At 41.5% G+C, this 144,179-nt stretch overlaps 1 protein-coding gene across 1 annotated transcript; it reads left to right on the plus strand.

Moving 5' to 3' along the window:
• The first annotated feature begins 1,854 nt into the window (after positions 1 to 1,854).
• On the plus strand, positions 1,855 to 79,575 carry LOC126291868 (uncharacterized). Its single transcript, XM_049985589.1, has 7 exons — positions 1,855 to 1,934; positions 28,393 to 28,456; positions 40,582 to 40,634; positions 56,370 to 56,405; positions 61,537 to 61,663; positions 70,377 to 70,459; positions 79,438 to 79,575. The coding sequence occupies exons 1-7, from the start codon at positions 1,878 to 1,880 to the stop codon at positions 79,483 to 79,485; spliced, it is 468 nt and encodes a 155-aa protein (XP_049841546.1). The 5' UTR covers positions 1,855 to 1,877; the 3' UTR covers positions 79,486 to 79,575.
• The last annotated feature ends 64,604 nt before the right edge of the window (positions 79,576 to 144,179 follow it).

Genomic DNA, 144,179 nt, shown 5'->3' on the forward strand with positions numbered 1-144,179 from the left:
TTGCCGACAATCGTATTCTGTGTAATTATTCCTTCGTAGGTATGGTCTTATTAACTACATTATACCATGTTGATCTGATATTTGCTCCCAGCACTGTGTTGTGAATGGTCTTCCAGATTTGAGCCCAATCCCGTAGGGGATGTTTCGTTTGCATGCGGTTTACTCTTCCGCCAGTATTCATTATCCGATATAGTTGGGCGGTTGTAAGGTCCTGTAGTTGTGCGCTCAGTTTCGCTCGGAGGTAACTAACTTCGAGCAGAAACATCCGGATGTGGTTGGCTTTGTAGTGGGTTTCCCCCAGGTTTATCAACTGAGCTACCCAAGCACGACTCACGCCCCGTCCTCACAGCTTTACTTCTGCCAGTTCCTCGTCTCCTACCTTACAAACTTAACAGAAGCTCTCCTTCTTCTGTCCGTTTTTCGCGCCGAGGTTTTCAAAGTTAGTAACTCACTGCATCTCTGACGGCGCTTCGACAATAAACACGTTACGTCACAGGACGTTCGCCTTTTACATTCTCGCAACATTATTTGCTAACTGCAGCTGTCGTCGAGTGACTGCTCGATTAGTGAATGATTTAGAATGATAAGGCAATCACATAATGTTACAACGCTGAGACGCTCAGTTTAATAGATCTTAACGATTACTTCTCTTAAGAAACTCTGATTGTATCCAATATGTAAGTAGCATTACTTCGATAATTTTCAGTGTGATGCTGGAATGGCTTAATGATCTACGTCCCTTCTCACTTCTGAGCATTTGTAGAACCATTAAAGTTATATACATATTATAGTTTTCCTATTTGGGGAGCAAAATAACTGATGATGGTCGAAGTAGAGATGATATAAAATGTAGACTGGCAATGGCAAGGAAAGCGTTTCTGAAGAAGAGAAATTTGTCAACATCGAGTATAGATTTAAGTGTCAGGAAGTCGTTTCTGAAAGTTTTTGTATGGAGTGTAGCCATGTATGGAAATGAAACATGGACGATAAATAGTTTAGACAAGAAGAGAATAGAAGCTTTCGAAATGTGGTGCTGCAGAAGAATGCTGAAGATTAGATGGGTAGATCACATAACTAATGAGGAGGTACTGAATAGGACTGGGGAGAAGAGGAGTTTGTGGCACAACTTGACTAGAAGAAGGGATCGGTTGGTAGGACATGTTCTGAGGCATCAAGGGATCACCAATTTAGTATTGGAGGGCAGCGTGAAGGGTAAAAATCGTCGAGGGAGACCTAGAGATTCTGAAGGACGTAGGCTGCAGTATGTACTGGGAGATGAAGAAGCCTGCACAGGGTAGAGCACCATGGAGAGCTGCATCAAACCAGTATAAGGATTCAAGACAACAAGAACAACAACGTTAGTTATATAAAATAAAGGCATATGTACAGTAAAATGGCGGAAATATACTTAAAAGTGAGCTGAGTTTGACAACAACTGTGCTGCATGTTGATTCCTACAGAGGGGACGATTCTTTCTCAAAAATATTACTGCTAGTTTCACGACATTTCAGGAAGGCACGCTCCGTTCGCGTGATTTAATCTCAACAACAGCGAGCAGAGTGTGTAATTTTCTTTTTCGTCGCTGACCGGACCCACTGACAGCCTGACAGCTCCGGAAACAACTCACTGCGACCGTCCCACAACAGGCGATGAAAATTAAAAAAAAAAAAAAAATAATGTGTCCAGCCTGTCACGTCAGCTGGACAGCAGGAAGCGTGCTGAACAAACTTCAGCGACAGGTGAGGGAACCGCTCGCGCCAGCTGACAGTGATTTCTGTTTTGTTGCCACGCCCCGCGGAGAGAGACGGCGGGCGGGAGGGGTATAAGTGCGGCAGCGGCCACGCAGGCGGCGCCACAGCCTCCCTCCGCCAGCCACCATGAGGACGCTCCTGATCGCCGCACTAGGCGCCGTGCTGTTCTCCGCCGCCTCGAAGGTAAGCCAGCGAGCGGCTGCCCCAGCCACTGCTGCTGGAGGCTCGAAGTACCGTCTCCTTACTGCCCGACGCGTTTCGCAAATACTGTACGAGTAAAGTCCGTGTATTCCTGTGCCGTTAGTTACGGTGCCTAAAGACAAACACACAGTTTCTAGTTAGTGAATGACGCAATCGGCCTCAAACTACTTTCATAATGTTCTATTTAAGTGCAATAACCGATGTCAGGCTACCATGCCCATCTTCAGGTGGCTAATATTTTTCGTTGTACAGATGTTTCGGTTACAGCATGTCCTCTGCTCCACACTCTACAAGAATATACACTGCTGGCCATTAAAATTGTTACACCAAGAAGAAATGCAGATGATAGACTGGTATTCATTGGATAAATATACTATACTAGAACTGACATTTGATTACGTTTTCACGCAATTTGGGTGCATAGATCCAGAGAAATCAGTACCCAGAACAGAGCTTGGATGGCGTGTACAGGTACAGCTGCCCATGCAGCTTCAACACGATACCACAGTTCATCAAGAGTAGTGACTGGCGTATTGTGGCGAGCCAGTTGCTCGGCCACCATTGACCAGACGTTTCCGGTTGGTGAGAGATCTGGGGAATGTGCTGGCCAGGGCAACAGTCGAACATTTTCTGTATTCAGACAGGCCCGTACAGGACCTGCAACATACGGTCTTCCATTGTTGTTGTTGTTGTAGTATTCAGTCCTGAGACTGGTTTGATGCAGCTCTCAATGCTGCTCTATCCTGTGCAAGCTTCTTCATCTCCCAGTACCTACTGCAACCTACATCCTTCTGAGTCTGCTTGCTGTATTCATCTCTTGGCCCCCTCTACGATTTTTACCCTCCACGCTGCCCTCTAATACTAAATTGGTGATCCCTTGATGCCTCAGAACATGTCCTACCAACCGATCCCTTCTTCTAGTCAAGTTGTGCCACAAACTTCTCTTCTCCCCAATCCTATTCAACACCTCCTCATTAGTTATGTGATCTACCCACCTAGTCTTCAGCATTCTTCTGTAGCACCACATTTCGAAAGCTTCTATTCTCTTCTTGTACAAACTATTTATCGTCCATGTTTCACTTCAATACATGGCTACACTCCATACAAATACTTTTAGAAGCGACTTTCTGACACCAAAAGCTACACTAAATGTAACTAATTTCTCTTCTTCAGAAACCCTTTCCTTGCCATTGCCAGTCTCCGTTTTATATCCTCTCTACTTCGACCATCATCAGTTATTTTTCTCCCCAAACAGAAAACTCATTTACTACTTCAAGCGTCTCGTTTTCTAATCTAATTCCCGAAGCATCACCCAATTTAATTCGACTACATTCCATTATCCTCGTCTTTCTTTTGTTGACGTTCATCTTACATCCTCCTTTCAAGACACTGTCCATTCCGTTCAGCTGCTCTTCAAGATCCTTTGCTATCTCTGACAGAGTTACAATGTCATCGGCGAACCTCAAAGTTATTATTTCTTTTCCATGGATTTTAATACCTACTCCGAATTTTTCTTTTGTTTCCTTTACAGTTTTCTCAATATACAGATTGAATAACATCGGGGAGAGGCTACAACCCTGTCTCACTCCCTTCCCAACCACTGTTTCCCTTTCATGCCCCTCGACCCTTATAACTGCCATCTGGTTTCTGTAGAAATTGTAAATAGCCTTTTGCTCCCTGTATTTTACCCCTGTCACCTTCAGAATTTGAAAGAGAGTATTCCAATCAACATTGTCAAAAGCTTCCTCTAAGTCTACAAATGGTAGAAACGTAGGTTTGCCTTTCCTTAATCTTTTTTCTAAGACAAGTCGTAGGGTCAGTATTGCCTCACATGTTCCAATATTTCTACGGAATCCAAACTGATCTTCCCCGGCTTCTACCAGTTTTTCCATTCGTCTGTAAAGAATTCGCGTTAGTATTTTGCAGCCGTGAGTTATTAAACTGATAGTTCTGTAATTTTCACATCTGTCAACACCAGCTTTCTTTGGGATTCGAATTATTATATTCTTCTTGAAGTCTGAGTGTATTCCGCCTGTCTCATACATCTTGCTCACCAGATGGTAGTGTTTTGTCAGGACTGGCTCTCCCAAGGCCGTCAGTAGTTCTAATGGAATGTTGTCTACTCCCGGGGTCTTGTTTCGACTCAGGTCTTTCAAAGCTCTGTCAAACTCTTCACGCAGTATCATATCTCTCATTTCGTCTTCATCTACATCCTCTTCCATTTCCATAATATTGTCCTCAAGTACATCGCCCTTGTATAAACCCTCTATATACTCCTTCAACCTTTCTGCTTTCCCTTCTTTGCTTATAACTGGGTTTCCATCTGAGCTCTTAATATTCATACAAGTGGTTCTCTTTCCTCCAAAGATCTCTTTAATTTTCCTGTAGGCAGAAGCTATGTTACCCCTAGTGAATAAGCCTCTACATCCTTACATTTATCCTCTAGCCATCCCTGCTTAGACATTTTCCACATCCTGTCGATCTCATGTTTGAGACGTTTGTATTCCTTTTTGACTGCCTCATTTACTGCATTTTTATATTTTCTCCTTTCATCAGTTAAATTCAATATTTCTTCTGTTACCCAAGGATTTCTACTGTCCCTCGTCTTTTTACCTACTTGATCCTCTGCTGCCTTCACTACTTCATCCCTCAAAGCTACCCATTCTTCTTCTACTGTATTTGTTTCCCCCATTCCTGCCATTAGTTCCCTTACGCTCTCCATGTGACTCTGTACAACCTCTGGTTTAGTCAGTTTATCCATATCTCATCTCATGGAATTCCTACATTTTTGCAGTTTCTTCAGTTTTAATCTACAGTTAATAACCAATAGATTGTGGTCAGAGTCCACATCTGCCCCTGAAAATGTCTTACAATTTAAAACCTGGTTCCTAAATCTCTCTCTCTTACCATCATATAATCTATCTGAAATCTATCAGTATCTCCAGGTTTCTTCCATGTATACAACCTTCTTTCATGATTTTTGAACCAAGTGTTAGCTATGATTAAGTTGTGCTCTGCGCAAAATTCTACCAGGCGGCTTCCTCTCTCATTTCTTACCCCCAATCGATATTCACCTACTACGTTTCCTTCTCTCCCTTTTCCTACTACCGAATTGCAGCCACCCATGACTATTAAATTTTCGTCTCCCTTCACTATCTGAATCGTGCATTATCCTGCTGAAATGTTGGGTTTCGCAGGGATCAAATGAAGGGTAGAGCCACGAGTGATAACACATTTGAAATGTAACGTCCACTGTTCAAAGTACCGTCAATGCGAACAAGAGGGGACCGAGACGTTTAACCAATGGCACCGCATACCATCACGCCGGGTGATACGGCAGTATGGCGATGACGAATACACCCTTCCAATGTGCGCTCACCGCGATGTCGCCAAACACGTATGCGACCATCATGATGTTGTAAACAGAACCTGGATTCGTCCGAAAAAATGACTTTTTGCCATTCATGCACCACGTTCGTCGTTGAGTACACCATCGCAGGCGCTCCTGTCTCTGATGCAGTGTCAAGGGTAACAGCAGCCATGGTCTCCGAGCTGATAGTCCATGCTGCTGGAAACGTCGTCGAACTGTTCGTGCAGATGGTTGTTGTCTTGCAAACGTCCCCATCTCTTGACTCAGGGTTCGAGGCGTGGCTGCACGATCCGTTACAGCCATGCGGATAAGATGCCTGTCATCTCGACTGACAGTGACACGAGTTCGTTGGTATTCAACACAGCGTCCCCTATTACCCTCCTGAAACCAGCGATTCCATATTCTGCTAACGGTCATTGGATCTCGACCAACGCGAGCAGCAATGTCGCGATACGATAAACCGCAAACGCGATAGTCTACAATCCGACCTTTATTAAAGGCAGAAACTTGATGGTACGCATTTCTCCTCCTTTCACGAGGCATTACAACAACGTTTCACCAGGCAACGCCAGTCAACTGCTGTTTGTGTATGAGAAATCGGTTGGAAACTTTCCTGATGTGAGCACGTTGTAGGTGTCGCCACCGGTGCCAACGTTGTGTGAATTCTCTGAAAAGCTAATCATTTGCATATCACAGCATCTTCTTGCTGTCGGTTAAATTTCGCGTCTGTAGCACGTCATCTTCGTGGTGTAGCAATTTTAATGGCCAATAGTGTATATGCACTATGTGATCAAAAATATCGGGACGCCCCCAGGAGCATACGATTTTCAAATTAGGTGCATTGTGCTGCCACCTACTGCCAGCTATTCCATATCAGCGGCCTCAGTAGTAATTAAACATCGTGAGAGGACAGAATGGGGCGCTCCGCGGAATTCACAGACTTCGAACGTGGTCAGGTGATTGGGTGTCACTTGTGCCATACGTCTGTACGGGATTTTTCCACACTCCTAAACATTCATAGGCCCACTGTTTCCGATGTGACAGCGAAGTGGAAACGTGAAGGGACACGTACAGCACAAAAGCGCACAGGCTAGCGTCGTGTGTCGAGTGACAGAGACCGCAGACAGTTGAAGAGCGTCGTAATGTGTGACAGGACCGTCACACAGGAGTTCCAAACTGCGTCAGGATCCACTGCAAGTACTATGACAGGTAGGCGGGAGGTGAGAAAACTTGGATTTCATGCTCGAGTGGCTGCTCATAAGTCACACATCACACCGGTAAATACCAAGCGGTGAATCGCTTCGTGCAAGGAGCGTAAACATTGGACGATTAAACAGTGGAAAAACGTTGTACGGAGTGACGAATCACGGTAGACGATGTGGCCATCCGATGGCAGGGTGTAGGTATGGTGAATGCCTGGTGAACGTCGTCTGCCAGCGTGTGTAGTGCCAACAGTAAAATTCGGAACCGGTGGCGTTATGGTGTGGTCGTGTTTTTCGCTGAGGGAGCTTGCACCATTTGTTATTTTGGGTGGGGCTATTACAGCACAGGCCTACGAGTACGTTGATGTTTTAACCACCTTCTCGCTTCCCACAGTTGCGGACAGTTCGGGGATGACGATTGTATCTTCCAACACAATCGAGCATCTGATCGTAATGCACGACCTGTGGCGGAGTGTTTACACGACAATGACATCACTGCAAGGGACTTGCGTGCACGGAGTCCTGACCTGAATCCTGTAGAACACTTTTGGGATGTCTTGGAACGCCAACTTCGTTCCTGGCTTTAGCGACCGATGTCAATACCTATCCTCACTGTGGCACTCCGGAAAGAATGGACTGTCATTCCCCTTCCAGGACATGACTGGACGTATGCCTTCGATCGTGGGAGCTGTCATCAAGTCTAAGGGCGGGCAAACACCATACTGAACTGAATTCCAGCATTACCGATGGAGAGCGCCACGAACGTGTACGTCATTTTCAGCCAGGTGTCCGGATACTTTTGATCGTATATATATGATCAATGAGGAAAGTAGTTGCCTTCTCTTACAGGGTGACAATTATTGAGCTATATGAAATAAAATTACCATAACATCTGAATGATTTCCATTAGGACGTTCAAACTACGCGGTTGGCCACGGGGCATGGATGGAATTTGTGTGCGCATGGGCATAATTTGCTTTGACGGCGAAGCCACTTTCATTTCGATGAGCTCGTCAGTAAGAAAAGTTGGCGCATTTGCGGGACTGAGAATCTGCATTTCGCGATCGAGAAGTCGTTTCGCCCTCAACAGGTGACTGTGTGGTGTGCAGTGTCCAATCACGGAATAATCGGTGCGACATTCCTAGATGGCACGGTGATTACCGAACGGTACGTGAAGATTTTGGAAAATAATTTAATCCCCGTTGTCCAAAGTGACCCTGATTTCGTCAAGAGGTGGTCCATGCAAGACGGAGCTCTATTCCATTGAAGCAGGAGAGTGTTTGATGTCATGGAGGAGCACCTTGGGGGCCGCATTCTGGCTCTGGGGTACCCAGAGGCCACTGGCATGGGCCTCGTTTGTTGTCATTCTCTGAATATGAATTTGGTGTCATTTTCTCTGAACGCATGTGAGTCCTTTTCGTGGGGCTGTCTTAAAGACAATGTGTACAAAAATAACCCCAAAACCATCGCTGAGCCGAAAACAGACTTTCAAGAGGTCATCGACCTCATCGATGTTCCGACACTTGAGCGGGTGATGCACAAGCTCGCTATTCGGCTGTGCCACGACATCGCCAATGGTGGCAGGCATGTCGTACATGGCATAATCATACAGTCTTTGCAGTTTAAAGAAAAACATCAAGTGTATAATGCTTGACGTGTATTTTAAGAACATTACGAAGTGAGCCACAGTGATTTATTTACAATATGTGTGCTATGGTGTAATTCAGGAACATATACATCTATCTGCAAAACCATATGGGCGACGCCAATACAGATCGCCATCTACTGAAACGTATTGTGGGCTGACCACATGCTGTTGAAGAAAACATTTCCACAATCAAAAATATTAGGCGTCCGTCTGAAATTGGACATGGTAGCCTGAAATCAGTTATGTCACTAAAATAAAATACTTAAAAAGTGTTTGAGGCTGGTTGTGTCGTTCAGCGACCGTCAGTAATGGCCGCGGCGTCCACAAGATTCAACATGGGTAAAACAACACTGTTTCTATCTGTAACATTTGTCTTATTGTGCTAAACTTTTGACGTAAAATTATGTCCCATCATCAGTAGATTATGACAACATTTCAATTTGTTAATTCGTGCACTAGTTATGCAGTGTTGAAAATAATTTTTTTCTTTCGACTGAAAGCATTGAGACAGGCACCTAGGAACTGGCATCGAGTTCCAGGTTCCGGGTTCCCGTAGAGACCTCTGGTGATACAGACAGCTCAAATCATGCATTGTTTTTGACAGTTGAACGACTCATAGTATTAAGTGTTACACAAATAGTAGTTTTAACGACGTGGCGTTTTTATATTTCAACCGTGGTTGAATAATGATTTTCTAAGGAAATGATACGATGAGTTAAATTGTAGTGAATCTCGACATATACTCTATCCTGACTGTTATACTGCTACTAATCCACGATGTAAACACGATGCTGAAGCTGCACAGACTACTAGGGTTGCCAACACTGGCACTTCTGACTGAACTCGAGCTTGTGCAATGCTCTGTTCTCGGACCCTAAATTATTCGGGCCGGGCAGTCTTTTTGCCTCTCATTGTGCCTAGAAACGCATAAGTTTGTTGGTCGGTACTTCAGTCTAATAACTGATTTTCCAATTATATGGACATGCGGACCTCCATGAGCCGCTGCCGACATTTTCTCCTGCTTTTTTTTCCCCCTTGAAACCTTCCCGTCTAATATTGGATGAACGTTTGCTTGCTGACTGAACGCTGCGTCTCTTAAAATCTTTTAACTGCTGCTCTGTCAAGACTACCTGCTGATTATTACGACGAAACATAAAATGTGTTGTCGCCGTGGCCCTCAGTCGTTACCTGAAATTATTAAGACTGATTCTTACCTTTAATTATTTATACTGGATCGCCATCTGACTGCTACAGCAAACTGTGGAATGAATATACTTACTTCTCTTTAACATAATTATAAGCTGCTGGTGGAGTTTCATAATACTTTGTGACTGGAATTCTTTAAGTTGAAGTTAATTTAGATTTGATAAAAGCTGAAGCTCAGTTTAGACTTTTCTTTTAAGATAACAATAAATTCCGTAAAGCATTTACGTGAATGATTTTGGGATAGAAAATTCTTAATGCATTTAATCTGGTAGAAGTTAACTACATTCTGAGAACGATCTTGACAAACAATTACAAGGGGTATAGTTCTTTACAAAAATTCTTAAAAAGTAGCGTTGCGCTACATACCTAATTTTCCATCAAAATTACATAACTATATTCTGAGAACGATCTTGACAAACAATTACAAGGGGCATAGTTCTTTACAAAAATTCTTAAAAACTAGCATTGCGCTACATATAGCGAGTGGCTGGCGAGCACACCGCTTCTTTCAAAGTGTTAATTCATACCTCGCTTACAGCGACCTCCTCTCATGTCTCGCTAGCTACGACTGCCTCGTCTCACATCTTACTCGCAACTGCTCGCTTCCAACGCTCAATGCTACAAAAGTGCGGTCTCGCCGCCCACAATGGTTTTTGGTGCAGACAATCCCTGCTACCATTACAGATGTATTACTGCGCGCTGTTTCCCGCTCTTTCTCAAAATGTATCTATGCGCGGTTTCCCGCTCTTTCTCAATAATACACAATGCAATTTAATTAACAAAACAATTTAAATAAGAAACAGTTCAGATAATTACATGCTAAAACAGTTTAAATACGCCTATTACATAATTACATATGCCGCTACTCGGCTTTCTTAAAATTTTACTACGTTGTTGAGTCATATGGACTCAACATAAGTATAAAATTTGATTATAGAAAATAGTTTGAACAAAGTGTATACACAAATGCTGTCATACGAAATGATTTGTCTATCTCTAATAAAGAGAATATGTAAATAGAAAGGGTTTTAGTAGGAATTGTACATCAAGTAAAATTTGGTTCCCTTAAATTTAACAACAAGAATAAGAGTAAATGTGAAAATCAATATACAGATCATATGAAGCAATTGAAAGTTTACATTATGAAACATTTAATTCAAATTGGCATCTCTTAGTACCACAATTAAGGAAGGTACAAAAGGAATTGGATAGCATGGTCAAAGCACTGGCAACTGTCTGTGAATGCACTCAAAAGTCTGTTCCTTTCCCTCACATAGCACAACACCAGGTTTCGCCATGTGGTTCCATCATCGCCTTGCTCCATAGTTTTAGTGTACCCAAACACTAAGTACGTCGTCGAATAGCCTGAGTTGCCGCAGCCACATCAGGATTAAGTTCCATCTCCAATGGTCCATTAAGGTTGGTGGTGTGCATCTTGCTATGCAAACACCTATTGTCGTACATCATACTGTGGTGTGTATCTAGGTATGCAGGCACCAATTGACATACATCGGGCTGCGGTGTGCATCTAGGTATGCAAACACCTCGTCGAGAACATCATTGGTTGAAGTCACGTGTTTCACAATTCACTGATTCTGTGCTCAATAACCATGGGGATGCACAGGAATTAAGGTACGGGTAAAATTGTTTTGGCAATGGGTTCACGGACATTGTTGGTACCATAATTTGACTACCAAATAATTTTCCCTATGACAAAATATGTTGTGTCGTAATTTGTAACAATATGTAGTTTTAATTTAAGAATTCTTCCAGAAAATTATTCCCATATATAAAAGACATAAAAGTTCCTACTTATTCAGTATTTGATAGTATACAGATTTGTTATAGACAAGTACATTATTACTTATTCTGTATTTACATATCTTAGTTTCTTACATCATTAATTATAAATTTTGTTGACAATGCATTTCTTGACTTACTGTCCTAAAATTTTATCTTCCATTCAGGGGTGTAGTCGTCAGTTATGAGTCGTCAAATGTCAGGTCATAATATACAATAAAATTACTGTCATAAAATTATTTAAAGTATTCTTTTGCAGCTGAAAATTAAGGTAAACATTATTCTGGTTAGACATTGTAATGTGTGGTCCCCATCCATAGTGTTGCAATGTGTCACATGCTAGCAAAATTATTTCTTAACATTATACATTTCTTATATACTAACATAACATACACATTCTTCTTCTGCATCTGTGTCAACTCTCTGCATAACCTGTTATAAACATTCAGCATTAATTAACGTCAGCGCACGGCATGACTTATTATAAAACATTCAGTATTAATTATCGTCAGTGCACGGCATGACTTCAATAAACATCTTCTGGTACTTCTCGTCCGCTCCTGGCATGACCTATAAAACACTTTATCATAATATTAACTGCTGCAAAATCACGTCAGCTCCCGGCATGACCTATAAAATTTCTGTAATGACAATTAGCGTCAGCTATCTGCGTGACCTAAAGATTCACATCCTTATTCTAACTAAAACTACGTTTCATTTTGATGACGTGTGACAACAATGCTGCATTCTGGAATAAAGAGTACATGTTAATGTTACCACTAAAATAATTGATTAATGAACGATCTATATTATCAGTTTAGCTATTGCAAAAATCGACGTTTTCTTAAGTAATTATGTCACGTTATAAAAAAAATTTCTTTCATTTATGAGCTCTCAGTGCACAAATTCATACGTCGTGTCGTTGTCTGCATGTTCTCTTTAAGTTAGGAAATGTTTCTCGTGTTTTTATTTGTCTTGGCTGGCGTAGCATCATTAAGTACTGCTGTGTTCTTTAAGGTACGGTGAAATATTAGCGGCCCGCTGCGTGTCGCGGCTTTGTTTGTTACTGAAGCGCGCTGAAACTACCACTGTTGCATACTTACGTGTCACGCCGTCCTTTCGTCAGCTGAAATGCAAAAATTTAAGTCAAGAAATGTTTCACGTTGGATACATGATGATTCCCTAATGATTTCTTCTTACGTAGCGTTTCCACATGCACTACATTAGCGTGTGGAATATTACGAACTCTGTAAGGGCCTGCATACAGAAGTTCGAATTTACGGCATCTGTGCTTACCTTTGTTGGAAAGAAAATGAGTGCGAATCAGTACTTTGTCGCCAATCTCGTACTTCTGTAGTCGACTTACCTGCTTCTGTTGTTTCTTCCGCCGATCTGCAGCTCTTTTAGTGTTTGCTAATGCTGTGTCTATTATTTCACTATGTCGAAGCCTACGCGTCTTAGGAAAAGTAATTAGTTCGGTAATTTTGTTCGGTGGGTCTTTATTTGTCAGTATTACGGTTGGTGATAGCATCGTAGATTCATTGGGTATTGCATTTATCACTTCTTGAAACTGTAAAATATATTTATCCCATGTTGTATGTCTTTTATGACAATAAATTCTGCATAACTTCCCGATCTCTTTCATTATTCTTTCTGATGGGTTGGAAGAACTGTGATATCTTGATATGTAAATAGGTGTTATGTTCTTACTTTCTAACATTTTCTTCCATACGTCTGACCTAAATTGCGGACCGTTATCCGATATAACCTTCTGTACACGTCCTACTACTGATAGAAAATCTCTTACAAACGCTCTTGGTACTGTTCTTGCTGTTGCTTTCCTTAGTGGAGAAAATGTTACAAATTTGGATGTTAGTTCTACAGCTACAAAAATATAACTATAACCATTATTTGTTCTGGGGATTGGACCGAAAAGATCCACTGCTGCCATGTGTCTTAACTTAACCGGTATGATGGGATACAATGGTGGAATGTGTGACACTGTTGATGATTTAGCTTTTTGACATATCTTGCATGATGCTATTACTTTTCTTATGTGTTTTTCCATGTTATTAAAGTGGCAATTTTGTCGCAGAATCAGAAAGCATTTCCACGCTCCGTAGTGTCCATAACTTAGATGTGTATACCATATCAGTTTATTTACGATCCCTTCCGGAATGCATAAAAGCCAATTATTACCGTCTCGGTATGATCGAATAAAGAGTATATTTTGATGTACAGTGTAATGAAGTCTGACTTTAGCGTTACTTCTGTCTTTCCAAAGCGTTACAATCTCTTTCAGTGTTTCATCTTTCTGCTGTTCTCTCTCTATATCCTGTAATGCTGCTGATATAAAGTTTTCGAAAGCTACTTGTTTAATATACATAATACTATGGTTGTTGTAGCAAAAGGTATTTTCTTTCTCCATGCGTTTATTGTGAATGGACCTCGACAATGCGTCGGCAACAGTATTCTGCGTGCCTGGAACGTGTATAATGGTAAAATCAAACTTTTGTAAGTATAATTTCCAGCGGCTTAATCTATCGTGCGTAAGTTTTGCTGACAATAAAAACTGGATTGCTCGGTGATCGGTATATATTGTTGTATGTCGGCCATATAGAAAATGACGGAATCGCTTAAAAGCGTAAATTACACATAGTGTCTCTAATTCTGTTACAGAATAATTGCGCTCTGCTGGAGAAAGTATCCTGCTTGCAAAAGCAATGTGTTTCACGACTGTCTTATCTTCTTCCTTTATTTCTTGGAAAATATGTACTCCTAGTGCTGTGGTTGAACTATCTGTTGCAACGGAAAAGTTTTGTGTTGGGTCAGGGTGTGATAACAAAGGTGCTTTTAATAATGCTTCTTTCAAGTTCTCGAATTCAGCTTCAACGTCTTCATTCCATGACCAAAGTGTGTTTTTACTTGTAAGCTGGTATAGCAAGGGCGTGTCTAATGCTTTGTAGTGGATAAATTTTCTAAAATAATTGATAAGACCTAAAAAGCTCCGAAGTTCCTTTTTGTTTGTTGGCACGTCGATGTCTTTCAGTGCTTGCAATTTGTCAGGGTCTGGTGCGATACCTGTTTGTGAGATAATGTGCCCTAGAAATTTTATTGACGCTTTACCAAATTCAGATTTACGCAAGTTTATAGTTATACCACTCTGCTCGAATGTATTCAGTAATTGTTGAAGAGTATGATTGTGTTGTTCCCAGTTTTCTGCTGCAATTAAAATGTCATCGACATATGAAGTAATTTTGTTTTTCAGATCTTGTGGTAGAATAGTATTCATGCCTCGTATAAAGGCGGCAGACGAAATCGTTAGTCCAAACGGAAGTTTACAAAATTGATAGCATTCCTCAAAGCAAAGGAATGCCGTATATTTTCGGCAATTTGGGTGTAGTTGGATTTGCCAAAACCCTGATTTGAGGTCGAGTGTAGTATAAATGGAGGTGCCATGAAATTTTTGCAGTAACTCTTCTAACGTCTGTGGTCGGTCGGTTTCTGTAATGATTATTTTATTAACTTGACGTGAATCTAAAACTAAACGTAGTGATCCATCCTTCTTTTCAACAATGTGTAGTGGATTTATATATTGGCTGGCTGCTGGTTCTATTATTCCTTGATCGATCATTGCTCGTAATTCTTTCTTAACTGCTTCTGTGTGTATGTGTGGGATTGGATAATGCTTTGCTTTGAAAGTCTCGTGTGGTTTCACCTGAAATTCGTACATAAATCCTGTCATTGTTCCTGGAACATTGGCAAAAACTGCTTTGTGTTGTACCAGAATATTTTCAAGTTCTGTGCGTTCTGCGTCGCATTTTGCTACACTATTGTCTACCTTGCGTGTAATTGTCTCGAACATATTGTACTCCTGTTCCTCTACCAAGTCATTATTAAGTGTGTTCGTGTATAGTGCGATATAACAATCGTTATCTTGAGAATCAGTAATAATCTCGATCCTGTGCATATTTTGTTCTTCGGAGGATACTGTGTTTTGAAATCTTACGATCACTTCCCTGTTTTCCTTTTGTAGTGTGAGGTATGACGATTTGAAGCCAATCTTCGCATCGTACTGAACAAGAAAATTTATTCCTAATATCATGTTTGTTGTTAAATTCGGAACTATCCAACAATCACTGTGGAACGTTTTCCCTGCAAAAACAAATGTTAATTGTGTCTGTCTTTTAACTTCAATGCCTTTTCCTGCAAAAGCTCCCTTGACCTTCGTTCTGTTTAAAGGAAATACTGGGTAATCATTATTGCTATTGCATCTGTTAAATGTGTCTTTGTTAATTACGCACATAGGTGAACCTGAATCAATTATCGCTAAAATATTGTGCGACTGTAAATTTATCTCTATTATTGGGTGATATATTGTTTTCTGTAGGATTGGTTTTTCCTGTAACAATGTGTCTCTCACGTCGTCAAATGTAATGGCATTTTCGGTCGTTATGTTTTCTCTGTGTGATTTCATAGTATCGACATTAAGAGATTCATTGCAGGTTTTCTCTAGTCATAATTCTTCCGATATGTGATTTTCAGCTTGGGAGTTTGGTATGTGTTCTATCAACTGTACAGTTCTGCCGTTTTGATTATTAGCAGTGTCTGGTGGATGAAATCTGGTGTCTGGTACATTCATACGGTAACGCAGCTGTTGGGCCCTGTTGTAGTTTCCGTTAAAATTGTCATTGTGGAACGTCCTCGGCGGTCTGTGTTCGTTTTCTTTTCTCCTGTCGTTATAACTGTGACTGTACGGCAGCCCACCTGCACCCCGTAGAAACGTTTGTTTTTGTTCATTTTGCGGTCGACCCGCGTAATGGCCTTCCCCGGTCGCATTATCTGAGCGATGATTCATATGGAAATTTGACCTATTCGGTTGCGTGTTAAGTCTCGGATTCTGTTGCTGTCCTGAATATAAATTTACCGTGTCAGTATAATGTTTTTCATTACTCCTGTTTTCGTTGTCATTTTCGCTGCGAAAGCGTTTACTCGGATTGTTATTACCAAATCGTGTTTGTTCAAAAGTAGCTGAGTTTGTTTGTTTTCCGTTCTGTCGTGAAAAATTTTTGTTAACAAATGCGTAGTCTGCCTGGTGTGCTTCTAATAGTTGTAAGATGTCTCTAAAAGCGGATACATTGTCCTTTTGTTGCCCTGTCAGTAATGACACTTTCAAAGCTCTGGGCAGTTTTGAAATGCAAAGCTGTATTAATGCCGATTGACTGTATGGCTCGTTGAGGTACTGGTTCTGTTCCACCATGTACTCGAAAAATTGTGTGATTGTTGGAAAGGTAGAATTTTCAAAGTTTGGCAAACTAAGTAGCCGATCTTTGATGCTGTTTTGTGTAGTGTCAGACCAATATGCTGATAAAAATGCTTCCTCAAATGCTTCTACGGAAAAACATTGTCTAGCAATTGGTCGCATTCGTCGTGCTGGTTCTCCTTCAAGAAAACTGACAATAAATTCTAACTTATGTTGTACTGGCCATGATGGTGGAAGTGCTCCCCTGAACTGTTGGATAAAATCCAACGGATGTATTTGCGCCCTGTCGTTTTTAAATGTTTTAAACTTTCTAACTGAAAGAAAATGTTTGTGATCAAAACTGTCATGTCTGTGTGTGTAAGTGTTGTCGTATTGTCTTGAATATGGATTCGGGTGTCTTTCTTCCTGGGTAAAATCTCTTACTCTCTGAGGTCTACCAACATTATATGTATTATGGATCTGAGGCATTTCGTAACGGTGTGTGTTCTGTTGAAAATGATTATGTGCGGCGGTTTCTTGTGCGTCCGCTATCTCTTGCTGTAGAGAATTTATTTGCTGATGCAATGAATCATTACGCGATTTTAGATCTGTGATAGTTTGTTGTATATTTGTCAATGGCGTGTTATTACTATTAGAGTTCTGTTGCACTGGGACTGGTGCAGTGTCGTCTGATCTCTCGTCATTGTTAGTATCTAAAAGATCTATTCTTGTAGTGAGTTCATTGATCTTTTCTGTCAGTTCGTTTCGTAATTTACGGTTGCTTTTGGTGACTTTCTTAAAATCTGCCTTTAAATTTTCTGTGTCATGGTTAATTTCTATGTGTTCTATTTTGTCAGTTAGTGTCTGAACGTCCTCTGTTTTTTCTGAACGTCCTCTGTTAATTTATCTTTAACATTCTGGATTTCAGTGTCTGTAGAAGTTTTCACATCGATTGTCTGTGTTTGGATTTCTGTAAGCCTGTCTTGTATTTGATTATTTGTTTCTTTGACCGTTTCGATTTCTTCCGAGATCGACTGTATGTGATTGTCTACATATGTTGTGCCCTGGGCAAACACTTTCTTTTTGTCGTCCTGACGCTGTTTAGTGATTGTTTGTAGTAATTCTTTTCGTTCTTTATCCTGCGATCGCACCAGTTTACGGTGACGTATCAAACAGTTTTCTGTGTGATTGTTAAAACGTTCATCAATCTGAGCGTTTTGTTTAGCAAAGTTTTCTGTCATTGTTTCCCGTATACTAACTGCAAATGTTGCTTGGTTATCGGATATTTCTTGAATTTTGTCGCGTAATTCTTGTGTTGTTTGTGAACATTTTTCAGCGACTGTTTGAATTTCTACTTTGATTTCGTGTTTTAGATTTTGGTACATGTTGTCTAATTTCTGATCTGTGTGTGCGTGTTCTGCCTTAATTTCGTTTTTTAGATCTTGTGACCTTTTTTCTAATTCTTGTGACCCTCTGTTAAAGTTTTGATTCATGTCTTGTCTCATTTGTAGCAAAAATGCCATTATTGGATCCGTTTCGGATTGACTTCTGTGTGTATTTGTATTCGTTGTTAAAGGCTGTAGATCTGTGTTCATTTGAACATCCTCAGATGATTGTGACTGCGTCACGTTTTCCGTAATTTCGGAATTTTGGTCATGAGAACTGTTGGATCTGCTACGCAGGTTGTGTAGCTGTGTACCGTTTGAATCTAAATCAGTGCTTAATGGAGTCTCTCTGTCTGACTGCATTGTAGTGGTTTCGTTACTGAAACTGTTATGTCTACTATGCGGAATTTGTGACTGTGTACCGTCTGTTGCATTTAATGCCAAATTATTTTGCACTACCGTTTCATTGTCTGTGGGCATTTCTGAAGTTACTTGTTCGTTAAACGCTTCTATATTGTTACAGTTATTAAATGTCTGTTCACCTAACGTTTCAGAATCAGGGTTTTCACACGTATTGTTACTGCCTATTCCAGAAAAGAATCTCTCGTCAGTATTTTGTACAGTTTTATCAGTTTGAGAACGAGTAATTATTCTGCGGGACATTGTCTATAATCATCACACGCAACAAAAAGTTTTATCAGTTTGAGAACGAGTAATTATTCTGCGGGACATTGTCTATAATCATCACATGCAACAAAATATATCACTGTTCAAAGCGGATTCAACACTGAAAAAACACTTTTCCACGCCGAATCAATAAAGCAAACAGAATTGCCGATGACCTGTGAATAAAAGTTATACACTTTAGTATATGCGTTGCGCCACTTAACAGTAACTTATTCACACTATTATCAAAGTCAGTATATTCATATCCACAGTAGATTCACTAAAATGTCGTACTGAATGGATATCGCCAAGTGAAACCTTCCCGTCTATTATTGGATGAACGTTTGCTTGCTGACTGAACGCTGCGTCTCTTAAAATCTTTTAACTGCTGCTCTGTCAAGACTACCTGCTGATTATTACGACGAAACATAAAATGTGTTGTCGCCGTGGCCCTCAGTCGTTACCTGAAATTATTAAGACTGATTCTTACCTTTAATTATTTATACTGGATCGCCATCTGACTGCTACAGCAAACTGTGGAATGAATATACTTACTTCTCTTTAACATAATTATAAGCTGCTGGTGGAGTTTCATAATACTTTGTGACTGGAATTCTTTAAGTTGAAGTTAATTTAGATTTGATAAAAGCTGAAGCTCAGTTTAGACTTTTCTTTTAAGATAACAATAAATTCCGTAAAGCATTTACGTGAATGATTTTGGGATAGAAAATTCTTAATGCATTTAATCTGGTAGAAGTTAACTACATTCTGAGAACGATCTTGACAAACAATTACAAGGGGTATAGTTCTTTACAAAAATTCTTAAAAAGTAGCGTTGCGCTACATACCTAATTTTCCATCAAAATTACATAACTATATTCTGAGAACGATCTTGACAAACAATTACAAGGGGCATAGTTCTTTACAAAAATTCTTAAAAACTAGCATTGCGCTACATATAGCGAGTGGCTGGCGAGCACACCGCTTCTTTCAAAGTGTTAATTCATACCTCGCTTACAGCGACCTCCTCTCATGTCTCGCTAGCTACGACTGCCTCGTCTCACATCTTACTCGCAACTGCTCGCTTCCAACGCTCAATGCTACAAAAGTGCGGTCTCGCCGCCCACAATGGTTTTTGGTGCAGACAATCCCTGCTACCATTACAGATGTATTACTGCGCGCTGTTTCCCGCTCTTTCTCAAAATGTATCTATGCGCGGTTTCCCGCTCTTTCTCAATAATACACAATGCAATTTAATTAACAAAACAATTTAAATAAGAAACAGTTCAGATAATTACATGCTAAAACAGTTTAAATACGCCTATTACATAATTACACCCTGTGAGACTATAGGTTAAGTCTTGTGCAACGTTCGTAAATATTACGTCAAAGCGGTGTATAATATATTAAATCTGTTTGGAGGATACTGTTATTCCTTCAGTTACCGAGTTTCATGATGAGCAAAATAATGTGTATTTTTAAAACTAATTACATAACGTGTGAACTGCTTCTTCGGCCTTGCACCTTGAAATGGAAGAAGATCTTCTACCATGCAACACGTGATATTTGCAAATGAACTGAGTTCCTTAAACTTTTTAGCGATTTTTCCTGCCTTCAATATGGAAATCTGTGACAAGAGCAAAGAGCTTCTATTTCGACATGTTTTTTAAATCGTAACTGGTTTTTGATAGTATTTCTGCTTAATTTGACTTCAATTACTGTTTATTAATGACGGATCTAGAATGGGAGTGCGAAGCGAACGAAACCAACAACAACAAGTCGATACTGAACTGTGGGCACTCGGCCGAGACAGACCGAGACAGACGGGAACGGGACCGAGGCTGGAACGAGACCGGCCGACGTGCCGTTCAGCAACGAGACCGACCGTTTCCCGTTCAAGGGAACTATATGTAAGAAGCCGCGACTAAAGTGAGCTACGAAAGACCGCTCCTTAGAATTCGTTCCTCGCTCGTTCCGTTCATCTTAGTGAACCGTTCCTTAGGACCCGTTAGTTCGCGAACGACCCATCCCTACTACGCAAACGTCGCTGCGTTGCCGCTGGTGAGAGGAAATGCCTGAAATTTGCTATTCTCGGCACTCGCTTGAGACTGTGGTTCTGGGAATAGTGAATTTCTTAACGATTTCCGAAATGTAACGTCCTATGTGTCCAACTGCAACCACCACTCAACTTTCAAATTCTGTTAATTTCTGTTGTGTGCCCACAACCACATCGGAAACCTTTTCCTATGAAGTACCTGAGTAGAAATGACAGCACCGCCACTGTACTGCCTGCCCTTCTATACCTTTTGTATGCGATACTGTCGCTATCTGTATATGTTCAAATCCTTATCACCTCAGTGTATACACGTAATACCCTGTAGAATAAGGTAGAAAGTGAAAAAAAATTTAAATCCATTGGTACAATGGTGAAGCGAGGCGAATGCGTAAACTTCCCAAAAGAATTCATAAATTCGTTCAACGGTCTCGGTATGCCGTCGCAATAAAGCGCCTGAACGACACCATAAAAGCGGAAGACAAAAGCGAGTCAATAATCATGCCACAAATTCCAATCGAGTTAATTAACATTCAGTCTTTAAAGCTCCAGTTTCCGGTAAGGTTATCATACAGTATGGCTAACAATAAGGTGGAAAGGGAGAGATTCCAATCTTGCCGAGTGAATTTAAAATAATCGTCTTTCTCGGAGTGATAGTTATACATAGCGCGCTCGCGTGTCGGACAATCACAGAACTTCTAAAATGAAATTTTCACTCTACAGCGGAGTGTGCGCTGATATGAAACTTCCTGGTAGATTAAAACTGTGTGCCCGACCGAGACTCGAACTCGGAACCTTTGCCTTTCGCGGGCAAGCACTCTACCGACTGAGCTACCCGAGCACGACTCACGCCCCCCCCCCCCCCCCCTCAAAGCTTTAATTCCTCGTCTCCTACCTTCCAAACTTCACAGAAGCTCTCCTGCGAACCTTGCAGAACTAGCACTCCTGGAAGAAAGGATATTGCGGAGACGTGGCTTAGCCACAGCCTGGGGGATTTAATCTACCAGGAAATTTCAATCACAGAACTTGTTCGTCTTTGCACCTAAAAGCAAAAAACGACTGTAGGTTATAACAATATACTGAGAATAAGTTAGGTGTTTGTGCTGGTCCGTGATCGATTGTCAAAGACCTGTGGCCACGCTACCAGAGTCGAGACTCGGCAGATACAAATGAGCACGTACAGCCCGGCTAAGGGTCTGTGGGTCCCGTCTGCAAGCAGTGCTCTACGTCGCGCCGGAGAAGTAAGACTCGGTACAAAATACGGTGGCCGATGTTCAGCGACCAGTTTTCGTCCAAAGCGCAGGGTGAGTTCTTTCGTTTGTTTGGAAGGGTAAGCCGTCAAGTGTTTCCACCTTTCGGCCGGTCGGTGATGACACAATCGAGACGCACGCCCTACAATCTTTCTTAAACGATTTTACAAAAATTATTAAGTAAAAAATTGTCATTTTTGCTTTACTTATAGCTTTATATGTCAGGTTCGTGATAACGTCCCCATCATCATGTTGATGGTCATACTTAATGTGATATTTACGTGGAAGTAAGACATTGCGCGAAATTCGGAAAAGTCCGCAATGAAAAATAGAGGGCGCTATGATTTTGCTTTTTGTATATTACAATAATATGTTTCTGCGTATGAAATTCAGCTAACATACTGATTTTTCTTTAGACCGGTAGAGGTATCAATCTGTCACCAATCTCGAGAAATTTGCCGTGCGGGGTGGCTACGCGGTTTAGGGCGCCATGTCACGGATCCACGGTCCCTGCCGCCGGATCTTCGAGTCCTTCCTCGGGCGTGGGTGGGTGTGATGTTCTTAGCATAAGTTTGTGTAAGTAGTGTTTAAGTATAGTGACTCATCACCTCAGCAGTTTGGACCCTCAGGAATTCACACATTTTTTTTCTCTCTCTCTTTGGAGAAATTTGATGTGACGTAGGACACTCATTTGCGATCGCTCTGCACCAGTGATAAAGCCACAGTGAAATTCCTCATTGTTCATAAACGGTTCCAGATATCAAAATGAGATTTTTGCAAATGACACCACTCAAACAGGAGTGTATTTTGCTGTATCGTTATTACGTAAAACTTCATTATGTACTATGTTAGTCCACTAATTACAGACTTTTTCGACGAAACAATGTAATTTTTATGGGCCATCGATAGCTGGTGAAACGGGAAATGCTATGTATTTTGGAACAACATGAGCGAAGACATTACGAGTTTATTTGTACGAAGGACATGCTTTTTCATAAGTTACTGACGCTACTTCTCCTCAGTTCGTCAGTTAACAAACTTAATAAACCACTGTTTCAGCCGGCCGCTATGACCGAGCGGTTCCTGGCGCTTCAGTCCTGAACCGTGCTGCTGCTACGGTCGCAGGTTCGAATCCTGCCACGGGCATGGCTCTGAGCACTATGGGACTTAACGTCGGAGGTCATCAGTCCCCTAGAACTTAGAACTACTTAAACCTAACTAACCTAAGGACATCACACACACCCATGCCCGGGGCAGGATTTGATCCTGCGACCGTAGCGGTCACGCGATTCCAGACTGTAGCGCATAGAACCGAAACTGAAGCTACGGCCGGCCGTCGGACATGGATGTGTGTGATGTCCTTAGGATAGTTAGGTTTAAGCAGTTCTAAGTTCTAGGGGACTTATGACTTTAGATGTTAAGTTCCATAGTGCTTAGAGCCTTTTAAACCATTTTTGAACCACTGTTTCAGAATTCTCTCACAATTGTGTCTGCACAAATGTTAGTGAGGTGCGATTGTATAAACTCCTCTGTGTTTTAGCGAAAGAAGCAAATTTTAATGTGGTAATCAGGGAAATGTGTGGGTCTTACACAATAATCGCCACACATGATGGTTCTCAGAAAGTTACAGATGGTTAACAAGTGAGGTGGAAATAAATCGCTGGATTTTCGGCGGAATTCGTTTTAGATGCTAATCAAAGCAGATAGTTCTTTCTGAATGGTCACCATACAAGCGTGGGCGTTGAGGTTCCCCACATAAGTTACAAAAAACGTGAGTGTAGGCTCCAGTTTAGAATAACACTTCCCCTCCTGTGCTTGGCATTTCTCCTACACCGCCTGCACATAAACCCATCCACTACCGCTCTACCGTCGGTGCCTCTAAGGGCCACAGGACTCTGCGCAGACTACAGGCTGTGAGCTGCTTCATGACCCTGTGGGTCCTTGGGCGAAGGCCCTCTGGTATGTGGATGTGTACTGCCGTTGCTGGGCCGGCAGAGCGCACTCTGCAGTGGAGCAACCGTGGTAGCCGTGCACGGTTTCTCTAGGTACGGCCTAATGACGGAAGTGCTGCACATCAGTTACCAGAAACACCAGACGGAGTTGTCAGCCACTGCACATACTAGTCGCCTGATGTCGATGCTTCCCGAAATATGTTTCCTGTTGGAGAACAAAGCAGCACTTCAGACCATGGTGAGCGTTACTTCTGGACGCAAACAGGGTTCTCGCTGTCATTAGGACAAGAGGCTCATTTGTTGTCTCAACGTTCGTGTATATGTCTGGGCTTTGACGTGCCTGACTTTGAATTGCCCTAAAACTTTTGTTAGTTTAAGAACAGAGGTTAAACCGTTTAAAATTCATTATGTCTTTTTTTTGAGACAATACCTTTCCAACATTTTCGCATTGAGGAGGACGACGGGTCAATCCTGCGTCTGGCCATCCTGATTTAGGTTTTCCGTGATTTCCCTAAATCGCTCCAGGCAAGTTGCCGGGATGGTTCCTTTGAAAGGGCACGGCCGACTTCCTTCCCTGTCCTTCCCTAATCCGATGCGACCGATGACGCCGCTGTCTCCTCTCCTCCCCCAAAACTTCCCCAACCCATTATTACTGTGTTTGCCCAGTTACTTTAGTGCTGTTATACTTACTGCAGTTCATTTCCAATTGAAACGCTCATGACGCTTGTGGCAAGTTGTACTGATCCAAAACTGAGTTGAAAGCGTTGAAATTCTAGCTTAAAATAGAGCGTATTTTCTGCTAAAAATGTTTCGGCACTACTGCAAATAATCTTTGTAGTAAATATTAAGTTTGATTACTGTCTCTTAAACTCACCTAATTCAATTTGATTTCCATCCCAAGACTGCCTACACAAGTGACAATCTGGTTTCCTTTTAATTGTATAGAATGAATATTTGTCAGTATGCGTTTTTCAATTTTTTGACATAGCTGTGTTTTAGATTTAACCTGACCCATTATGTGTCATTCTTTGAAGCCAGAGGTCAGCAAGGCCAAAGGGGCTGTTTGGAGGCTATACATTCAATTCGTGCCAATGTCGCTGTCAATTAAAAATTTTGTAAACTTTCCAGACTGTTATTTGTTAGTAGTTTATCATAGAATAAACATATACAATTTATGCGAGTATCTGTGGGTTTGTGCCCACAGTCCTTCCACGACAAAATTGAGCGAGCTTAAGTTTTTGTGTCCTGTGCTACGACTAGGACTGCTCAGTGTTGTACAAATTAGATAATTAATTACACCATTTTTCCAATTCAGAAAACAAATAAAAAAAGGGTCAACCAAAACAGGCCCTTTTAAGCTAGCTGATTAGTAATACACTGAAGCGCCAAAGAAACTGGTATAGACATGCGTTTTCAGATACAGATATACGAGGGTTGTCCAGAAAGTAAGCTCCAATTGGTCGCGAAATGGACACTACAGTGAAAATCCCATGAAGGTTTCCACAGATGTCTCGGGTAGTGTCTCTAGTATGACCTTCGATCGCATCAAGACACTTTTTCTTTTTCAGTTCTGAGCGCACTGTGAGCGAGTAAAGGTGCCTGGAACAACGATGTCTCCCGCCAAGTAGGAGGGCCCGCTGGGAGACTTCGCCTTAGTGAATACAGCCCGCCTAACACAACTGCCACGCACTTCCTTCTCCACGGCAGTTCTCAGCCGCACTCTGCAGGGGCAGTGAAGACACTGCTGCAGCCTTTTCTATGGGAGGTGTTCGATCACCCACAACACAGCCCTAATTGGCTCGTCCTGAGTATTATCTCTGTTCACATAAAATGCTGGAAACGAAGACAAACGTAGAGAATTATTGGAAAGCACAGGCTGCCTTCTATGATGATGGTGTTGGAAATTTTGTATAACGCTCCGACAAATGTCTAAGTAGGAGCGGAGACTATGTAGAGAAGTATCTGCAAAGTGTAGATAACTATTGCGAATAAAATGTTTCTGATTTTCATTGTGGTTTCCATTTAGCGATCGATCGAAACTTACTTTCTGGAAAACTCTCGTATGTAAACAGGCAGAATACCGCATTGCGGTCGGCAACGCATTTATAAGACAACAAGTGTCTGCTTCAGTTATTAGATCGGTTACTGCTGCTACAGTGCCAGGTTATCAAGATTTAAGTGAGTTCGAACGTGGCGTTATAGCCGATGCAAGAGCGCTGGGACATAGCATCACCGAGGTAGCCATAAAGTGGGGATTTTTCTACACTACCATTTCACTAGTGTACCGTGGACATCATAAATCCGGTAAAACATCATATGTCCGACATCGCTGCTGCCGGAAAAAGATCCTGCAAGAACGGGACCAACGACGACTGAAGAGAATCCTTCAACGTGACAGAAGTGGAACCATTTCGCGCCGGCCGGGATGGCCGAGGAGTTCTAGGCGCTACAGTCTGAAACCGCGCGACCACTACGGTCACAGGTTCGAATCCTGCCTCGGGCATGGATGTGTGTGATAGGTTAGTTAGGTTTAAGTAGTTCTGATGGCCACAGCAGTCAAGTCCCATAATGCTCAGAGCCATTTGAACCTTTAGAACCATTTCGCAAATTACTGCAGATTTCAATGCTGGGCCATCAACAAGTGTCAGCATGGTAACGATTCAACCAAACATTATCGATATGGGCTTTAGGAGCTGAAGGACCACTTGTGCACTTTTAATGACTGCATGACACAAAGCTTTACGCCTCGTCTGGGTTCGTTAACACTGTCATTGAACTGTTGATGACTGAAAACATGTTGCCTGGTGGCACGAGTCTCATTTAAAATTGTATCGAGTGGACGGAAGTGTACAGATGTGGAGACAACCTCACGCATCCATAGACCCTGCATGTCAGTAGGGGACTGTTCGAGTCGGTGGAGGCTCTGTAATAGTGTGGGCCATGTGCAAATGGTTCAAATGGCTCTGAGCACTATGAGATTTTTCTGAGGTCATCAGTCCCCTAGAACGTAGAACTACTTAAACCTAATTAACCTAAGGACATCACACACATTCACGCCCGAGGCAGGATTGGAACCTGCGACCATAGCGGTCTCGCGGTTCCAGACTGTAGCGCCTACAACTGCTCGGCCACTCCGGCGGTCGGGGCCATGTGCAGTTGGAATAATACGGGACACCTTATACTCCGACAAGTACGTAAACATGCTGTCGATCACCTGCATCCATTCTACATTTACATCTACATACACACGGTGCGTGGCGGAGGGTACCTCGTACCACAACTAGCATCTTCTCTCCCTGTTCCACTCCCAAACAGAACGAGGGAAAAATGACTGCTTATATGCCTCTCTACGAGCCCTAATCTCTCTTATCTTATCTTTGTGGTCTTTACGAGAAATATAAGTTGGCGACAGTAAAATTATACTGCAGTCAGTCTCAAGCGCTGGTTCTCTAAATTTCCTCAGTAAAGATTCACGAAAGGAGCGCCTCCTTTGCTCCAGAGACTCCCACCCGAGTTTCTGAAGCATTTCCGTAACACTCGCATGATGTTCAAGCCTACCAGTAACAAACCTAGAAGCCAGAATCTGAATTCCTTCTATGTCCTCCCTCAATCCGTCCTGATAGGGATCCCAAACGCTCGAGAGTACTCAAGAATAAGTCGTATTAGTATTTTATAAGCGGTCTCCTTTACAGATGAATCACATCTTCCCAAAATTCTACCAATGAACCGAAGACGACTATCCGCCTTCCCCACAACTGCCATTACATGCTTGTCCCACTTCGTATCGCTCTGTAATGTTACGCCCAAATATTTAATCGACGTGACTGTGTCGAGCGTTGCACTACTAATGGAGTATTCAAACATTACGAGATTCTTTTTCCTATTCATCTGCATTAATTTATATTTATCTATATTTAGAGTTAGCTGCCATTCCTTACACCAATCTCAAATCGTGCTCAAGTCATCTTGTATCCTCCTACAGTCACTCAACGACGACACCTTCCCGTACACCACAGCATCATCAGCAAACAGCCGCACATTGCTATCCACCCTATGCAAAAGATCATTTATGTAGACAGAAAACAACAGTGGATCTACCACACATCCCTGGGGCACTCCAGATGATACCCTCACCTCCTATGAACACTCACCATCGAGGACAACGTACTGGGTTCTATTACTTAAGAAGTCTTCGAGCCACTCACATATTCGGGAACCAATCCCATATGCTCGTGCCTTAGTTAGGAGTCTGGATGGGGGCACCGAGTCCATTGTGTCGGACGTGGCCAATTTCAGCAGGACAATGCGACACCTCGCACATCCAGTATTGCTACAGGGTGGCTCCAACAAGTAGGAATACTCTTCTGAGATTAAGCGCTTACGTTAGCCATCATACCTCGCAACGTGCAGCTCAGAAGAGATCTCCTCCCCCTCTTACTCATGGATTTATAGACATCCTTGCAGGATCAAGGTGTCTACACGCTGTTTGCCAGGTGTACCACTTTGTTTGGTTCTTAAGGGTAAATAGTACAAGGCTGTTAAAGGTTCCAGCTGAGTCTTAACTCGCACTCGCCTCCCCTGTTTCTTTCTGGCAAAACGGGATACCACTGCTTTACATGCAACCCATGGCAACTCATACTCACGCTGAGTTTCTTTTCTTTTCTAGGCAGATGGCAACGACGCAAAAGTAATGAGCGAAATAAAAGCTTGCATGGCCTCCGAGAATCTAGGTAAGTCTAAATCTCATCCCATCGCATTGTTCGTGTATTACGATGGCCAGAAAAGTCTCTGCATTCTTCAGGTGCAATAGTGTTCAAGTATTTTGCACATGCGTAAACAAATAAGAAACAAGACTAAATACATTATAAGGTGTCGAACTCCAAGTGTAGAAGGATCCAACCTGACCAAGACTGCGCTATTCTCGCATTACGTGAAAGCCATGGAGCAGGCAGTCAGGTAGATGCAATGTTTCTTGACTTCCAGGTAGCATTCGACTCGGTACTACACCTACATTTATTATCAAAGGTAAATTATACGGCCCATCAAGCAAAATTTGTGACTGTGTTGAGGATTTCTTGCTAGACAGGATGCATCACGTTATGTTCAATGTAGAAATACCGCCAAAAGTTGAAGGGCCTTCCCCAGGAAAAGACTTGGGACTTGCTCATGTTGTACACGGTGTTCCATAATAAAATAAAATGTGAAAAATTCAATTAGCCACTGATGCGTCTGTGTCAGGCGGACGGACAATGGACAGGAATACACAGTCCATAAATGTAACCAAACTTCACTTTCTAGACAAAGTTACGTTATTTCATAATGTTACATGTACTAAATATACCGGGATGAAAACTAGAGGCAGCATTAGTATTGGGAGATTTGGTTCCACTGCTCTAAACCTTATACATTCTGGGATACTTAGACTTTAAATAATAGAATCAGTGCCAAATTTTGTGACGTAACGATGTAATGTCAAAATGCCGTTTATCTGCACTGTCCTGAAGCCTGATATAGGAAGATCTTACTCTACGGATTACGGCAGAAGCTGTGGCGCCTTTGCTATCCTTTGACGTCTACGTACTTCGAAAGGCATGGGCTTTAAAACAGTGAAAACAAGTATGCCGTCAATAACTGTACCGCTATTTTACATTTCTGCACAAAAGACGTACATCTGCCATTTAAGAATAACGTGACTTTTTGTTGAAAGTGATGTTTGTTTACATTCATGGATTGCGTATTTCTACCCACCCTGTGATCCCCTGACATACACTATGAGATCAAAAGTGTCCGAACACCTAGCTGAAAATTACTTACAAGTTCGTGGCGCCCTCCATCGGCAATGCTGGAATTCCATATGATGTTGGCCCACCCATAGCCTTGTTGACAGCTTACACTCTCGCAGGTGTGCTTTCAGTCAGGTGCTGGAAAGTTTCTTGGGAAATGGCAGCCCATTCTTCACGGAGTGCTGCACTGAGGAGAGGCATCGATGTCGGTCGGCGAGGCCTGTCACGAAGTCGGCGTTCCAAAACATCCCAAAGGTGTTCTATAGGATTCAGGTCAGGACTCTGTGCAGGCCAGGGCATTACAAGGCTGTTACTGTCGTGTAACGACTTCGCCACAGGCCGTGCATTACGGTGCTCGATCGTGTTCAAAGAAGAAATCGCCATCGCAGAATTGATCTTCAACATTGGGAAGAAGAAGGTTCTTATAACATCAGCATAGGCCTGTGCTGTGATAGTGCCAAGCAAAACAACAGGGGGTGCAAGCCCCCTCCAGGAGAAACACGACCACACCATAACACCACCGCCACGGAAAACGTTGGCGGATGACGTTCACCGGTCATTCGCCATACCCACACCCTGCCATAGGACCGCCACATCTTGGACCGTGATTTGTCACTTCACACAACGTTTATTCACTGTTCAGTCGTCCATTGTTTACCCTCCTTACACCAAGCGAGGCATCGTTTCGTATTTACCGGCGTGATGTGTGGCTTATGAGCAGCCGCTCGACAATGAAATCCAAGTTTTCTCACCTCCCGCCTATCTGTCATAGTACTTGTAGTGGATTCCGATGCGGTTTGGAATTCCTGTGTGATGGTCTGGATAGATGTCTATCTATTACACATTACGATCCTCTTCAACTGTCGGCGGCCTCTGTCGGTCAACAGACGAGATCTGCCTGTAAGATTTTGTGCTGTACGTGTCCACGTTTTCACTTCACTATCAGATCGGAAACAGTGGACCTAGGAATGTTTAGGAGTATGGAAATCGTGCATACAGACTTATGACACAACTGACATCCAATCACCTGACCATGTTCGAAGCCCGCGAATTCAACGGAGCGCCCCATTCTGCTCTCCCACGATGTCTGATTACTACTGAGGTCGCTGATATGGAGTACCTGGCAGTAGGTGGCAGCACAATGCACCTAATATGAAAAACTTATGTTTTTGTGTGTGTCCGCATACTTTTCATCACATAGTGTATCATGGTACCACATGTAATTCAGGACATTTGACGAGATAAACGCTGAGATGCGCCAAAAACTGCCACATTGTCACTGATGTTTAAATTTATTACTTCTTTGCTACCAATTCTATTCACAACACATTCTGCCGTTAGTATCCACATATGCCACCGAATGGATCTACACAAACATGACATTGTACGACACACAGTTCAAAAGGTGATAAACACTGTGATGCGTGAGAAAATATCGTATCATGCACGAAGTTTTAATACATTTGTTCTTTGGTAATAAGACACTCCTGCAGCCCAGTCCATTTACAGAAATCTCTGACACCTGGCAGTGCATTTGGTAGCTTTCATCTGCGAAGCGCAAACGGCTACAGGCGAAAACAACTGCCGTGTATAGAATTACGAAAAGCAGCTGTCACAGAGAGGTTTACAAAATCGCGCTGTAGAAACTCGAAGCATCGCCCCTATCATAGGAGAAACTTTACATTTCTGCTAGAAAATTGACATATTGAATGCCCGGGCAAAGCCGGATTTGTCAGTGAATTCTTTTATATTGTGCCTTATTCTGTATCTGTTAAGAATAATTTCTACTAGAATATTCTAGCCCTACATAAGTATTTGGGCTACAGAGAATTTTATTGTTGTACTCTAAATGATTTGGCTCTTGTTTCTTAAAATTATTTCTCTGCATAACTCAGACTGACACCACTACACGTAAATCGCACGCCACAGTAAGCCACTGATACTGTAGTCATAGCACGTTACGTGTTGTCGTTTTCCGAAGCGCGTAATGTTTATTTATCTAAATTTGATGCGCATAGAAATCTTATCAGCATCTAGTTAAATATTTCTGCAACGTAATTCAGACGGAATTTCGTTACATAAAACAGTCTGGTCTGTGAAAAGTCTAAGGTTGATGTCAAGATTGTCTGCCATATCATTTAGATATAGGCTCTCCCATCTAACTCTGCCACCTCACATATTTCTGAAACGAAACAAAATGTGAAAAATGCAACTGGCCAGGAATGCAACTACACTATGTGATCAAAATATACGGACACCCCCAAACACTTACTTTTTCATATTAGGTGCATTGTGCTGCCACTTACTTCTAGGTACTCCATATCAGCGACCTCAGTAGTCATTAGTTATCGTCAGAGAGCATAATGGGGCGCTCCGCGGAATTCACGGACTTCGGACGTGGTCAGGTGATTGGGTGTCAGTTGTGTCATACGTCTGTACGCGGGATCTCCACACTCCTGAACATCTCTAGGACAATTGGCTCCGATGTATTAGTGAAGTGGGAACGTGAGAGGACACATACAGCACGGAAGTGTACAGGCTGACCTCGTTTGTTGACGGACAGAGTCCGCCGACAGTTGAAGAAGGTCGTAATATGTAACAGGCAGACATCTATCCAGACCATCACACAGGAATTCCACACTCCATCAGGATCCACTGCAAGTATTGTGACACTTAGGCAGGACGTGAGAAAACTTGTATTTCATGGTGGAGTGGCTGCTCTTAAGTCATTTATCACGCTGATAAATGTCTAATGACGCCGTGCTTGGTGTAAGGAGAGTAAACGTTGGACGATTGAGCAGTGGATAAACGTTGTGTGGAGTGAGAAATCACGGTACACGATGTGGCCATCCGATGACAGGGTGTGGGTGTGGCGAGTGCCCGATGAACGTCTTCTGCCAGCGTATGTAGTGTCAACAGTAAAACTCGGAGGCAATGGTGTTATGGTGTGATCGTGTTTTTCACGGAGGGGGGCTTGCAGCCCTTGTTGTTTCACGTGGCGTTATCACAGCACCGGTCTACGTCGATGTTTTAAGCACCATCTTGCTTCCCACTGTTGGGCTATTCGGGGGTTGAGGATTGCATGTTTAAACACGATCGAGCACATGTTCATAATGCACGGCCGGTGGCGGAGTGGTTACACAACAGTAACATCCCTGTAATGGAATGGAATGCACAGAGTCTTGACTTGAATTTTATATAACACATTTGGGATGTTATGTAACGCCGACTTCGTGACAGGCCTCACCGCCGACATCAATACCTCTCCTCAGTGCAGCACTCCGTGAAGAATGGGCTGCCATTCCCCAAGAAACCTTCCAGCACCTGGTTGAACGTATGCCTGCAAGAGTGGAAGCTGTCCACAAGGCTAAAGGTGGGCCAACACCAAACTGAACTGCAGCATTACCGATGGAATGTGCCACAATCTTGTAAGCCATTTTCAGCCAGTTGTCCGGATACTTCTGATCACATGGTGTATAATTTGGCACGTGCATTTAGCGTCATATGTGCATACGCTCTGCGAAATTTATTGGGACTAGAGTTAGTTGCACATAAGTTAGTTGCACAGAAGTTTAATTTTGAGCGTCGGCCATGATGAGGTAGTTTTTCCCGCAACTCTTTATTTATGATGTCTTACCTTCCGAACTGAGACGGACACGTGGTTCTTCCCCTCGCAATGAGTGTTGCTTACAAGGAATATGTGTACCACGTTTGGTTGAAATTGGTCCAGTGATCTGGGAGGAGATGTGGAACATACACATATAAACATACATATCCAGGGTGGTCCATTGATAGTGACCGCGCCAAATATCTCAGTAAATAAGCATTGAACGAAAAACTACAAAGAAAGGAACATGTCTGGCTTGAAGGGAGTAACCAGATGGCGCTATGGTTGGCCCGCTAGATGGCGCTGCCATAGGTCAAACGGATATCAACTGCGTTTTTAAAATGGGAACTCCCATTTTTTATTACATATTAGTGTAGTACGTAAGGAAATATCAATGTTTTAGTTGGACCACTTTTTTCACTTTGTGATAGATGTCGCTGCAATAGTCACAAACATATGGCTCACAATTTTAGACGAACAGCTCGTAACAGGTAGGTTTTTTAAATTAAAATACAGAACGTGGGTACGTTTGAACATTTTATTTCCATTGTTCCATTGTGATACATGTACCTTTGCGAAATTATCATTCCTGAGAACGCATCCTGTTACAGCGTGATTACCTGTAAATACCACATTAATGCAATAAATGCTCAAAATGATGTCCACCAACCTCAATGCATTTGGCAACACGTGTAAGGACATTCCTCTCAACAGCGAGTAGTTCGCCTTCCGCAATGTTCGCACATGCATTGACAATGAGGTGACGCCTGTTGTCAGGCGCTGTCGGTGGATCTCGATAGCAAATATCCTTCTACTTTCCCCACAGAGAGAAATCCGGGGACGTCAGATCCATGGTATGGTGCTTCGACGACCAATCCACCAGCCATAAAATATGCTATTCAACACCGCTTCAACCGCACGCGAGCTATGTGCCGGACATCCATCATGCTGGAAGTACATCGCCATTCTGTCATGCAGTGAAACGTCTTGTAGTAACATCAGTAGAACACTACGTAGGAAATCAGTGTACATTCCACCATTTAGATTGCCATCGATAAAATGGGGGCCAATTATTCTTCCTCCCATAATGCCGCCCCATACATTAACCCGCCAAGGTCGCTGATGTTCCAATTGCCACAGCCACACTGGATTTTCCGTTACCCAATAGTGCATATCATGCCGGTTTACGTTACCGCTGTTGGTGAATGACGCTTCGTCGCTAAATAGAACGCGTAGTTTCTCTTGTGCCCAGTGGCAGAACTGAACACGACGTTCAAAGCCGTCGCCAAGCAATTGCTGGTCGATAGAAATATGGTACGGGGGCAATCGATATTGATGTAGCATTCTCAACACCGACGTTTTCGAGATTCCCGATTCTCGCGCAATTTGTCTGCTACTGATGTGCGGATTAGCCGCGACAGCAACTAAAACACATACTTGGGCATCCACATTTCTTGCAGGTTGTGGTTGACGTTTCACATGTGGCTGAACACTTCGTCTTTCCTTAAATAACGTAACTATCCGGCGAACGGTACCGGACACTTGGATGATGTCGTCCAGGATACCGAGCAGCATACATAGCCATACATCAACACGATATCGACCTTCTCCGCAATTGGTAAACGGTCCATTTTAACACGGGCAATGTATCACGGAGCAAATACCGTCCACACTGGCGGAATATTACGTGATACCACGTACTTATACGTTTGTGGCTATTACAGTGCCATCTATCACAAAGCGAAAAAGGTGGTCCAACTAAAACATCCATATTTCTTTATGTACTACACGAATATGTAATAAAAAATGGGTGTTCTTATTTAAAAAACGCAGCGCCATCTAGCGGGCCAACCATAGTGCCATCTGGTTTCCCCCTTCAAGCTAGACGAGTTTCGTTCTTTGTAGTTTTTTCGTTTGATGCTTATTTCGTGAGATATTTGGCGCGGTCACTATTAATGGACCTCCCTGTATACATACACTGATAAGCCAAAACATTACGACCAATGCCTACCGCAACGTTGGATACCGCCGAGAGGACACGGACGAGAGGTCACCCTCGCGAAGATGTGGGCTCAAAATGGCGAAATCCATTGAGATACGCGACTTTGACCAGGGGTAGATTACTATTACGCAGAGCTTGTGAAAGAGTGTCTAGAAAACGGTGAATCTGTCTGGTGTTCACGTGCTACTGTCGTGAGCATTACAGAAACAGGTGTAAGGGCAGTTAAACTACTACTAGAAGCAAAATCGTTGAACATCCACGACTCTACACAGAACGTGGGGTTCAAAGACTTGTCTATTCTCTGACGTAGAATGGATGGTGAGCGGCCGCGGTGGTCTCGCGGTTCTAGGCGCGCAGTCCGGAACCGTGCGACTGCTACGGTCGCAGGTTCGAATCCTGCCTCGGGCATGGATGTGTGTGATGTCCGTAGGATAGTTAGGTTTAAGTAGTTCTAAGTTCTAGGGGACTAATGACCACAGCAGTTGAGTCCCATAGTGCTCAGAGCTATTTGAATGGATGGTAATCTGTCGCATTTCTGCCGAGAGAGTGCTACGCTGGCGCACGCGCAAGTGGTTTGGACCACACGTTCATCGTACATTGTTCAACATGGCGATCTGCAGCAGACAACGCCTGCAGACATGTTGACCCAACCACATCCATCAGTTACGATTACAGTGATCACGGGTCCATCTGGATTTGACCGCCGATCAATGGAAACGTGTCGGCTTTTGCGGGTGAATCACATTTTCGCTACACTAGGTCCCATCGAGGGGAATGGCGGCTCGAAACACGCAGCGTACCACGGATGCAGGGTGGTGGGAGCAGTATTATGCTACGAGAGACATTCTGCTGCACTTGCATGGGATCTGTAGCAGTAATTGAAGACACGCTGACAGCCGCGAACGACCTGATTTCCTTCACGCTTGATGTCTTCCCGGACGACGACGTCATCTTTATTCGTGTCTCGGAGCCAGAACCACGCTACAGTGATTTGAGAACGATTATAGTGAATTCGTGTTGATGGCTTTGCGACCAAAATCGCCCGATGTAAATCCTATCTGTGTTCCATAGCCATCACAGCTGCGCAAATCAGCGACCCGATATTTACGCGAATTACATGGACGATAAATAGTTTGGACAAGAAGAGAATAGAAGCTTTCGAAATGTGGTGCTACAGAAGAATGCTGAAGATTAGATGGGTAGATCACATAACTAATGAGGAGGTATTGAATAGAATTGGGGAGGAGTTTGTGGCACTAGAAGAAGGGATCGGTTGGTAGGATATGTTCTGAAGCATCAAGGGATCACCAATTTATGTATTGGACGGCAGCGTGGAGGGTACAAATCGTAAAGGAAGACCAAGAGATGAATACACTAAATAGATTCAGAGGGATGTAGGTTGCAGTACGTACTGGGAGATGAAGCAGCTTGCACAGTACAGAGTAGCGTGGAGAGCTGCATCAAACCAATCTCAGGACTGAAGACCACAACAACAACAACATGAACTGCGCGTAGACACCTAATGGCACTTACCTCCACAAACCTGCCAACAAATTTGGATCCTGTATTCGCAAAATCTGTGATGTATTTCGTTCTAAAGGCGGACAAAGACGCTATTAAGCAGGTGGTCATAATGTTTTGGTTCATCAGTGTACATACATAATTATACGTATTAAATCTGTCGGTACAGCGGGTATCTAGGCAACAGCATAACAACTCAAAACATTACATTGTCCGCATTACACAAGACAACTGAAAACTTACGAAGCCACAAAATATTTATGATAATAACTATAACCTCTAACTACACCTTGTTCTACAAACATCAACAAATAGGACACCGTCTACCATCCATACCAGCAAGCTACCCACGCTATCGTCTAAATAAATAGTTATCCAGTTACATGCATGACAATTCTTTCGTATAAGGCAATACAAAACGAATCTTACTGCAGCTGAGCGAATCACAGGTCAACACATAAGAAATTAGCATAGCCTCAATTCTGAAAATCACTGACAATGTCTGATTTACTGTGGCAGTGAAAAACACAGACATTTGGGGAACCAATATAGAATCAATACTAAAAATCACTGACAACAGTTTGACAGTCGTCGCAAAAAAATGTTATACGAACGGTGTTCAATAAGTAATGCAGCACTTTTTTTCTCGTAGAATTTTGGCTGAAAAGACATCATTTTTGTGGCACATCGTGGAAAGTTTCATAAAGTTCCGATGGATGGCAGCACTATACATAGCCTTCAAAATACAAACGAAATTCTCCTATCCTGGACAATGCTAGAGCTCACACAAGGTTTCACACCCGAGAGCAGCTAACAAAACTTCAGTGAACTGTTCTTCCTCATCCACCATACACCCTTGTTCTCGTACCTTTCGACTTCCACATTTTGGTCCTAAGAATGATGCACTCCGCGGGAAGCAGTGCTTGGTTAATGGGGCGATTACACAGTCCAACGAAAAAAAAAATTTTTTTTAAACTTTTGTACTTTGATAGCTGATCTTTATAGATTTTTAAGAGCTGAATCCAAACCTAGCCTATGTTGTTTTGTATCAGCCATAGTATTTGAGCAATATGCTTTTTATTATATAGTATAAAAATCCTATGGTATACGGTAAACGGGGAAATAAATGAAACGCTTTGTTACAACATAAGCATGGTTTGTATTTACAGTAAGCTACTTAAAACAATGATACGTGTTAATAGAGGTTTCACTTTTCAGCTGGAATTGCTTTGTATTTTCTTTCTCTTTTTTCTTTGAAGCTTCTTCTGTAGCTTTTTGTGTGATGAGTCACTCGCTGAACTTCTCGGTGAAGTGACCAACTGTAGTCCCCCATCATGTTGGTGTTCCAGCTGCCTTGGTAGCGTTTTTCCATCACTTTAATGTTCTGGTGAAAACGCTCTCCTTGCTCCTCACTAACATCTCCCATATTGTCCGGGAATTAATCGAGATGACTGTTCAAAAAGTGAACCTCCAGGCTCATTAAACATCCTAAAGTTTTAAACTTCTTTAACATTGTAGCTATAATAGAAACATATTCTGTTGTTGTTTTTTTTTTTCAAGTCCTAATAACTTTGTGACGAGTTACGTGAATGACACCCATGCTTCTTTCTTATTTAAGGTCATTGTACATTCAAAGTTAACATCTCACATCAATTTTCTAACGTCAGGTCCGACAAAGACGCCTTCTTTTAGTTTAGATTCTGAAAGGTGTGGAAACTTTTGGCAGAGATAATTAAAACATGGCCCATCTGTATGTAGGCAAAGCCTTTACAAACTGTTTAATTAGGCCTAACTTTATATGTAGATGTGGTAGGAGTACATTTTTTGGATCTACCATATTTTTGCGTAGAATATTCTTCTCACCAGGTTTTAAAGACTCCATCGCAGGCCTGTTCTTTCTGCACCAGTGTTGATCCCTAGTTTTACTGTCCCAAGAAACATGGACATTTGGCAAAGACACCTTATTGACCAAGGATCATGCATATTACTCTTAGATCGCCACATATCATCCAACCATGAGCAGAACAGCCTATTTTATTTAGCACTGTTCGTAGGTTTTCATAGCTTGCTTTCATGTACAGCACGTCCAAGTGGTATAGATGCATACATGTTACCATTGTGTAATAAAACAGCCTTTAAACTAATTTTGGATGAATCAATAAACAGCCTCCACTCTTCCTTTTTGTATTCAATACCAAACTCATTCATCAGACTATGAATGTCTGGGCAGTACACTAAATCACCTTCTTGTTGAAAAACCTTAGAAGATTGGTGCTCTCTCTTTCGATACATGTATATGCTGGTTACAACTGCCAATAAGTTCTTTTCTTTTAATCTAGAGCCAAGCAATTCATCCTTTTCTTTCGTTAAGCCCAGATGCCTAACCAAATCGTGAAGCTCGGTTTGAGTAAACGATTTGGCCTCCAGACTTACTGTTGCAATTCATCATCAACTGGTTCACCTAAATCACATTGTACATCAGAATATACTTCTGTTGGAATAGAATTTAAATCATTCTACGCAAAAATATGGAAGATCCAAACAATGTACTCCTACCACATCTACATATAAAGTTAGGACTAATTAAACAGTTTGTAAAGGCTTTGCCTGCATACAGATGGACCATGTTTTAATTATCTCTGCCAAAAGTTTCCACGCCTTTCATAATCTAAACTAAAAGAAGGCGTCTTTGTCGGAACTGACGTTAGAAAATTGATGTGAGATGTTAACTTTGAATGCACAATGACCTTAAATAAGAAAGAAGCATGGGTGTCATTCACGTAACTCGTCACAAAGTTCTTAGAACTTGAAAAAAAAACAGAATATGTTTCTATTATAGCTACAATGTTAAAGAAGTTTAAAACTTTAGGATGTTTAATGAGCCTGGAGATTCAGAAACCGGCAAATCTACACCATGTCACACTGGTCAGTCGGCGGACGGAAGGTTAAGGTAGCTTATTACCTTTTGTTTTTCGAATTCTGACCAGTAATATCAACACTGCAAAAGCAGCAATCATCGGAATGATTTATTGGCCCCCTCTATATCATAGGAACAGCAAATCTAAAGGCTTTCTTCTCCTTTTAGGACCATTTTCTCAGATCTTCAACACACACGTAACATACCTTATGCAGCGCCCAAGATTTATCTTGATCACCAAGTTTAGATTCGAAGTATGATAACCTTTATCACAAAGTCTGTAATGTTTCTTTGGTGTTTCTTAATCACAAGTATAACAAAAACTCTCAGCAGAGTGTTTACATCCACGAATACGCATTGTACTGATGTCATGTGCAGGAAAAGGGAAAGTGAAGTTAGCTTGACAGTAAACAAAACACCATCTGTTAACACAAAAATAGAATCGACCTTTTTTGCCAGCACATGTTTTTCAGCAGTGCTACCAACGTCATCTACATTCATTAAGCCTGATTTTAAAATTATTTTAACTGTATAAAAGCTGTTAAATTCTTTAAGCAGTCGCTCAATTTAATATATTTAACTGTAAAATATGACGAAATGGCGGGTGATACAGTTTTTTAAGTACCATATTTGGATTTACCACCCTAAAAACATAAGAACAAGGTATTTTCAGCAAAAAAGTTTTTCCATCGTTGGCCTGTGTTATTGACGCAGCAGGACGCTGGCTCCGGAGCCGACCAGTGGAGTGGTATAATGCGGTCGTCAGCCCCTGCCTGTAAGGTGGCGTAAGGCCGTCGTCCTGAACGGAGGTTATTTTGGAAAATAGGCTTTTGGAGTCAAAGGAGTACGGGGTTTCGTGGTGTATTGCAATTACGAATAAAACAAAGCTGTTTTCAGGAAAAAAAGTGTTTCATTACAAAGCGAACGACTCACGTACTTGTTCCTCCTGAAACAACGGGGAGCTCTGCGGTGATGATTATTGGGAGATGTCTGAAGTCTCTGATTGGCGCCTTTCCTGTTCGCAGATAGTCTGGCTGCGCTCAGAGCCAATAAAGAGGCCAGGACAACAGAGGAGAAGGTAAGTCAGCCTCAACCATCAAGTTGAGCCTATCGGTATAACTGACTGATGATGACTGATTATGATGATTATGCGTTTAAAGGGACTTAACTACTGGGAACTGACGATAACGTCGTCTGTGTCCGTATAGTGTGTCCCAGAAGGAATGGTCAGTATTCAATTATGAAAGGAACCATCGTTCGAAACAAAAAAGTCTCGTAAATAAGGGCTCTAAAATGCATGGCTGTAGAGCTATCAGCATTACTTCATCTTCGATACTGTGAAACAAACCCCCTCTACTGCAAACTGCTCGCCTTCCCTCTCGTGGGATGCGGTAGTATGAGCCAAAACAAAAAATGTCGTATAAACATGGACTCTAGAATACATACCGTAAGAGCAATGAGCACATGCTCATATTCGCTAGTGCAAGACACGTATCTTGTACAGCACAAGTGCTCGTAACTCTGCAGGTATTCATTTTAGGGTTCATGTTTACTAGAATTTGTATTTTTTTTTTGGTTTGTACTACGTACTACCAAAATAATGAAAGCAGAGAGCACACAGCACAAGAGATTTGCTTTATAGCATCGAAAATAGAGAAGTGCTCATAGCTCTGAAGGTAAGCATTTTGGACTCCATGTTTACTAGATATCTTTTGCTTTGAATGATCGTCCTTGTCGTATCCCCAAATATTAAAAATGCCTCCCCAGGACACCCTGTATATCAGCTTCCACGCTCCGTAAGCACGCTTGTGATCTGTGGCAGTAGATACTTTGTGTTCCACCATCACTCCACCACCCCCTTGTACTGGTGCCTTACTGTACTGGTTTTTAGGGCACCTATCTTAAAGAGGGAAAAATTATACAGAAAAGTACTTTAGTAAAACATATACCACAGAAAAGGATAGAATTTCAGTTACAAACGCGGGACGATATACTCAAATCTGCTCTGATTCTTTAGTTAAAATACCTTTTGTTGTAAATAACGGCACACAGCCTCCCGACGTAATGCGTGGCGTGACGAACCTCAAAATGTTACACGTAACATGTTTCTGTAATCCATCGAAAAGTTAAACATCGCTGGGTATCCGTCATAAACTTAAGCGTGAGAAAATATTATTATTCTTGGGAATCGCGCGGTGAAATTTTGTTTTCTCTTCGTAACTAAACGTAAATTATTTATTATTTTTTACCTCAAAATACTGTCTCCGAAGCGATAGTCGATCGTCGTGAAGCAGCCAATTTGAATCTCTGAACTAATAGTCCACAAATTACTATAAATACTGCAAATGTTTTAATTTACTAATATATTCGTACAGGCCATGTCAAAGAGGCGTTTACGCCTGAGAGAAGCTGTGAAAATATGGAAACAAATGTTACGGCCGGTAATGGCGGCCAACAATGACTTTTATGGCATGATGTTTCCGCTGCATGGGAAAGGACTGTCTGCTCTTTCTATATCATATTTTAACATTTATTGCATTATTACAGACTTAACACATTAAATGGCCGATCGTTGCTTGCATTCCGGAGCAAGAGAAACACAATGGTGAATTCCTTGTCCTTGTGAAATGATGAATAAATAAAAACTTTTCACTCTTATTACTCACACAAAGAGTTTCTTTATTATTACACAATTTTTACGCCGATCTTATCAACATTATTCTTCAATTAATTTTAGTTCCTTTCTTCTTTATCACGCCTCTCTCAAAATTTTTTCGTTTGATCAAACATATTCAAGAAATAAAAATGTTTACTTTATAACATCCTGTACCAATTGCGAATGCTTCGCAGAAGAACGATTTTTGGTGTGCTTCCGTGTCAGCTCGAATCTCCGAGAAACACGAGAAGGCAATGTATTGGTTGACTCATCTAAATAAGTACATCCTCGGGAACAAAGAATCTCATCTTGATGCACAACACCTTTTCTCTAGCGCCTGCCACTGAAGTTGGACAAGTAAATCCGTGACGATTTTGCACTTACTAAATAAAACTGCAACGAAATATGCTCTTCTTCTTTGGCTCTTATTTGCTTTGTCAATACTGTCTTTGAGCGCTTTCTAAATCCGAACAGTCTTCGAGATGAAGATAATAGACTAAAGGAGGCATATGTACACACTGCAGGGGAAGAGGACCTGACATGAAAAGAAGCGGAAATTGCAGTGCACAAGATGAAAGAAGCAAAGGCACCAGGTACGGAAGAGGTAGGTGCCTAAATTCTGAAGACAGCAGGGGAAGTTGCGAAACAATGGCTGCATGGTGTGAAGAGGGTGGTGAGTAATCAGAAGGAATCCGTAAGACTGTACGAGGGCGCTAATTGGCCCTATATTCAAGAATGGGAGCAGGAATGATTGTAGAAACTGCAGAAGAGTCACACCGATACCGTACACTGCACGGTAAATGTAAAGACCCTGGACAGCAGAATCTGAACAATGCTTGAGAACAAATTAAGACAGGAAAAGCATGGCTGTTGACCTCGTATTTGCAATGACATAACTCCAGGAGCACCAATTACGAATTTGGGGAAGAAAGTGGAAAATGAAAGGGCGGATTGGTTACAGAAAACAAGTAGTGTGAAATTGGGCAGTGCATCTCGCCTCTTCTTGTAACTGTGGCCTTGGACGAGATAATGACTAAAGTGGTAGAAAAAAACTGGAGAAGACAAGATGAAAGTAATGGTGTTTGCCGATGACTTGGTCTGGGAGAACATGGATGAGGGGATTTAGGAACAACTGGATCTTGGGGAGATACTGTGGGACAGTATGGAATGAAATATAATGTAAAAAAAAAAGTGAGCTCCTTCTTACAACTAGGGAGAACGATAGACCAGCTACAGTGTGTACGGTAAGAGAAGAGCTCCGAACGTTGACGCGGCCTTGGCGCACGTGCTTCGCACATCCTCCACGGCCAATCAGATTGTGAGCTTTTGTTTACGTTACTGTGGCAACGCCTCAGTGTTGCCGTAGTGCTGGGCGACCGCTGCTGCCTCGCTGTCCGTCCGTGTCGAATGCTGGCAACTGCGCTGCCAGCTGTCAGAGCTCATCTCTCGACACACGAAGTATAGCGGAATAAGGACTGGAGGCGAAGAGCTGAAGAAGGTGGAAGGTGTCACATACTTGGGAAGTGTGATAAAGGAAAATGGAAGAAATGAGAAAGAGATCAGTGAACGTACCAGACAGATAAAAGAATTCCTGCGAAATGTCAGCAACCTTGGTTGAATCAAAGTCGTTCCCCAAACAAGCAAGGTAGTAATAGTATTGGTTAAAAACAGTCTTGGTTCCAATTTTAGTTTTTTTTTTATTTTGAAACGACGCGTTTCGCCTTATTTAGCCGTCTTCAGGTTATCTTTTCAGGTGGATGCGAGTGACACCAAGATCTGCATAACGCGTTACCGTTCACAGAAGCGAGTAACAGAATTATTCTGTTACTCGCTCCCGTAAATGGGAACGCGTTATGCAGATCTTGGTGTCACTCGCGTCCATCTCAAAAGATAACAGAATTATTCTGTTACTCGCTCCTGTGAACGGGAACGCGTTATGCAGATGTTGGTGTCACTCGCGTCCACCTGAAAAGATAACCTGAAGATTCCTAAATACGGCGAAACGCGTCGTTGAAAAATAAAAAAAAAATTGTAGCCAAAACTGTTTTTAACCAATACTGTTAAGCACTCGTTTGCTGTATGCCCCATATAGATTGGAGGAATTTCAAAGTAGTAATACAGGGTGATTCAAAAAGAATACCACAACTTTAAGAATTTAAAACTCTGCAACGACAAAAGGCAGATCTAAGCACTATCTGTCGGCGAATTAAGGGAACTATAAAGTTTCATTTAGTTGTACATTTGTTCGCTTGAGGCGCTGTTGACTAGGCGTCAGTGTCAGTTGATGCTAAGATGGCGACCGCTCAACAGAAAGTGTTTAGTGATGAAGCAACTTTCCACACTAACGGGAAAGTCAACCGTCACAATGTCTGTATATGGCGCACTGAGAACCCGCGGGAAACAACTCAGTATGAACGTGACTCGCCTAAGGTGAACGTTTTCTGTGCCATTTCAGCCAATAAAGTTTTTGGTCCCTTTTTCTTCGACGCTGCTACTGTAACTGGACTACAGTATCTGGAGATGTTAGAGAATTGGCTGTTCCCTCAGCTCGAACAAGAAGCACAACAATTCATATTTCATCAGGATGGAGCGCCACCACATTGGCACTTATCTGTCCATAACTACCTGAACGTCAACTACCCGAGGCGATGGATCGGCCGCCAGGCAGCCCGTGACAGAGCACTTCATCACTGGCCTCCAAAAAGCCCTGATCTTAGCCCCTGCGATTTTTTCTTATGGGGGTATGTTAAGGATATGGTGTTTCGGCCACCTCTCCCAGCCACCATTGATGATTTGAAACGAAAAATAACAGCAGCTATCCAAACTGTTACGCCTGATATGCTACAGAGTGTGTGGAACGAGTTGGAGTATCGGGTTGATATTGCTCGAGTGTCTGGAGGGGGCCATATTGAACATCTCTGAACTTTTTTTTGAGTGAAAAAAACCTTTTTAAATACTCTTTGTAATGATCTATAACAGAAGGTTATATTATGTTTCTTTCATTAAATACTTTTAAAGTTGTGGTATTCTTTTTGAATCACCCTGTATATAGAAGCTGGTACATCCCAGCCTTGACCTATATTTCTGAAACATAGATAATGAGGAAAAGATATGTAAACAGATTATGAGGATGTGAGATGAAGTTCCTCAGAAGTAGGATGGGAGTAGGAAGGAGAGACAGGATCAGGAATGGAATTTAGAGACATAGTGAAATGGGAACCCTTGCAGAGCAGGGTAGAAACACCAAGGCTAAGATGGTATGGACACTTAAAGAAAATGGTTTTCCTAGCACATACAGGAAATGCAGATTCGATTTAAATGGCCAAGAGGAAGCCCAAGGGACAGATGGTTGAACGTTGTTCAGGGGAAGTGTGTTGAAAAAATAAGCGAGAACTGAACCAGAGTGAACAGAGAAAGGGGAAAATAAAACTTTATGGTTAGGCTTATGTTCCAAACAAGCCCAGCCTGGGTCTGTAAACTGTTCAAGATGATGATGGATACTGTCTAGAACCAATTCCAGACTTAAGATCATATTTAACGAGATGTAATCTTTGGTTTGGATGCCATTGTGGTCACAGAGTGTGTGGACACATGGCTTTGATCAGTGTCTTGACTTAACGTAAGGCAAAAACTTCTGCGTGGAAACAGAGGAAACATTTCGTACTACTGTTCTTCTGTGTCTTTCTGCTCGGTGTCAGGACGCATGGGTGTTAGGGCAAACACAGTGGCGGAATTAGCAGCCAAGCAGGCGTGCCACGATCCTCAGTTTCTTCAGTGTACCACTCACTGAATGCTGTCGGCTCATTGTAGAGAAGTGGCTGTCAGAGACAGACACTAGAGAGTTTCTGGTAAAGTCCACAACTTGCATTGGCGTCCTGCTTCCAGCCACACAGACGGCATCAGTTCCATTTCGCTCATCTTTGCATGATGCGTGGCTTCTTGCTCATGCGAGACGACTCACCAATGTGTGCTGCTTGTGGAATACAGATCACTGTGCGCCACGGTTTACAAGACTGTATATTGTATTCCCCAACGGCCTTGCCTCGGTGGTAACACCACTTTTAACGTGTAGTCAGGGCGACTGGCTCATCCATGCACCTTTGTAAGTGATCAGGCAGTCAAATACTATGAAGTATCTACTTCACTTTTCCTCTTGTCTTACTTGTGTTCCAATTGACAGTTTTAGAACATCTGACTATTCTCACACTGTTTTGCCGGATGTGAGTTTGTGTATTTGTACGTCGGATGATGGCTCCGACTGGGAGAGAGTGAGTGCAGTTCTGCGTCGGATTGCTCTGAAAGATGGCAGGTCCCTTAAGGCACCCACCTTTCTTCCAATTTATTAACTCAATCGAATCGAAATGGTCAATGAGATTATTAGAGAACTTTGACAGTAGTTGTAACGCTGATTCCAATCTCAGCTACATGCATGCAGTTACAAGTGGAGAAGACGAGCGCTTGTTTTTGGTCGGGCAGTCAAGGCTGTGGCAAATGAGGCTCAGTGGTGCCAGTTCTGAGAACACGGCAGGTTACAGGTTAGGGACAGTCATGCTGGTACTTTTGCAGGGCAGAAGCTCTTTGGCCCCAGGGAACGAAGAGTCAATAAGCAGAGGCCAAAGCGTGTTGGCCCTGTAGCCAGAGGAGAAAATACACTCCTGGAAATTGAAATAAAAACACCGTGAATTCATTGTCCCAGGAAGGGGAAACTTTTTTGCCACATTCCTGGGGTCAGATACATCACATGATCACACTGACAGAACCACAGGCACATAGACACAGGCAACAGAGCATGCACAATGTCGGTACTAGTACAGTGTATATCCACCTTTCGCAGCAATGCAGGCTGCTATTCTCACATGGAGACGATCGTAGAGATGCTGGATGTAGTCCTGTGGAACGGCTTGCCATGCCATTTCCACCTGGCGCCTCAGTTGGACCAGCGTTCGTGCTGGACGTGCAGACCGAGTGAGACGACGCTTCATCCAGTCCCAAACATGCTCAATGGGGGACAGATTCGGAGATCTTGCTGGCCAGGGTAGTTGACTTACACCTTCTAGAGCACGTTGGGTGGCACGGGATACATGCGGACGTGCATTGTCCTGTTGGAACAGCAAGTTCCCTTGCCGGTCTAGGAATGGTAGAACGATGGGTTCGATGACGGTTTGGATGTACCGTGCACTATTCAGTGTCCCCTCGACGATCACCAGAGGTGTACGGCCAGTGTAGGAGATCGCTCCCCACACCATGATGCCGGGTGTTGGCCCAGTGTGCCTCGGTCGTATGCAGTCCTGATTGTGGCGCTCACCTGCACGGCGCCAAACACGCATACGACCATCATTGGCACCAAGGCAGAAGCGACTCTCATCGCTGAAGACGACACGTCTCCATTCGTCCCTCCATTCACGCCTGTCGCGACACCACTGGAGGCGGGCTGCACGATGTTGGGGCGTGAGCGGAAGACGGCCTAACGGTGTGCGGGACCATAGCCCAGCTTCATGGAGACGGTTGCGAATGGTCCTCGCCGATACCCCAGGAGCAACAGTGTCCCTAATTTGCTGGGAAGTGACGGTGCGGTCCCCTACGGCACTGCGTAGGATCCTACGGTCTTGGCGAGCATCCGTGCGTCGCTGCGGTCCGGTCCCAGGTCGACGGGCACGTGCACCTTCCGCCGACCACTGGCGACAACATCGATGTACTGTGGAGACCTCACGCCCCACGTGTTGAGCAATTCGGCGGTACGTCCACCCGGCCTCCCGCATGCCCACTATACGCCCTCGCTCAAAGTCCGTCAACTGCACATACGGTTCACGTCCACGCTGTCGCGGCATGCTACCAGTGTTAAAGACTGCGATGGAGCTCCGTATGCCACGGCAAACTGGCTGACACTGACGGCGGCGGTGTACAAATGCTGCGCAGCTAGCGCCATTCGACGGCCAACACCGCGGTTCCTGGTGTGTCCGCTGTGCCGTGCGTGTGATCATTGCTTGTACAGCCCTCTCGCAGTGTCCGGAGCTAGTATGGTGGGTCTGACACACCGGTGTCAATGTGTTCTTTTTTCCATTTCCAGGAGTGTAGTTCTCATGACTTTTCTGGCCGAGTTCCGTGGAAGTGTGAGAGCTAGCAATTGTTCCCGCCCAAGGCGAAGTACAGTCTATCGTATCAGCAAAGACCCTCATATCGTTTCCTACATCCGCTAAGATCAGTGTCAGCTTGACACGAGAAAACGTTTTGCGGAACCGCTAGGTGGCCGAGAATGCTGTGGCGTTTTTTCTACATCACACAGATGCACATGACTGCGCAGTCTCCCACGAGCGCAAAATAACAGTTTCTTGATTGAGCCACGGTCCATAACATTAGAAGTCATCACAGTGAACGTCTGTCGATGTGCTAGGACTGGAGGAACAGTTCTTGCTCATCTTATGGAGGGAGGCTGTCTAGTACATTAAGGAATTAGCATGGGAGTGTTTCCCGAGTTTTCAGTTGGCGATTTTATTTTTGTTGACGAAAACTGCAGACGGAGCTTTCCACGGTCTTGCATAAACTGTGAGGCGGAAGGTGTTTTGTGGTGAACCATGGAGGAGGGCAAACGTACCACAGAGGGGATCTGCTTTTTGGACTTGGATACAGACAGCGAAGGTCCATCTGAACAAGAGGACGTGAAGAGGTCCACTGTGAGGGGATCTGCTTTTCGAACTTGGATACAGACAGCGAGGGTCCATCCGAACGAGAGGACGTGGCAGAGGTCCACTGTGAGGGGATCTGCTTTTTGGACTTGGATACAGACAGCGAAGGTCCATCCGAACAAGAGGCCGTGAAGAGGTCCACTGTGAGGGGATCTCCTTTTCGGACTTGGATACAGACAGCGAAGGTCCATCTGAACAAGAGAACGTGAAGAGGTTCACTGTGTGGGGATCTGGTTTTCGAATTTGGATACAGACAGCGAAGGTCCATCCGAACGAGAGGACGTGGCAGAGGTCCACTGTGAGGGGATCTACTGTTTGGACTTGGATACAGACAGCGAAGGTCCATCTGAACAAGATGACGTGAAGTGGTCCACTGTGAGGGGATCTGCTTTACGAACTTGGATACAGACAGCGAAGGTCCATCCGAAAGAGAGGACGTGGCAGAGGTCTACTGTTCGACTTGAACCTGAGGTGCACTGGTGCACGGCGTCTCGAGTTTTCTGCAGGTATATGGTGAGCACCTATCAGCACGGACACTAGTAATCTTCAGAGGGAATTCGCTTACTTTACTGTGCAACCACAGCAGCAACAGTTGTTGTCCAACTGAAACGCATCTGAACAAGAGGACGTGAAGTGGTCCACTGTGAGGGGATCTGGTTTTCGAACTTGGATATTTTCTAGGTATCGTGGCCAAGTTGCAACAATATCACATCACACAATCATGAACAGTTAACATTCTGTAAAACAAACGTGAGATCGGACAGTTAGTGATGACGGTAGCCCAACAAACTAATGTTCTACCACGTGGTTGGCTCCCCACGCAAGCAGGGAAAATTAGCGAGAAGGCAAAGCTATTAATATTTAGAAAAATAAAAGCTTATACAGGCATTGCTAAAGGCAAACAGACATTCATACAGAAGCGAGTGCTCACTTCTTAAATTTACTACCAAAGTTTTGCATTCCTTGCTGCGACAAAGCAAAGCAATCTTTCAGAGTTGAAAAGCGAGACCAAAAGCTAACAGCTCTCCCCTCGCCAAGTAACAGCGCGCCACGCGGTCAGTCTAACTCAGCCTTCTTCGACTGGAGCACGGCTGTGGACGCCTCCCGTACTGGTGGCAGACTGCTTCCCTTTTTCTTCTCTAGCCTCCTCCACGCTCCGCGTGGCTCGGAAAACCCAAAGATGCCATTTCCACTACCAACCTAACGCAGGTGGATTTCTCACAAGTAGCGCAAACCTCTTTGACTACTTGACCACTAGGATAGTTGGCTATTCTGTACAACTGCTGCTGAATCTGTACGACTATCGCAGACTTTCTGCAGCAGACTACGCCACCGTCTAGCAACGTCACACACAATCACATTCATTCAATCACACCACTATGAGAGTTATGAAAAAAGAAAAACAAGAGAAAGAAAGAGAAATGCTAGTTAAAATGGCCTACCGGATTAATGAAACGTGGCTACAGGACCCTTTCAAACGTACGCTCTCGTAAGTTTGACAGTAGTTCTGTTTCTGACGCACGCCATCTGTCACTGGCGTCGGATGGTTGTCACCTTGACACACTCTTGTTTACTAAACGAAGCCAAGATGAAACGCGTCACACTTCTTTGGATCTTTTCAATCTCCTCTACAAATCCTATCTAGAACGTGTCTCAGATTGACGAGCGAAACTCGAGAATCAATCGAACAAGTGTTTTGTAAGCTAGAGTTTTCGTGAGTGGGTTGTATTTCCTTCAGTTCCTTCCAGTCTCAGCATGGCATTTAAGATTACTATAATTACAGGGTGTGGCAACTAATAGTGGCCCGGTTGAGTGGGTACGATTGGACTCGAATTTGTGGCATTATTAATGGAGGAGGAAAAGACCTACAGTTACTTCCAAGAGGATGGAGCAACTACCCATACAGCGGGCCGAACCTTGGAGCACATTTACACACTCTTCACTCCTGACAGAGCTGTTCGCAGAGGTCAGTTTGGTCACGACCTTAGCTAGCCACCCAGGTCACCTGATGTGTCAGTGTGGGGAGCCTTCTAGTCTAAGGTGTGTCGTAACAAACCTCATAGTGTACCAGAACTGCAGCAGAACATGTCGGATGAGACTGCAGCAATTCCAACAGTATAGCTTCAATCCCACCTTCAGCAACTCGGTACCGGGGCCCAAAAATGCCAAGGGATGAATGGTGGTCTCCTTCGAAATCTTCTGTAGTCAGTTCAGCGCTGTATTTCCTTTCCTCTGCTGTGTTTCTTTGTACCCATGAACACTGTTCTCCAGGCCATTTTTATTTGACCCACCCTGTCGTTCTGTGTTGTCAGTCCACTTTAAGTGGCTCCGGATGGTATTTTATGGCAGCTGCTGTTCCCAGTGATCTGTTGCCAGTAGCGTAGTCGATCAGTAGTGCCAGACTTTTACGCAAAGTAAAAACATACTTCGACAAGCACTTGTGTCACAAGCTGTGGCTTCCATTGGATTGTGTCCACTTGGAATATTTTCGACAGTTATCTAATTAATATCAGTATAATAAAAAAGTGAATAGAAAAATATTTTTTTTTTACAAATAAGTCAACGGGGACAGTTGAAAATGTGTGTCCCGACCGGGACATTCCGAAAGGACAGATACCATCTTGAGTTAAGGATCACCGGCCATTTGACCATGTTCTTCTGTGCAGATGCACAGACAGTGCCGGAACTGAGAATCGGCAGTAAAGCCGAGAGTAATGAGTGTGATGGGCAGGGCCACACTAAGAATATAGTGCGGGACAGTAAGTTGCGAATGTGGGTCTCACGGGAGGCGTGCCAGTCCCTATCCTCTATGTTCTCGGTGGCTAACATGGATGTAGCCGGCACGATAGCTCAACGTGTTCGGTCAGAGGGTTTAGCTACTCCCTGTAATTTTTTAAAAAAGAAAAAAAAACCTGAGTTTACGGATAAACGAGCAACCTGAACGAGTGTCATCGCATGTCCGCCACGAACAAATTCAACTAACAATTTAGAACAAAATGAGATAAAAATAAGATGGATAGAGCTTTTTCCATGTAAGCATGAGATCCCGGGTTCGAGTCCCGGTCGGGGCACACATTTTCAACTGTTCCCGTTGACTTATATGAACGCCTGTATGCAGTTACGGGTATTCATTTCATTGTAATTTCATTCTAACGAGCTGTATGGTCACTGAAAGAACAGATACCATCTTCATACAAAAATACTTTTAACATAATTTTCATCATAGCTGTTCCAGAACTGAACCAATCTTGTTTGTGTTGTTGTTGTTGTTGTGGTCTTCAGTCCTGAGACTGGTTTGTTGCAGATCTCCATGTTACTCTATCCAGTGCAAGCTTCTTCATCTCCTAGTACCTACTGCAACCTGCATCCTTTTGAATTTGCTTATTGTATTCATCTCTTGGTCTCCCTCTACGATTTTTACCCCCCACGCTGCCCTCCAATACTAAATTGGTGATCCCTTGATGCCTCAAAATGTGTCCTACCAACCGATCTGTTCTTATAGTCACGTTGTGTGACAAACTCCTCTTCTCCCCAATCCTATTCAATGCCTCCTCATTAGTTATGTGATATCCCATCTAATCTTCAACATTCTTCTGTAGCACCACATTTCGAAAGCTTCTATTCTCTTCTTGTCCAAACCATTTATTGTCCATGTTTCACTTCCATACATGGCTACACTCCATACAAATACTTTCAGAAACGACTTCCTGACACTTTAACCTATACTCGATGTTAACAAATTTCTCTTCTTCAGAAACGCTTTCCTTGCCATTGCCAGTCTACGTTTTATATCCTCTCTACTTCGACCATCATCAGTTATTGTACTCTCCAAATAGCGAGACGTGCAAAAACAAAGTCAGTGTGGTTCTGGAAGCTACGGACGGGGAAGTAGAGCCATGCCGCCTCCTGTTCAGCGGCCATTTGTACCAGGTTTCTCGGCTGAGGATCCATGGCGCATACAGACAGCCCCATCGAGATGATCCCACATATTCCCTGCTGAGTTTAAGTTTGGGGCGTCTGGTGACCGGGGCAGTAGGGTAAACTCATACTGATGCTCTTCGAACCACGCACGTACAATATGAGTTGTGTTACCACGTTGCATTGTCTTGCTAGGTAGATGTCACCATGGCGAGGAAATACAGCTGGTTTGTAGGGCGCGTATGGTCCGCTAGTATAGATGCATTTTTGTGTTGATCTATTGTGTCTTTCACAATGACGACACCAGCCAGGGAATGCCACGAAAGCATTCTCCGGACCATAACCTTCCCCCCCTGTTTACCTTCAGATGTTTCACGTCGTACACGCCAATGGCCTTCTGTCCACTGTCCACTGAAGCGTAAAACGTGATGGATCTGAAAAGGATACCTCTCGCCACTCACTGGACGTCCGCTTGTGCAAATTCTAACCTTTGTCGCCTGTAAACAGCACTCAGAATGGAAGGTGAACCATAGCCTAGTGCGGAGGTTCAAAAATGGTTCAAATCGCTCTGAGCACTATGGGACTTAACTTCTGAGCTCGTCAGTCCCCTAGAGCTTAGAACTACTTAAACCTAACTAACCTACGGACATCACACACATCCATGCCCGAGGCAGGATTCGAACCCGCGACCGTAACAGTCGCACGGTTCCGGACTGTAGCGCCTAGAACCGCTCGGCCACACCGGCCGGCTACTGCGGAGGCCCATACGCAGCAACGCTCGCTGAATGGCCGTCGAGAAGAAACTATTGGTTGCCCCTTGCTCCTTCTGGGGTCAGATGATCAACAGTTGCACGTCAATTCGCTCGCACACATCTCCGCAGCTGTCATTCAGCCCTGTGCTGCAACACGGTTTAGCACCTCTTTCGGATAGCGCCATTTTCCCATGCACGGTATACTTTAATCACGGCAGAATGCGGTTCACACACTTAGCCGTTTTGGAAATGTTTCTACCCTTAGCCCGAAAGTAAATTATCATGTCTTTTTCGATATCAGATAAATTGCTCGTTTCCGCATCACGACACAGGGTTGTTAAGTAAGCGTGATAGCGTTACGGAGATGTTTAGCAAACTCAAGTGGCAGACTCTGCAAGAGAGGCGCTTTGCATCGCGATGTAGCTTGCTGTCCAGGTTTCGGGACGGTGCGCTTCTGGATGAGGTATCGAATATATTGCTTCCCCCTACTTCAACCTCATGAGGAGGTCACCAATGTAAAATTAGAGACATTCGAGCGCACACGGAGGCTTTCCGGCAGTCGCTCTTCCCGCGAACCATACGTGAGTGGAACAGGAAAGGGAGGTAATGACAGTGGCACGTAAAGTGCCCTCCGCCACACACCGCTGGGTGGATTGCGGAGTGTAAATGTAGATGTAGATGTAGACATCGAGTGCACTGTTTTCGTCATGCCCCAAACCCTTTATATACCCTACATTGCCAGTGCCGGCAGCTGCCATCTGTGAATGGTTATTGCACGCTGAGGCGGTGATCACATCCACGTGACTGGATCGTGTATTTGTCCCAACTAGTGCATTATGCCACACTGCAGTCATGGCTTTTCCTAACTCCACACGCGTATTAACTTGACTGGAAAGTTTCGCTGTATTGCAGAGTACTTTCCTCCACGTCAGTTGTCTCTATTAATTATCATTCGACTACATTCAATTATTTTGATTTTTATTCTGCCGATGAGCGTCTTAATAGTCGTTCTTTAAGACACTATCCGTCCAGTTCAACTGGCCTTCCAGTTCATTTGGCTTCCCTGACACAATCACAATGTCAGCAGGGAACCTATGTAACTGGAAAGACAAGCATTCCGGAAAATACACTCCTGGAAATTGAAATAAGAACACCGTGAATTCATTGTCCCAGGAAGGGGAAATTTTATTGACACATTCCTGGGGTCAGATACATCACATGATCACACTGACAGAACCACAGGCACATAGACACAGGCAACAGAGCATGCACAATGTCGGCACTAGTACAGTGTATATCCACCTTTCGCAGCAATGCAGGCTGCTATTCTCCCATGGAGACGATCGTAGAGATGCTGGATGTAGTCCTGTGGAACGGCTTGCCATGCCATTTCCACCTGGCGCCTCAGTTGGACCAGCGTTCGTGCTGGACGTGCAGACCGCGTGAGACGACGCTTCATCCAGTCCCAAACATGCTCAATGGGGGGCAGATCCGGAGATCTTGGTGGCCAGCGTACTTGACTTACACCTTCTAGAGCACGTTGGGTGGCACGGGATACATGCGGACGTGCATTGTCCTGTTGGAACAGCAAGTTCCCTTGCCGGTCTAGGAATGGTAGAACGATGGGTTCGATGACGGTTTGGATGTACCGTGCACTATTCAGTGTCCCCTCGACGATCACCAGAGGTGTACGGCCAGTGTAGGAGATCGCTCCCCACACCATGATGCCGGGTGTTGGCCCTGTGTGCCTCGGTCGTATGCAGTCCTGATTGTGGCGCTCACCTGCACGGCGCCAAACACGCATACGACCATCATTGGCACCAAGGTAGAAGCGACTCTCATCGCTGAAGACGATACGTCTCCATTCGTCCCTCCATTCACGCCTGTCGCGACACCACTGGAGGCGGGCTGCACGATGTTGGGGCGTGAGCGGAAGACGGCCTAACGGCGTGCGGGACCGTAGCCCAGCTTCATGGAGACGGTTGCGAATGGTCCTCGCCGATACCCCAGGAGCAACAGTGTCCCTAATTTGCTGGGAAGTGGCGGTGCAGTCCCCTACGGCACTGCGTAGGATCCTACGGTCTTGGCGTGCATCCGTGCGTCGCTGCGGTCCGGTCCCAGGTCGACGGGCATGTGCACCTTCCGCCGACCACTGGCGACAACATCGATGTACTGTGGAGACCTCACGCCCCACGTGTTGAGCAGTTCGGCGGTACGTCCACCCGGCCTCCCGCATGCCCACTATACGCCCTCGCTCAAAGTCCGTCAACTGCACATACGGTTCACGTCCACGCTGTCGCGGCATGCTACCAGTGTTAAAGACTGCGATGGAGCTCCGTATGCCACGGCAAACTGGCTGACACTGACGGCGGCGGTGCACAAATGCTGCGCAGCTAGCGCCATTCGACGGCCAACACCGCGGTTCCTGGTGTGTCCGCTGTGCCGTGCGTGTGATCATTGCTTGTACAGCCCTCTCGCAGTGTCCGGAGCAAGTATGGTGGGTCTGACACACCGGTGTCAATGTGTTCTTTTTTCCATTTCCATGAGTGTATGTCGATGAATTGCATTTTGCCTCTCCAAGTCTGAAAACTCCATCCCTTGGAAGTTATCCTTGTGCATTATTTACTTCTTCTGGACTAAATATTTTGCGTAATACTTATGATCTACATTTTTTTAACAAAAATTAATATTATCACTATTAGTCGTAGAAATTCTGTAACAGTGTTGTAGCACTTTTGTAGGTCATAAGCTTGTAACTCATTTGCTCAGTCAGTGTTAACTCTTATCGATGTTTTTGATTTCAGTGTTTCGTTGGCTGCATGATGAAGAACCTCCATGTGGTAAGTCATGCTGCAGCGCCCTCGGCAGGGGCGTTAACGTTTATGCTCCGCACGCTAGGTTTAGTCAGTTACCTGGTTAGTTTAGCTCGCTGACACTTTCAAACTGTTTCGTTATAGCGTTAGGCACACAGTGCGCTGTAACGTGTTGTTCTGCTTGACGCATGCCAATTATTTTAGTACGTTGACAACTCCCAAGCATTGCTGGTCTTTTAATTCTTTCAGGGTTTTAAACATGGCTGCAACAGCTACTGTTGAAATTCTTCACAATACAGGATGATAGCCAAATTTATTAAAATTCTTGACCAAGGTTTCGGTATATATAAATATATGAAGGTATATTTATGTATACCGAAACCTTGGTCATGAATTTTAATAAATTTTTATCCTGCAACTGTTTTGGCTGTTATCCTTTATCGTGAAGCTCTAATTCTTTCTTTCTCCCGCCGATTTTGACGATGATTTTATCCTGTCAATCCTGGATTGTCATGTGATGTTCAGGCTTGTCTTCTGACTGTGTTTTGGTGATATATTGGTGATCATGCATTATTTGGATCGGATACTCATCTGCCATTTCATCCAAGGTTCTACCGAGCAGTGACATATTCTACGCCCAATTGTATCTTGGAATGAGTGCCACATTAAGTATTAGTTTCATGTGATCTGAAGATAGCAATGGAGGTACTATCGAAGCCAGTGCTGCCAAAGCAGAGTTACTAAACACACGCTTCCGAAGTGCCTTCACAAAAGAAGACGAAGTAAATATTCGAGAATTCGAATCGAGAACAGCTGCCAACATGAATAACGTAGAAGTAATTATCCTCGGAGTAGTGAAGCAACTTAAATCACTTAAATCAAGTCTTCTGGGCCACACTGTATACCGATTAGGTTCCTTTCGGATTAAGGTGATGTATTAGCTCCATACTTAACAATCATCTATCGAAGCCAGTGCTGCCAAAGCAGAGTTACTAAACACACGCTTCCGAAGTGCCTTCACAAAAGAAGACGAAGTAAATATTCGAGAATTCGAATCGAGAACAGCTGCCAACATGAATAACGTAGAAGTAATTATCCTCGGAGTAGTGAAGCAACTTAAATCACTTAAATCAAGTCTTCTGGTCCACACTGTATACCGATTAGGTTCCTTTCGGATTAAGGTGATGTATTAGCTCCATACTTAACAATCATATACAAGCGTTCACTCGATAAAAGATCCGTACCAAAGACTGGAAAGTGGCACAGGTCACACCAATATTCAAGAAGGGTAGTAGGAGTAATCCACTAAATTACAGGCCCATATCATTAACGTCGATATGCAGCAGGAGTTTGGAACATACAATGTGTTCAAACATTATGAATTACCTCGAAGAAAACTCTCTATTGACACACGGTCAACATGGGTTTAGACAACATCGTTCCTGTGAAACAGAACTAGCTCTTTATTCACATAAAGTGTTGAGTGCTATTGACAAGGGATTTCAAATCGATTCTGTATTTCTACATTTCCGGAAGGCTTTTGACACTGTACCACACAAGCGGCCTGTAGTGAAATTGCGTGCTTGTGGAATTTCGTCTCAGTTATGTGACTGGATTTGTGATTTCCTGTCAGAAGGTCACAGTTCGTAGTAACTGACGGAAAGTCATCGAGTAAAACAGAAGTGATTTCAGGCGTTCCCCAAGGTAGTGTTATAGACCCTTTGCTGTTCCCTATCTCTATAAACGATTTGGGAGACAGTCTCAGCAACCGTCTTAGGTTGTTTGCAGATGACGCTGTCGTTTATCGACCAATAAAGTCTTCAGAAGACTAAAACAAACTGCAAAACGATTTAGAAAAGATATCTAAATGGTGCGAAAATTGGCAGTTGACCCTAAATAACGAAAAGTGCGAGGTCATCCACATGAGTGCTAAAAGGAATTCGTTAAACTTCCGTTACACGATAAATCAGTCTAATCTAAAAACCGTAAATTCCACTAAATACCTAGGTATTACAATTACGAACAACTTAAATTGGAAGGAACACATAGAAAATGCTGTGGGGAAGGCTAACCAAAGACTGCGTTTTACTGGCAGGGCACTTTGGAAATGTAACAGACCTACTAAGGAGACTCCCTACACTACGCTTGTCCGTCCTCTTTTAGAATACTGCTGCGCGGTATGGGATCTACCAGATAGGACTGACGGAGTACATTGAGAAAGTTCAAAGAATGGCAGCACGTTTTCTATTATCGCTAAATATGAGAGAGTGCGTCACAGAAATGATACAGGATTTGGGCTGGAAATCATTAAAAGGAAAGCGTTTTTCGCTGCGACGGAACTTTGTGCTCCGAATGCGAAAACATTTTGTTGACACCGACCTACACAGGGAGATACGATCACCACGATAAAATAAGGGAAATCAGAGCTCGTACGGAGAGATCTTTGTTCTTTCCGCGCGCTATACGACATTGGAATAACGGAGAATTCTGAAGGTGGTTCTATGAATCCTGTGCCAGGCACTTAAATGTGATTTGCAGAGTATCGTGTAGGATGTAGATACACCTCCGAGATATGAAAGCGGTCGTCATACAGTGAAAGCACAGCAAACAGCTGTTGCGTATTTGGATTTCCAACTTTAATCTGTACTATTTTACTATCTCTGATTTCAAATTGTTTGATTGTCCTTCACATTATGTAAAAGTCTTTTAGCTGTGACTTCCCAACCTATAAGGTTACTTATATTTGTTTGTATAGTTTGTAATGTATGTACGTTTCTTCTTTTGGTTTAATATTGCCGACAAAAGTTTCAGGCATGAAAAGAAATAGTATTGCATTGAATGTGTGTTAAAGTAGCCAGCAATTCTCCAAAATGAAATTTCATAACAGTGGTTAACAAACAAAAACAAAAAACGAAATTACACAGAGTGCTTCAAATTATTTGCGAGAACCACCTAGAGGTGACAGATCACGTCATGGGGAACAACTTTCCCGGCAAAGCCACAAGCTGTTTATGACTGGTGATATCCCTAGGATGAGGTTCTGAGGGGTTCCTATGCCATATGAACGACCAACGATTACAAGATAAGGAAAACTGGATGATTCACTCAAAAGAAAGTACTTCGCAAACTGATCAAGTCAATGATGTGTTTTTCCGCCTCTGTGCCTTATGTAAGCTATTATCCGGCTTGGTATTGATTGAGGTAGTTGTTGGGTGTCCTCGTGAGAGGTATCGCGCCAAATTCTGTTCAATTCTGGCATTAGATTACCAAATCCCGAGCTGGTTGGCGGGCCCTGTCCATAATGCTCCGAACGTTCTCAATTGTGGAGACATCTGTCGACCTTTCTGGTCAAGGTAGTGTTTGTCGAATACGAAGACAAGCGGCAGAAACTCTCCCGTGTGCGAGCGGGCATTATCTTGCTGAAATGTAAGCCCACGATGGCTTGACGTCAATAGCAACAAAACGGAGCGACGAACATCGTCGAAATACCGCTGTGCTACAACGGTGATGCGGATAACAACCAAAGCAATCGTGCTATGATACGAAATGGTGCCCTAGACCATAACTGCTGGTTGTCGGTCCATACAACGGGCGACACACAGGATGTGTGGGGCACCTCCAGACGCCTATTTCGCCTGGAGTCTCGCTGACTGCAGTAGAACTGTCTTCAGTGGCGCTTGGAACTGAGCCCCAAAGACCAGATATTCAGAGGTAATCCACAATGGCCTGGCCGTGATTGCGTTTCCCTGAGGTCAGGCTATACATCATCGGTGACAAATTCATCTGCACCCTGTTTGTAGGGAGATGTGACGTCGTCTTCGTGGTGCAGTAATTTTAATGGCCAGTAGTGTAGTTAAATTTGTACTGCAATGCTCGCAGCTTTCCAATTGTCCAAGAAAAACTTACAAAAGTGGCCTGTTAAACGCCATTTCTTGAAGAACTCGAGAACTGTGCCCTCAGCAGAAATGTACCCCAGTACAAAACTGAACCACATTAAATTTCTTAAAAATATTTTATGTTCGTTTTCTTCTGTATGACTAATAGTTTGTGCATAACGAACGAGGGAATAGGAAAATCTCACGCCAGCTTTTTGAAGGTGGTATGGGTTGCATAAACCCCATATTTATGCGGAGCTGAATTACCCTGCATGTTTCTTTGTTGTTGATTTATTTGTATTGTTGGTATTGATCACTAATTCTTGCATTGCCAGTTATTTTACTGCAAAAATATAGAACGACTCTTCTATTATCTTTTAATGTCTAATTTTCTGATCTAGTTCCATCAGCATCTCCTGATCTGTTTCTGTTGCACTACATTAGCCTTGTTTTGATTTTATTAAAGTTCATCCAACAACCTCTTCTGAAGACACTGTCCATTCTATTCAACTACTCTTCCAAGTCTTTTACCATATCTGACAGGGTTACAATCTCATTTGCAAGCGCTAAACTTTTTACTTCCTCCCCTTAAATTTCCATTTCCAAATTCATCCTTGTTTTCCTTTACTGCTAGCTCAACGTACATTTTGAACAGCATGGCAGCGAGGCTACATACCTTAGCTTATTCACTTCTTAACTACTACTTCCTTTACATTTCTTTCACTTCACAATTTCAAAGTCAACGCTGTGTAAAGGTATCGCGAAATCTGCAAAAGCTATAACAATAAATTTGCCTTTCTTTCCTTTTCTGTAAATAATTAGTGTTACTATTTTGCAACCGTGACCTTGTAAACTAACGGTTCTGTAATATTCACTCCTTCTTGCACCTCCTTTCCTTCGAATTGAAATTATGGCATTATTCTGGAAGTCTGAGGGTATTTTGTGATTCTGATATATCTTGTATACAAAATGGAATAGTTTTGTCATGGTTAACTCACCTAAGGATCTCAGTAATTCTGAGGAAACGTCGTCTACTGCAGCCGTCTGGCTTCGTCTCTCGAAGTATCGTATCTCTCATGTCATCTTCAATTCTTCCTCTTCTCTTTTCATAATATTGTCTTCCTTTTCGCCTTGCAGCCTTCTCTTCTTTCTTCAGTACAGGCTCGCCGTCCGAGCTCTTAACATTCGTACATACAATTCTCTTTTCTCCGAGTGTCTCTATGATTTTCCTACACGCTACGTTGTCACAGTTGCAACATTCTTTAAACTGTGTCGCTTTTCAGCTCAACTCTGACGGTGAGTACGACGCGGAGCTTTTCAAGGACCACATCAACCACTGTCCTGAACTGGACAACCAGCCGCAGAAGAAGGCGGCTGCCATTGAAGTCGCCGACAGCTGCACTGGGAAAGGTGAGCACCACGTTTCATTCGCTCGTCCTTGATTCTTCATCAGAATATGTCACGCACCGTTCCTAACAGTGAACTGTTTCACAAATCTCTGCCGTGTGCGCAAGGATTTTACAATAATATTCTTGCTAAACGTAAACTGTGTGCTCGCAATGGAAAATAATCTGAATATCACAAGTTTTCTATCGTGGCTGCAAGCAGTGACACATGATACGTCACGTGAAATCTCCGTGAACACTGTTAGGGCTAAAAATCGATACCTCAGATCGTGCTCATTCTCCCACCTTCTCTTCCATTCCCTCCAGCGTAAAAGCGCTCATTTACGTGTACAAAATTAGGTTTTAACATTTAACATCCGGCCGATATCGAGGCACAGGCAGTTCCTTTTCAAAAGTAACTATATTTCCAGTTCATGACGTGACAGACACACGAGATGCACTTGAACTCAAGGACTTTATTAAAGAAATGCCTGTAGGAGCCGAAGTTTCCCAGATGTCCATTTATTCGAATTCTGTTACCACTAGCAAAAAGGGCATTCCTGCCCCATAGAAGTCTACTAGTATCAAACAAAGATCTTACTCTGAGGAAGAAATTTTGTGGTGTCACCGCCAGACACCACACTTGCTAGGTGGTAGCCTTTAAATCGGCCGCGGTCCGGTAGTATACATCGGACTCGCGTGTCGCCACTATCAGTGATTGCAGACCGAGCGCCGCCACACGGCAGGTCTAGAGAGACTTCCTAGCACTCGCCCCAGTTGGACAGCCGACTTTTCTGGCGATAGTTCACTGACTACAGGCGCTCTCATTTGCAGAGGCGACAGATTAACACAGCCTTCAGCTACGTCATTTGCTACGACCTAGCAAGGCGCCATATTCAGTTACTATTCTGAACAGATAATATTGTGAATCATGTACTGTCAAGAGCGACGTTCATCATTAATGGATTAAAATTAAGTATCAAATTAATCAGTCCGCTTTCTGAATTCTAATTCCTTGGCATGTTCCAGACCTCACGTCAGTATAGTTCTTCCCTCCTCACACCAGCCTGCGTGAGCTAAAACGCGTGCATTTCGGTGTCCTCTAGTAACATGCTGTTGGATGTTCTGCCAACACCACCAATTTCCGACAATGCACGTTTAGAGCACAGCATTGTACGTTAGTGAAACGTGAACTGTGGCAAAACCAGAAGAGAATCGAAGCACTTGAAATTGGTGCTATAGACTAATAATGAAAATTAGGTGGACTGATAATGTAAGGAATGAGAAGATTGTGCACAGAATCGGTGAGGAAAGGAGAGTACAGAAAACACTGACAAGAAAAATGGACAGGAGAGTTTGGCATTAGTTAAGACCTCAGGAAGTTACTTCCATTGTACTAGATGGAGCTGTAGATGGTAGAACCTGTAGAGGAAAACAGAGATAGGAACACATCCAGCAGATAACAGAGGACTTACGTTGCAAGTGCTACTCTGAGATGAAGAGGTTGGCACAGAAGAGGAATTCATGGCGAGCCATATCAAGGCATTCAAAAGCATGATGAGTCACAAAAAAAAGGTTTCTAGCTCCTCCTTTCCTCTCTCTCTGCCAACATCCTTTTCCTTCCTCTGTGTCTTCTCTCCCTCTCTCATTGCCGACCTGCTTCACCCTACGCCATTCTCTATTCATCTCAACCTGCCTCTTTCTCTCCGACTAAAGCTCAACCCCTCCTCTCTCTCTTCCCATCTGGTTCTCCGCCTCCCCTGACCCTTTGCTCCTTCCCCTTCTGTCCATCCCCATTTGTCCATCCCCTTCTTCCCATCCAGGTCTATATCCTCCTCTCCCCTCTATCTCCTCCCCATCTATATTCTTCCCCCCCCTATTTCAGTCCATCTCCTCCTACTCCCATCTCTCTGTCCATCCCCTTTCCCCCTCTTTCTGTCCATCTCATCCTCCCCCATATCTGTTTTCATGTCTTCCTTTCCGCTTCTCTGTTCATCTCTTCCTCCCCACCTTCTCTCTCCTCATTACCGCCAAAACCACAGTGAGAAGTTGTGCTGTTTGTTACCACCAGCAGTATTTCTTTCCAGATAGTAAGTTATGTGAGTACTGATGTTGTTTGAAATCTAACCAGAAGCTCTGAAGGAGCGTTTTGCCTGGGGTTTTGCCTGCATATTCATGTGTCATAAATATTTCACATGTACAAATATAGCCTCAATATTTTGTAGCAGTGGTGCTGAGCATGTTGTATTGAGACATAACTGTTAAGAAAAAATTCAGTAACTTGCACCATCTCCGAGCTAATTAGCATTAAAGTTAGACAGCCAGGCCGTTGAAACTTCCTGGCAGATTAAAACTGTGTGCCGGACCGAGACTCGAACTCGGGACCTTTGCCTTTCGCGGGCAAGTGCTCTACCAACTGAGCTACCCAAGCACAACTCACGCCCGGTCCTCACAGCTTTACTTCTGCCAGTACCTGGTCTCCTACCTTCCAAACTTTACAGAAGCTCTCCTGCGAACCATGCAGAACTAGCACTCCTGAAAGAAAGGATATTGCGGAGACATGGCTTAGCCACAGCCTGGGGGAAGGTTCCAGAATGCGATTTTCAATCTGCTAAGCCATGTCTTCGCAATATCCTTTCTTTCAGGAGTGCTAGTTCTGCAAGGTTCGCAGGAGAGTTTCTGTAAAGTTTGGAAGCTCCTTCGCCAATGATAACAGTTGTTTATAAAGACGTAGTAACGCCAGAAGGCTGCAGCGAATTGCAGGAAGACCTGCAGAGCATTGATGATTGGTGCAGGGCTTGCATTTGATCCAGAATGTAAACAAATGTATCGTATTGACGTAAATAGGTAAACAAAACTAGTAGTGTATGTATACACTACTGGTTAAAACTTAGTAGAAACAGTAACAACAGTCAAATACAGTCAACATAGGATACAGTGGAGTGTGCGCAGTGGCTAATTTTGGTCCTGAGCGCTGGGAGAGTTCATTCGTTTGTTTGGTGGGGGACGACAACGTTGCTTGCCCATTTTCAGCAGGTAAGCGATCAAATACGACGACAGAACCGAAGCTCACGATCTTCAATATTTCTCAAAATATTTTACAGAAACTATTAGGTAAAGAATTTCATTTTTGCGTTGCTAATAGTCTTATATGCCAGCTTCATGATGACTTGCCCATAATTTGGATATTGGTCATAGTTATTGTGATATTTGCATTTAAGTAAGACATCCCGCGAAATTCGAAAACGTTTACAATGGAAAACAGGAGTCACTATGATGCTGCATTTGGCGTAAATTGCATAACATGTTGCTGCATATGTAATTTAGGTGACATGCAGAATTTTTCTCTAAGTTTGTGTGGCGTCCTCTGCCTGTCACCAATCTCAAGAAAACTGATGGAATGTAATGCACTAATTTGCGATACCATTTGCCAGCAATAAATCCAGAATGAAATATCCATAATATTCCTCATATATCATAAATGGTGTGAGACATCGAAACGAGATTGTGGCAAATGATACCACGCAAAGAGGAGAGTGGTTTTCCATATGGTTATTATGTGAAACTTCATTATCTAGCGTGTTATTCCAGTAACTATGTACTTTTTTCATTAAATGGTCTAATTTTTTAGGGCAATCGATATCTGGTGAAACACGAAATGTTATATATTTTGGAACAACATAAATGAAGACATTACACTCTTATTTTTGTAACAAAGGATGGTTTTTCCTTAAGATATTGACATTACTTGTCCTCAGTTCCTCACTTAATAAATCACTGTTTCAGAATTATCTCGCAGTTGCATCTACACAACATATTAGCGAGCAAAATACGCCACTCATGACACTTCTCTGAAAGTTACCAATGGTTGTTGCATTTTCAACGGAACTCATTTCTGATACAAACCAAACCAGACAACTTTGGATGATCATCAAGTGTGGAGATGGAGAGGCTCCACTTAATATTTACATCTTTAACCCTAAATGGGACAAATGTCAACTTCTCGCCTTCAGCAAGTAGTAAAAAAGCTCTTCCTGCTTGGCCTGAAGAAGAAACTTGTACAAACACTTATACTTCCAATTATTGATTACAGCGATGGTATCCTTCTCAGCAAAGTATACTGTGGCTGGAACTGGTTATGAATGTCTTTGTTCGTTATGTCTGCGATGTTCGAGCCTTTGATCATGTTTCACCATCATATGCAGAGCTACACTGGCTGTGCTCAGACAAGCGCAGAGTTTTCCATATCGTCTATCTTCTCTACTGTCTCATCAATGGACACTGTCCCCCATATTTCCCCTCGACCTTAAAGCTCTTGTTTGAACAATACAGCAGAAACACCCGTCCCCATCAGAGCAAAATCCTTTCTATTTCACTCTATATTTCAGCCACCTTCTCAAAGTCCTTCTCAGTAGCAGAAAACCGACTCTGGAATAACAACTGCATTATAGTAGCCAACTAAATAACACCTCTAGCTTCAGAAGACAGGTAACGGCATTTCTACTAAACTTAGAACAATGATCTCTGTTGTCCCGAGCGCCTCGTTACCACTGTACATCTCTCTTTCCAACTGGATCTTCCTCGTAGGGCAGCATTCTTAGCTGGTGTAATCTCCTTCAATTACCTTTTGCTAGAACTCACTATATCAGAAAAAATCTACACTCCTGGAAATAGAAAAAAGAACACACTGACACCGGTGTGTCAGACCCACCATACTTGCTCCGGACACTGCTAGAGGGCTGTACAAGCATTGATCACACGCACGGCACAGCGGACACACCAGGAACCGCGGTGTTCGCCGTCGAATGGCGCTAGCTGCGCAGCATTTGTGCACCGCCGCCGTCAGTGTCAGCCATTTTGCCGTGGCATACTGAGCTCCATCGCAGTCTTTAACACTGGTAGCATGCCGCGACAGCGTGGACGTGAACCGTATGTGCAGTTGACGGACTTTGAGCGAGGGCGTATAGTGGGCATGCGGGAGGCCGGGTGGACGTACCGCCGAATTGCTCAACACGTGGGGCGTGAGGTCTCCACAGTACATCGATGTCGCCAGTGGTCGGCGGAAGGTGCACGTGCCCGTCGACCTGGGACCGGACCGCAGCGACGCACGGATGCACGCCAAGACCGTAGGATTCTACGCAGTGCCGTAGGGGACCGCACCGCCACTTCCCAGCAAATTAGGGACACTGTTGCTCCTGGGGTATCGGCGAGGACCATTCGCAACCCTTCTCCATGAAGCTGGACTACGGTCCCGCACACCGTTAGGCCATCTTCCGCTCACGCCCCAACATCGTGCAGCCCGCCTCCAGTGGTGTCGCGACAGGCGTGAATGGAGGGACGAATGGAGACGTGTCGTGTTCAGCGATGAGAGTCGCTTCTGCCTTGGTGCCAATGATGGTCGTATGCGTGTTTGGCGCCGTGCAGGTGAGCGCCACAATCAGGATTGCATACGACCGAGGCACACAGGTCCAACACCCGGCATCGTGGTGTGGGAAGCGATCTCCTACACTGGCCGTACACCTCTGGTGATCGTCGAGGGGACACTGAATGGTGCACGGTACATCCAAACTGTCATCGAACCCATCGTTCTACCATTCCTAGACCGGCAAGGGAACTTGATTTTCCAACAGGACAATGCACGTCCGCATGTCTCCCGTGCCACCCAACGTGCTCTAGAAGGTGTAAGTCAACTACCCTGGCCAGCAAGATCTCCGGATCTGTCCCCCATTGAGCATGTTTGGGACTGGATGAAGCGTCGTCTCACGCGGTCTGCACATCCAGCACGAACGCTGGTCCAACTGAGGCGCCAAGTGGAAATGGCATGGCAAGCCGTTCCACAGGACTACTTCCAACTTCTCTACGATCGTCTCCATGGGAGAACAGCAGCCTGCATTGCTGCGAAAGGTGGATATACACTGTACTAGTGGCGACATTGTGCATGCTCTGTTGCCTGTGTCTATGTGCCTGTGGTTCTGTCAGTGTGATCATGTGATGTATCTGACCCCAGGAATGTGTCAATAAAGTTTCCCCTTCCTGGGTCAATGAATTCACGGTGTTCTTATTTCAATTTCCAGGAGTTTATTTTGTAGGCCTATAAATTCTTCTCATATCTGTCTCCATAACTATTGTTATTAATGCTGCTATTACAGTCATTATTATTATTATTATATTATTAGCACTATTAGTGGCTGCATCTGCACTAGTGCAAGAAATTCCACTATTAACTTTCACAGTTCATAGTCTGTACAATTTACGCATACCAATACTTCAAAACACTTAAATCACTTTAGTACTAGTTGTCACATTACAGTTGTTATTTCTTGAATAACTATGATGTAATATACACTGAAGTATAAATGTACCAAAGAGTGCGCAGTCGCTAAGAGAGCGCAGTTGACTGACAGTTGACTGAACTGCACCGCTCACAACTGACGTAGTTGTGTTCAGAATGGTATGAGCCGTGTGGAGAAATCCTGTGTTTTCAAAGTGAAGCAAGTAGGAATCACTTCCCAGCTTTCTTGATGTAGTTCTGGTACTCTGTTGCGTTAGATATACACAGAATATTCGAGCAACAGTCCTTAATTCTTGAGTGCATTTTGAGATGCTGGCTTGCTTCCACATATTTTGCAAACGTGAGATGTGCTGCCATCTGTTGACTCCGCTTGGAATCATTCCTTCAGTACGAAAGAGCGCGCATTTAAGGTTTCAAAAGAAAGGATACGTTCTCTTTAGGGCAGAACAGCAAAATTTGTATATTAAGTACGAAAATCGGCTCGGAAGTTCATTTAAACAAAAGAACAGCTGAATGACAGCAGACAACGAATTGGAAATGGAGAAAACAAACAATGGTTGCCACTGCTCTTGGTACGAAGGAGTCTGCGTTAAGGAAAAGACTAAAAGCTGTGAGTAGAGAACATAGATTTTGACGTTCTCAGAGGACTGGAACCAATGCATTAAGCGTGGAAGCTGGTGGCACGAACAGTGTTGTTTATTTGCGAGTGACACTGCGTTCCTTTATAACATTTGCTTAATGCGCATTATTTGGGTATATTTTGCGTCCTCTTCAGCACAAATGAACGGAAGAGTACGCATTTCTCGTTTTTTGTGTTTTTCAAAAATTCAATAAAAGTATCACCTCTCTGCTGCTGTAGTTTTCCGAACATGTAAATTTTTTTGTTAATAAACGTATACCTAAAATGATTTAGGTTTCCTATTGATAATAACCCAGCTATTTAAGGTTATTCCTTAACCGCACATTCTTAGGTATGGTTCCCTATATGTGAAGTCCTGCTCCAATGTAAGAGAGGATCTCACCTCCCTAATCGTATCAGGTTAAGTAAAAAAAATAAATAATAAATACCAATGTTAGATGAAGCATTCGTGATCACGTGGTCCATGGAAGCAAACAGGTCCGCGGCACCGATGGCATCTAACACGCTCGCGTTGCCACCTACTGGCCGACCCAACATACGTGACTGAAGTTCTGGTGCCTGCTGATGCAACCCCTTTCGTGTAGGCCGCACGCTCACCACAGGCGTAAGAGGAGTTGCAGAGCTGCCAGGCGAGGAAGTGAGTAGGACGTCAATGGGGCCGTCTTGGAGCAGGAGAGGCATCATAGGACATTTTAATCTCCACTTTCTATGCTTTTACAAAGAAATTCATTAAACTTTGTCAGCACTAGTAGGAAGGATTGAGGAGTCACACTGATATCAGTGGAAATTAAAAAACATAACAAAAGAAATTTTTTTACATGTGAAAATTCAACATTTTGTCATTGGCTGCATTTGTTGCTATAGGTACCCTTTTGTTCATAAGTAAGAGAGATTCTTCGATGAATTTTGCACAGCATACAAACCATACTTACAGGTGTTTGTTACATTTTAAATTTCATGTTTAGAAAAAACTCGAATTTTACAGTTAATGATTTAAATTTTTACGACAGCTTTTAATAGATTTGGAAAATTGTAGATTTTCGTACACCTGTAAGTATGGTTTGTATGCTATGCAGAATTCATCGAAAAATCTCTCTTATTTATGAAGAAAAGAGTACTTATAGCAACAAATGTAGCCAGTAGTAAGTGATAAAATAATGAGATTTCGCATTTAAAAAATAATGTTTTGTTATGTTTTTGAATTTCCACTGCTTTGAGTGTGAATCCTAAATCCTTCATGGTCATGCTGGCGAAGTTTTATGAATTTATTTGTGACAGTATAGACAGTGGAAATTAAAATGTCCTGTGGTGCCTCCTCCTACCCCCGTTAAGGCGCACAATTACTCGTTGCAAGCGCCATTCACAAATGGAATGGGAAGGCAGAAAAAGATGAATGGTGGACGACAAATACCCTTCTCCAGACACTATGGGATGGATTGTAAAGTATAGACATAGATGTTTATATAAGTTATGTTAAACCGATATATATGTTCGTTCGTAGCGTTATTTAAGGATGTGTGGCCGAGCTGTTCTAGGCGCTTCAATCCGGAACCGGGCTGCTGCTACGGTCGCAGGTTCGAATCCTGCCTCAGGCGTGGATGTGTGTGAAGTCCTTATGTTAGTTACATTCAAGTAGTTCTAAGTGTAGGAGACTGATGACCTCAGATGTTAAGTCCCATAGTGCTCAAAGCCATTTGAACAATTTGACGGATGTGTGTGTTAAGAGCTAGACGGCAGTTAAATGGCGAGTTTATTTCGTCACAAATATGCTAGAGTCGCTGACATTGTGCTTTTTTTTTGTCACAGTTACTGCGTGCAGCGGATACTGTGAATGCGGTCTAGTCGCTGGAAACTGCCTGTCCCAGGGAATGGAAACCAGGGGCCATGAGGTAAGCTTAATATGGCGGTCTCAGGCGAATAATTATTAAGTAGGTAAACAATATTTACAAAAACTAAGAGAGTCACAACAAGAATGGCTCACCAAGAACTAAATGCTCGCATTGGAAATTACTGTTCAATCTGTACATAGAAGAAGCAATTATAAGAGTTCATGAGTGGGCTTTCAATTCAAGGTGAAAATATATCATTTTTAGGACCACCGGTAGTATAACTATCCCCAGTGAAGTGAGGAAGCTTCGCAGGACTTGTTGAATGGACTGAAAGTTCAAATCAGCACAGTATATGGATTGAGAGTAAACAGACGAAAGCAATGCGAAATAGCAGAAATGTGACTGGCGATAGTCTTAACGCCAGGGCCACGAAGCAGACGAAGTACAGGAATCTTGCAATCTTCGAAGCAAAGTAATACGTCACGGTCGAATCGAGGAGGACGCAGAAAGCAGACTAGCGTAGGCAAAGAGGGTACTCGTGGCCAAAAAAATTTACCATTATCAAATATCTGTGTTAAACTGAGGGTTAAATTTCGAAGAATGTGTGAGGTTTCCGACCAGGATGGTCAACAGTAGATCGCATCTTCAGTCTCCGGCAGCTCACTGAGACACTGCGTGAATATGGTAAAGATTTACATATTTCATTAGTTGATTTTAAGAAGGCCTATGATTACATACAGCGCAAGAGCCTGTTCAGATGTTCTCTTTAAGGGAGTTTGGCATGGCAGAGAAACTCATCAATCTGATAAAGATCTGTCTTAGCGAAACACGTGAAAGGTGTAGATGGGAAATCACGTAGCTTAGGAATTTGAAATTGCGACAAGACTCAGGCAAGGAGATGGGTTGTCCCCCATTCTGTTCATCTCTGCTCTCGAGAAGATCGTACTCCCGACCTTTTAGAGTATGGAGGGATGAATGGAGGGATTGAAATCGAAGGAAATAGACTGTCGTATTTAGCCTATGCAGGCGACATCTGTTTACTCTCTAGGTCTGAAGAGGAGTTGGAGAAAATGACCAGAGCAGTAAAGGAGGCTGCCAGCAAAATTTGGGCTAAACATAAACGACGCCAAGACAGAATACAGCGTTATGACGCGTGGTCATTGTCAGACTGCTGATCATCCACAATGACTGCAGGTTGGGCACCATTCCTACAAGAGAGTGCAAGAATTCAAATACCTAGGGGCACTTTTCACTGACAACTCGTGATGTGAAGCAGAGATCAATGTCAGAATACAAGCAGGAAACCGATCTTACCACAACCTAGCACAACTGCTTCGGTACAGATACCTCTCCAGACAGTTCAAGATTTGACTGTACAAAACACTGATGCAGACTGTTGTTCTGTATGGCTGTGAGACATGGAGTATCCGGAAACAGTACTTCCATAAGCTCCTCGTTTTTGAGAGAAAAGTGCTTCGGAAGTTACTCGGTCTGGTTCTGGATGCAGACGCAGAGGAATAGAGAATCAGACACAACCAAGAGCTTGAAGAAATATACCAGCAGCCCAACATATCAGAAATTGAGAAAGCCAAAAGAATGCAGTCGGTCGGCCTTGTGGCCCGGATGGACGATCACAGATGGTATTGGAAGCTCCTGTATTTCATACCTACAGGAAAGAGACCACCAGGGAAACCCAAGAAGCATTGGAGGGACGGCCTCCATGAAGATTTAAACTAAGCATCAACAGAACTGAACGGATGGGGGGGGGGAGGCGGTAGCAGCAATGGACAGAATACAATAGAAACTTATAGCAGTGTTACTGTCCACTTGGCCTGATCACGTAGAAGAAGAAGAAGAAGAAGAAGAAGAAGAAGAAGGAGAAGGAGGTGAGAAAATAGAAAAAACGAGAATTGAAGCGTTAGAGATATGGTGCTATAGAAGCATGCTGTAAGTCAGGTGGACTGGTAACATAAGAAATGAAGTGCCCAGCAGAATTTCCCACAAGAGAAACAAGTGGAAAACATTCACAAGAAGAAGGGAGAGGATGACAAGACATGTGTTAAGGCATCAGGGAATTACTTCCATGGCACTAGAGGAAACTGCAGAATGTAAAAATTTGTACAGGAAAGCAGAGATTGGAATACATACAAAAAATAATTGTGGATATTGGGTGCAGCTGCTACTCAGAGATGAAGATATTGGCACAGGAGAGAGATTCGTCGCTCACCACATAAAATTTTCCAGGAGACCGGTGATAGAATACGTTCCACAGCCTCAGGAGCCTCGTTGAGATCCATTTCGAGAAGATAGATTCCGTTCTATCGCATCTCATAAGAAGTTGAGCTCATCCACCTGGATTCCGTAGTTTTGTTCATAAAAGGCGCCTCACCATCAGCAAATTCACGTATCCTCAATTCCCTTGTTTATAAAGTACAGGCCATTAAAATTGCTACACCACGAACATGAAGTGCTACAGACGCGAAATTTAACTGACAGCAAGAAGATGCTGTGATATGCAAATGATTAGCTTTTCCGAGCATTCACACTAGGCTGGCGCCGGTGACGAAACCTACAACGTGCTGACATCAGTAAAGTTTCCAACCGATTTCTCATACACAAACAGTAGTTGACCGGTGTTGCCTCGTGAAACGTTGTTGTGATGCCTCGTGTAAGGAGGAGAAATGCGTACCATCACGTTTCCGACTTTGATAAAGGTCGGGTTGTAGCCTATCGCGATTGCGGTTTATCGTATAGCGACATTGCTGCTCGCGTTGGTCGAGATCCAATGACTGTTAACAGAATATGGAATCAGTGGATTCAGGAGGGTAATACGGAACGTCGTGCTGGATCCCAACAGCATCGTATCTCTAGCAGTCGAGATGACAAGCATCTTATCCGCATGGCTGTAACGGATCGATTCCTGAGTCAACAGATGGGGACGTTTGCAAGACAACAACCATCTGCACTAATAGTTCGACGACGTTTGCAACAGCATGGACTATCATCTCGGAGGCCATGGCTGCAGTTACGTTGACGCTGCATCACAGACAGGAGCACCTGCGATGGTGTACTCAACAACGAACCTGTGCATGAATGGCAAAACGTCATTTTTTTCGGATGAATCCAGGTTCTGTTTACAGCATGATGATGGTCGCGTCCGTGTTTGGCGATATCGCGGTGAACGCACATTGGAAGCGTGTATTCGTCATCGCCATACTGGCGTATCACCCGGCGTGATGGTATGGGGTGCCATTGGTTACACGTCTCGGTCACCTCTTGTTCGCATTGACGGCACTTTGAACAGTGGACGTTACATTTCAGATGTATTACGACCCGTGGCTCTACCCTTCATTCGATCCCTACGGAACCCTACATTTGAGCAGGATAATGCACGACCGCATGTTGCAGGTCCTGTACGGGCCTTTCTGGATACAGAAAATGTTCGACTGTTGCCCTGGCCAGCTCATTCTCCAGATCTCTCACCAACTGAAAACGTCTGGTCAATGGTGGCCGATTAACTGGCTCGTCACAATACGCCAGTCACTACTCTTGATGAACTGTGGTATCGTGTTGAAGCTGCATGGGCAGCTGTACCTGTACACACCATCCAAGCTCTGTTTGAGTCATTGCCCAGGCGTATCAAGGCCATTATTACGGCCACATGTGGTTGTTCTGGGTACTGATTACTCAGGATCTATGCACCTAAATTGTGTGAAAATGGAATCACATGTCAGTTCTAGTAAATTTGTCCAGTAAATACCCGTTACCATCTGCATTTCTTCTCGGTATAGCAATTATAATGGCCAGTAATGTAACACTTCAACTAGTTTATTGGAGAAACGGGAAGATCCGCGTAACCACTGCTCTGAAGTTCTTACTGTCAACAATCCTCCACTATCATAACTGTCATCATGACCTGTTGTTAAATCGCCGTCGATTTCGTCCATTACTTCACCTATTATCACTGACATCTTACTCCATGCACCAACTAACGACTTCTTCAATCCTAAGTCTGATTTCATCAGACTGAGGATCGTTGAACCTCACACGTTCCTGCACACACTTTTTGTACTACACCGGAAAAAGAAGAAGAAGAAACAGATTCGTAGTTCACGAGGAGCGCTTTTGGAGATCCCAACACGTGTCAGTAATACGTGCCAACAATAAACAAAGAAGGTAATAATGAAACTTACAACAAAACAATGTAGGGTAGGTGATTAAAAGAGGATAGGGAGGGTATACACGGTGATTCACGAAGATATGCAAATATCTTAATATGCTATTCTGCAAGTAAAACTGAAGAAAGAAGTTCATATGAACGTAGATCCGAAAATGTTTAGTTGCGGAGTTAGGGCTAGTAAGATTTTGTCTGCAATTTTAGCAACTTCGCTAGTATGAAGCCATTACAAACCTGTACGAGGTTAAAGTAAAGCACAATTTCCATTTATTTTGTTGTTATTGGTCTGGTGAATCAGTGATGCGCAACTTCCCGCAGGGATTTAGCATAAATGTGTGGTGTGGTATAATCAACACACTCTTTATCGGGCCGTTCATTTTCCCAGGACGTGTAACTGGCGAGACGTACTTACAATTTCTTCAAGAAGAAATGCCACACTTGCTCGAAGATGTTCCACTTGCTGCGCGATTACAAATGTATTTTCAACATGACTGCGCGCGCGCCTCTGCATTTCACCAACGCCGTTTCTGTCGTACACACTTAAACGAACATTTTCCCCAGAAATCGATTGGTCCTGGTGCTACACGTGTGTGGTCACCCAGATCGCTCGATTTAACACCAATGGATTTTTGTGTATGGGGTGGATGAAAGATATAGTTTATAAGGACAAAGTCAATACAGTTGAAGCATTACTTGCTCGCATTATGAATGCGATGGACGAAATTAAGAACAACTCTTGAAACTGAAACGAGCAACAAAATCTGTTCATACACGTGCAGCTAAATACATTGAACTAGGTGGAGACATTTTTGAACATTTATTGTGAATGTATTGTGAAATCGTATGTACACTGTACAACTTCCCTGAGCTTTCTTTTCTCCGGTCTAACAGGAATTCACGTATGCTATGGTATTGATAAAATCAGATTTTCTGTCACATACATGCAGTTTCAGTTAACGTTATTACCATCATTTTTCTTAAATTAATTTCTCAACAACTTTTGTTCAAAGCTCTGTACAATTGTTTCGAATTTAAAAAGCAAATTGGGACAAGTAGTTAAATTAAAAATTTTACGAAATTACTTCTTTGCTTCTCTGGATGTTCTGGAAAACTACTGCAGTCACACGTCTAGGATATGTTTTATTAGATTCACCAGACCAACAGCAACAACAACAACAAAATGGAAATCATGATTTACTTTAAGCTCGTACAGTTTTGCGATGGCATCATATTAGCGAAGTTGCTAAATTCCAGGCAAAATCGTTTACTAGCCGTAACTCCGTAACCAAAAATTTGCGGACCTATGTTTATATGAACTGTTTTGTTTCGTTTTACTCGTAGAATAAGATATTAAAATATTTTCCCATCTTTGTGAATCATCCTGTATAAGCATTCCACCGGGGCTCACGTTGGAGAGCGAGTGCGAAAATTTTCACCAGGTCTGAGACACTACACCTCGTGAGTTACGAGGTACTGAGAAAGATGATAAATATAATGGAGAAGATCGATATGGAAAAGAACGGATAATGCAGTCAGTTCTGTATATTACCAAAAAGTAACTAATACGTTACATAAGAAGCAGCTTCTATGACTATAAGCGGAAATTAAAAATGAAATCATCTTTTTTACGAAAGGAACAGAGAACTCAATAAAATTGTATTACAAGCACCTACCCCCCCCCCCCCCCTATCCCTCTATTTCTCTCGTCTTGGAACACTATAAATTACATGAATCTTGTGGACGGGAGATCTCTGAAACATGGAAAGAGCTGAAGAATGCAAATTTTCTTGAAATGAATTGTAATGAAATGATTTAACTTTATGTATGGTTACACTGAAATACCAGAGTGCTAACAGTTCAAAATGGTTCAAATGGCTCTGAGCACTATGGGACTTAACAGCTATGGTTCAAAATGGTTCAAATGGCTCTGAGCATTATGGGACTTAACAGCTATGGTCATCAGTCCCCTAGAACTTAGAACTACTTAAACCTAACTAACCTAAGGACAGCACACAACACCCATCCATCATGAGGCAGAGATAATCCCTGACCCCGCCAGGAATCGAACCCGTGGACCCGGGCGTGGGAAGCGAGAACGCTATGCTAACAGTAATTACATCATAAGCCATAGGCATCTGAAAGCAGGAGAGAGGGGGGATTAAAGGACAAGAGAGTTCTTCCCCATTCCTTGAAGGTGAGGGTATAGATTATCTAGTCGTTACAAAATTCTCATTTTTTCCAGCATCGATTCTATGTAGATATAGCATTGCCGAGCACGAAAGAAACACTGGAGATTAAGTAGTCTCTGTTTCTCATCAGCCTAGGATCTGTACCATGTAGGGCAGTTAGAGGAAATATAGAAGTGTCTTTCGTCACAGGTTCATTTCGTAAGCTCGAAAATGTCACGAATATGCCCAAGCAACACCGCTGGAATATGATAGATCCATGACGTCGTGTATCACGGTGTGGTTTAATGCTAAAATTCTGAGAACGTAGCCTGACAGTAGGCGAGAGTTACCTGGTTTATTGCTTCCTCCCATGTACATTGATGTCCAAAATTAAAGAAACAATCGAAAATTTTGTAAGGCTGTGTTTATTACGCCACAAAACATTATAAACAAGTGATAGTAAAGTAGAAACAACGTAAACAATACAGAAAGTATGCAACTGTAATATGCATAGCGGTAGACAAGAACGTTTTTCGTTTTTTACAACTTAATGGATTTGCACACACATTCCTACAACCGGTTAATGTGCTCAGTATGGGGTGTACCACCTCTGGCATCAATACAGGTCTGACAACGACGAAACATGCTGTGAATGATATCGTTAGTCTCATGTTGAGGCCATAACGGCCATTATTCGTGCAGAGCTGCTCACAAGTCTTGGAGAGTGATTGGTGGATGCTGACATGACGCAACCTGTCTCCCTAGTGCTCCCCAGACATGCTCTACGGGATGCAAATCGGGAGAGCGAGCAAGCCATATCATGCGTGCAATATATTCCGTTTCCAAGAAAACATCAACCGCTCTTGCTTTGTGAGGTCGATCATTATCGTCCATCAATACGAAGTTGCGTGCACACATCACAACAACCCCACACGGGTTCCCAAGATCTCGTCAGGATACCTGACAGCAGTTAAACCTTGCCGATTCACCCATACAACTTTGTGAGGAGGTGTTCATTTGATCAACAAAGTCTGTGTTCACAAGATTAGAGATCCTCCTCGATGTCGGTCTCTTTCCATAATGTTTGGGTTTGGTAATCGTGTTCCATGTTCCATCCAGATGCGAATGAGTCGAGAATCACTCTCCAGACTACATCGGGCTCATCTGTGAAAAGAACATTAGCCAAGTGTTCGACCTTCCAATGGCATGTTAGACGATCCCTTTTGTGAAGACGCATCAGAGGTACAAGCAGGCCTCCAACAATAAAGGCCACTCTGCTGAAGCCTTCTGTACACCTTTTGTTTCAATGCAATACGTCCAGTGGATGCTGCAACGTCAGATTTCAGGTGCCATGCAGCACTATTGTGTCCTTACATCCAAATAACTTTCCTCTCTTTCTGATATCACTCGTAATCAGCCCTGCCCTGGTCTTTTGGGTGCCGTTTCGGTCACTGTAAATTGTTGCCACATCTGAGAAAGAACAGAACGACTCACATGAAGCCATCGGGCCACGTCAGTTTGTGGCTGTCCTGCTTCCATTCTTCTTATGGCCCTCCACCGCACTGAGTCTGCTAGGCATAATCTTTTTACCACAGTACACCTCCAGTGACTGTGCACGCAGAGATTGTGGATGTGAGACGACCCACCAAACTCTACCCCTTTTGATAGGTGCCCTGACGTCATCACACATGTGCTAGTCCATTGACTGAAATGCCATTTTTCGTGCAGAACACGACTGTATGGACATCCGTTGACAATTTGTATGATTATATGGTGAATTAGATACAAGACGGGGAAAAAGCAATTCGTTACTTTAATTTTGGACACCAGTGAAGGTAAAATCACAGAGATACCGAGTTCATACGCTGTCGTATCAACAATCATTCTTGCCAACTGGAAGATGGAATGTCATGATACACAAAGTACCCTCCACCACACACCATAAAGTGGCTTGCGGATATGGAAGTATTTGCGCCAGTTCTTGGTAAACATATTCCTATTTCACAAACAAGTAGTGTAAAGCACAAACAGTACAGTAGCACCAAAAATTACAGCTACAAAGACTTCAAGGGTTTAATATTATTATACAAAGGCATTGTTTACAAGGGGCCACATGCGTTCGAGAACTGACTCGAAGGCATTAAATGTCTTGTGGATAATGTGATGAAGGGTAAGACTGAATTACAGACAGCTCTATTTGACAACTTCATCTATTCCAGTGATAATTCCCCCCATTTTTAACTTAATATTTTCTTTTTTAATTGTTATTAGCACTGTAGTCCAATAATTGCTCACAATGTTAAGCTATTTAATCGTGTTGTACTAAAATAAAAATCATCACTGATTTCACTGTACCACTTGGAGACTCCTATCTGCAATGTTCTATTTAATTGTGAAATAAGCAGCTTTATTTTTCTCCACTATGGTTACAGTATGTTTCTGTTTTCTGTTTCTGTTCATGCTACAACCATGAAAAGCCTCACCAGACCACCAATTGTTCTAAGCCTCTGTTTCTTTCAGAAATGATGTTGCAGTGTCTCCTCAAGACATGTAGTCTTGTTACTTGGTGACTACTGCAGACAAATATTCAATATGTTTTTCATTAGTATGTTAATAATACTGGAAGTGACTAGGCCCAAGCTAATAAAGGCGAACAGGATATGTTATGAATAAATTTGTTTGTGTTCTTTCAGACAATATATGGCTGGCTTGGAAAAATCGTTGACAAGATGGACTCCTAGATCAGGACAGAATGAAGAAGTAAGATGTTGCTAATTTCCATCTACTGTTGTAGTTTAGACGCTAATAAAAAATAAAATTGCTGATAATTGGCTAATTGTTTCATTTAGCAACTTATCCCATCAGTCCAAGAAGTTTTGAGGCTGAATTAGTAAAAAATAGATGAACACTAAAATGGTGGTTTTTTATACTTCAGGTATTCTACATATATACTCTTCCCACATGAGTATGTAATCTCCCCTTATATGTGCTATTAATATTTCATTTATGCATTTTTAATGAACAATACTACTTTTGCAACATATGTTATACTATTACTTATCTTGTAAATGGCATCAGCTCAAAGTGGTTAGTGTCCATTAAAAATCTTGAGTAAAGTATGAGTTGTCCAGGTTTTTAGTATATTAAGACTGAAGCATAATGTTGACATTTAATTTTGACCCTTTTTATTTTTATCTTGACTTATCTCAAGATTTTCACAAGCATCGTATATGGCATTACAGTGTAAACACTTTTATCATTTACATGTGCTCTTTCTCACAGTAATCGAACAGATAGTATATGTCCAGTATTTAAACAGTCTAAGAACTCACAAGAAGTGTCTGCACTGTTTTTAGGAACTGAAGTGCCTCCTTCAGCGCAAATTTCGGGGTAATACTTTGATGCAAAAGTTCGTAGCGTTTTTGTTTTGGATATTGGTATTTCGGTAACTGTGGTTTTTTTAGCTATTGTCATTTTGTGTTTGTAGTTCACTGTTGCTATTTAGGTTATCTGGAGATAGTGAGTATAGCTGCAGACGCTAGAAAATGGAGTGCCAATTTCCGACATATTCTGCTATTTGAATTTAACAGAAGAGACGCAGCCAGAAACATTTCTACCATGTTTGGGGATAATGACATTTGACAGATCATTCCAAGCAGGGGCGCCGACTTAGAAAAAATACTGGGAAGGGGCCCATTCTGAGGGTCTTTCCTTAGGAAATATTCTAAATTTTAAATGAAAAATAGTGAGTTTTAAAGTTTTTCAACATTTTAGAGTCATTACAACCCCGAAAACTGGGCTCTCGATAACTCAACACTCCAGGAAACTCGACAAGCCTGACACATTTCTTGGCTTTGAAAAATAAATAAATAAATAAATAAATAAACATGCATGGCATTTTCGTAAAAACATAATTTCATTTACAGTAATAATCATGCTTATGGACTATTACAGAGCAGTGAATATATAGCTCCGAAAAGACTGAAATTATATTTAAATAAACCCTTAACTGTCATTAAAAGAATAAAATATAAAATATTTCTGTCACACAGTAAAAGCACTTAGATTAATATGTGAAACAGCTAATTGAAGTTTACTTTCAATAAGGCTCAGGGTTCATCAAATAAAAACAATAACTCAAAGTTAATACTTCAATACAGTTAATAAAGTTAATAGAGTGTGCGTGATACTTTCTGTCAATAAGTACGTAAATAGCGGGTTTTTATTGGGACTTACACCCAAAAAATATTTAAGTATTTTAAAATAACTAATACAATACTATAGTAATATAGTAATATAGTAGTAATATAGTACTAACATTCCAAAACAATTTTGTGATTTTACAAAGCATAGTATAACTAATAATGTTCTTAAATTATTAGAGGGCTCCGCCCCCACCCCCAGGAAAAACGAATTCTTGAGTAGGCTCAGGTCCCCTCAGGCCCCATGGAGTCGCCAACTGTGATGCCAAGAAAATGATTTCCTCATTTTAGCAGAATAGTTTTACCACTACTCGTCACATTCAGGAAGACCTCCGTGGTTTGATGAGTATCGTTTAAACGCTTCAATTCACAATTATTCACGTCAGGGTATTCGATTTGATGAACTGTGATCATTCCACCATCGTGTGGCATTTGCATGCAATGGAGGAAGTTCATAAATCGGGTGTTTGGGTAGTGCACGCTGTAAGCCAAAATCACAAAAATCAGCAGGTAATCATATGTGTATCTCTGCTTGCTCGTGATCAGCTGGCTCGTGAACAACACCAGCGATTCTTATTCTGTATTGTTACTGATGACAAGAAATAGTGTCTTTATGCTAACATAAGGGAAAGAAACAAGTGCCTGAGGCCACCCGTAGCAGCAATTCCCTCTACAAAGACCTGCATGCAACCACAAAACATAACGTTATGCACCTAGTGGAGCAACGACAGTATGGTGTGCTGCGAACTGATTCGGCAAGGTGTAACCATCACTGCTGATATGTATTATAAATATCTGAGAACTCTTGCACACGGAATCCAAGGAAGCTAAATTGGGATGAGAAGCTACGAACTGTTCTGCATATAAGTTCATCTGTTCAGCTATTATTGTGCACAAAGCATCATCTGCAAAACACATAAAGCAACTCATCACATCATATACTACCACTGAATTGATTACGAAATGAACTAGCACTTACAAATGCACTAGGTACTGTCTGCTGCAGCAGTGTCTCGGCGTCGGATGTTTCTGAATAGAAGCCACTTTCACTAGGCTCAACATCCATATCTTCAAAACTTTCAGAACTGTCACTGAAATTATCGTCACTTTCCACGAGCAGCTGCTCACTCTCCTAATTTGGTAAAAGACTTATTTTCACCATTGCAAAAGATCACTCACTGACGCGGCGGTAAACACGGCGAAAATGCGCGCTTTTGCCGTTGCTTCACTGGACACATACTATCGACGCGCGCTCGAGTGAACAATGTTATAACTAGCCTAGAACAAGCTGTGTTGCCTGAAGAGAGCTGCCATCTAGTGGACGAAGCTCAACTAATACCACAGTGTCAACGGCAGGCCGACAACACGTCATTCCACTACCTACTAGACAATGAACATAGTGGAGGCTAGCACTCAAGCTTATTTCAAGGTGGATATTGAGTTTAGGTTCAGTTGACAATTCAAGATTGAAAACACAACCTGTTACGCAGTTTACATCAAGCTGTAAAAATTTAGCTTCAATTAAAATAATTTTCCCCAGCTTGAAATAAACTTTAATTTCCCTGGAAGGCTGTACAGCAGATGCGCGCGTTGCATAGCTTCCATAGACGTCCATGGAAGCGCCACAAGCGTTTATAAGTCTTGCACTTACTCTGCTAGGTTTACGGCCATTTTACCTTTGTGACGCGCATTAATGATTGTAGACTGTTGTGAAGTTTGTTTTATACTGGAAAATAGTTCGGTAAGTGTGTGGCGTCTCCTGCCTTACTGCTACACCGGGTCTGAAGAGGATATATAATGTATTACAGGTACGTTGGTGCATTTTTCTCTAGTGGTGCGTTAATATTAGAAATGTTAAATATGATTACGTAACGTAAAGAAATATCATATTCTTTTACGTAGAAAAATTGAGCCTGGATGAAAGGGAACTGGGTTATCAGCTAAATATACATATTACAAGTTGTTCAGAAAAAAAGAGGTCATTTTAAACTAGCTTGCTAGTACGTGGCACCAATAAATTACAACTTAATGTTATTCTACCTTTTTAAAATCTCGCCTTTTTGTGTTCTTTTACATTTCATTTCCACTGAACTGGTAATTTCTTAAATTCATTTCGATTTCATCTTTTATTTCATTTACATTCAGTTTTACTCACCAAAAAATAATTCTGGATGGAATAAAACGTCTACATTTTTCTAAACAGCAGTTTCCTTATAAGCCTACAGTATGAGGTGTATATGATTTCAAGTACCAGTTTCTTTATAATTCAGATTAAATGGCCCTGAAACTGTTAGAAATAGTGATGTGTGGCTTCTTCATGTAGTCATCGCAAAATTATCCAAATGTCATCTTAACTTTAAAAATTTCAAACAAAAAGTTATTTCAAATTACTTTAAAACTATTTGGAAAGAAGTCACCAGAAGCAGCTGCTTACTCAGTGACGTTTATACTAGTTAATGATTCTTTCTACATCAGTGAGTTTGAAGTTATTTTGATAATCTGGGGCATAAATTATATTTAGGTTGATCAGTTTCAACTTTTTACATTTTTTATGTTTAGGTATGGGTAACATTTTCTTTCACCTGTTGCAGGATCTCTATACTGGCAGAAATCAGCAATATTTGATCCTGCTTTGGTCTGTGTGCTGGGGCTGGAAGGGCTTTAGAATAATTAAATTTTAAAATCAAACAATTTTAAACACTTTGAAAATAAAAAAATTTAAACATACATGTCCTGATAATTATTTTCACACCGTTTCCATTCTGATATTTATTTAATTAATTAGGTTCAATAAATTCAGATTAAGAATTATATAGCTTAAAACAAGTTGTAAATACCAGGTTGTATTCCAGCCATACATCTGGACCCAAACTTGGTAAGTCAACCTTGAAATATAGGTTGAACTCTGCCAACTTTGATGTTTGTTTCAAACTTGAACCCAACTAACAGGCCTGAATATTGATCAAGCTTATATACTTGAACTTTACATCTGGAAACAAGTTTGAAACCGGCTTACTGTGCTATCTGGGAGACAGATATAGCCACTGAACTCACTGTGAATTAACAGACCGTGGGCAGATATATCCATCATGCCCACTTAAAGGGTTAACCACGCTGATTGTTGGTGCAGCATATCATGACCTAAATTCCTCCTGCCAACAATTATTCATTGTTCATATTTGCTCCCTCTTTGAAAAAGGTTCTAGGTAGAACAACTGGAGACAGCAGTCATGTGTGTGTGTGTGTGTGTGTGTGTGTGTGTGTGTGTGTGTGTGTGTGTGTGTTTTCTGAAGAAGGCTTTGGCCGAAAACTGGTGTGAACATTGTTTTCATTGTATGTGCCTATTGCTCGGTATGTGAGCAGTAATCTACGGCTTGTCAATATTGTTATTTCTTCACGAAGTTTGTTGTAAATAATTCACTGCATTTCAACAGGAACAACGACGTACATAATTACAAAAACAGAAGAAAAAAATTGCATTCATTACGCTACATTGAGTTTGCTTGTAGCACAAACAGGGGTTCACAATGCTGCAGTCAAAAGTTTTCATCGCTTACCCATTGATATAAAATGCCTGACAGACAACAAAATAAAATTTGAAACTAATCTGAAATCGTTTCTCTTTGATAACTCCTCCTTTTCTACAGAAGACGATTATTGTAATGTGTAAATGATGATAGGAATTACTAATTTCTGCCTACCTTTAATTAAAAAGCGAAAAAAATGCATGGAGGCATATTTACGAAACAAATTGTTCAAATAAAATTGCTCATTACACATCATCACGATTTATTGTGCAAATGTTATATAATATTAAACTAAGTAACTAACTAACTATTGGTACATCACATATCATGGTACAGGCTTATATAGGCCTACTATTAAAACCTCAAGATGGAATTTAAAAATGAAATCAAGCAGATGATCAAAGTAGATGTACATTGTAACATACTTGGTCATTTCTGAAAAACAGAGTTACTGGCAAGAAATATTCTGGGAAAAGAAACAAATACGTTATTGCTGGGAAGGTAAACCTACAAATTAAGTAGCTAAAAAGAATGACTTACTTACATCTTAAAGTAAAACATCCGTTTTACAAGGGTCTTATCACATTTATAGAAATTCACAATGCTGGAACATCTTTACAAAATTATTTTGGTTTTTAACCCTGTAAATCGCTATTTTTGATCATACACTGACTGACGCACCAAGGTAAGGTTTCAAACTGAGAAGATACCGTACGTAAACTACGGTGTGATTAATGTACTGAGTATCTAATAAAACAAGAACTGTGTTTTGAATGGAGCCATCACTCTACGCAGTTCCGTTTTATCAATCGTTTACTTTGTTGACATGCACAAGATACGGTAGCATGCCTTATTTCATTATTCAGTGCTCACTTTTATGGGTTCATGAAAAACATGTAGGTAAGTTTTTTGCAAACGTCAACATTAAGAATGTTGTAAATCGGAATAGACGGCTAAAAATGGTACCACATTGCTTTCGGACTTCCAGCTACATCAGCTATCGATACAAATACAATATATGCGGAATCAAATGTACTACGAATCTTTTCACATCACATCCTTCTGTTTTTAGTTATTCGAACTATTTCAACACAAAAAAGTTACTTTAACGAGCCCAAATGTGTCGTATTGATAGAGCAAATACGCTTTCAAGAAGAGAAAAACATACGAAATTGGTTTACTGACGCTGTGCTATTCATTTAAGCACTGTAATATTTTGTAGTTAAGACAACTGTTGCCTGCTAACAACAGAAATAATGAACAAGAAGCAATCGTAAAAGGTACTCTGCTAGTGTTTTTGGCTATTTAAGATGGTGACAGGCCACGCCCACTCTGGCTTAGAAAAGAACGTACAACCACAGTCTAATGTTAAACTGTGGTATATATTGCAGCCTGCCTTTTTTTTCCTTCGATGGTGCCATCTCCTTTCTTCTTTTTACCTCTGTGGTCACAAATGGCAGTGGAGCAACATACACCTACCTGAATCAAATGTTCAACACATTCTCCGGAATGGTTTCAAGAAAAGAACAGTGAGTGCCATGTTTGTTTCGCAGACTGACTCATAAATAAAAAAGACGACTCGTGGACACTAGCTATGACTTGACTGAAATGCAAAATGCGGACAACTCTTTCCTGGAGAATATCATCTCGATTGGTAAGACTTGCCATCAACATCAATTTGCCACAAACCTGAAGTGCATAAATTCAGACGAAGGGTCAACACTTCGACAGTACAACCGATATTCAGACCAGTGTGATGTGTCAGTTGAACATCATTCCAAAGATCGACTTTTCTAGCAGTTTCGCATGGTTGTATGAACACTGTGTGCATTGTACTTGTAACAATCCAAGATTTATGGTAACTTCTGGAGGTATCCAGAACTTGCGATACCACATTATTTTCGGGAATGTTTATTCCGATTTTCGGCTGCAAGGTATGAGAGTCATGTTTCACTCAGAATTTCACAATACACTGACTCATTTACGAAATTCTATATCTGTCATAAAGTGTCGATTATGTAGCAACATTTAACATGACATCTCGTGGAAATCGGGTTTTCTGCCGGAATCAGCGTCTTCCAAACATGATATTTCGACGTCATTACTTGACGTCTTCATCAGGTGTTCCCTGAGACAGTCTCAGGGAACACCTGATGAAGACGTTAAGTAATAACGTCGAAATATCGTGTTTGGAAGACGCTGATATCCGGCAGAAAACCCGATTTCCACGAGATGTCATCAAATCGTCGGGAAAGTCTAAGAAATTACAACATTTAACATGTTTCTGTATGATAATGTTGTGTTATGATATTAGCTGTTCTACTAATTTTATTTCCCATTATAGTAGCCTAGATTTAAAATAAAGTGTGTACATACATGAAACACATCTTGGTTTTAGTTTTTTCTTAATATCATTCATAACAAATGACACTTGTATGTGATAATTTTCGACATTCAATTTATATGATGTAAAACAAAACTTTGTTTCTCACTAAACAAAGAATTATTCTTATATTCCAGTGTTACAGTTAACTTCTTCAGAAATAACTTACGTTAATATAAGAGTTAAATGTAAATAAACCTTGTGGCTTGGTATTTAGTCATAATTAGTTATTTTATCTTATTAACTATGCAAATATCGTCTGTTTCTACTACATTTTTAGAATTTAATTTAAATTTCTCTGTGTTATTAAGAGCAGAATTTACACCATTTATCAATTTCATTAACAGAGGTTTCTAGCTGCATCCCCAAGGAATGCTGTTTTCGATGTACCAGGTTGGAGCGTAAGTTCCGATTCACAGAAGAAATTTTAGTCATCAATAATATATTCTGCTTCACTATTTACAACAATCTGCTAACACTGGGTTAACTTCTCGATTCCGCGACTGTACAAATAACATGATTCTGAGATGAACTCATCGAGCCACATTATTTGATGTGCATTTTTACCATCAAAGGAAGTTCCTTGAAGGTAGTAGAACAGGGGGCAGTAAGGTGAAAATCTGAGAGCATGAGGTCAGGTGAATAAGGTCGGCTCAGAATGACTTCTCAACCCAGCTCCTGTGTGGTGTTTTTTGTCAGTCCAGCTGAATGCAGATGCAGAATGCGATTGGCCATTATCGTGGGGTACCTTCACTTCACACAGGGTTCCTTGGATTGCACATGCAACCTTCAGTAATTTAGGATTTTCAATGACTGCTGCTGGGATGTATAGCGTCCCCAGTGAGGTAATAAGAAAATACTTAAAAAACAGTATTTATAAAGAAGAGACATTTAAAACTTGAATGATACAGATTTTTTATAATGTACCCGTAAAATAATAATTTCTCTGTGTAAGTTTCGAGTGCAAAGAAATATAACAAAATGATTTAAAGAGACGACAAGATACGCTCTTTTGTTAATTTTTTAGTCGTCTTGTCTTGGTTGTGTGTAGACGGACATATTGCGAGTGCTGGCAAATGTAAGCATATTCGTATGAGTTAAGCAGATAATATATTGATTTAATATTATTGTGCACTTTTAATTTGTAACAGGTGATCCCGAATTCATGTCCGCCTTCCTTGAATTAACCTGCATTTAAGTAATTTACAGTTCAACAATCGCAGCGGCAGATGCAGCCAACGACGCCATTACGTGGCGATACTAATTCATGAAAAATTAGCGGAAGCGAAAAACTCGCCCGCTATTAACATAATATTAATTTTTCCCCACAGCCGCCCGACGCTGCAGAAAACACGTAGCTTTAAGGTTCTTATTTGCAGTACCACAGCCGAGAGCCATAGCCAGGACTCCGACTACGTGCCAATGGTTAACGGAGGTATGGAAAAATACTTTCGTGTGTGTGTGGGCCGCAATTGTAATTAATAGCTAAAGATCTTTTGCATTAAAGTGAGCTGACTAGCTGAGGAAATTAATATGAAAAGTTTATTACACTGTTCAGCTTATATACTCATGTTTTAAGATTCAGCGAGTCTATCATTCATTAACGTAACAAATAATTTGAGATGAAAATTGTTAAAAACGAGAACTTCAGGAAAGCATTTAATCGTAAATCAAATTTAAATGAAATATCATTTTTATTAAGGCCCACCACGTAAGTCGGCAACAATCAAAAAATAATAACAACAATAATAATATATTAAATTACGACGGCCGACGGTCGCGAGATTGGCGCCGCAACTTTGGGGCCCGATCAATATGATTCTATTATAATGAATGTAACTATATATGTATCTAATTGCTGTAAAATATTAGTGCCTATATGAATTCTTTTACATGCACAACAACAAAACCACACCCTGAGGAGATCTGGAGGAGAAAAAGTGTAGAAAATAAAAAGGATTGCGAGAAAGAAAAATAAGTAAGGCAAGGCCTATTGTGCAAGCATCCTGTGTAGCTCTGTGAGGAATATTGAACCCATATGCACATGAGATACCTGCGGTGAAAAAAAAAGTAAGTAAAGTGCAAATTAAATTCTGTGTGTATTTTTGTATTTATGTGTTTATTTTTGGAGGGGATAATTATTCGTGTGTGTATCAGTGTTAAAGATTCGTCAGTGGCTTAAAGTGAATTTATTATGGGTAAGATAGGACAAGCTAAAGCATCCGTACCAGACGAACAAAATTTTGTTAATATGGAAAGTGAGGGTCATTTGCAATACGCAAACGAATCCCAAGCCACCGCCTCGGATAACATAATTTCCAGAGCGGGGTGGGGGGGGGTCGAGGACGTGTGGACGGTGAATGACGCTCCACAACAGAATGGGAGTAGAATAACAACAACTCCACTGCCTGGGCAGGGGGGCTAATCGTGTGCTAGATTAACCGGGGCACCAGTAGGCTCACCAATTGCAGACCCTTTTGCTGAATTTCTGCGTAGACTCGAAGAAAGAGATTGGGAAAGAGACGAAAAACTGGCTCAGATGCTGCATGCGCAGGAGAAAAAATTAACGCAAATGCTACATGACCAAGGGAAATAATTTACGCCAAAGCTCAGTGAGCAAGAGCAGTGCAGTGAAGCGAAGCTACACAGTATCCAAAGCGAACTTGCCGAGATGCGGGACGCGTGCAAAGATATACCCGATCTTGTGCAAAGCTTAGCTGGCGAGATGCAAAAACAACAGATATCGCAGGCTAGGCTCGAAGACAATGTCCAAACTTTAACCAAACGCGTGGATAATGTGGAGATAGATGCATGGATAAGTATTGATACATATTTGAAAGTGCAAGCTCAAAAATGAATGGCTAGAAGTAAAGGATCGCGAGATATCTGCAAAGATTGAAAGCGACGTAAAAACAAGTGTAGAACAAGCGACTGCGGGCGCGAGTGTAAATATTGACGCTAGCGCCGCCGCACTAGATGCCGAATTAACACAGATCAAATCCCGTGTGACTGCGGGGTTGCCAAATTGGCAACAGGAGGTCGCGCGGAGAGTGCGTTGGAAAGCAATGTAAGCAGTGGCGGACAGATGAATCCGACTCCTCGTACTGACGACTATAATAACACAGACTGTATGCAGGGTGCGAGTGCAAACCGCAACCTAACGTGAATTACGGGCACGAACAACATGCGATACCATGCAGCGCACATCACGAAGTAATGAATGTAGCAATCAGATGCGCAAAAAAGAGGACATTCCAACCCTTCAATAGCGAAAAACGAAATGTCCACTCTGCGGTATTTATTAAGAGCTTCAGGAATGTGTTTCCCAGGACATGGACGGAAGGACAAAGAATACAGTTCGCCGTCTCCTTTATTCAAGGTGACGCGGCGCTGTGGGTCACCGACGTGTCCGAAAAATGTCTAACGATGCAACATTTTGAAGGTGCAGTCTTGCAGAAATTCTGGTCCTATAGCGTCCAAGAAAGACTACGCAAGGAGTTGTACAGTCCAGAAATGTACAATCCTAAGATAGAAACGTTACGCAAATATTTTGAAAATTATATAAAGAAAACCAGGTACTGGGTCGAGCCAATGTCCGATCGTGACATAATCAGATTAATAAAAATGAAGTTGCCCAGTGAAATTAAAATATATTTCATCAATGTGCCGGAATACGATATAGAACAATTCATGGGAATAGTGGGTTCTGTTGACTTACTGATCGAAGATATGAAAACCGAAAACAAGTGAAACCATGCAGGCTGTAATCAACAAAAAGCCGATTGCAATGGCTGCCACAGTAACGGTAGTAACTTAGTACCAAATGGTAACGGGAATAGGCAAGAGCACCGGCAACAGAATCGAGGAACAAACCATGGCAATGGTTATAACGGCAACGGTTATAATCGTCAAAATCGAAAGAGACATCACGATGGACGTATGACTAATGGATATAATGGTAACGGCAATCCGCAAAGGCGGAACAACCGAATCCAGTGGCGCGGTAGTAATGAACCGACACCACAGTGGCAACAAAACACAGCGCCACAATGGAACGCCAACCCAAGTCCGTCACAGAACGTTACAACCGACCACCGCAAAACCAGAGCCATACACAATATCAAAATACGCCATCGGGGAGGCAGGTCGGCCAACCCAACAGTAGCAACAACAACAACCAGAACCACGATGTGAGGTTAGTGGAAGTGACAGACAACTGTCAACCCACTAATGCTCATCCGTTAAACTAAAGACAGCCACAATACGCTCTCCGTTGTTGGCTGCAGGATGATGTAGTGAGGGCACATTCACGGGTGACAGCCATAAACTTTGTTTGCTGAGATACAATGAGGGAATAAAAATAGCTTGTAGACATACCGCAGAAATGTAACCGAACCGACAAAAGTGTTGTGCAGGCTGTATTGCAAGCAGATATGTACGGAGCACCAATACAGATAATGGTCGATACCGGTGCGTCAACCAATGTCATGAGTGCAAATTTTTACAAGTACTTGAGTCAAAATAATAGACTACCAATATTGCCAGTGAAGAATTGTCGTGTAACAGGTGCAATAGGTGCACAATCTCATATCATAAAGCACCAGGTGCAAGTTGAGTTTACGGTAGGAAATGAAGCAATGAAAAGCTCGTTCCTAGTAGTTAAGGGATTAGGTGTTGCTTGCATCCTGGGGATGAAATTTTTACGCCAGAGAGACGCAAAAATCGACCTCTTGTGCGGGGAAATAAGCCTTATGAATGAGGGTAGACGTGTAGTTTTGCCATTGTTGAGGAGCCTTCAGTCTAGTTTCGAAGGAATAGACGGAGTGAATTTATATTCTGGCTTAAGTACAAGACAAGCATATTATAAAGAATTTATTGCTGAAGACAAAGAGGAAAAAGGGAAACTGATAGCCATGAAAGTCAGGGAGTCAGAACATTTGACTGAAGCACAACAAAACGAATTGACTCAGCTACTTACAGATTATGAGAATGTGTCTTCGGGAAAACCCGGTGTTATCGAGGGCTACATCTATAACATCGAAGTGGTACCTTACGATACTTTCTGTCACGCAAACTACACCATCCCATGGTCAAAGAAGGACGCAGTTACGAAGGAAATAAGAAAAATGCTTGATTGGGGGATAATTGAACCATCTCTATCTCCGTACAGCAGTCCTCTCGTTGCAGTAGCGAAAGCGGACGGCAGTATACGTCTCGTGCTTGATGCGCGCGATATTAACAAAATAATTGTACCTGTCAGAACGCGACAGGGAAACCTGAATGAACCGATACAGAAGTTTTATGGAGTTAAATATCTGATATCTGTCGATATGCGTTCGTCGTATTGGCAAATCCCACTAACTGAATCATCAAGAAAGTACACTGCCTTTGTGTTTGCCGGCAGAAGTTACCAATTTAAAGTTTCACCATTTGAATTAAATGTTAGTGCAAGTGTCTTCATTGCAGCGCTCGATAGTGTATTAGGACCAGATTTGTTGGACCGAGTAAGGTTGAATGTCGATGACTTATTAATAGCTACTCCCGATTGGGAAAGCCACATGGACATTGAGATGTGCACTAAAAATATTTTCTGAGGTAGACGTAACAGCAAACCTCGCAAAATACAAATTTGTCAGGGAGAGACTAAAATTTTTTTTGTCATGTAATATCACCTACAGGTATTGTGCCCGATCCGAAGAAAATAGCTGCAATTAAGAACTTCCCTCCTCCTAGAACCAAGAAACAGTTAAAGGCAGGTTGTAAGGTGTCAGGCAAATCCAACACCTTCCATGAAAACCCTGACATGATAAGCAAATCCAGTACTATGTCACATAGCTCCGAATAAACCGTGACATTAAATTAACCAAAGTAATACGAGTAACGAGTTTGCAAATGGAATACCACAGACTAACAAAAGAATGCCTAAATGCATGTCGTACCTTCCCACCGTGAGACCGACGCAGTTCCGCGGGGAAAAACGAGAACAGAAGCCGAGAGCAGAACTGTGTTAAGCTAGAAGGCCCTACGATAAGGGACGGACTGGACACCCACGTCACCAGCTAACCACTAGGGCCTCACCACCTGCACGTTTTAGCATGAGACTTTTTCGCGTCTCTGTTACTTCAAGGACCACACCCTCAGCCCATGTTAAAAGCTACAGCCCTCCAGAAAAACAGTATAGATCTTACGATAACACAAAAAGGGCCACTACCACCCGCAAGTTTTAGCGTGAGACTTTTTCGCGTGTCTGTTACATTAGGACCACCCCCCAGCCCACGTTAAAAGATAGAGCCCTCCAGAAGAACAGTATAGATCTTACGATAACGCTAAAAGGACCACACCAGCTGCAGGTTTTAGCGTGAGACTTTTTCGCGTCTCTGTTACGTTGCAAACTTTAAAAACATTGCCCCACCACGAAAAGTATAACGTTTCTCATTGGATCGTCAGAATTTTTATAGGCGGAGCTTAAGGTTAACACTGAGACCCTGATTGGTCAGATGAAAACACAGCCAGATAGTTTTTTTTTAAACCAACTTCGATAAATTGTAGTAAGGAGAAGTTAGGTGAAGAGTTGCTTCCGAGATGGCGAGGTGAGCGGAGCTGTGCTGCCCGCCGCCCTGACGCTGCCTCAACACCGACAAGTTAATGAACGCACGCGATGCCCATTTTTGAGCGCATAAAGCTTCACTCAGAACTGCAGAAGTCTCATCTGTGACACCCCCTTTTTGCGTAATACTAGTGTCGACCGTAAATTAAAGCTTACGGTGTTCACATTTGCCACTTGAAGTAAAAATCTGAAACGCGATGATTTCTCTGTTATATAGTTATAGAGAAGCCACATCAGCCACTGTAATTTACGACAAGTTAGATAAGTAATTAAAAATAATTGAGGGTCACTGTAGACCATTTTGATAGTTTTCTCTTTTGTGAAACTTAATTTAAACCTAGATTATACGTGTGATATGGCATAGGTCATCCTTCGATCCATTGTAGAACTTGGAAACCCATTCAGGGAATATCCGTTCACATTTTTGTTCAACGCAGTTGGTTTTTACCATCCTGTATTAAAACACTTCCTTTTATTAATAGTTCAATTTATAAACAATGTTTTGTGAGTAGAATAAAATTTCCAATGGTAAACTTAACTGCTTTTTCGACGTTATTTTACCAGCAAACTAAAAATTGGAAAGACTCGAACCCCTTCCACTAAATTTTGTTAGTTTTAAGATTCTTTAACAGGGAGTGCAGTGGAGCTGACACTGAGATCATTTAGTATTTGATTATATCATCGCTAGTCTCACTGAACTCTTCCGAATTCTACATGACATGTGTGGTCTGGCGTCTCATTACCAACAACAGGTCCCAGGTTCAAAATGGTCAATTCCCTAAGAAACACGCTCAGAGCGTCGTTGCGCGAAAGCGTTAGGGAAACAAAATATATATAAAACAGACACCACCATGGATGTTTAGAAGGTGTCCTCATTGCAGCGCTCGATACAGTATTAGGACCAGATTTGTTGGACTGAGTAATGTTGTATGTCGATGACTTATTAGTAGCTACTCCCGATTGGGAATGCCACATGGACAAGCTGAGATGCGCACTAAAAAGATTTACTGAGGTAGGCGTTACAGCAAACCACGCAAAAGCCAAATCTTGCAGAGAGAGAATAAAATTTCTTGGTCATGTAATATCACCTACAGGTATTGTGCCCGATCCAAAGCAAATGGCAGCAGTTAAGAACTTCCCTTCTCCTAGAATCAAGAAACAGTTAAAGGCAGGTGTCTTCGTTGCAGCGCCCGATACAGTATTAGGACCAGATTTGTTGGACTGAGTAATGTTGTATGTCGATGACTTATTAGTAGCTACTCCCGATTGGGAAAGCCACATGGACACGCTGAGATGCGTACTAAAACGATTTTCTGAGGTAGGCGTAAGAGCAAACCTCGCAAAATCCAAATTACTCAGAGAGAGAATAAAATTTCTTGGTCATGTAATATCGCCTACAGGTATTGTGCCCGATCCGAAGAAAATAGCAGCAGATAAGAAGATAGGGGAAGGAATGAGGAGGTTCTACGCAAAATCGGAGAGGAAAGGAAAATGTGGAAAACACTGATAAGGAGAAGAGACAGGATGACAGGATGATAGGACATCTGCTAAGACATGAGGGAATGACTTCCATGGTACTAGAGGGAGCTATAGAGGGCAAAAACTGTAGAGGAAGACAGAGATTGGAATACGTCAAGCAAATAATTGAAGATTTAAGTTGCAAGTGTTACTGTGAGATGAAGAAGTTAGCACAGGAAAGGAATTCGTTGCGGGCCGCATCAAACCAGTCAGTAGACTGATGGGCAAAAACAAAAAAAGAAAGAACTTCCCTCCTCCTAGTACCAAGAAACAGTTGTAGGCAGGTGACTGCATTGAAGCAATCGGTAGAGTATTAGGACCAGATTTGTTGGACCGAGTAACGTTGTATGCCGATCACTTATTAATAGCTACTCCCGGTTGGGAAAGCCACATCGACACGTTGAGATGCGCATTAAAAAGATTTTCTCAGGTAGGCGTAACAGCAATCCTCGCAAAATCCAAATTTGCCTGGAAGATAATAAAATTTCTTGGTCATGTAATATCACCTACAGGTATTCTTCCCGATTCGAGCAAAATCACCTACAGGTATTCTTCCCGATTCGAACAAAATCACAGCAATTAAGAACGTCTCTCCTCCTAGACCCAAGAAACAGTTAAAGGTAGGTCTCTTCATTGCACCGCTACATACAGTATTAGGACCAGATTTGTTGGACCGAGTAACGTTGTATGTCGATAACTTGTTAATAGCTACTGCCGATTGGGAAAGCCCCATGGAGACGTTGAGATGCGTAATAAAAAGATTTTCTCAAGTAGGCGTAACAGCAATCCTCGCAAAATCCAAATTTGCCTGGGAGATAATAAAATTTCTTGGTCATGTAATATCACCTACAGGTATTCTTCCCGATTCGAGCAAAATCACCTACAGGTATTCTTCCCGATTCGAACAAAATCACAGCAATTAAGAACGTCTCTCCTCCTAGACCCAAGAAACAGTTAAAGGTAGGTATCTTCATTGCACCGCTACATACAGTATTAGGACCAGATTTGTTGGACCGAGTAACGTTGTATGTCGATAAATTATTAATAGCTACTGCCGATTGGGAAAGCCCCATGGAGACGTTGAGATGCGTAATAAAACGATTATCTCAGGTAGGCGTTACAGCAACCCTCGCAAAATCCAAATTTGGCAGAGAGAGAATAAAATTTCTTGGTCATGTAATATCACCTACAGGTATAGTGTCCGATCCGAAGAAAATAGCAGCAATTAAGAACTTCTCTCCTCCTGGAACCAAGAAACAGTTAAAGGCAGGTGTCTCCATTGCAGCGCTCGATACAGTATTAGGACCAGATTTGTTGGACTGAGTAACGTTGTATGTCGATGACTTATTAATTGCTACTCCCGATTGGGAAAGCCAAATGGACAATTTGAGATGCGTACTAAAAAGATTTTCTGAGTTAGGCGTAACAGTGAACCTCGCAAAATCCAAACTTGGCAGGGAGAGCATAAAATTTCTTGGTCATGTAATATCACCTACAGGTATTGTGCCCGATTCGAAGAAAATCGCAACAATTAAGAACTTCCCTAGTCCTAGAACCAAGAAACAGTAAAAGGCAGGCGTCTTCATTGCAGCGCTCGATACAGTATTAAGACAAGATTTGTTGGACCGAGTAACGTTGTATGTCGATGACTTATTAAAAGCTACTTCCGGTTGGGACAGCCACATGGACACGTTGAGATGCGTACTAAAAAGATTTTATCAGGTAAGCGTAACAGCAATCCTCGCAAAATCCAAATTTGGCAGCGAGAGAAAAAAAATTTCTTGGTTACGTAATACCACCTACAGGTATTGTGCCTGATCTGAAGAAAATGGCAGCAGTTAGGAAATTCCCTAGTCCTAGAACCAAGAAACAATTGAAGGCAGGTGTCTGCATTGCAGCGTGCGATACAGTATTAGGACCATATTTGTTGGACCGAGTACCGTTGTATGTCGATGACTTATTAATAGCTACTCCCCATGGAAAAAGCCACATGGACACGTTGAGATGCGTACTAAAAACATTTTCTGAGTTAGGAGTATCAGCAAACCTCGCAAAATTAAATTTTCTTTGGGAGAGTATAAAAATTCTTGGTCATGTAATATCACCTTCAGTTATTGTGAGCGATTGGAAGAAAATCGCAGCAATTAAGAACTTCCCTCCTCCTACAACCAACAAACAGTTAAAGGAATGTGTCTTCATGCAGCGCTCGATACAGTATTAGGACAAGATTTGTTGGACAGAGTAATGTTGTGTGTCGATGACTTATTAATAGCTACTCCAGATTGGGAAAGCCACATGGATATGCTCAAATGCGTACTAAAAAGATGTTCTGAGGTAGGCGTAACAGCAAACCTCACAAAATCCATATTTGGTACGGAGAGAAAAATATTTCTTGGCCATGAAATATCACCTACAGATACTGTGCCTGATCCGTCGAAAATGGCAGCAATTAATAACTTCCCTCGTCCTACAACCAAGATACAGTTAAAAGCAGGTGTCTTCATTGCAGCGCTCGATACAGTATTAGGACCAGATTTGTTCGACGAGTAACGTTGATTGTCGATGACTTATTAATAGCTACTCTCGATTGGGAAAGCCACATGTACCCGCTGAGATACGTACTAATAAGATTTTCTGAGGTAGTCGTAACAGCAAACCTCGCAAAATCCAAATTTGGCAGACAGAAAATAAGATTTCTTGGTCATGTAATGTCACCTGCAGGTACTGTGCCCAATCTGAAGAAAATTGCAGCGATTAAGAACTTCACTCCTCCTAGAACCATGAAACAGTTAAAAGCCGGTGTCTTCATTGCAGCGCTCGATACAGTATTAGGACCAGATTTGTTGGACCGAGTAACGTTGTATGTCAATGACTTATTTATAGCTACTCCCAATTGGGAAAGCCATATGGACACGACGAGATGCGTACTAAAAAGTTTTTCAGACGTAGACGTAACTGCAAACCTCACAAAATCCAAATTTGGCAGGTAGAGAATAAAATTTATTGGTTATGTAATATCAGCAGGTATTGTGCCCGATCCGAAGAAAATGGCAGCGATTAAGAACTTCTCTCCTCCTAGAACCTAGAAACAGTTAAAGGCAGGTGTCTTCTTTTCATCGCTCGATACAGTATTAGGACTAGATTCGTTGGACCGAGTAACATTGTATGTCGATGACTTATTAATAGCTACTTCTGATTGGGAAAGCCACATGGACACGCTGAGATGTATACTAAGAAAATTTTCTCAGGTAGGCGTAACAGCAAACCTCGCAAAATCCAAATTTGGGAGAGAGAGAATAAAATTTCTTGGTCATGTAATATCACCTACAGGTATTGTGCCCGATCCGAATAAAATAGCAGCAATTAAAAGCTTCGCTCCTCCTAGAACCAAGAATCTGTTAAAGGCAGGAGTCTTCATTGCATCGCTCGATACAGAATTATGAGCAGATTTGTTGGACCGAGTAACGTTGTATGTCGATGACTTATTAATAGCTACTCCCAATTGGGAAAGCCACATGAACTCGCTGAGATGTGTACTAAAAAGATTTTCTGATGTAGGCATAACAGCAAACCTCGCTAAATTCAAATTTGGCAGGAAGGGAATAAAATTTCTTGGACATGTAATATCACCTGCAGGTATTGTGGCAGATCCGAAGAAAATTGGCAGCAATGAAGAACTTCCCTCCTCATAGAACCAAGAAACAGTTAAAGGCAGGTGACTTCATTGCAGTGTTCCATACAGAATTAGGACCAGAATTTTTGGACCGTGTACCGTTGTATGTCGATGACTTAATAGCTACTAGCGATTGGGAAAACCACTTGCACACGCTGAGATGCGCACTAAAAAAATTTTCTCAGGTAGGCGTAACAGCAAACCGCGCAAAATGCGAATTTGACAGGGAGAGAATAAAATTCTTTGTCATGTAATGTCACCTACAGGTGTTGTGCCCGATCCGCGGTCAATGGCAGGAATTATAACTTTCCTCCTCCTACAACCAAGAAACAGTTAAAGACAGGTGTCTTCAATGCAGCACTCGATACAGAATTGACCAGGTTTGTTGGAAAGAGTAACGTTGTATGTTGATGACTTATTATAAGCTACTCCCGATTGTTAAAGCCACATGGACATGCTGAGATAGGTACTAAAAAGATTTTCTCTGGTAGGCATAACATCAAGCCTTGCAAAATCCAAGTTTGGCAGGGAGAGAATAAAATTTTTTGGTCATGTAATATCACCTAAAGGTATTGTGATTGATCTGAAGAAAATGGCAGTAATTAAGAATTTTTCTCCTCCTACACACAAAGGACAGTTAAAGGCAGGTGTCTTCATTGCAGCGCTCGATACAGTATTAGGACCAGATTTGTTGGACAGAGTAACGTTGTATGTCGATGACTTATAATTGCTACTCCCGATTGGGAAAGCCACATGGACACATGGTGGTGGTGGTTAGTGTTTAACGTCAGATCGAAAACAAGGTCATTAGAGCCGGAGCAGAAGCTCGGGCTAGGGAAGGATTGGGAAGGAAATCGGCCGTGCCCTTTCAAAGGAACCATCCCGGCATTTGCCTAAAACGATTTAGGGAAGTCACCAAAAACCCAAATCACGATGGCCGGGGACGGGATTGAACCGTCGTCCTCCCGAATGCGAGTCCAGTGTGCTAACCACTGCGCCACCTCGCTCGGTCATGGACACGTTGGGATGCGTACTAAAAAGGTTTTCTCAGGTAAGAGTAACAGCAAACCTCGCAAAATCTAAATTTGGCAGCGAGAGAAAAAATTTCTTGGTTATGTAATACCACCTACAGGTATTGTGCCTGATCTGAAGAAAATAGCAGCGATTAAGAACTTCCCTCCTCCTAGAACCAAGAAACAGTTAAAGGCAGGTATCTTCATTGCAGCGCTCGATACAGTCTTAAGACCAGATTTGTTGGACCGAGTAACGTTGTGTGTCGATGTCATTTAATATCTCCTCCCAATTGGCAAAGCCACATGGACACGCTGAGATGTGTAGTAAAGAGATTTTCTGAGGTAGGCATAACAGCAAACCCTAGCAAAATCCAAATTTGGCAGGAAGAGAATAAAATTTGTTGGTTATGTAATATCATCGACAGGTATTGTGATCGATTCGAAGAAAATGGCAACAATTAAAAACTTCCTGTTTCCTTCAGCCAAGAATCAGTTAAAGGCAGGTGACTTCATTGAAGCGCTCGATACAGTATTAGGAGCAGATTTGTTGGACTGAGTAACGTTGTATGTCGATGACTTATTAATAGCTACTCCCGATTGGGAAAGCCACATGGACACTTTGAGATGTGTACTAAAAAAAAATTCTCAGGTAAGCTTAAAAGCAAACCTCACGAAATCCAAATTTGGCGGGGAGAGAAAAAAATTTCTTGGTAAAGTAATACCACCTACAGGTATTGTGCCTGATCCGAAGACAATAGAAGCAGTTAAGGACTTCCATCCTCCTGCAACCAAGAAACAGTTAAAGGCAGGTGTAATCATTGTAGCACTCGAGACAGTATTTGGACCATATCTGTTGGACAGAGTAATGTTATATCTCCACGACTTATTAATAGCTACTCCCGATTGGGAAAGCCACATGGACATGCTGAGATGTATACTAAGAAGGTTTACTCAGGTAGGCGTAACAGCAAACCTCGCAAAATCCAAATTTGGGAGGGAGAGAATAAAATTTCTTGAACATGTAATATCACCAACAGGTATTGTGCCCGATCCGAAGAAAATGGCAGCGATTAAGAACTTCCCTCCTAATAGAAACAAGTAACAGTTAAAGAGCAGGTGTCTTCATTGCAGCGCTCGATACAGCATTAAGACCAGATTTGTAGGACCGAGTACCGTTGTATGTTGATGACTTATTAATAGCTACTCCCGATTGGGAAAGCCACATGGACACGCTGAGATGTATACTAAGAAGGTTTTCTCAGGTAGGCGTAACAGCAAACATCGAAATACCCAAATTTGGGAGGGAGAGAATAAACTTTCTTGGTCATGTAATATCACCTACATGTATTGTGCCAGATCCGAAGAAAATAGCAGCAGTTAAGAACTTCCCTACTCCTAGGACCAAAAAACAGTTAAAGGCAGGTGTTTGCATTGCAGCGCTCGATACAGTATTAAGACCAGATTTGTTGGACCGAGTAACGTTGTATGTCGATAACTTATTAATAGCTACTACCGACTGGGAAAGCCACATGGACACGCCGAGAAGGTTACTAATAAGATTATCTCAGCTATGCGTAACAGCAACCCTTGCAAAATCCAATTTTGGCAGGGAGAGAAAAAAAGGTCTTGGTCATGTAATATCAACTACAGGTATTGTGCCTGATCCGAAGAAAATGTGCAGCAATTAGGAACTTCCCTCCTCTTAGAACCAAGGAACAGTTAAAGGCAGGTGTCTTCATTGCAGCGCTCGATACAGTATTAGGACCAAGTTCGTTGCACCGAGTAAAGTTGTATGTCGATGAATTATTAATAGCTACTCCCAGATGGAATGCCACATGGACACGCTGAGATGCCTACTAAAAAGGTTTTGTCTGGTAGGTGTAACAGCAAACCTCGCAAAATCCAAATCTGACAGGGAGAAAATAAAATTTCTTTGTCATGTAATGTCACCTACAGGTATTGTGTCCGATCCGAAGAAAATGGCAGCAATTAGGAACTTCCCTCCTATTACAACCAAGAAACAGTTAAAGGCAGGTTTCATCATTGCAGGGCTCGAAACATTATTAGGACCAGATTTGTTGGACCGAGTAACGTTGTGTGTCGATGATTTATTAATAGATACTCCCGATTGGGAAAGTCACATGGACACATTGAGATGTGTACTAAAAAGATTTTCTGAGGATGGCGTATCGGCAAACCTCGCAAAATTCAATTTTGGCAGGGAGGGAATAAAATTTCTTGGTTATCTAATATCATCTACAGGTATTGTGCCTGATCTGAAGAAAATAGCAGCGATTAAGAACTTTCCTCCTCCTAGAACGAAGAAACAGTAAAAGGCAGGTATCTTCATTGCAGCGCTCGATACAAGTATTAAGACCAGATTTGTTGGACTGAGTAACGTTTTATGTCGATAACTTATTAATAGCTACTCCCAACTGGGAAAGCCACATGTACACGCTCAGATGTATACTAAGAAGATTTTCTCAGGTAGGCGTAACAGCAAACCTCGCCAAATCCAAATTTTGGAGGGAGAGAATAAAATTTCTTGGTCATGTAATATCACCTACAGGTATTGTGCCCGATCCGAAGACAATAAAAGCAGTTAAGAACTTCCATCCTCCTGCAACCAAGAAACAGTTAAAGGCAGGTGTAATCATTGTAGCACTCGATACAGTATTAGGACCATATCTGTTAGACAGAGTAATGTTATATCTCGACGACTTATTAATAGCTGCTCCCGATTGGGAAAGCTACGTGGACACGTTGAGATGCATACTAAAAAGATTTTCTTAGGTAAGCGTAACAGCAAACCTCGCAAAATCCAAATTTGTCTGAGAGAGAATAAAGTTTTTTGGTCATGTAATATCACCTAAAGTAATTGTGCCTGATCTGAAGAAAAAGAGGGTAATTAAGAATTTTTCTCCTCCTACAAACAAGAAACAGTTAAAGGCAGGTGTCTTCATTGCAGCGCTCAAAACAGTATTAGGACCAGATTTGTTGGATCGAGTAACGTTGTGTGTCGATGTCTTATTAATAGCTCCTCCCAATTGGGAAAGCCACATGGACACGCTGAGATGTGTAGTAAAGAGATTTTCTGAGATAGGAATAACAGCAAACCCTAGCAAAATCCAAATTTGTCAGGGAGAGAATAAAATTTCTTGGTTATGTAATATCATCGACTAGTATTGTGATCGATTCGAAGAAAATGGCAACAATTAAAAATTTCCCTTTTCCTTCAGCCAAGAAACAGTTAAAGGCAGGTGACTTCATTGAAGCGCTCGATACAGTATTAAGACCACATTTGTTGGACTGAGTAACGTTGTATGTCGATGACTTATTAATAGCTACTCCCGATTGGGAAAGCCACATGGACACTTTGAGATGCGTACTAAAAAGATTTTCTCAGGTAAGCGTAACAGCAAACATCGTAAAATCAAAATTTGGTAGGGAGAGAAAAAAATTTCTTGGGTATGTAATACCACCTACAGGATTGTGCCTGATCTGAAGAAAATGGCAGCGATTAAGAACTTCCCTCCTAATAGAACCAAGAAAAAGTTAAAGGCAGGTGTCTTCATTGCAGCGCTTGATACAGTATTAAGACGAGATTTGTTTGACCGAGTAACGTTGTATGTCGATGACTTATTAATAGCTACTCCCGGTTGGGAAAGCCACATGGATATGCTGAGATGTATACTAAGAAGGTTTTCACAGGTAGACGTAACATCAAACTTCGCAAAATCCAAATTTGGGAGAGAGAGAATAAAATTTTTTGAACATGTAATATCACCAACAGGTATTGTGCCTGATCCGAAGAAAATAGCAGCAGTTAAGAACTTCCCTATCTCCTAGGACCAAGAAACAATTAAAGGCTGGTGTCAGCATTGCAACACTCGATTCAGTTTATGGACCATATCTGTTGGACCGAGTAACGTTGTATTTCAATGACTTATTAATAGCTACTCCCGATTGGGAGAGCCACATGGACACGCTGAGATGTAAACTAAGAAGATTTTCTCAGGTAGGCGTAACAGCAAACCTCGCAAAATCCAAATTTCGGAGGGAGAGAATAAAATATCTTGGTCATCTAATATCACCTACAGGTATTGTGCACGATCCTAAGACAATGGAAGCAATTAAGAACTTCCATCCTCCTACAATCAAGAAACAGTTAATGGCAGGTGTCTTCATTGAAGCACTCGATACAGTATTACTAACAGGTTTGTTGGACCGAGTAACGTTGTATGTCAATGACTTATTAATAGCTACTCCCGATTGGGAAAGCCACATGGACACGTTGAGATGCGTACTAAAAAGATTTTCTCAGGTAAGCGTAACAGCAAACCTCGTAAAATCAAAATTTGGTAGTGAGAGTAAAAAATTTCTTGGGTATGTAATACCACCTACAGGATTGTGCCTGATCTGAAGAAAATGGCAGCGATTAAGAACTTCCCCATTAATAGAACCAAGAAACAGTTAAAGGCAGGTGTCTTCATTGCAGCGCACGATACAGTATTAAGACCAGATTTGTTGGACCGAGTAACGTTGTATGTTGATGACTTATTAATAGCTACTCCCGATTGGGTAAGCCACATGGACACGCTGAGATGTATACTAAGAAGGTTTTCTCCGGTAGGCGTAACAGCAAACATCGAAAAATACAAATTTGGGAGGGAGAGAATAAACTTTCTTGGTCATGTAATATCACCTACATGTATTGTGCCAGATCCGAAGATAATAGCAGCAGTTAAGAACTTCCCTCCTCCTAGGACCAAAAACAGTTAAAGGCAGGTGTCTGCATTGCAGCGCTCCATACAGTATTAAGACCAGATTTGTTGGACCGAGTAACGTTGTATGTCGATAACTTATTAATAGCTACTACCGACTGGGAAAGCCACATGGACACGCCGAGAAGGTTACTAATAAGATTATCTCAGCTATGCGTAACAGCAACCCTTGCAAAATCCAAATCTGGCAGGGAGAAAATAAAAATTTCTTGGTCATGTAATGTCACCTACAGGTATTGTGTCCAATCCGAAGAAAATGGCAGCAATTAGGAACTTCACTCCTCTTAGAACCAAGAAACAGTTAAAGGCAGGTTTCTTCATTGCAGCGCTCGAAACATTATTAGGACCAGATTTGTTGGACCGAGTAAGGTTGTATCTCGATGATTCATTCATAGCTACTCCCAATTGGGAAAGTCACATGGACACATTGAGATGTGTACTACAAAGATTTTCTTGCAATTAATAACTTCCCTCATCTTAGAACCAGGAAACAATTAATGGCAGGTTTCTTCATACCGGCGCTCGATACAGTATTAGGACCAGATTTGTTGGACTGAGTAACATTGTATGTCGATGACTTATTAATAGCTATTCCCATGTGGGAAAGCCACATGGACACGCTGACATGCGTAGTAAAAAGACTTTCTGAGGTAGACGTAACACCAAACCTCGCAAAATCCAAATTTGTCAGGGAGACAATAAAATTTCTTGGTCATGTAATATCACCTACAGGCCTTGTGCCCGATCCGAAAAATATAGCAGCAATTAAGAACTTCCCTCCTCCTAGAACCAAGAAACAGTTAAAGGCAGGTGTCTTCATTGTACCACTCGATACAGTATTAGGACCAGATTTGTTGGACCGAGTAAAGTTGTAAGTCGATGTTTTATTAATAGCTACTCCCAATTGGGAAAGCCACATGGACATGCTGAGATGAGTACTAAAAAGATTTTATGAGGTAGGCGTAACAGAAAACCTCGCAAAATCCAGTTCTGGCAAGGCTCGATACAGTATTAGGACCATATTTGTTGGACAGAGTAACGTTGTATGTCGATGACTTATTATTAGCTACTCCCGATTGGGAAAGCCACTTGGTCACGCTGAGATGTGTACAAAAAGATTTTCTGGGGTAGGCGTAACAGCGAACCTCGCAAAATCCAAATTTGGCAGGGAGAGAATAAATTTTCGTGGTCATGTAATATCACCTACAGGTATTGTGCCCGATCTGAAAAAATGGCATCAATTAAGAACTTCCCTATTCCTAGAACGAAAAAACAGTTAAAGGCAGGTGTCTTCATTGCAGCGCTCGACACAGTATTAGGAGCAGATTTGTTGAAGAAAGTAACGTTATATGTCGATGACTTATCATTAGCTACTCCCAATTGGGAAAACCACATGGACACGCTGAGATGCGTACTAAAAACATTTTCTCAGGTAGGCGTAACAGCAAACCTCGCAAAAACTACATTTGGCAGGGAGAGAATAAAATTTCTTGGTCATGTAATATCACCTACAGGTGTTGTGCCTAATCTGAAGAAAATGGAAGCAATTAAGAACTTCCCTCTTCCTAGAACCAAGAAACAGTTAAAGGCAGGTGTCTTCACTGCAGTGTTCGATACAGTATTAGGGCCAGATTAGTTGAAGCGTGTGACTTTGTATGTCGGTGACTTATTAATAGCTACTCCAGAATGGGAAAGAAACATGGAAATGCTGAAATGCGTACTAAAAAGATTTTCTGAGGTAGGCGTAGCAGCAAACCTCTCAAAATCCATATGTGACAGGCACGGAATAAAATTTCTTGGTCATGTAATATCACCTACAGGTATTGAGCCCGATCCGAAGAAAATTTCAGCAATTAATAACTGTCGTCATCCTACAACCAAGAAACAGTTAAAGGCAGGTGTCTTCATTGCAGCGCTCGATACAGTACTAGGACCAGATTTGTTGGACCAAGTAACGTTATATGTCGATGACTTATTATTAGCTACTCCAAATTGGGAAAGCCACATGGACATGCTGAGATGTGTACTAAAAAGATTTGCTCACGTAGGCGTAACAGCAAACATCACAAAATCCAAAATTGTCAGGGAGAGAGAAAAATTTCTTATTTATGTCATATCACCTACAGGTAATGTGCCTGATCCGAAGAAACTGCTAGCAATTAAGAACTTCCCTCCCCCTACAACCAAGAAACAGTTAAAGGCAGGTGTCCTCATTGCAGCACTTGATAGTGTATTAGGACATGATTTGTTGGACCGAGTAACGTTGTATGTCAGTGACTTATTAATAGCTACTCCCAATTGGGAAAGCACTTGGACATGCTGAGATGAGTACAAAAAGATTTTCTGCGATAGGCGTAACAGCATACCTCGCAAAATCCAATTTTGGCAGAGAGAGAATAAAATTTCTTGGACATGTAATATCACCTAGAGGTATTGTACCCGATCCGAAGAAAATGGCATCAATTAGGAACTTCCCTCCTCCTAGAACCAAGAAACAGTTAAAGGCAGGTGCCTTCATTGCAGCGCTTGATACAGTATTAGGATCAGATTTGTTGGACCGAGTAACGATGCATGTCGATGACTTATTAATAGCTGCTCCCAATTGGGAAAGCCAGATGGACATGCTGAGATGTGTACTAAAAATATTATCTCAAGTAGGCGTAATATCAACCCTCGCAAAATCCAAATTTGGCAGGGAGAGAATAAAATTTCTTTGTTATGTACTATCACCTACAGGTATTGTGCCTGATCCGAAAAAATGGCAGCAATTAAGAATTTCTCTCCTCGAACCAAGAAACAGTTAAAGGCACGTGTCTTCATTGCAGCGCTCGATACAGTATTAGGACCAGATTTGTTGGACCGAGTAACGTTGTATGTCGATGACTTATTAATAGCAACTCCCCATTGGGAAAACCACTTCGAGACACTGAAATGCGTACTCAAAAGATTTTCTGATGTAGGCGTAACAGCAAACCCCGCAAAATTCAAATCTGCCAGGGAGGGAATAAAATTTCTTGGTCATGTAATATCACCTGCAGGTATTGTTTCCGATCCGAAGAATATACTAGCAATTAAGAACTTCCCTCCTTTTAGAACCAAGAAACAGTTAAAGGCAGGTATCATCATTTGAAGCGCTCGATACAGTATCAGAACCTGATTTGTTGGACAGAGCAACGTTGTATATCGACGACTTATTAATAGCTACTGCCGATTGGGAAAGCCACGTGGACACGCTGAGATGTGTACGAAAAAGATTTTATCAGGTAGGCGTAAGAGCAAACCTCGCAAAATCCTAATTTCGCAGGGAGGGAATAAAATTTCTTGGTTATCTAATATCACCTACAGGTATTGTGCCTGATACGAAGAAAATGGCAGCAATTAAGAACTTCCCTCCCACTGCAACCAAGAAACAGTTCAAGGCAGGTGTCTTCATTGCAGCGCTCGATACAGTATTAGCACCAGATTTGTTGGACTGAGTAACGTTGTATGTCGATGACTTATTAATAGCTACTCCCAATTGGGAAAGCCACATGGACATGCTGAGACGGGTACTACAAAGATTTTCTCAGGTAGGCGTAACAGCAAACCCCGCAAAGTCTAATTTTGGCAGGCAGAGAACAAAATTTCATGGTTATGTAATATCACCTAAAGGTATTGTGCCTGATCCGAGGAAAATGGCAGTAATTAAGTACTTCCCTTAACCTACAAACAAGAAACAGCTAAAGGCAGGTGTCTTCATTGCAGCGCTCGATACAGTATTAGGACCAGATTTGTTGAACTGAGTAACATTGTAGGTGGATGACTACTTATTAATAGCTACTCCCAATTGGGAAAGCGACATGGACACGCTGTGATGCGTACTCAAAAAAGTTTCACAGGTAGGCGTAACTTCACAAAATTCAAATTTGGCAGGGGGAGAATAAAATTTCTTCGTCATGTAATATCACCTACAGGTATTGTGACTGATACGAAGACAATGGAAGAAATTAAGAACATCCCTCCGCCTACAAGCAAGAAACAGTTACAGGCAGGTGTCTTCATTGCATTAGGACTAGATTTGTTGGTCCGAATTACGTTGTATGTCGATGACATAGTAATAGCTACTCCCAATTGGGAAAGCCAGATGGACACGCTGAGATGAGTACTAAAAAGATTTTCTGACATAGGCGTAACTGTAAACCTCGCAAAATCCAAATTGGGCCGGGAGAGAATAAAATTTCGTGGTCATGCAATATCACCTACAAGTATTGTGCACGATATGAAAAAAAAGGCAGTAATTAAGAACCTCCCTCCTCCTAGAACCAAGAAACAGTTAATGGCAGGTGTCTTCATTGCAGCGCTTGAAACAGTATTAGGAGCAGATTTGTTCGACAGAGTAACATGTATGTCGATGACTTATTAATAGCTACTCCCGATTGGGAAAGCCACATGGACATGCTGAGATGCATACTAAAAAAATTTTCAGAGGTAGGTTTAACAGTAAACCACGCAAGATCCAAATTTGGCAGGGAGAGAATAAAATTTCTTGGTCATGTAATATCACCTACAGGCATTTAGCCTGACTCGAAGAAAATGGAAGCCATTAAGAACATCCCTCCTCCTAGAACCAAGAAACAGTTAAAGGCAGGTGTCTTGAAAGCAGTGCTCATACTGTATTAGGACCAGATTAGTTGGACCGAGTAACGGTGTTTGTCGATGACTTATTAATAGCAACTCCCAATTGGGAAAGCCACATGGACACGCTGAGATGTGAACAAAAAAGATTATCTGAGGTAGGCGTAACATCAAACCACGCAAAATCCAAATTTGGCAGGGAGAGAATAAAATTGCTTGGTCAGGTAATATCATCTACAGGTATGTGTCCGATCCAAAGAAAATTGCAGCAATTAAGAACTTCCCTCCTCCTACAACCAAGAAACAGTTAAAGGCAGGTGTTTTAATTGCAGCGCTCATACCGTATTAGGACCAGATTTGTTGGACCGAGTAACATTGTGTGTCAATGACCTATTAACAGCTACTCCTGATTGGGAAAGCCACATGGAACGTTGAAATGCGTACTAAAATTTGTTTCTGTGGTAGGCGTAACAGTAAACCTCGCAGAATCCAACTCTGGCAGGGAGAGAATAAAGTTTCTTGGTCATGCAATATCACCTACAGATATTCTTTCCGATCCAAAGAAAATAGTAGCAATTAAGAACTTCTCACCTCTTAGAACGATGAAACAGTTAAAGACACCTGCCTTCATAGCAGTGTTCATACCTTATTAGGACCAGATTTGTTGGACCGTGTAACGTTGTATGTCGATGACTTATTAATAGCAACTCCTGATTGGGAAAACCACTTGGTGACGCTGAAATCCGTACTAAAAAGATTTTCTGACGTGAGCGTAAAAGCAAACCAAGCAAAATCCAAATCTAGCAGGGAAAGAACAAAATTTGTAGGTCATGTAATATTACCTACAAGTATTGCGCCCGATTTGAAGAAAATGGCAACAATTTAAAAGGTCCGTCTTTCTACAACCCAGATACAGTTAAAGGCAGGTGCGTTCATTGCAGCACCTGATACAGTATTAGGATCAGATTTGTTGGACCGAGTAACGTTGTATGTCGATGACTTATTAATAGCTACTCCTGATTGGGAAATCACTTGGAGACCCTGCAATGTGTACTAAAAAGATTTCCTGAGGTAGGCGTATCAGCAAACCTCGCAACATCCAAATCTGGCAGGGAGAGAATAAAATTTCTTGGTCATGTAATATCGCCTACAGGTATTTTACTTGATCCGAAGAAAATGGAAGCAATTAAGAATATCCCTCCTCCTAGAACCAAGAAACAGTTAAAGGTAGCTGTCTTCATTTCAGCGCTTAATACAGTATTAGGATCAGATCAGTTGGACAGAGTAACGCTGTATGTCGATGACTTATTAATAGCTACTCCCGATTGAGAAAGCCACATGGAAACGCTGAGATACGTACTAAAAGGATTATCTCAGGTAGGCGTAATAGCAAACCTCACAAAACGAAATTTGGAAGGAAGAGAATAAAATTTCTTGGTTATGTAATAGCATCTACAGATATTGTGCCTGATCCGAAGAAAATGGCAGCAATGATAACTTCCCTCCTCCTAGAACCAAGAAACAGTTAAAGACACGTGCCTTCATTGCAGCGCTCGATACAGTATTAGGACCAGATGTGTTGGACCGAATAACGTTGCATGTCGATGACTTATTAATAGCTACTCCCAATTGAGAAAGCCACATTGACATGCTGAGATGCGTACTAAATATATTTTCTGATGTAGGCGTAACAGAAAAACACGCAAAATCCAAATTTGTCACGGAAAGAACAAAATTTCTTGGTCATGTAATATCACCTACAGGTATTGCTTCCGATTCCAAGAAAATGGCAACAATTAAAAAGGTCCCTCTTCCTACAACCAAGAAACAGGTAAAGGCAGGTGTTTTCATTGCAGCGCCGGATACAGTATTAGGACCAGATTTGTTGGACTGAGTAACGTTGTATATCGATGACATATTAACAGCTACTCCCGATTAGGAAAGCCACATGGACATGTTGCAAACATACTAAAAAGATTATCTCGGTAATATCACCTACAGGTGGTGTGCCTGATCCGAAGAAAATGGCAGTAATTAAGGTCTTCCCTCCTCCTAGAACCAAGGAACAGTTAAAGGCAGGTGTCTTCATTGCAGCGCTTGATACAGTATTAGCACCAGATTTGTTGGACCGAGTAACGTTGTATGTCGATAACTTATTAATAGCTACTTCGGATTGGGAAAGCCACATGGAAACGCTGAGATGCGTACTAAAAAGATTATCTCAGGTAGGTGTAAGAGCAAACCTCAAAAAAGCAAATTTAGCTGGAGAGAATAAAATTTCTTGGTTATGTAATAGCACCTACAGATATTGTGCCTGATCCGAAGAAAATGGTAGTAATTAAGTACTGCCCTCCTCCTAGAACCAAGAAAAAGTTAAAGGCAGGTGCCTTCATTGCAGCGCTCGATACAGTATTAGGACCAGGTTTCTTGGACCGTGTAACGTTGTATGTCGATGACTTATTAAAAGCTACTCCCGATTGGGAAAACCACTTGGAGACGCTGAAATGTTTACTAAAAAGATTTTCTGAGGTAGGTGTAACAGCAAACCTGTGAAAATCCAAATTTGGCAGGGAGAGAATAAAATTTCGTGGTCATGTAATATCACCTACAGGAATTTTGTCTGATCCGAAGAAAATGGAAGCAATTAAGAATATCCCACATCCAAGAACCAAGAAACAGTTAAAGGCAGGTGTCTTCATTGCAGCGCTAATACCGTATTAGGACCAGATTTGTTGGACCGAGTAACGTTGTATGTCGATTACTTATTAAGAGCTACTCCGAATTGGGAAAGCCACATGGACACTCTGAGGTGTATACTAAAGGGATTTTCTGATGTAGACGTAACAGTAAACCTCGCAAAATCCAAATTTGGCCACGAGAGACTAAAATTTCGTGGTCATGTAATATCACCTGCAAGTATTGTGTCCGATCCAAAGGAAATGGCAGCAATTATAACTTCCCTCCTCTTAGATCCAAAAAACAGTTAAAGGCAGGTGTTTTCATTGCAGTGGTCGATACAGTATTAGGACCAGGTTTGTTGGACCGTGTAACGTTGTATGCCGATGACTTACTTATAGCAACTCCCGATTGGGAAAACCACTTGGAGACGCTGAAATGCCTACTAAAAAGATTTTCTGAAGTAGGCGTACCAGCAAACCTCGCAAAATCCAAATCTGGCAGGCAGAGAGTAAAATTTCTTGGTCATGTAATATCACCTACAGGTATTGTGCCTTATCCGAATAACATGTCAGCAATGATATCTTCCCTCCTACTAGAACCAAGAAACAGTTAAAGAGCAGGTGTCTTCATTGCAGCGCTCGATACAGTATTAGGACCAAGTTTGTTGGACCGTGTAACGTTGTATGTCGATGACTTATTAATAGCTACTCCCGATTGAGAAATCAAATGCAGACGCTGAAATATTTACTAAAAACATTTTCTGAGTTAGGCGTAACAGCAAACCTCGGAAAATCCAAATATGGCAGGGAGAGAATAAAATTTCTTTGTCATGTAATATCACCTACAGGTAATGTGTGCGATCCAAAGAAAATGGCAGCAATTATAACTTCCCTCCTCTTATAACCAAAAAACAGTTAAATGCAGGTTTTTTCATTGAAGCGCGCGATACAGTATTAGGACCAGATTTGTTGGATCGAGTAACGTTGTATGTCGATGACTTTTTAATATCGACTCCGGATTGGGAAAGCCCCATATAAATGCTGAGATGTGTACTAAAAACATTTTCTCACGTAGGCGTAACAGCAAACCACACAAAATCCAAATTCGCCGGGAGAGAATAAAATTTCTTTGTCATGTAATGTCACCTGCAATTATTGTTTCCGATCCAAAGAAAGTTGCAGCAATTAGGAACTTCCCTCCTCCTACAACCAAGAAAAAGTTAAAGGCAGGAGTCTTCATTACAGCGTTCGATACAGTATTAGGACCAGGTTTGTTGGACCGAGTAACGTTGTATGTCGATGACTTTTTAATAGCTACTCCGGATTGGGAAAGCCACATGGAAATGCTGAGATGCGTACTAAAAAGATTTTCTCTGGTAGGCGTAACAGCAAAACACGCAAAATCCAAATTTGGCCGGGAGAGAATAAAATTTCGTGGTCATGTAAATTCACCTACAGGTATTTTGCCTCATCCGAAGAAAATGGAAGCAATTAAGAACATCCCTCCTCCTAGAACCAAGAAACACTTAAAGACACGTATCTTCATTGCAACGTTTGATGCAGTATTAGGACCAGATGTATTGGACCGAGTAACGTTGTATGTCAATGAGTTATTAATAGCTACTCCCAATTGGGAAAGCCACATGGACACGGTGAGATGGATACTAAAAACATTTTCTCAGGTAGGCGTAACAACAAACCTTTCAAAATCAAAATTTGGGAGGGGGAGAATAAAATTTCTTGGTCATAAGAGTCACCTACAAGTATTGTGCCCAATTCGAAGAAAATGGCAGCAAATAAGAATTTTACTTCTCCTAGAACCAAGAAACAGTTAAATACAAGTGTCTTCATTGCAGCGCTCGATACACTATTAGGACCAGATTTGTTGGACCGAGTAATGTTGTATGTCGATGACTTATTAATAGCTACTCCCAAATGGGAAAGCCACATGGAAACCCTGAAATGCGGACTAAAAAGATTTTCAGAGGTAAGCGTAACAGCAAACCTCGCAAAATCTAAATTTTGCAGGAAGAGAATAAAACTTCTTGGTCATGTGATATCACCTACAGGTATTGTGATTGATCCAAAGACAATGGCAGCAATTAAGAACTTCCCTTCTTTTACAACCAAGAAACAGTTAAAGGCAGGTGTCTTCGTTGCAGCACTCATACCGTATTAGGATCAGATTTGTTGGAGCGAGTAACGTTGTGTGTCGATGACTTATTAATAGTTACTCCCAATTGGGAAAGCCACATGAACACGCTGAGACATGTACTACAAAGATATTCTCACGTAGGCGTAACAGCAAACCTCGCAAACTCCAAATCTGGTAGGGAGGGAATGACATTTCTTGGTCATGTAATATCACCTATAGGTATTGTGCCTGATTAGAAGAAATTGGCAGCAATTAAGAACTTTCCTCCTCCTACAACCAAGAAACAGTTAAAGGCAGGTGTCTTCATTGCAGCGCTCGATACTGAATTAGGACCATATTTGTTGGACCGAGTAAAGTTGTATGTTGATGACTTATTAATAACTACTCCCAGTTGAGTAATCCACATGGACACGTTGAGATGGGTACTAAAATGATTTAATGAGGTAGGCGTAACAGCAAACCTCGCAAAATCCAAATTTGGCAGGGAGAGAACAAAATTTCTTGGTCATGTAATATCACCTGCAGGTATTGTGCCCGATCCGAGGAAAATGGCAGCAATTAGGAACTTCTCTCCTCCTAGAACCTAGAAACAGTTAGAGGCATTCCTATGTCAAGTGTCATTTTTCATACGAATCATACCTGACCAGCTTTTAAATGATGATACCCTGTTATACTTGTTGAGAAAGAATACATTCTGGATATGGAATGAACTGTGCCACAGTCATTTGGGCAAATATGACAAGCCCTTCTAAATGCTTATCTACTGTCACATACTGACAAGTCAAAGGAATTTTGGCTTGCTACAGACGCTTCCAGTGACGGACTAGGCGCTTGTTTATTCCAAATCGATGAGGAAGGTGGAAACAAGAACGTAAGAATAATTGGTTTCACAAGCCGTGTGGTATCAAGTTGTGAACTGTCATATACAGTCACCGAACTCGAAACACTGTATGTATGGACCGTGAAGGAGTTCAGATATTATGTGTACGGAAAAAATGTAAAAATTTTCTGTGATCATCAGGCGTGACAGGTTGCCTAGGTGGGTGCTCGCTCTGCAGGAATATCAATTTCAAATAATGTAGATAAAAGGATGTGACAACGTAGTACCTGATGCTTTGTCACGGTTGCTGCGAGGTCTGCCTGGGCTAACAACAGTACTAGAACAGGCAACAGAGAACAAAATTTTAGTTATGAAAAACCCTACGTGGCGAAACAAGTTGCTGCAGGCGTGCAAGCAACTGCCTAGTTTACAGGGCGAAGATCCCACCTAGGGAAAACTCATACTAGAGCTCCTAGCTTCGGGTGCAAATCAGATAGGTAGCCATTATTCTGTGCAAAATAGGGTATTATATTACCGGAAGGATGTTAACAAGGACTTATGGTGTATCTGTGTACCGGAAGTATGTATCAGTGATTTAATCTGGCATGTGCACCTTTCGTGGGGAGACGTGGGCATTGAAAAATGTAGACTGCTTCTCGCAAGACAATGTCATTTTAAGAATGAATAATTCAGAATGTTGTACAGACATGCGTAGTTTGTCAAAGCACGAAACCTACTAATCTGCCCACTGTAAGTGAATTGCACCCTGTTGTTCCTAACGAACCATTACGACTGGTTTCTGTTGACATTGTAGGGCCACTACCCACTGGCAGAGGTGGTGTGAAATATATATTTGCTGTATATGATGCCTTTTCCAAATTTCTTAATTTGTATCCTGTAAAAGCTTCAACGGCCACACCCCTCATTCAGAAATTACGAACAGATTATTTTGTTAATATTGGCAAACCACAGACCATATTATCCGATAATGCCACCTATTTTACTGGTCTCAAATGGAAAATGTTTCTACAACAGCAAGGTATTAAACACATTTTTGTAGCTCAATTTCACCCGGAGAGCAGTCTCGTAGAGCGTATCTTTAAAGAGTTGAACAGGTTCATGAGAACTTACATTCCGAATCGCCACACCAAGTGGGCAGAATACGTTTCTACTTGAGGAACTCCACAATAGATTGCCACATACAGCCACCGGTTATACTCCACTAGAAGTAATGTTTGGAAAGAATGAAACCGACAGCTCGCTGTCACCATTAGCAACTGTACCAAGACAAGTTGTACTCACGAACAAATTATAGATGAGACTTTAAATAACTTAACGAGGTGCGCGAAGCACCAAAAGAAGAAGCATAACAAGAAAACAAAGAAGTTAACAGTGTACCAACCAGGCGACCTGCTGCTAATAAGGACTCATCCCAAGTAATCACTCTTAGCGAAAAAGAATAAGAAATGCCGGGCCCTACAAAATCATAGACATATCACATGGATGTAGCTATTTATTGGATGACGTAGAATAGGAAGAGATCAAAGGACTCTATCCAAACAAAGACTTAAAAAAGTTCGCTCAGTAGAGCAACATTTATATATATGAGTAATAGGTTAAGTTTATAGTGTATTTTTTTGTGAGTAAATGTTCAGATTTTAGTGTAACATTTAAAGACAGTGAGGCACACAACATTAGTGTGATTCAATGTTGTAGATGTTAAGGAATAACAGTATTTTTAAGCAACTGCATTTTGAAAAAGAAAATGAACGTAGGATTAAGAATATTTTAAAAATTTCATTTTTAAAAATACTTTAAAAAATATTTTAAAAAATTCAACAGCATGTAATGATGAAAGAATTTTTCATGAGTGTGTCATGAGTGTTTCTGAACTGTAGTAGCAATGAAACTTATGAAAATTCAATATTATAGTGTATATGTTGTTCCACGTATTTATGTTTATACCGATCCTGAAGTATGCTCAATCATAATTTACTTAACAGGATGAGTGCAGGGTGTACATAACCCAAGGTACCTCATGTGTTGTGGACAAGGTACAAAGCAAACCATTAAACGTGACTACCGCTAAGCACTGTTAACATACAGGGTGTTACAAAAAGGTACGGCCAAACTTTCGGGAAACATTCTTCACACACAAATAAAGAAAAGATGTTATGTGGACATGTGTCCGGAAACGCTTCATTTCCATGTTAGAGCTCATTTTAGTTTCGTCAGTATGTACTGTACTTCCTCGATTCACCGCCAGTTGCCCCAATTGAAGGATGGTAATGTTGACTTCGGTGCTTGTGTTGGCATGCGACTCATTGCTCTACAGAACTAGCATCAACCACATCAGTATGTAGCATCAACAGGTTAGTGTTCGCGTCACAAACGTGGTTTTGCAATCAGTGCAATGTTTACAAATGCGGAGTTGGCAGATGCCCATTTGATGTATGGATTAGCACGGGGCAATAGCCGTGGCGCGGTACGTTTGTATTGAGACAGATTTCCCGGTACGTTTGTATTGAGACAGATTTCCAGAACAAAGGTGTCCCAACAGAAAGATGTTCGAAGCAATTGATCGGCGTCTTAAGGAGCACGGAACATTTCAGCCTGTGACTCGCGACTGGGGAAGACGTAGAACGACGAGGACACCTGCAATTGACGAGGCAATTCTTCGTGCAGTTGACGATAACCCTAATGTCAGCGTCAGAGAAGTTGCTGCTGTACAACGTAACGTTGACCACGTCACTGTATGGAATGTGCTACGGGAGAACCAGTTGTTTCCATACCATGTACAGCGTGTGCAGGCACTATCAGCAAAAAAAAAAAAAAAAAAAAAAATAGTTCAAATGGCTCTGACCACTATGGGACTTACCATCTATGGTCATTAGTCCCCTAGAACTTAGAACTACTTAAACCTAACTAACCTAAGGACAGCACACAACACCCAGCCATCACGAGGCAGAGAAAATCCCTGATCCCGCCGGGAATCGAACCCGGGAACCTGGGAGTGGGAAGCGAGAACGCTACCGCACGACCACGAGATGCGGGCACACTATCAGCAGCTGATTGGTCTCCACGGGTAGACTTCTGCGAATGGTTCATCCAAAAATGTGTCAATCCTCATTTTCACAATCAACACGTGTGGGCTGTCGAGAATCCGCATGCAATTGTGCAATCACGTAATAACACAGATTTTCTGTTAACGTTTGGGCAGGCATTGTTGGTGATGTCTTGATTGGGCCCCATGTTCTTCCACCTATGCTCATGGAGCACGTTATCATGATTTCATACGGGATACTCTACCTGTGCTGCTAGAACATGTGCCTTTAAAAGTACGACACAACATGTCGTTTGTGCACGATGGAGCTCCTGCATATTTCAGTCGAAGTGTTCGTACGCTTCTCAACAACAGATTCGGTGACCAATGGATTGGTAGAGGCGGACCAATTCTGTGGCCTCCACGCTCTCCTGACCTCAACCCTCTTGACTTTCATTTATGGTGGCATTTGAAAGCTCTTGTCTACGCAACCCCGGTATCAAATGTAGAGACTCTTCGTGCTTGTACTGTGGACGGCTGTGATACAATACGCCATTCTCCAGGGCTGCATCAGCGCATCAGCGATACCATGCGACGGAGGGTGGATGCATGTATCCTCACTAACGGAGGACATTTTGAACATTTCCTGTAACAAAGTGTTTCAAGTCACGCTGGTACGTTCTGTTGCTGTGTGTTTTAATTCCATGATTAATGTGATTTGAAGAGAAGTATTAAAAGCTCTAACATGGAAAGTAAGCGTTTCCGGACACATGTCCACATAACATATTTTCTTTCTCTGTGTGTGAGGAATGTTTCCTGAAAGTTTGGCCATACCTTTTTGTATCACCCTGTATATTGCCATCTGCTAAGGAAGAGATTTGCACGAATTTATCGTGTAAACAAAAGTCACAAATCTAACACTAATCTAGGAACTTGCACGCTAGGCCTAGATTATAAAATGTGTACAATAATGCGAGAGGCAAAGTGTTGTAAAGTCGAGTCTGGCTCTGGAGGGCAAGTACACAATGAGTGGGCAGACATGACATGGGGACTTACCTCAGATGAGACGGAAATACAATTGTATAGTCAAAAAATCTGAAGGCATGCACGACTCTAAGTGGAAAATGAAAAGAGATAACTAGTGCGAGAGACTGGCAAAATCCAGCACGAGCCAAAATCCAGTTCAGACTGAATGAAATACATTAGTGTTTGTGAACTAATCGAAACAGTTACTTCAAGCAGTGTGAAAGACTGTGAAGTTGAAACTGTGATACGGACCGTGAAGTGCTAGTACTGAACGTTTAACAGCGGTAAAGACGCCAAACGTCAATATTATCACGAAAAACTGTAAATGCAAGATTGGAATGCGATGCATGGACTGCTGCAAAACAGTGACCACAGAACGGAGAATGTGCTAAGCTCGTACTGGGACACTCACCAGTGCCTTCGAGTGCGCCGAAAACATAAATAATTTTATCAAAACAAAAATGGACGTGTAATGGAAACACGGGAGAAGATCTATGTCATGTATTCTGCAACACAGTGCTGACACTCGGAAACTTAACAATTGCCCCACTAATAAATGCTTCCTTCCCGCTAGCGTAACCATCTGCAGCAGGAAACAAATATTACATTGGTTGTGTGTATGTTTCATGTACTACGTCAGAGACGTGTAGCAGAGCTGAGTCCTGCCAACAAGTGCGGGGGGCGGATATCATCCCACTCCGCCACGCCCAGGCGAGACAGAAACGCATCGCCAACCAAGAAGCCTATCAGCTGATTCTGACGTTCCGCGACGGCAAGGGACGCGCTAGCGTCGTGCGGGCGTTGACTTCTCCGCAGCCGCCACGAACGCCGAGACCCGAGCACACCAACAGACGCCGTCACGAGCTAAACGTCGTGGCGTAGATCATCAACGACACCGCATTTAATTGTTATAATTATAATTGTTATAATAATTGTTATAATAATTATAATTATAATTAATTGTTATAATTACCTCAGGTGAAATACCCTCAGACTTCAAGAAGAATATAATAATTCCAATCCCAAAGAAAGCAGGTGGTGACAGATGTGAAAATTACCGAACTATCAGTTTAATAAGTCACAGCTGCAAAATACTAACGCGAATTCTTTGCAGACGAATGGAAAAACTGGTAGATGCGGACCTCGGGGAGGATCAGTTTGCATTCCGTCGAAATGTTGGGACACGTGAGGCAATACTGACCTTACGACTTATCTTAAAAGAAAGATTAAGAAAAGGCAAACCTACGTTTCTAGCATTTGTAGACTTAGAGAAAGCTTTTGACAATGTTGACTGGAATACTCTCTTTCAAATTCTGAAGGTGGCAGGGGTAAAATACAGGGAGCGAAAGGCTATTTACAATTTGTACAGAAACCAGATGGCAGTCATAAGAGTCGAGGGGCATGAAAGGGAAGCAGTGGTTGGGAAAGGAGTGAGACAGGGTTGTAGCCTCTCCCCGATGTTATTCAATCTGTATATTGAGCAAGCAGTAAAGGAAACAAAAGAAAAATTTGGAGTAGGTATTAAAATTCATGGAGAAGAAATAAAAACTTTGAGGTTCGCCGATGACATTGTAATTCTGTCAGAGACGGCAAAGGACTTGGAAGAGCAGTTGAACGGAATGGACAGTGTCTTGAAAGGAGGATATAAGATGAACATCAACAAAAGGAAAACGAGGATAATGGAATGTAGTCAAATTAAATCGGGTGATGCTGAGGGAATTAGATTAGGAAATGAGACACTTAAAGTAGTAAAGGAGTTCTGCTATTTAGGAAGTAAAATAACTGATGATGGTCGAAGTAGAGAGGATATAAAATGTAGACTGGCAATGGCAAGGAAAGCGTTTCTCAAGAAGAGAAATTTGTTAACATCGAATATAGATTTATGTATCAGGAAGTCGTTTATGAAAGTATTTGTTTGGAGTGTAGCCATGTATGGAAGTGAAACATGGACGATAACTAGTTTGGACAAGAAGAGAATAGAAGCTTTCGAAATGTGGTGCTACAGAAGAATGCTGAAGATTAGATGGGTAGATCACGTAACTAATGAGGAGGTATTGAATAGGATTGGGGAGAAGAGAAGTTTGTGGCACAACTTGACTAGAAGAAGGGATCGGTTGGTAGGACATGTTTTGAGGCATTAAGGGATCACAAATTTAGCATTGGAGGGCAGCGTGGAGGGTAAAAATCGTAGAGGGAGACCAAGAGATGAATACACTAAGCAGATTCAGAAGGATGTAGGTTGCAGTAGGTACTGGGAGATGAAGCAGATTGCACAGGATAGAGTAGCATGGAGAGCTGCATCAAACCAGTCTCAGGACTGAAGACAACAACAACAACAACAGCTCATTTCTTTGCATAGTGCAACGAAAAATTGTTGACAAAGTATGCACATCCTGTACTGCAATGACATCCCAAAAAAATAATTAAGTGAAAGTAACCAAAGCAGTTAGTCTGTCGCTCCGCCGAGGTTTTCCCCAGGGTTTCCCTACAGCCGTGCCAAATGGGGAGCGAACAGTTGACACCCCTGGGACTTCAAATATTCCTGACTAACTCGTGATTGTATACCTTGAACACTGCAAGAGTTGCAGCCGTAAAAAGCAGCAGCCAAAATGAAACTAATTGTATTCTATGTCCTTTTGTACATGACTGTATACGTAACCAATTATATTATATTGTTATGTAAATAACTTCATCTGTATTACACTTTGTGTGCAACAAACCTCAGTAATTACAACGGTTTAATCATACGATGTGACATATGTAGACTGAAAGAAAAATCTGCGTGTAGACACTGTGGACATGAAACAGGAAATATTTATGTCAAAAAACACGAACATTTTTTATGACATAAACATTTCGGGGAGTAATATAGCGTCCCCAGTGAGGTAATAAGAAAATACTTAAAAAACAGTATTTATAAAGAAGAGACATTTAAAACTTGAATGACACAGATTTTTTATAATGTACCCAAAAATTAATAATTTCTCTGTGTGAGTTTCGAGCGCAAAGAAATATAACAAAATGATCTAAAGAGATGACAAGTTACGCTCTTTTGTTAATTTTTTACTCGTCTTCACTTCTTCTCTTGTCTTGGTAGACGGACATCTCGCGAGTGCTGGCAAATGTAGGCATATTCGTATGAGTTAAGCAGATATTATATTGAGTTAATATTATTGTGCACTTTTAATTTGTAAGAGGTAATCCCGATTTCATGTCCGCCTTCCTTGAATTAACCTGCATTCAAGTAATTTACAGTTCAACAATCGCAGCGGCCGATGCAGCCAATGACGCCATTACGTGGCGAAATTAACTTCTGAAAGAATAGCGGAAGCGAAAAACTCGCCCGCTATTAACGTAATATTAATTTTTCTCCTCAGCCGCATGAAGTTGTAGAAATACGTAGCTTTAAGATTCTTATTTTCAGTACCACAGCCGAGAGCCATAGCCAGGACTCCGACTACGTGCCAATGGTTAACGGAGGTAACAAAAAATACTTTCGTGTGTGTGTGTGGGCCGTAATTGTAATTAATAGCTAAAGATATTTTGCTTTAAAGTGAGCTGACTAGCCGAGGAAATTAATATGAAAAGTTTATTACATTGTTCACCTTATATACTCATGTTTTAAGATTCAGCGCATTCATTAACGTAACAAATAATTTGAGATTAATATTGTTAAAAAGGAGCACTTCAGGAAAGCATTTAATCGTAAATCAAAATTGAATGAAATGTCATTTTTATTAAGGCCCATCACGTAAGTCGGCAACAATCAAAATAACGATAATAATATATTAAATTACAACGGCCGACGGACGCGAGAGATGGAATGTTTATGGAGGTGTGAACTGTTTGAGTACTGGGCATTGCGTTAATTGCACCATGAATCATGTCCAGGAGGGCAAAGGTGGTGTACTGGTTTTTCATCGGTTGACAGTCTGTGGAAGAATATAGCTCATACTGCCTGCTTCATTTTCAACAAATCCTAAGTATTATTTCTAATAGCCATCCCATAATACTGCTCTAGTTCATCAATCATTTTGTCTGTCAGGCTGCCTCTTATAGTTTTACCATCACAAAGTTTCTTGTCTCTCAAACTTTGTTTCAACTTCCTCAACCTGGTGCCCATCCTCTTTTCGACATAGCCAACACATTCCAGTCTTGTGATAATCTTCTCACAATAAGGCTGATTGGTTACTACACTGTTATATGCTTCTGAGTCTCCATCACCTAAGAACTTAGTGTAACACACTCCCCTTTCATTCGTGGATCGAATAAAAATTTCTGTGGCTGAAGAGGCCTGCATACCATCACTTGTTCCTTCATAATTTCTATCACACATATGACCTTCTTCATCCCCTGATTTACACTTATAACAATGTTTGGTTAAAATCTGAAAATCTATTACATTTCCAGTATCCACACTGGTCACCATAGCAACAGGATTCTTAGAACTGTAGCCTCACTTCTGCCAAGTGCCATCAAAAGCCACTGGTATGTTAGTCATACCATCATTTATTTCAACAGCAACGTTTGCAGCACTCCCACAATACATAAAAAATAGTAAGTTGAAATAATACTATAATTTGTAATCAATTTATACACAACAAAATAACCTGTCTGTACATAATGACAGTCTGGAGACAAAAGATGACAGGAAGAAGACTTATTGTATCTCATTTCTTTTCAAAATATAAGATAAGCAAACTTTTATGAGCAGATGTTATTTTATGTCAAAGGTATGAGTTCTGCTATAAACTCAAAATGATCTGATCATTGACAAGCTATAACACTCTACAGTACTCCACCGATCTACCTTTGCCTGGCATTTGCCTTATCTATAACTGAGCCTGTGTGATCGTTTCCCTGCATATCTTTGCACACTGCTGCCCCCAAATATTTATATGACATAGTTGAAGGAAATCGTGACATGAAACATTTATTCAGAGGGTATCACACTTTTACAAGGATCATTCAGAAACTAAACAGAAAAGGAGCTGTACAGCAAAAATGGTTTATTAGATGTGTGCAATTTTTTGTCTATTCTCCCATCATCTGTATGCACTTGTCCAATCCTTTTATGTGTTCTTACCTGTCTGCAAACACTTCTTTACCTTTATCCCAGAATTTTTTCCCTGATTATGAGCATGCAGAATACAGAAAGTATCTTAGTCCAATTCTATCAATTTATTGGTCAGCATTTCATGAACGATGGATGTTCTGACAACAGTTATTCTGTGCTGTAAGGCTGGAATGCCATCGCTGGCCTTCATTCACTCACATGCAACAGATTCCACAGAAGCTCCAATAATTCCTGCATACTTGTCGTTTTTAAAAGGTGACCGTGGGACACATTTTTTTTGCTGCATTGTGTCCTTTGCCAATAGCTCTAAATCCATAAAATTACCTAAAATTTACTTCAAAATAATTATCTTTACACTATCAGAATTCCAAAATGAGTGACTATATTTACAGCTGGGACAATTAATCATAAGTTTCCTGGCTAGTCCATTTGATACCCCACTGTCGCCATGTAAACTAACTGGCCCTCCACATATGTTACAACACACACATTCACATAACACCCTTGTTAGGATGTGTAAATATATCAGAATATAAGCTAACCTACCATTTACATCACTTTTGTTTTGAGAAAACTGTGTATCATAATGTTTTAATCTTCGAAGCACTAATGGATACTTCTCTAGACACTGGCAAGTTTGCCTGTATTTCATTGTCTGTAATTTCACATGCCACATGTTGATCACAATGTTTCCCTTTATTCGAAAATCCATTAGCCTACCATGAAACCCACGTTTCTTAAAAACATTTTGTTTTGAGAGATTTGCCAATCTATTCATCACTTTTCCTCGGAAAAACGTTATCTCTTCAACATACAACGCGTGTTTGTACTATGAAAAGGTACGATACTGTTTTTGACAGTGCTACCAATAGAAACACTTAATTTAACCTTTATAACTCAGCAATCCACAACTTTATGTACTAAAAATTACCAATTTTAAATAAAAAACACATAAGTTAATGCAGAGTAGTAGTGAAAAAACTTGCAGTGCCTAAAAACAGTATTGGTGGAGTGCTTTTTGACACAGTCACATCGATTTAATAACTAGGTATAAAATTACAAAGCATTATGAAATGGATCATGTATGTAAGGTTGCTAGTAGTGAAGCAAATGGTAGACTTCGATTTATTGGGAGGATTTCAAGAAAGTGTAGCCCATTTATAAAGCAGGCCATTTATAGTAAAATGGTGTGAACCATTTATGAGTACTGCTTGAGTTTTTGGGATCCCCACCAGCCAGATTAAAAGAAGACACCAAAGCAATTCAGCGGCTTGCTGCTAGGTTAGCTACTGGTAGGTCCAATCAACAGAAGAGGCACTGGTATTAAAGAGGTGATCCATGAACTCAAATGGAAGTCCCTGGAGTAAATACAATGTTCTCTCTGCAAAATGCTATCGGGAAAAATTACAGAACTGGCCTTTGCAGATGACTTCAGAAAGATTCAACTGCCACCAAATTACATTTTGCGTAAGCACCACATAGACTAGATAAGAGACATTAGAGCTCATATAGAAGCATATACACAGCCTTTTATCCTGTTTCGATTTGCAAATGGAAGAGGAAATGTAGCAACTAATCGTGGTACTAGGTATCCTCTACCATAAACTATATCGTGGCTTGCAAAGTAGGAATGTAGATGTGCATGTGGATTCATCTTAGTTCATAAAAAAACATTTTCAATTCTCAACATTTTATGCCCAAGACAAATATGATGCCTGCCTACCTATGCATGTTGCTCCTCAGATCGGAGTAACTAGTCAAAGTACGATTGTACACAACTGTTTACTTGCAAGCCTCTGGTTCCTGAATTTTTACATTAAAGTTCTGAATATATTGATTATGCAGAAAACAAGCTGCTTAATAGATAAATCATCATCTTTTCATTTTCATAAATGTTCCCAAAATACACAACATGTTCTGCTCACTGCCCAGTTTGTCAGGCTGAGACATGCATCCAATCACTGCGTCTCCAAAATACCCTGCTGCTCTGAATAAAGGACCTGAAGCTCCACCTAGGTTCACACAAACACAGTTAAGATCCGGTTATTCTGTAGGACTACAGACTACCTTGTCCAGGCGCAGAGTACAACATAAGACATCACTCTCGTTACCAAACATGTAAAAGTGACTGAGATTACGAACTTAAAACACAGCTAATGATAAGATCAAAACAGATCAATATGGGCCAGCTCATGGCTGATAATTGCAAAGAAACTTATCAAACATGTGATGCAGTCAACAACAAACAAAGCTGGCATAATGACAAAGGCAACAAAATATTTATAGTTGTAGAATTAGTTGTTGTTGTTGTGGTCTTCAGTACTGAGACTGGTTTGATGCAGCTCTGCATGCTACTCTATCTAAAGCAAGCGTCTTCATCTGCCAGTACCTACTGCAACCTACATCCTTCTGAATCTGCTTAGTGTAGTCATCTCTTGGTCTCCCTCTACGATTTTTGCCCTCCACGCTGCCCTCCAATACTAAATTGGTGATACCTTGATGCCTCAGAACATGTCCTACCAACCGATCCCTTCTTCTGGTCAAGTTGTGTCACAAACTTCTCTTCTCCCCAATCCTATTCAACACCTCCTCATTAGTTATGTGATCTACCCATCTAATCTTCAGCATTCTTCTGTAGCACCACATTTCAAAAGCTTCTATTCTCTTCTTATCCAAACAATTTATCGTCCATGTTTCACTTCCATACATGGCCACACTCCATACAAATACTTCCTGACACTTAAATCTATACTCGATGTTAACAAATTTCTCTTCTTCAGAAACGCTTTCCTTGCCATTGCCAGTCTACATTTTATATCGTCTCTACTTCGACCATCATCAGTTATTTTGCTCCCCAAATAGCAAAACTCCTTTACTACTTTAAGTATCTCATTTCCTAATCTAATTCCCTCAGCATCACCCGACTTAACTCGACTACATTCCATTATCCTCGTTTTGCTTTTGTTGATGTTCATCTTATATCCTAATTTCAAGACACTGTCCATTCCGTTCAACTGCTCTTCCAAGTCCTTTGCTGTCTCTGACAGAATTACGATGTCATCGGCAAACCTCAAACTTTTTATTTCTTCTCCATGGATTTTAATACCTACTGTGCATTTTTCTTTTGTTTCCTTCACTGCTTGCTCAATATACAGATTGAATGACATCGGGGAGGGACTACAACCCTGTCTCACTCCCTTCCCAACCGCTGCTTCCCTTTCATGTCCCTTGACTCTTATAACTGCCATCTGGTTTCTGTACAAATTGTAAATAGCCTTTCGCTCCCTGTATTTTACCCCTGCTACCTTCAGAATTTGAAAGAGAGTATTCCAATCAACATTGTCAAAAGCTTTCTCTAAGTCTACAAATGGTAGAAACGTAGGTTTGCCTTTCCTTAATCTTTTTTCTAAGACAAGTCGTAGGGTCAGTATTGCCTCACATGTTCCAATATTTCTACGGAATCCAAACTGATCTTCCCCGAGGTCGGCTTCTACCAGTTTTTCCATTCGTCTGTAAAGAATTCGCGTTTGTATTTTGCAGCCGTGACTTATTAAACTGATAGTTCAGTAATTTTCACATCTGTCAACACCTGCTTTCTTTGGGATTGGAATTATTATACTCTTCTTGAAGTCTGAGGGTATTTCGCCTGTCTCATACATTTTGCTCACGATATGGTAGAGTTTTGTCAGGACTGACTCTCCCAAGGCCGTTAGTTGTTTCAATGGTATGTTGTCTACTCCGGGGGACTTGTTTCGACTCAGGTCTTTCAGTGCTCTTCATGCAGTATCATATCTCCCATTTCATCTTCATCTACATCCTGTTCCATTTCCATAATATTATCCTCAAGTACATCGCCCTTGTATAGACCCTCTATATACTCCTTCCACCTTTCTGCTTTCCCTTCTTTGCTTAGAATTGGGTTTCCATCTGAGCTCTTGATATTCATACAAGTGGTTCTCTTATCTCCAAAGGTCTCTTTAATTTTCCTGTAGGCAGTATCTACCTTACCCCTAGTGAGATAAGCCTCTACATCCTTACATTTGTCCTCTAGCCATCCCCGCTTAGCCATTTTGCACTTCCTGTCGATCTCATTTTTGAGACGTCTGTATTCCTTTTTGCCTGCTTCATTTACTGCATTTTTATATTTTCTCCTTTCATCAATTAAATTCAGTATTTCTTCTGTTACCCAAGGATTTCTACTAGCTCTCGTCTTTTTACCTACTTGATCTTCTGCTGCCTTCACTACTTCGCCCCTCAGAGCTACCCATTCTTCTTCTACCGTATTTCTTTGCCCCATTCCTGTCAATTGCTCCCTTATGCTCTCCCTGAAACTCTGTTCAACCTCTGGTTCTTTTAGTTTATCCAGGTCCCATCTCCTTAAATTAGAATTGGTATAAGATCTAAATTCAGGTTAGTGATAACACCATAAATTGAGACTACAAGCTGTCGACATCTGGGAGATTAATGTGAGCATTAAATCAAAGACAACTGACTGATAATGTAAATTCAAAACCATTGAAGATAACAATAATAAATATTGCTGTAAACAACAGCAATTAGAACCCAGAGTATCAGAATATCAAGCACGATTCAGATGGAACAGATTGCGTCTGGAGAAAATTTTCAACTCCAAAACCATACTCAAAATGAGGGCTCTCAGACAAAAACTTATAGTATGCACATTTGTAGATTTCAAAATATTCAATAGACAGGCCCTCACTATTCCAAATTTTAGAAGAGAGGGGATTAGATACCAAAAGACGTGAAATCATAAAACAAACACTAATTAGCACAAAATCCAACGTAAAATTTATGGTGGAGATCTCAGAACCTTTCGACATTGAAACAGGTGTGAGATCAGAGGAACTGTCTCCTATTGTGTTCAATGTAGTTCTAGACAAAGTCATGGAAGAATGGGAGAAAAAAGTCAAGAAATCTTGGCTGTGGAACCCAGTCTGACTGGGCATTTCCAAAATCAACCTCTACATATCATATCTTGCATTTGCTGATGACCGGGCAGTACTAATTGCAGTCAAACAGCTGGAAAGGAATTACTCAAACAACATGTGGAAAAAGTAGGTTTACAAATTTCACTTGAGAAAACTGAATTCTTTTGCTGCAAAAACAAATTGCAAGCTTGAAAACGAAATATGGTAAAATTAACAGGGTCCCATACTTTAGACACCTCGGAGAATTCATCGAACTGACACATTGAAAAAAATCTCACAGTAGCATCATCTCCAAAAAATTAAAAAAAGATTAGAGTTAACTCAAAACCTCTATGACAAAAAAATCTGTGTCAAGAGGAACAAAAACTCAACTCTACAAAACTGTCATAAGGTCATCAATCCTCCAAGCAAGTGAAATCCTAACCTGTAACAGAAAACAACAACATGAAGACATCAAAAAAGAAGAGAAAAAGATCATCTGGAAAATTTTAGGAGGAAGACAGTTATAACCTACATTCAATTAAAACAACAGAAATGTTTTCAAACACCGGAACTGAAGATAGAAAAAGGCGAATGAAATTCTTTGGTCATCTCAGCCGACTACCACAAAATCAATTGATGAAGAGCATAATAGATTATGTAACCTCACTTAAGAATTCCACACCTTGGCTAGATGAAATTGGAAAGGACTTAAATAATGCAAATATAAGACCAGCTGACATTCCAGAAAGAGACACCTTTAGACACAAAGTAGACAAATGGGAAGTTATATCAGAGCGAACAAAAGAAAAACAGTATAGACCAAAATGATAAGATGAGTGTAAACAAGCCTATTGGAAGAACAATAAGAACTTGAAACAAAACTGATTGAGTAGTTTGCTTACTGTCTTACATTTATGAGGAGAATTTGCTAATAATAATAATAATAATAATAATAATCATACACACAGTATCAAGGCATTTAGAACATAAAGGCACTAACATTTAAGATACATACTAATTAAGAAATTCATTCTAAGAGCAGTCAGCTTTCAACAAACAATTTACTGATCCTGAATCTAAAATTCAGCATCTGTATTTGGTTACTGTAAATCGCAGTTTGGCAATATGCACTTCTCGTTTATTTCAACGCAAATGGGACGGAACGTCTCACTGTTTCACTGCTTAGGGAGGGGACCCTATTTCACTATGGCCTCTTAACCTGCCCAGAGGCAGTTTCACTGTCACCACTTGAATATGCATATCAAGACCAGTGAACATTGTTGTGAAGAGGATAGATTGCTACTCACCATACACAGGCAAGAGAATTCCACGAATTTAAGCTTTCAGCCCAAAGGCTTTTTTATAAATTAGAAAACACACACACACACACACGTGACTACTGTTTTTGGACAGTGGGTGGTGGGGGTAAGGAGCAGGCTAGGGTGTGGAGCAGGGTAGGGGTGTTTTGCTGCTTATGGAGGCATGCAGGGGTACTGTGCGGACAGGGTGGGGCTGTCAGGTGCAGCTTGGAGACTTGGGGCAAGGCTGGGGGGGGGGGGGGGGGGGGCAGGTGTGGAGGGGGGCGGCTGTGGGGAGGAGTAAAGGGGCAAGAGTAAAAAAGGAAAGAAGTAGGGGAGGGTAAAAAGACTAGTGGAACAGAAAGCTGCAGAGCACTGGGGTGGGGGCAGAGGAGGGGATATGGGAGAGACTACCACTAGTTCCTATCCTGCTGCCTATCCCCTTGCTCCCATATCACTAAATATGGAGCAAAGTTTCAATATTCGTGAAAAGTGACATACACCATTTGAAAGTTAAGCATTCCCATCTTCTTGTGTAGTATTTTAAATTACCTAAAACTCCATTATCTTCCAAAATAATTAAACTTGAATTTCTGGACCAGTACCATTTTCCACCACAGATTTCATCAAAGCTAGTGTTAGATTCCAAACTATTTACTTTCGTTAGCTAAATTTTTCCATGCACAGTAACATACAGTATTAACTGATTAAGTTGATAATTAATAATTTCACATAATACACTACGATTAGCAAAAAATGCAACTAAGCACTATGGGACTTAACATCTGAGGCTATCATTCCCCTATAGTTATACCTACTTAAATCTAACTAGCCTAAGGACATTGCACACATCCACACCAGTGGCAGGATTCGAACCTGCGACCGTAGCAGCAGCGCGGTTCCAGACTGAAGCACCTAGAACCGCTCGGCCACAGCGGCTGGCTTACGTACAGATTGACCAGTAAGGGCATAAGTCTGCATCCCTGTAGTATAACCTTTCCGAGGCGAGCGCTTAGTTCTTGTGAACCATCCTTGTTGTGGCTGTCTTGGTTTTTGCAATATGTTGTCTTGTCATCTAAATAAGGGATACCACAATGCAGAAGAAAAGTTGTGTCAAAGTATTTTTATAATTTATAACCGTTTTCCTGCAATCCAAAATTCTATCGAGTCTTGTACTTCATCAAATACAGTGAATTCCAATCTAGCTATATTTCAAAGCATTGTTGACTTTTCAGAGTAACAGTTTGTCCTTACACCTGTTTATATGAACTTGAGTGCCACCCAAAATTGTCAGTCCGAGGCTAGAAAGAGAAAAAACACTTAACACCTGTGCCAAAAAAGCTTTATTTGATTCAGACCTGTATTATTTATATTCTGCACACAGGAATACGAGCACTGATTACTGTGTATCTCAAAGCACTTTAATGTGTAAAAACTCTATTGTTATTACAGCACTTCTAATTAACAAACATTTTTACTAAACTATGTTGTGATTATCAAAATGAATTATGCAATTGTGATTGAAAGAATGTGGTACACCTCTTTGGGACTTACTTAATTGAACTACTACAGTATGATCTTCTTCATTAATGGTCTACTGAAGGACTGTGCTAAATCTGAGGTGTATCACTTTTGGATAAATGTGTTAATCTCGTACTGCAATAGAATAAATTACTTGCCACTAAAATTGCACATGCTGGCTTGTGTAATTGTATAGTTGCTCCCAGTGCATCAAATGGTCACCACAATTAATAACTGAACATAACAAGGAATAAAGCATGTGTCAATATCAACTAGGCCTAAACTGTTCATGTCACATAAATGTTTGAATGCCACTCACTATCCCACAGTTATGTGAACTTTCAGCTTCAAGATGATCAAGAAGATCTGCTGCGAAGGAGCAGCTACAAAATTACAGCTCAGTCCAATTACAAAGTCCACAATGTTGTAATTAAGAAAGGCAAAAGCATATTAACTTTGGCAGTGTAAATGTTCTTAATAGCAGCACACAGATTCCAGCAGATTATTAAGAGCACATTTACAATGCATATACTGACAAGATGAAACATGTAGTAATTGTTATTGTTGTGGTCTTCAGTCCAGAGACTGGTTTGATACGGCTCTCTATGCTACTCTATCCTGTGCAAGTTTCTTCATCTCCCAGTATCTACTGCAGCCTATATCCTTCTGAATCTGCTTACTGTATTCATCTTTTGGTCTCCCTCTATGATTTTTACCCTCCACACTGCCCTGCAATACTAAATCAGTGATCCCTTGATCCCTCATAATATGTCCTACCAACCGATCCCTTCTTCTAGTCAAGTTGTGCTACAAACTTCTCTTCCCCCAATCCTATTCAATACTTCCTCATTAGTTATGTGATTTACCCATCTAATCTTCTTCTGTAGCACCACATTTCGAAAGCTTCTACTCTCTTCTTGTCCAAACTATTTATCGTCCATGTTTCACTTCCATACATGGCAACACTCCATACAAATACTTTCAGAAACGACTTCCTGACACTTAAATCAATACTCAATGTTAACAAATTTTCTTCTTCAGAAATGCTTTCCTTGTCATTGCCAGTCTACATTTTATATCCTCTCTACTTCGACCATCATCAGTTATTTTGCTCCCCAAATAGCAAAACTCCTTTACTACTTTAAGCATCTCATTTCCTAATCTAATACCCTCAGCATCACCCGATTTAATTTGACTACATTCCATTATCCTTGTTTTGCTTTAGTCAATGTTCATCTTATATCCTCATTTCGAGTCACTGTCCATTCTGTTCAACTGCTTTTCCAGGTCCTTTGCTGTCTCTAACAGAATTAGAATGTCATCAGCGAACCTCAACGTTTTTATTTCTCCTCCATGGGTTTTAATTCGTAATTCAAATTTTTCTTTTGTTTCCTTTACTGCTTGCTCAATATACAGATTGAATATCACTGGGGATAGGCTACAACCCTGTCTCACTCCATTCCCAACAACTGCTTCCCTTTCATGCCCCTCGACTCTTATAACTGTCATCTGGTTTCTGTACAAATTGTAAATAGCCTTTTGCACCCTGTATTTTTGCCCTGCCACCTTTAGAATTTGAAAGAGAGTTTTCCACTCAGCATTATCAAAAGCTTTCTCTAAGTCTACAAATGCTATAAACGTTGGTTTGCTTCCTTAATCTTACTTCTAAGATAAGTCGTAGGGCCAGTATTGCCCCACGTGTTCCAGCATTTCTACGGAATCCAAACTGATATTCGCCGATGTCGGCTTCTACCAGTTTTTCCATTTGTCTGTCAAGAATTTGTGTTAGTATTTTGCAGCTGTGGCTTATTAAACAGATAGTTCAGTAATTTTCACATCTGTCAGTACCTTATTTCTATGAGATTGGAATTATTATATTCTTCTTGAAGTCTGGGAGTATTTCGCCTGGCTCATACATCTTGCTCACGATGTGGTAGAGTTTTGTGAGGGCTGGCTCTCCCAATGCAACTAGTAGTTCTAATGGAATGTTGTCTACTCCTGGGGCCTTGCCTTGTTTCGGCTCAGATCTTTCAGTGCTCTGTCAAACTCTTCACGCAGTATCGTATTTCCCATTTCACCTTCGTCTACATCCTCTTCCATTTCCATAATTTTGTCCTCAAGTACATTGCCCTTGTATAGACCCTCTATATACTCCTTCCACCTTTCTGCTTTCTCTTCTTTGCTTGGAACCGGATTTCCATCTGAGCTCCTGATGTGTATAAAAGTGGTTCTCTTTTCGCCAAAAGTCCCTTTAATTTTCCTGTAGGCTTTGTCTATCTTACCCCTAGTGAGATATGCCTCTACATCCTTACATTTGTCCTCTATCCATCCCTGCTTAGCCATTTTGCACTTCCTGTCTATTTCATTTTTGAGACGTTTGAATTCCTTTTTGCCTGCTTCATTTACTGCATGTAGTAATTATAGGACAACAATATCTTTAAAATGTTCCCCTTCTATTAAAAGTTTTCACCCATGAATGAACAACATTGCAATCTGATTCCTGTTGATGAAATATTCAAAATAGGCAGAACTTTCATAGTATAAGAGGATCTTCAACAATTTCAAGCAAAGTAAAAACAATATGTGCATATATCCGAATTTAACACATCCTGAAAGTATAATGCATCCTCTTTTACATGTGCTGTGAAGCTGTAGACTCCATTTTGTATAGCCCAACACCCATTCGTAAAAAGTATGACTCACAGTAGCTACTCTCAATGTATTCAGGACTATCTTGAAGTTCTCAGCAGCTCAGACCTGCATTGTACTTATTGTAATGTAAGTGTAAAGAAATACATATGTTGTCTGTCAATAAAAGTTTATCAGAACAATGATTCTGCTGAAGGCAGTATGCATTTCAGAAATTGTGCTTGATTCAACTGTAAAGGTAGGCAATGAATGGAAAAGTGAGCACATGGGATTTATCGTGAAAATGTAATAAGTTATAAGTGGCTATGGAATGAAAAATATTTGAAGAACACTTGAAATTTGGTTATTATTAAATAAACAAGTATGAAAAGTTAGTACTGAAATTATATATGTCTTTCATGGGGTTCAAACCATATAATTTCTAACCCCCAAAGTGTAATTATACAGGAGGATAAGTAATCAGCACTTATTTACATCCACAGATAATTTAGAGAAATACAGTTATTCATACTACTGCATGGAACAGAGCCTTAACTGGAACAACACACTGCGGTAACAAAGGTCATGGGATACCTCCTATTGTGTTTGACCTCCTTTTGCCTGGCATAGTGCAGCATTTTGATGTGACACGGACTCGACAAGTCATTGGAAGTCCCCCTCAGGAATATTGAGCCATGCTGCCTCTATATACATCCCTAATTGCAAAAGTGTTGCCTGTGCTGATTTTTGTGCACAAGATGACCTCTCAGTCACATCCCATAAACATACAGTGGCATTCATGCAGGGTGATCTGCATGGCTAAATAATTCACTCAAATTATCCAGAATGTTCTTCAAAAGAATTGCGAAAAACTGTGACCTGGCGATGTGGCGCCTTGCCATGCACAAAAATTCCATTGTTGTTTGGGAACATGAAGTCCATGAACGATCTCCAAGAAGCCAAACGCAATCAGTCAGTGATCAGTTCATTTGGACCATAGGATTTTGTCCGTTGCATCTAAATGAAAGTAAATCTAATCTAATCTAATCGAAACACAGCCCACACCATTATGGAGCCACAACCAGCTTGCACAATGCCTTATGGACAATTTGGGTCCATGGCTTCGTGGTGTCTACACCACACTCAAACACTACCATCAACTCTTACCAATTAAAATCAGAACTCATCTGATCAGACTACGGTTTTCTAGTCATCTAGGGTCCAAACGACATGGTCAAGGGCCGAGGAAAGATGCTGCAAGTGATGTCATGCTGTTAGCAAAGGTAATTGCATCGGTCTTCTACTGCCATAGCCAATTAATGGGTTACTTTGGCATACTGTCCTAAAAGATACATTTCTCAAACATACCCCACTGAGTTCCACATTTATTTCATGTAGTGTTTGCTTCTCTGTTAGCACTGACAAATCTAAGCAGGCACCACTGCTCCAATCATTACAAGATGCCTATGGGCCACTGCATTGTCCATGGCGAGCAGTAATACCTGAAATTTGATATTCTTGGCATGCTCTAACACTGTGGTTCTTAAATATTGAATTATCTAATAATTTTGGAAATGGAATGTTGCATGTGTCTGGCTCCAGCTACCACACTGCATTCAAAGTCTGTTAATTCCCATGCTGCACCCATAATCACTTCAATACAAATGACAGCTCCTCTAATGCATGTTCTTTTATACCTTATGTGTGTGATATTACTGCCCCCTGTATACAGGGTGGTCAATTGATAGTGACCAGGCCAAATATCTCATGATGTAAGCATCAAACGAAAAAACTATTCAGAATGAAACTCGTCTAGCTTGAAGGGGAAACCAGATGGTGTTATGGTTGGCCTGCTGGATGGTGCAGGCATAGGTCAAATGGCTATCAACTGTGTTTTTTAAAATAGGAACCCCCATTTTTTATTACATATTCATGTAGTATGTAAAGAAATATAAATGTTTTAGTTGGACCACTTTTTTCGCTTTGTGACAGATGGCGTTGTAATAGACACGTATAAGTATGTGGTATCACGTAACATTCCGTCAGTGCAGACGGTATTTATTTCGTGATACATTACCTGCATTAAAATGGACCATTTACCAAATGCGGAAAAGGTCGATATCATGTTGATATATGGCTATTGTGATCAAAATGCCCAATGGGCATGCGCTACGCATGCTGCTCTGTATCCTGAACGACATCATTCAAGTGTCCGGAATGTTCACTCGATAGTTATGTTATTTAAGGAAACAGGAAGTATCCAGCCACATCTGAAAGGCAACCACGACCTGCAACAAATGATGGTGCCAAGTAGGTGTTTTAGCTGCTGTCACAGCTAATCCGCACATCAGTAGAAGACAAATTCCGTGAGAATCGGGAATCTCAAAAACGTTGGTGATGAGAATTCTACATCAACATCGATTGCACCCATACCATATTTCTATGCACCAGGAATTGCATGACGATGACTTTGAACATCGTGTACACTTCTGCCATTGGGCACAAGAGAAATTATGGAATGATGACAGATTTTTTGCACGTGTTCTATTTAGTGACGAGCGTCATTCACCAACAGCGGGAACATAAACCGGCATAATATGCACTATTGGGCAACTGAAAATCCAGGGTGGCTGTAGCAACTGGAACATCAGCGACCTTGGCGGGTTAATGTATGGTGCGGCATTGTGGGAGGAAGAATAATTGGCCCCCATTTTATCGATGGCAATCTAAATGGTGGAATGTACGCTGATTTCCTACATAGTGTTCTACTGATGTTACTACAAGATGTTTCACTGCATGACAGACTGGCGATGTTCTTCCAACATGATGGATGTCCGGCACATAGCGGTTTAATCGGTACTGAATAGCATATTTCATGACAGGTGGATTGGTCGTTGAAACACCATACCATGGCCTGCATATTCACCGGATCTGACGTCCCAGGATTTCTTTCTGTGGGGAAAGTTGAAGGATATTTGGTATCGTGATCCACCAACAATGCCTGACGACATGCGTCAGCGCATTGTCAATGCATGTCTGAACATTACTACTCGCTGTTGAGAGGAATCTCATTACACATATTGCCAAATGCATTGAGGTTGATGGACATCATTTTGAGCATTTATTGCATTCATGTGGTATTTACAGGTAATCACACTGTAACAGCACGCATTCTCAGAAATGATGTTTCATTCTTTGTAGGTTTTTGTTTGACGCTTGCTTCCTGAGATATCTGGCCTGATCATGATCAATGGACCACCCTGTATATGCATATCGCTATCCCACGATTTTTGTAATCTCAGGGTATTTGTCCTTTGGTCACAGAGAAAGCAGAATTGCAAATCATGTTATACAATACCACACCAAAGCACATGTCTAGGCACTGCGCTTGCTATGAAATCCTGTATGCTGCAGCTTAGAACTGGTCATCACAGTAAAACACAACACAAAGGCATCTGATCTTAACAAAGAGAACCATAGAACTAGGTCCAGTGATCAGCAGAAAAAGGATGACACTCCACATGGCCAAGCTAACCCAAGCCTTAACCACTGAGTCACCTATCAGGACAGAAGGGCTCCACCACAAAGTATACCACACAGATGTCTTCTCACTTTGCAAACAAATGTGTGGCTTCCTTTTGTACTACCTCCCCAACTTTACTGGTGATTATTTTAAGCAGAGAATGGTGTAGTAATACAATATATCAAAGAATTAATTGCAGATATTCCCAGTCATCTGAAAACTAGAAAGATTGTAAATCCATCAGCAGGCTCCACGTAATGGTATGCCAGCTAGTTATTGGAGCTTGTATCTTGTTACAGAGACTAGAATCATGCATGGTCCCTGTGCAGGAGGCTCAACTGCAGTGTTTGAGCTCCTTATGATCCCATTCTGATGTACTGCAATCTCTTATGGAAGATTAATGGAGGAACAGGTCAGAGAATTCAAGTTACCACACCATCAGTTTCATGGTCTTGGCTTTTAATCTAATGCTTTCAGTATTCCAAGTATTGCTCATTACAGCACATATTAAAGACAGAGAATGATTCTCATCAATAATTAACAATTGATTAATCATCTGTCATACTAGAGACTCACTAGTTCATGTCTTTATCCAAAAACCAACTGGAGTCATCCTTCTCTACAAAGTTAATCTGACATAGTAAACAAGGAGTAAATGCACAGGACATTGAGTGCATAACAAGGCTATAGTCACAAAAGTGTGTTTAAAAATACATTTAATTACAGGTGTAGTCACTGCTCTCACTCAAGACCAATGTCATTTCAGTTCATAAATGTTATACTACAACTTTCAGATGATAAGAGGGGACACGTAATCCTTGTACTTCAGCAGTGGCTTGCAACTTGCATAGTGGTAAACAATATAAATGACATTTTCTAAAGAAAGATTAAATTTGGAGCCATATCATGCAGAAAATTAATGATTTATCAGACAATGATATATTTTTAGAGAGCAAAACCTTCTGTTTTTACTTTCTGGTGCCACGTTTATAATCTTCATTCATTTTTGGAAACTAATTATTTATTGTACACACTCAATCTCCATAACATAAATCCTGGTATAACAATTTCCATATGGTGGCTTGCAGAGTATTTATGTAGATTTATATTTAAAATAGGCACAATGGTTCAGAGATCTGCAGAACAACTCAGTCTGTCATATACAAATCTTATGTGCAGGTAAAACTTACTCAAAATGTGCCTTCATTCAGTGGACTGACTGGCAGCACACTCCCATACAACCAAAGTCATATCATACATGTAGGACATAATAGTTGTATGAATTAGTCCTACAGTATTAACGGTTTATTGCAGGGTGTCCATGTATTTTTGTTGTGCCTGTCACGATTCAGCATCTGTGCTATATGGTGAGTAGCAACTTTCCTTCTCTGGTTTTGTTACATTCCATCTTGGATTTTCCATTGTTTGATTTTTCCTTCTTTGACATATTTTGATTTGCATCCATATCAGCAAGTATTGTTCACTGATGTTGTTCCTAATGCATAAAGGTGTAAAAAAGGTGCTAATAAGTGTTACATTAAAGCTTCCATGTTAGCTGCAACTGTGCATCAAAACAAATGATTATGTTTCTCCCTTTCTTCAGTACAGGATTTGATAGTTAAAATTCAATCATTTTTAGAGTTCCAAGGAGCTCTCCTAATGTATTACCTTCAAGGAGACACAATTACTCACTGCTAAAATACAAGGCAAAATAAAAGGATACGGTAATGGGAAAAAGGAAAGTGAGTAACACAGCAGTGTCCTTAATCAGAATAATGGACATACCCACAAGTAACAAGCCTCATTTGAAGCAATGCTTTGTGCTCATACTCTGCAGGGCTGGCTTGGATTTCATGTTTATAGTTCAAAGAAGGAGGTTGCTGGGTAGTAGTTTGAAAGTTTAAATACTGTTTATTTATTTATTTAGTGCCCATATTATCACATTCATGATACTGGACTTGTCAAAGTACAGAACACTATAAAATATTACATATGTACATAATATACAAAATCTTACCATTGGTATCAACACATCTTTTATAACAAAAACATTATTCTGCTTAATTAGATTACAAACTTATATAAATACATACAGATAGAATAAAAGCTAGTGAAACCCCTTGATTAATTTTACTAAAACTATTAAATACGAGGCATTTAGTTAACTAGGCATAGTAACATATGGCACAAAAGCTAGGTGCATAATTAGATACATACATGGATGAAAGAAGTTTGGTTTTATCTAGGAATGCTTGATAATTATGAGTTTTTCTTTAGAATGAAGCAGACCTACAGATTTGAGCAAAATTCCAGGTATCCATTAATGCTGAGGAAGCTGTTATTTATTAGTAGATTTTTTAATTCTTTTTTTAATGTATTAATGTTTGGTGTTTTTCTATGCTATCTGGCAATGTACTGTACAGAATTTTTGGTTTGTAAACAGCACTATCCTGATATATTGATTTTCTGTGCACATCCCTATGATAGTCATCCACATTCCTTGTTTGATAATTGTGGATCTCACTATTCAAAGCTGAAACTTGAGGTTTTCAAATAAAGATGCTTACAAATGTAAATATAGATGATAAGGTCATGATTGTTAATTCCTTAAGGACACCTCTACATGGTGCTCTGTAAGCAACATCATTCACTAATCTTAAATCTTTCTTTTTGAGCCTGAAAGACTGCTGTGCAAAAGAGGTATTTCCCCGGAAAACTATACCCTACTTCAGTAAACTATTCATGTATGCCTAATAAGCACCTAACAGTGTTTTGGTATTGCAGCAATCTTTAAGTACTTTTAATATGCAACAGTACTTGCTTAATTTTTTTGCTAAGCAATTCTACATGTTTTTCTCATCTTAGATGCTCATCCACTCTGAATCAAAAAAAATTTATGTAATTCTTTTGCTGAATTTGGCTATTCAATAATGTGAATTTTAAATTGGTCCAATTTTTGTTCCTTATATGGTTGAAGTTCATCCATACACTTTTCTTATCATCGACAACTAGACAGGTATCTTCAAACGATAATTCTTCCACTCTTAGTGTTTTGTTGATTTTTTGTTGCATTTCATAATCATTCTTCCCTTTTACAGTGAATCTGTTATCATCAGCAAATAATATGGTATCAGCTGTTGAAAACTGTTGTGGTAGGTCATTAATATAAATCAAGAATAACAATGGTCCCAATACCGAGCCCTGGGGCACCCCATAATTTACTCTTTTATATTCAGAATGGTACACATTTCCATCCTGAGAAACTTGTACTCTTTGTTTCCTATCAGTTAAATATGACTTGAACCACTCGTAGGGAATACCACGGACACCATAATTATACAGTTTTAACAGCAGTAGATTTATTCATACTAATCATGTAGATCAATTGATTAAGCTTAATATTGCATTAATTTTGGTGTCTGTTACCACTTAACGGCATATTGCTGAGTAATTATAATATTATAATGTTTACATGTTTAATTTAGAAGCTGATTAAAAGACATTCTCTCTGGCTGCTAGACAGAAATAATATCTGTGACAATGATAAAAACACTGAGGCCAGAGATGGTTATTAGTGAGCAATCCAGCATGCAGTAATGACTTTTTGCCTGTGTTGAGATCTGCAAAAAACCAGACACATATGATGACTTGTCTAAAAAAATATATGCATGCCAAGTATTATTAACCTTGTGAATGTATAATGTAAAAAGTGTGTGTGAAAACATATTCAGGACAGTTTTGAAGAGTTGTTTGAATATTTATTTATTAGTCCATGAAAGTAGGATGTAATAAACGTTTGGATGATTGTGAGGACCTGCAAGTACACCAGTAATAATGGAGGAAAATATCATAGTGTCACTACAGTGTTGAACAGGTATAAGAAATCATTTGAAGAGGGGCAAGAGAATATTTTTATTTTTTATATCTATATATTCATAACAAAATCTTATTGTTCAGTTTTTACTACATTAGCTACGGTGACTGTTCTGGTAGCCAAAACCCTTCCTTTACCCAATAATACCTTCCAGAATAATCTTAAAAAACCATTTAACCCTTTAAATAATATTTCCCTTATCATTTCCGAATCCTTTTCCCATAATTTTATGAGTTACAGACAATTACTCATGGTCTTGCCTAATTACTTGATTGTACTAGCCATTCCTGGATTTGCATCCAAAATAAACTATTTGTGAATAGTGCAGAGTTCTGTGGAGTTAAATGTTCAAGGCAAAAGATTTTATTACAAGTCTATTTGTAGCATTTTTGTGCTTTTCAGTATACACTGCCTGACAATAAAGTGAAACATGCAGAAGGAGAGTGGGGAATGAAATGAAACTTCACTGCTGTACACTTTGGAAAGTGCGTGACATTACTTTGTATTATGGTAAGTTGATAATTTTTGCTTTGGGCCATCTAATTACAACTGAATGAAAGACAATTTTGTGCCATATGTGCTTGTCTTTATTCTTTGGAAGGCATCTTCAGTGGCATATTTTGTGGATCTTTTTCTACATGTTGTGCTTTTGTTACGTTTTTAGCACTGTTCTTTGTCTTATAACTGCAATCTGAAATTTTGTTTTTCAGGATTCACAGCACTAGATACTGAGCACTTCTGTGCTGTGAAGTCTGAAAATAAATTCCTAAATGGTAATTATGAGAAGAAGAAAAGTGAAAAAATTGAAACAAAATCACCACATGTAGAACAACATCCAAAAACCTGCCACTGAAGATGTCTTGCAAAGAAAATATTTGTGACACAAAAATTGTGTTTCATTTAGTTGTGGATATATGGTCCAAAAGTAAAAATTATCAACAAACTCTAATATTGTATGCAACTGAGGATAGCAGGACTACAAGTTGAAGACATTTCATATTATTTGAGTGAGAACAATATCAAGTCAAATTTACAAAGAACTTGGCTGTATGAAACAACCAATCAGTATGATGCATGCTTTTCTCAGTCAAGTTGGCCCACAACTGTTGTAACTGACTCTTAATAACTTAGATACTAGTACCAGAGCAGAGTTGATATTCAAGCTGGTCCCACATATTTTCTGGTGCAGATAGATCTGTCAATCTTGCTAACCACCAGAGGACCACAACACCATTCATACTGTCCTTAACACCACACACCGATGAAGTTTGTCTTGTTGAAAAATGGCACCACAGTGCTGTCACATGAGAGGTAACATACTGTTGTGCCATCAGAGTTCTCTCAGTCACTAACAGTCATGACCTAAAGTCAACACCACACTGTCAGGAGTAACACTACTGTGGCTTTCCAAAACATTGGAAGAATGTGACCTCTCTCCAGGTTGCCATAATACTCACACCATGAACAATCACCCAGGGTAGTATTAATCTTTGCTTCATTGATGAACACAATGGAACACCATTCACCATGCTTGCAGTCATGGCACCACTCCAAACACAGCCATTTATGATGCAGTGCTAATGGCAGCCTAGGTGTGGAATGTCAGGTCTCTATTCCAATTGCTGTTAGTCTTTGATCAGTAGTGCAAAATGACACACAATGTAACAGGGATTTCATTATGTGTTCTCCAATGGCAGCACAGATGTGAAGGGCTTACAATATGCCTTGGGCAGAATATGTTTTCACTTGGAGCCTCAACAAAGGGCATGACTGCCTTCTGTTGTCATGCAGGCCAACACAGGGCCACTCTCTCTCACCCAAATACCCCACATATGAGGATATTGTGTGAGCTGATCAGCTGGACAGATGGAGACTCACAATGAGTCCACTTTCAAATGCTACTTACTAGTGTTTCAAACATAGCATCACATCATACCAAAATAATTTTAGCCAACAAGCATGGAATTCCTATTCTGCCTGTTTTTATTTATCACTGTGTGCTCTATCAAAGAATTCAAATTCATTCATTATGGAGCCACAGAAGTGACCAGTTGGTGTGATGGTAACACACTGGATTCATATGTGAAAAAGTAGTGATTCAAATCCTCATCCAGCCATCCACACCTGGGTTTTCCATGGTTTTCCTAAATCACTTAAGGCACATATGCAGAAATTTTCTTTTGAAGAGAAAGCATTAGATTTCCTTTCCCCTACTATCACTGTCCAAGCTTGTTCACAGTCACCTAATAATTAGATATTATACCCTAATTTTTCTTCTGTTCTATTAAGACAAAGAAAATGTTCGGCGTCATTGTCTTTGTAAATATCAAGGCTGCCCTTGAGGTGCGATAGGTTTTCATAAGATAATAAATACAAACATGCACATATATACTCAGCAACCACAGTCAGGTGCAAAGCAAATGGTACACCCCATTGCACAAGTTATTAAGGTTTCTTCCCATTCCACTCATGTAAGGTGCTTGGGAAGAATTATTGTTTGAATGCCTCTGTGCATGCAGTAATTCTTCTAATCTTATCCC

This window comes from Schistocerca gregaria, chromosome 9 (genome assembly GCF_023897955.1).
Source record: "Schistocerca gregaria isolate iqSchGreg1 chromosome 9, iqSchGreg1.2, whole genome shotgun sequence".
In the NCBI taxonomy this organism is placed as follows: domain Eukaryota; kingdom Metazoa; phylum Arthropoda; class Insecta; order Orthoptera; family Acrididae; genus Schistocerca; species Schistocerca gregaria.

Excerpts from the sequence above, each read along its gene's own strand:
- LOC126291868 (XM_049985589.1), top strand. The coding sequence starts at position 1,878 with ATGAGGACGCTCCTGATCGCCGCACTAGGCGCCGTGCTGTTCTCCGCC. Across the intron at positions 56,406-61,536 it reads TGATGAAGAACCTCCATGTG|CTCAACTCTGACGGTGAGTA; the intron begins GTAAGTCATGCT and ends GTCGCTTTTCAG. Across the intron at positions 61,664-70,376 it reads CGACAGCTGCACTGGGAAAG|TTACTGCGTGCAGCGGATAC; the intron begins GTGAGCACCACG and ends TTTTTGTCACAG.